General features: G+C 33.4%; 1 protein-coding gene across 2 annotated transcripts; it reads right to left on the bottom strand.

Annotated features, from left to right (window-relative positions):
- Positions 1-3,841: 3,841 nt before the first annotated feature.
- On the bottom strand, positions 3,842-115,693 carry XPO4 (exportin 4). Of its 2 annotated transcripts, none has more exons than XM_074303681.1 (23): positions 115,568-115,693; positions 89,607-89,712; positions 84,333-84,474; positions 78,430-78,568; positions 62,676-62,792; positions 61,802-61,955; positions 46,673-46,785; positions 43,132-43,289; positions 42,710-42,884; positions 30,813-30,989; positions 28,875-29,017; positions 28,248-28,393; positions 26,359-26,536; positions 22,137-22,296; positions 21,553-21,722; positions 18,837-19,011; positions 17,444-17,737; positions 16,009-16,189; positions 10,720-10,838; positions 9,779-9,909; positions 8,766-8,883; positions 7,742-7,834; positions 3,842-4,060 (listed from the first exon to the last, which is right to left on the bottom strand). In XM_074303681.1, exons 1-23 carry the CDS (start codon positions 115,634-115,636, stop codon positions 3,863-3,865), a joined length of 3,456 nt encoding a protein of 1,151 aa, XP_074159782.1. In that variant the 5' UTR covers positions 115,637-115,693; the 3' UTR covers positions 3,842-3,862. The 2 variants fall into 2 exon arrangements, with proteins under 2 accessions (XP_074159782.1, XP_074159783.1); XM_074303682.1 differs by lacking the exon at positions 115,568-115,693 and adding an exon at positions 84,582-84,738.
- Positions 115,694-121,896: the final 6,203 nt, after the last annotated feature.

The raw sequence follows: 121,896 nt of genomic DNA, 5'->3' as shown, positions 1-121,896 counted from the left end.
CCTAGCGGCCAAAAACTTTTCTTATTTTACCTCTCATCCTTCCTCTTCCCAAGAGGCTTGATTTACATTATTAGGATAGAGTGAATGAAAAGTTTACACCAGTGCCTGGGCCACACTATTCTATCATTATACATATGCCCCATCAGTTACCATTACAATCAATCTGGCACTTTTAACAGTTCTTAGTCAGGATATGATTAACTTTAGCTTTAACCATGGTATTTATATCAACTTTCAAAGAGAAGGTCCATTTTAAAATTCCAAACACAATACACTTAATTTTTTTTGTCAAGAAAATAGTTCAACTTAGTGCTTTTAGAAAAGATTTGAGCCACATAGAATATCCATACATCTCCAACTTAAAAATAATTTTAAACATTATCAAATTCTTATGCAGCTAAGTAGTTTTCACAATTTTGTAACTTAAGCCAAAAAAAAAAATCACCTCAGGACCAAATTCTTTATTCTCTGATTTAGTAGGATATGAGAGTAAGTACTAAAGTTACTTCTGAATAAAAAATAAAAATAAAAAAATCTCAATCTCCCATATTCTCCTACGTAAATGGTGATAGAAACAGCTAAGATTTTATGACACAACTACTTTTAGTGATGAGAGCTGCAAAAGGACCATCAATAATTTTGTAATTGAAGAAACTTTAAAAAAAATAAAGTTCAATTGACAATTTTTTTTGCTCCACAATGACACAATCTTAAAATTTTAGAATATTACAATGGTTTTCTTTTGGTGCTTGAGTTCATACAAATAGCAACAGAGATAAGACAATGTGGATGAGAAAAATGAAAACTTGATATTTAGTTAGGTTAATGGATTAAGTCAACTAAATACAGTGGATGGGAATAATAAATTTTGGACAGGGAAAGGAATCACTCAAGATTTTTGACTATAAAAAAGGGAAAATGTAGGGATTTTTAAAAAAAAGAGTAATAAATATTTCATCTGAATAGAGAAATGTTATACAATCAGATACATGGTATACAACAATTAAAAAAGATTGAATTCTATAAACAACTTCTAAGAAAAATTGTAAAATCTTTTTTCTTAAAGAAAAAAAAATCACAATTCACAGCAGGTGAAACTCAGAGTGATGTTAGCATGCCATGTATCCAAAAAAGATTTAGGGATGACAGGAAAAATCAAATAATTGTATTTAAAAGGACATTAGGACACTTATCAAGTAAATACAGTTGAAGAGGCAGCCATCCAACCAGCAGAAGGAGCACAGTGACAAACTGACCTTTTTTTTTTTGGCTATGATGATGCCATTTTTTATGCTACTACATCATACAAAAGCTAACAAAAGACAACTTGATTTTGTTTTGGGAAACAAACAGACAAAGTAAAAAGAAATGAATAACTGAATGAACAAAGTTGAAAGGAAAATTCTGAGATATATAAAGAGCAGAGAAATTTACACACACACGCATGAGCACACACACACACAGTCTAGAGATAAAATACTTGACCATGTTCCTTTAACACATGTGTATAAAGGGGTAAAAAGTTGTTTGTTTTTTTAAAAAATCCTTGAAAATTTAACAGGTAGTCAGTTATAACCAGAAAAATCAACTTAGCAGAATAAAAGTGTTTTTGAAACCAACTAGGCAATAATTCAATTCCCCCCACACATATTCCCCCCATACAAAACTCTAAACAAAGTTTAGCTGTTTTAGTGTGTTAATTGGTGTCTCCACTTGCTACCCTCCCCCAAAATGACATTATATTTTAATTCTCTTAAGTTTGATTTGGTCCAATATAAAGCAAATATTCTTTTATTCAAAATCTGCCTACAAAACTGCACTAAGATTAATAGCCTTGGCATGTTTGGTAAAGATACAATCTTGGTAGGCAGTTTATTAAATATAAATGTCATTTATTCATTAAAATGTTTTTCACTCAACCAAATTACTGTTAATTATTTTTCCAACTTGATTTTCATTCCAGCTCGTGCCAGCCAACTATTAAAGCAACAATTTACATTGCCATACCTTTTGCAAGGAGATGGATGTACATCTCTAACTATCAAGCCCAAGAAGGGTTGGAAAACTGAGGTCATTAGTTAAAAGAAAAATGGAAAACCAATGCAAAATAAGATGGATACTGATATACATAGCAACAATCTAACATCTTGAAGGATGAAAATGGGATTTTAGGAAATCTAAAAATAGCTTCACATTTTAATAAGTCTTATTGAAAATATTTTAAGATATGGAAAGAGGCCATATCAATTTAATTTTTTTTTCTAAAAAAGATTTATGTTAACAGCCTTTAAGATAAGGTTTACTCCAGCCCAGCTTTTATTTAATAATGTATTAAATTAAGAAAAAGGTATCTCAAAAGAGTGATGGCACTTTGTCCTTGAATTCATACATAATGTCACATGCATGGGTTGGAGAGAATTTAGATGCTAGAGATTAGTTGACTGTAACTGTGTTGAGATGAACTGATAAAGATGGCACAGAGTTACATTTGTGATACTACACACAACTGAATAAAAAGTGGATGTACTATACAGAAATTATTCCACAGCACACAAATGTTGAATATAGTGGAAGGACAAAGCCCACCCTCCCTACCAAAAACTGCAATTGTGCTCATAGTACAGGACTATACAGTCTATCCTCACAGTTTGCTTCATTCTTGTTGTAGATCAGACTGATCAGTATGCTTGTGGCTTGTTAAAACATGGTCATTTTCAATATTTAAGCTGGCACACAGAACTAAAGAGAGCATGGCAGCACTGGAAAGCAAGTCCCTGATTGTGAAACATAAGTGGGAAATAGTAGAGCATCTAACAATGTAGTTTTTACCTTTGAAATTAAATTTATGTGGCTCCTGATGAAAAGAGTACAACATCCCAGTCTAGCATAATTATTGCCCCTAATGCCCCAACTTAAATTATAGTTTGTATAAATCAATAATTTATACCCTTTTGACTTGTTATTGCTTAAGCAAACTATTCAGTGTAGATTGTTACAGCTGTGTGCAATGTAGTTGGATTAAAACAAACTTTAAATAGACTACACATGAACCTTTCATTGACTCATGTTTACAGAAATACATACTATCAAAAGGGGAAATAGGGAGACAGCAGCTAACAACCTAAACCAATTGTTGAAGCATCAAAATTTGCATTTTTACCAAAATGCCTGCTCTTTCTGTATTCCTTTTTGAAAATTAAGGCAATGAAATGGCTACAGTTCCTAAAGTTTTTTAGGGAACAAAACATACAACTTTTTTCCTCCTGAATCTCAGGCACCAGAAAAAATAAAAACCCGTATTACATAAACCTGTAACACTGGGTTGATGCAGGAAAACAAAAAAATAAAACACAGAAGTTAAAAAATAAGCCCAACATTTGGTGATGTTTTTCCCCCCACTGGATCATGAATTCAATCTTCAGAGAGGAAAAAATAAAGCTTATAATAACAAAACCAGGTAGAGTTTTGAATGTCTACAGAATACTCCATCTAAAAGATTTTCAGTAACAAAAATTCTAACCTTTATCTGGCCATCTATGTTTAGACAAACGGGGGAAAAGGCACTGAATATATATTTCATGGTGCCATATCTGTTTGCACATATATGGAATTTCATTTTGAAAATTTCAAATTGCCATTCATATTCTACAACACACATGACAGATTGTAGCTAACACATAGTAGCAGAAGCTGATTCAAAGTTGACCTCTCCTGTGTCACTGATTTACGTAACCAACTTTCAGGCTCTTCAAAATCCAAAATGGCCAAAGAACCCAGGAACAGGAGAAACGACTTAAGTCAACTTTCAGCATTTCAGTGCATTTTGCAGAAAGGGTCTAAATTAAGCATATAGTTTTGTTGTTTATTTTACACAAAGGAGACCACCAACATTTGCCATAAATTCTTCTAAACTCTTTAGGAAGGCCATCTTCTGTTTACGGTCCAGCGTGGGAGGAGTGCTGCTTGCAGTAAGCTTATTGAAGGCATCTGCTAATCTCTGATAAATGACTGGATCTTGCTGACTTGACAGTAAGGTTTCAACCAATTCTGAGTATTCAGCCTAATGAAGAAACAATGAATTAAAATACATATATGATAGCTAAAACAAGAAAATGTGATTTTTATAAAACTTTAAATACTATATTATGTAGGTCATCATTGCTAACAACTTATATTTATCAAATGTACTTTGTTCTTAGAAAACAATTTACTGAATTATAGTGGTTTGTTTAATATGAAAATGAAGATATAGCTATCTTTTCAGTTTTCTATATACAAAACAGATAATTTCATCTGTCCAGTCTAACTCGCTTTGAGGTAATAATGTGAAAAGCATGCTATAAAATTTTAAAGATGAAGAAACTAAAGCTGAAAGAGGTGAACTTTGTCCAGGCTTATACAACTATTAATTGTCTGAGGCAGAATTCAAACTCAGATCTTCCTAATTACAAGACCAGAAACTTGTCCATTATGAAGTAGAAAGGAGATATAAGACAAGTGAAGAAGTAAAGGAAAGTCAGGGTGTGGAAAGTTCTAATTACTAGACTATTAAGGAGAGTGTGAGCTTTTTTGGAAGGGAACAGAATCATGGAAGGGTTCTGAGCAGAGAAGTGCTATGACCAGCTCTATGTCTAACCAATGGCAAAAAAGTGAAGACCTGTTTGGAGAAGGAAAAAAAGGAGCAACAGTAAGGCTTGTTAAAAGATTACTTCAGGATTCAGGCATGTAGTAATGCTGTTCTAGAAAAGGGAGGGGGAAACTGGAATTTTGAAGCTAAGGCATAGGTAGAGTAACTGACAGGTTGTGGGAGGAATGCAGAGTCATCAACAAAAATAATTGCAGGGTCTTGGTTATGAGAGAAGAATGACCCCAGAATGAGTTCTGATTCTTTCATTTTTTGGCAATATGATGCCAGGCAATTCATCTAACCTCTCTGAGTCTGAGTTTTTTTCCCTTTAAAAGGACTGAATTCCTACTTTATGGAGTTACTGTAAGAAAAACCTTTTGAAAATATAAATTCAAGATATACATTGTGACCATGTCAAGATATAGCTAAAGAAAAGTGACCATGGAAGTCACTGGAGTTGAGAAATTATTTGGACAAATTGCTAATGTGAATAATAAAGTCCCTGAGAATGATAGCAAAATAGGGGCAGAAAGAACAACTATAATTCTGCAAGCTACTGAATTCACTGAGGAGATTAAGAATATAAATGGGAGGCAAGTAGATTCTAGAAATAAGAATGGGGAAGATAGGTCTTCAAGAACAATACATTTTAACTGAATATTAAAACTCAAAATTATGGAGAATAGAAGGAAGCTCAGTAAAAACAAAAAACTAGGGTTAGGGATTTAGAAATGCATTGTAGAATCTCCTTCAGTATAGGAAAGGCAAAATATAATGAATACATTAAATGACATTTCCAATAGATTTGTACTATTTCCTTTTTTTTTTTCTTTTTCTTTTTTATTTTTTAGGCTGGGGTTAAGTGACTTGCCCAGGGTCACACAGCTAGGAAGTGTTAAGTGTCTGAGACCAGATTTGAACTCAGGTCCTCCTGAATTCAAGGCTGGTGCTCTATCCACTGCGCCACCTAGCTGCCCCGATTTGTACTATTTCCTAGATTTTTTTTCCTTTAAAAGTCTCTGGATAAATAATTGCTAATTTATATGTAAAAATCTTTATATATTTTCTCTACCTGCTTTCTTGACTTCTCTGTAGCACCTGATTCTATTGACCACTCTCTCCTAGACAATTACTACTTCCTGGGTTTTTTTTTTTTTTTTTCCCCCTATGTGACTGACCATTATTTTCTGACTCCTAGGCTGGCTATTCATTTACACCACTTCCTAATACAGAGGTACCTGGAGACCCTATACTGGACCTGACTCTTTTTTCTCTATATACCTACTGAGCTCTGACAGACTGAATTATAATCTGTAAGAAGATGATTCAAACATCTGTCTATCCAGTCCCATGTTCCTTCCTAAAACCTACTGCTGTATCTCTTTCTATAAGATAGATCTAACAGGATGCTATATAGACATCTATTTCTGATCTGTCTAGGGTGCCACCATCATTACAGTCTCCCAGGTTTTATAACGTCAGAAATATCCATGTCTCTTCATTCCTCCTCACCTCATATGTCTAATCAGTTGCCATTTCTACCTCCACAATATCCCTGACATGCATCCTCTTTCTCACTACTCATTTATTTCAACCTTAGATATTGTGTCAATTCCTCATATCTCCTGCTAGACTATTGCAATTACTTCATAATTGACTTCTTTACCTCGTCTCTGCCCCCTCCAATCTATTTTCCACACAGCTACAGAAGTGATGCTTCTTATGTACACATAGGACTCAGTCACCCCTCTATTCAATAACCTCCAATAGTTCACTATTGACTCTAGGATAAAATATAAATCCCTCTGTTTGGCATGTGAAAGCCATTAACCTGTCTAAGCCTCATTATATATAACTTCCCTTCCCTCACATAATGATAGAAGTTCTTAACATAGGGTCCATTAACTCCATTTCTAATATTTTGATAATAGTATTTCAATATAAATTGCTTTCTTTGTAATCACATGTATTTAATTTTATGTCCTTTAATACATTATTTTAAGGAAGGATTCATGAGTTTTCCTAGACAATCAAAAGGGTCCATAATCTAAAAAAAAGCTAAGGACACCTGCTCTTTGGTCTAGCCAAACTATGTTAATTGCTATTTTCTATACAGATGACACTTTATCTCCTTTCCATCTTCCTACCTTAGAACTGACTCCTTTTTCTGGAATGCATTCTCACTTTATTCTAGTCTCATAGAACACTTAATTTTCTTTAAGACTCAGCTCATAAGGGTTATTCATGATGCTTTCAAAAGAGATGCTGTACTGACTGCTCATTAACTGCAAATGAAAGTTATGTAAGTTTTATGTTGATGGAGAGGGACAGCAACAAATAGTAAAAACAGTGGGAAAAGAGTTAAGAAATTGAGTTCTAGTCATGAGTCTGTTACTACCCTCGACCTATAGCCAAGTCTCTTTTTCTTGCAGAGGGGGCTGCTTTTTCAGTCTATAAAATGAGATGACTAGATCAACTCCTTTCAAGATATATAATTATGATTTTGTCTTCATGGATAAATTAAGGCTGAGGAGGGAAGATTGAAATCAGACCCAAAGAACTAAGCATTAGAATGTTTCTGAACTGGCAAATATTCTTTTTTTATGTAACTTTGTATAAAGCAAAATTCTTTCTTATATAACCCTAATTAAATTGCCTGAAATAAATGGCACTATAAATATTCATGCTGAGAAGAGCAAATAGAAAAAATAGCTTACTATTACTATTACTGAAGCCAAATGACTTTCTAACAATTTCTCTGGACAAATTACAATAGGTCCCCCATGTCATTTGTATGTATAATCCAAAATGTAGATTTGCTTTTAATTTTTTGTTCAGAATTTAATACAGTGCTTGGCAGATGTTAGGCAATTAATAAAAGCTTGTTGACTTGTCAGGTCAATCCCAATTGATACCCACAATAGCTAGACTATCTACAAAATGATTTAACTTCTAAAACATTTCAAAATCATAAACTTAAAAAGATTACAGAAAATCATCCCCAGGATAATACACTATGACCAAGTAGAATTTATACCAGGAATGCAGAGCTGGTTCAATATTAGGAAAACTATTAGCATAATTGACTATATCAAAATAACAAACTTGTAATACCTGATGCAAACACACTAATGTGTAGAATGCTTCGCCTGCTGCAGTTGTCATCTCTGTGTTGTGCTTTTGCAATACCAGCATATCAAAGACCAGCTGAAATCATAGAACAAATGAAAGATGTTAAAGAGCACACTGTCATTTCATCTACTCTGAAAAATCAAGGTAGAAAGATGGGACTCACAAACCTTCATCGTTCCCATATCTATTCTTTTTAAAATGAGGAAAAAATGTTGTTTTCAATCTACCAAGTCAATTACAGTAAAGGAAATAATATTTAATGTCTATGAATTAACAATGTATTGTCAGTATTTAAAATTATAAGACATAATACTATTTATACCATTATAAATTTCACAATTGTTTTTAATCACAATAATTTTCAAGTTTCAAAATAAGATTGTTGGATGAGGTGATTCAGGGCAATTCCAATAGTACTGTGATGGAAAGTCATCCACATCCAGAGAATAAACAATGCAGACTGAATGTGGATCACAGCATATTATTTTCACCTCTTTTGTTGTTGTTTGCTTGCTTGGTTTTTTTCTTTCTCATCTCCCCCCTCCCCCAATTTGATCTGATTTGTCTTGTACAGCATGATAAATGTGGAAATATATTTAGAAGAACTGCACACATTTAAGCTATATTGGACTTTACTATCTAGGGGAGAGGAAGAAAAATTTGAAACACAAGATTTTGCAAGAGTGAATGTTGAAAACTATCTTTCCAAGTATTTTGAAAAATAAAAAACTAATTAAAAAAAATAAAGTTGTTGGAAGAATTCAGTGTAAGCTCTTTTTCTACAAGGTTAGTTACCCCTATATGCACTAGGGCTTACTGCCCCTCACATGTGCCTTTAGTTTAATAATTAAAGAAATCAAATTAGTAGCATTTTTCATTCACAATTTAATGTAACAAACACTAATTTCACAAAAAGATTTTTTTATGTAATGCCATTCTTAAAGAACAGAAAAATAAGATCTAAAACCATCATATGATTTGGCAACATTCTATCTAGATTACTTACCTTAAGAAAGTGTCTTGTTGCTACAAAGAGTGGTGATTCTGTTTCTTGTGCTTTTGCACACTGTTCAGCTAATGGAGTCAAGGCCTCCAGACAAAGCTGGCAAACCTCAGAACTCATTCTGATCATCAGGATTAAAGAATAAAATAAATTTAACATTGTTATACTTTGTTAATGTGCTCAATTTGCCAGTAAATAATTTTTTAACCATAACAGAAAAATTCTAACTAGTGTGTCTGGTGATAGCTAAATTATGAATATAGATAATCAAGCATTAACCTCTGCAATCTTCAGAGATTTGCAACTTAAACAGTTTAAGTACAACATACACTGACACAGAGTAATATAATAGAAATAGTTTCAGCAGCTAAAAACATTTATCAGGTTGTAGTCAAAAATCTAGTAAAAAGTCTCCCCAAACTTAGTGAGGATAGTCCTTAGAGAAGAGATAAATAACACACAGTTGAATATGCAATTAAGTATGAATTAAGTAAGAATATGCAGTACAGTACAACTTGTCAGAGTTTGAACACTAATGGAACAGACCAAAAGAATTCCTTGCTACAATGATTCAGGAGAGTAGGACTCTTGCTATCTTGCACTTAAGAAGAAAAACTACTTAAGTTTTAGGAACAGCCACAGTTAACAGTTCATTTCCAACAACTACAACAGATGAAAAGCTGTATTACTTTTATCATCAGCAACAGTCCATTGGTAATGAAACTTGAAACACCTTGGACCCACACTGATGACACAGGATGAGTGTCAAATCATAAACTAAGACTGAGGAATGACTTTGGGACATAAGCCCAAAAGCCTATGGAATCATTCTGTAAGAAGTCATGAGGCTGGTAAACTACTAACAGCTTAACAAAAGACATAACAAAAGGAAGCTATTTTAGAAAGTACAATAATTATTAAGAAAGCAAAAGTGAACTAAAAAATAAAAATTCTAAATATGTTATCCTCTGTCCAAACTGTTAAGTTCTACAAATGCTCATTCATTTAAAGGATACGATGTCATTCCCAATTCTAGGGAGTACATTAGGCTCTTAAATAGGTCCTCAGGAAGCTGTGGAATTTTCTCAGGAAAGATCTCACAGATAAATGTAATTAACTTATAGTACTGATTACATAGGGTTGGAAACTGTCAAAGAAGCAAATTATCATAAATATTATTTATCTTTGTTATTAATTTTTATTCCCACCAAGACTGAAAAAAAAAAAAAAAAACCCAACATCCTACAAGGTTCTAGGTTTGGGATTTAAGAGGAATGATAACTAAACAAATAAAAATGATAATATTTTTTACCCCATCAATTAGATATAATAAAACCACAACAAATAATCAAGTAATAATTAAGGGAGGTGGGTACAGAAAAACATCACAATATATGCCACTCATACAATACTGGCTTGACTTTTGCCCAAAGGATAGAGAAACAATTTGTACAGGTAACCATCCTATTATTCAAAACTGACTTTGAAATCTTTTATCCAATATGTCATTACTCAACAAGAACTTGATTAGTACCAGAAAAATAATAGCAGTTTGTCCTGTTAATTTTGAAAAAATTCATAGAAGGAATAACAATAAAAGAAGGACAATTATAGATCTGTTTCCATAAAGACATATCCTCACTTAGCATAAAACTTAACTTAAACACAACAGACTAATCCTGACCACTGGATTAGGGTTACTAAAAAGCATACAGGTTTTTAAGTGAAGGATTGAATAAGTTGTAGATAAAGCTGAAGATGTGGAAAGTTAACAAGGATGTAGTCAATGGTAATATAGGTTTGTTTTTTCTAAAATGGAAAAAAAAAACCCAAACAAACCCTTTATTTTCATTAATTACCTTGTATGTCTAGGAATACTATTTTAATTCATTACATTAAGACCTCTAAAATTTAAAAATAATTATTTTTAGATAACCATATGTTTTTGTTCAATTACCTTTAAAAGATCTTGGGACATCAAAGGCAAAATTAGGTTTACTCCATATAAAACAACATCTGCTGCTGACACAGATCTGTTTGCCGCTTGTCCTGGCTCATGTCCTCTAAATACTTCATCTATTGAAATTAAAGTAGCAAATCTTTAGAATTACATTATTAGAAATCAAAAGTTAACAAATTATGTTAAAATATCATGTATATCCCTTTTACTATCAGGTCCATATCTCAAAGAGATACAAGGAAAAGGATTCAAGAGGTATAAAAATATTTAGAACAACTCTTTTTGTGACGACAACAACAACAACAACAAAAAAACAAAACAAAACAAACAAAAAAACCCCCCAGAAATTAAAAACTGAGAAGGAAATCCTTCAATTGAGAACTGGCTTTTACAACTTAAGATATGTGGATATAATAGGATACTACTATACTTTAAGAAATAATGAAGGGAATAATTTCAGGAATACTTGACAAGATTTATACAAACTGATGCAGAGTGAAATAAGCAGAACCAGGAGAACAATTTATATGATAACAACAATATAATAAGGACAACAAACAGAAAAACTTGAGAATTCTGAACAACAACAATGACCAACCACAACTCCAAAGGAGTCATGATTGAACATCCAACTCGAGGTAGAAAAATGATGAGACCAGAGTGCACATCAAGACATATTTTCTTTCCCTTCTTTCTTTCATTTTTTTTCCCCCTTTGGGGGGAGGAGAAGAGAAACAATGTGGGAATTTGTTTTGCATGGCTATACATATTTGTAATGGGTTTTATTTTTCCTTGCCCTCTCATTGAAATAGGGGGAGGAGTGTAGGAAAATTTGAAAATTAAAATCAAACAAAACTGAATAAAAAACCCCACAAAATTAGGTTAAAATAAATTTCAAAACAAAATATGCTCCAAGACAGGAAAAAAAGTGTGTGGACTTAAAGCAAATCAGAAAAATGATGTTTTTATGCTAGTGGGAGAGAGTATTTTATTCTTGCTACAGCAGATGATTATGTTCCCTCAAAAATTTTTCAACACAAAAATACGAGGAAATACTAGAGAGAAAATAAATGGAATAGATGCAAAACAATGAGCTTTTAATAATTTTTCTTAATGAGTTTTAATTCTTTTATTATTCAGACTTATAATTGAAATCTATTATCTCTCTCCATATCAGAACATGAGTTTCTTAAGAACAGTGATTGTTCCTCCTTTTCTTCTTATATCCCCAGAACTTTTCATATAATGAGCTCTTAATAAAAACCTTTTAGATTTATTGATTTGTTGGAGAGAAACTTTAAGGTGGTATAATAAAAAGACAAATATGGCATGGAGCACTTTGAAGGCATTGCTATTCTTATAAAGTTCATTGATAAAAGGGAAAAAATTATTTTTAAACATTGGTTTGACTTCCAATATAAAAGCAGTGAATTTATGTCAAGGATTTTTCAAGGTATAAGATTAACAGCTGTAGTCACTCCAAGCAGCCTTCAAAATTCATTAAACACCCAAAATTATAATTTTTATCTTTATGTAAGTATTGACAAAATGATTAGTTCTAAATAAAGATATCTTTAAACTCAATGTCACAAATTTACATATTATTTTTCAAATGTGCACAGATGCAATTACAGATAATAAAATTCATTTAAGAGCATTTAATAACAATGATAATAATAGGTAATATTTATAGTGGTGCTTTAAAATTTGCAAAATGTTTCCAAATCTCATTTATCCTTATAATAATCCTAGGATCTAGGTGCTATTATTATCTCCATTTTACCGTTGAGGGAACCGACGCAGATAAGCAACTACCCACAGTGCCAACTATTTTCTAAGACAACAGATGTGAAGAATACAACTCTCATGGTTTGTTTTTTTTTTTTTAATTGTTAAGTCAATTTATTATTATTATTTTCATTTAAAAGGGGTTGAAAACCACAGAACTCTGATTTTGAATATGGGGGAAATGGAGCCCATTACAAGGCTTAACAGTTATTCTTCCTCTAAGTAGTTTTGTTTAATTACTCCAATTCACAGTTGAGCTCTTGCTGTCCTTATGGTGAGTATGACATATCTTAGAAATTATTCTCTTAAGTAACGGAGTCTTAGCTTTTTGTGAGTCATGAACTCTCTTGGCAATCTCTGATGAAATTATTCCCTTCCAAAAATAATACTTTAAAATATATAAAATTAAACATATAGAAGTGTAAAGGAACCCAAGGGACAGGAAGGTGGTACAGTGGATAAGTAGTCTGGTCTAAAGTCAGGAAGACATTAATAACATTTTTAGTATGGTATAGTCATTTCTGGATATAACCTTCTACTTTTTTCTCTCCCCTCAGTGACTGGTAACAAAGAAAAAAAAAAAAAAACAGCTATTCTCTTCACTTTTGAAAAAATTTTCAAGCTTATTTAAAATGACTATTAGAACACTATTAAAGTTTAAATTATCAAAAGGTAGCAATATAAAAATCTTATTACAACTAAATTAAAAAATAATGTGAAAGAAATCTGAAACACACCCATTTATTCAATTAAACTACAATAAAACCATAGTTAGTCTTCTTTCTCTGGTATTCTCAACCTCACTTAAGGTATTTTCTCCACAAAATTCTCAAGCATAATACGTGGAACCCTTATTCAGTAAGGAAGAGAATGATGTCTTATTTGATTTTTAATGTTATCAATTTTATAGGTAATTACTTCTTGAATAAAATAGAGTTGAGAGTGTTTGGCACATGGTGAGCAATTAAATTTTGAAAAATTGGAAAATGAAGCTTAAGCTACAGATAATTTCCTAGTTCTTTCCTTAATGTCTTCATTAATAAATTGTTTATTTAGTTGCTACCATGAACCCAGCACTGTGCCAGATATGCAAGGGGGTACACATGAAGTTCAAGAAGCTTTATAATTTTTATTCTACTTTATAATTTATTTGGAAATCCATTTGGGAAGTAAAACATACAGAAATAATAAAGTGAAGTAGTGACCAAATGCTAAAGTAAGCAAAGACAATGAATTCTGAGAAAGGGAAGATCAGTAGGAAATACTATAGACAGAGAAGGTATTATGGAGGAAGTTGGTAACATTTCATTCTTTCTTTGTATCTTCAGTATCTACTAAGGTGCTTCACATGGTAGAAATTGAATGAATGTTATTGGTTGTCCTTTTTGCTGTCTTTTATTCTATTATTTGAACAAAAAGATTGGCTCTTCTATGTGACAAGTCTTAAATATTTGGGGACAGTAATCTTGGTTTTTTGGATCTTCTACCACAGATTAATCATACTATTTATTTGTTCAATTAAGTCTCCTAATAGAACACTGAGCAGTGAAGGTGGTTCTCTTTTTTTGCATTTTGAAACTGCTAGAGTGTTCTCAATACAGCAAAAATTTGCCAAGAAAACAGGTTTCCTTAACATTAACTTCTCTAAGTAATCCCTTCAAAGTAGTATAATTCTATATCATTGCTACATTGTTTCCTTTGCTTCTATAGTCCTTTCTTTAAAGGATACTTTAATTTCAGATAACTCAAACAATAAAATTATTTATTGAATACCCTTTTTATGCCAAGGCTCTTTAATTAAATACTTTCCAATGGAAAGATGCTGCAAACTAAGCAATTATTAACTTAAAAATATATGATAATGTACTTTTGGGAAGCACCAGATTTGGTTGGATTTAGGTGGGACTTGTCATAATTATATTTTCCATAAATAATGTCATTACATTTTAAATGCCAGGATTGTTTTTAAAAAGCTCTTATCTAAACAAATGATCATTATCGTTTTCTTCAAACATTTTATTTCTTAGCCAACTACACTTAGTTTACCTTTTTCCCTAGAAGGTAAATAAACACATGAAACTGGCTGTACTGTCTAACAACTCCAGCTGTCCAAAAATGGGCTGCAGTAGGTAGTAGGTTCCACCTCACTAGAAATCTTTCAAAGGCTGGATAATTATTTGTTAGAGCTGTTATAGAGCTAATTCTTGGCCTGGTAAGCGTTGGATTAGATGGCCTCAAGTTGCTTCCACTCCAGATTCTGTGATTTAAGCTGAGAGGAAGAATTCATTGGGGATTTATAGAAATTCCATTTTCTACCTCTTTTTTCAAGGCTGCTTTCCAGTCCTGAAAGGCACTTTTCCCCCTCCTCATTTTTTTCTCTGAGAATGTTAACTTCCTTCAAGTTTTAACTCAAGTGACATTGAATACACAAAGTTTGCTCTGAAACCCCACCTCCCTATTAGGTGTTAGTGAGCTCTCTCTTTCCTCACATTATCTTATATAATTATCAATGTTCAAAATGTATCCCTAACAAAAGAATGTAAGGTTCTTGAAAAGAAGGGCTGTTTTACTGGACTCCTCCTGTCCCCAGCAGAATGCTTGAACTACAACAAACACTTAAATAAATGGTTGTTGGACTGAACTATGAAGAGCAATGTGAAAATGAGAATAACGCTGGTAAAAAGTCAGGAATAAATCTATGGATCACTATCACATGAGGATTTGAAATATATTGAGAATTCCAAAAATGTTAGTCAGTCCATGAAGAAATCTAGGATGACAAAATGTCCTTAGGTCAGAGAACAATCAGGGAAACTGTAGTAAGAAACAATCATGCAATTAGTGATCATTGAGTCCAATCTCTTCATTTTACAGGCAAGTAAAGTGAAGCCTCATCTTAGAAGTGAAGAGACTTTGTACAGTCTCATACTGAGTTAGTTTGCAGAGCCAGAACTAAAGTTCAGACTTTCTGGATTTTTGACTGTTTTTCCATAATATGATTCTGCCTCTGAAAAGTAAGTTTTCTTTACCCTTAAAAAAAAAAAGAAAACAAACGAAAACCCCCCAACAACTATCATATAAAAAAAAATTAATTAAAGTACAGAAATGATCTCACAGAAACCCTATTCAAATCACATTGAACAACAGGAATGGAATTGGATAAATGCTATCACTGACAGTCTACTGTGAGGTAGGACCATTCCCAAAAGAAGATTATAGGATGCCAATGTGGAAATTTAGTTAATACCTACAAGGACAAAAAGGCCCTAACAGAAAAGTATTCTAGAGGGATAGGAATGATTGATAATTCAAAAAGTGAAACGTGAAAATCTAAATCTATGTATACTTTTCTCAACCACTATACACATCCTCTCTTCATCACCTGGAAGTTTTTGAAATAGTATGAGAAAAAAAATCAGATACTAGTTTCTTTTCTTGTAATTTTAGAGTAATTATTTAGTGTAAGAACATAAGGATATTTAATTACTGATCTCATACCTGTATCACTGAAATCTATGAATTCTTTTGAGAGAAGATTAGTAAGAAGTTCCATAATGAGAAGAAGATCTTGATATTGTTCCTCTTCTGCTGTAACATCTATTCGCTGCCGACCTAGATTATTCTTGGAATACACTTGCAACAGAGTGAGGCAGGCCTCATACAAGTTCATAGCTTTGGACTGTAAGAAAGAAAAACTTGAAAAGTAAATTACATTATATAGCAGAGTACTCTTGGAAAAACAATAAAAACTGCATCTTTTTAATATAATCTAGATAAATTTGCAATCAGATTGGCTTTTATTTTGAAACAATAATGAATAAAAAGTAAATATTAAGATTGTAATGATGTTTAAAATATTAATAAAAACACAAAACTTTCTGGATCATTGACTCAAACTTTATAGTCCTGATTCAAAAGCCTAATGAGGGCAAAACAATGTTCTTGAAACCAAGTTTCTCATTGGCAAAATAAGGAGGGATTGATTTTGATGATCAACTCTAATATTCAATGATTAAATACTCCAATACTACCAAGCTCCCTTTTAAGTGCTTTACACTTGCCATTCTGTACCAACCAGTGATTTTATAACATGAGCCTTTTAGCTATTAAATTAAATGATTTGTACAAAGGCCCCAGTGGAAAATGCACAAATGGATATGCTACTATTATATTTATTCCCTCTCAGATTCTGCTTATAAGATTTACTTATGAAAAGGAAAGAAAAAGGAGTAATTTAATAAGCTCTAACCATACTGCCTTCATTAATGGATCTGTTACTATAATACTTAAAAGTATAAGCTTACTTTTGGGCAAGTTCCTTAGACCTAACAAAGAGAAAATTACATGTCAGGAGCCTATAATGACTGGTTTGGGACAGGATATATACTAATATGCTAATGAATACAAATAAAAATCCTTGAATTATAGCTATTAAACTGTCTTTCTAAAGTAATATTTTGACAGTTTAACTTTGACCAAACAGGCAAGAATTAAGTGAATGAATAATACTTCCCTTCCCTATGATTTGTAAGTGAGAAATATGGAAAGCATTTATTTTATATCTCCATGTTCTACTATTATACACACACAGTAGGATCCTATTACATTAATATTCCATCAATTTGTTCTTTCATGGAGACATCATTTTGATGAAGCTAATTATGCAGCCTATTTCATTATAAAGAAATTAAGAGATAATTAACACATTTTTGGAATGATTTTTTTTTTTTTGGAAGTGGGAATTTTTATTTATTATTACTTCCTTGATAAATGTATTTAACCAGTCTATTTCTACAAATGTTTGGGGAAATAAAAAATAAGTACTCCCAACTGCTATTCATTAGAGAAGATAGTATAATCATGGTGCTCTTTACATTTTATTACAACTATTATTACTTTGTATCCAAAAAGGATAAAATTAGGTAGTTTTTACCTCTCCCAGATAGCAAATCTGTTTATGTGCAACTTCAACAAAAACTTCTATTATGAGATTAACAGTTTCTGGGGTGTTTTTGTAAACTTCCATCAGTCCAATGCAATTGGTAAGGAAATCCATCAGGAAATTAAAGAGGATTGCTACATTGTCAATCTGAGTAGCCTCAGCAATGCCACATAGTGCCTCTAATGTGGCAGTTATCTCTTGTTTGACCTCTTCTTCTTGACACATTTGCTGAAAATTTTCTTGATTTATCACATTCAAGAACCTTTGCTGAAGTGGCTGTAGAACCTATAAAAACAAGTCATCAATATTGATATTTTAGAAAGTGAATATTTACCAAGCTAGAAGCCCAAGTGTTCATAAGGCAAAAGTATTGTTATGGTTTATGAGCATGTGCGCTCACATAGAGTAAGCTACAATTTTGAACTAAATTATCAATTGTTCAACATGAAGAGTGGCAAACCCTAGAATACAAAGCAGAAACATAAGTTAAATATTCCCTGCCCACTCACTATTTTGCAGGTGGCACAGTGGGGAAAAGTCACTCTTAATACTGAGACCACACTGTTACAGGCTCTAACAGAAATTCTCCTCCTTCCATTATTTTAGCATATGAAATAAAAGCTCTGCTGATATCTCCCCTGCCAAGGAGTATGTTTCCCATGTATAGAAAATACTTTTACAACAGGTTAAAACTAAGTATGAACTAAGTAATGACTATTGGAATAATTTTAAGTGGAATTAAATAAAATAATATAAGTTTAATTCTATCCTTTGAGCCCAGAATGATGCTAGCTAATAAATATGTTCCTGTGGTATAGAAGGGTTAAGAACCTGTCACTATATGGTCAATTTACATGGACTGTAGAAATGAGCACTAAGATTCTTGTTATGCAGACAGATATATATGTATATCCTGTGTGTGTGTGTGTGTGTGTGTGTGTGTGCGCGCGCGCGCATGCGTGCATGCTTGCCCGTTACTTTCTATTTCTAATTCAAGTTTGTTCAAGGTCATAACCATGTCAGTGTTCTAATCAAACCTTTTCTGTACAATATCTTTTTTGTCAAATTTAGGAAAATGTTTCCTTGCCAAACTCTCTTTTTTATAAGTGTGCTTGCATCTTTATGACAGTCTGCTCTTGGGAAAATAAGGCTGAGTAATAACTGGTCATAAACATGTCCAAATGCTAAAACTTAGTAATCTTCAATATCATCACTAAGACCATAAATAAACTTAGGGGAGAAACCACTAATATATTGATATCATAAAGATTAAGCAACTAAAATTAGTTTGTTTTTTTTTTTAATAACCTGCTCTGGTATAATATAGATGTAGTGATGGTTTTGTTTCACTAGAAGTTACAAATGAGATAGATAAAAATATTACCTCCGTCCAGTACTGCTGTTTTGTATCAGTGTCCATATGAGCAAAACCTCCTAAAACTAAAGCCTTCATAAGTGTTCTCTGCACAGAACTTGATAAGAGGTGAAGAGGTGGGCTTCTTCTTGCAAACTGTTTTGCTAAATTCCACCAATTTTCACATTTAATTACTAAATTTGCCCTATATGAGGGAAGAAAACAAATCCAATATAAAGTCAATTACCTTCACTGAACTTAAGGGCAAAGGTTATCAACAGAAAGACCTAACGTTCTACACTTAAAGGAATATTATGCAAATAAAAGATTTTTCAGAAATAATTTACAAAGGGCTTTACAAATATGAGCCAGATATCACAAAGCTTGGAATTTCAGTTTATACAGTATTGAACATAACCAACTTACAAATTCTATTAAAAACATTCTGTATGCACAATCAAAGGATTATAGATTTAAAGCCAGAAGGGAGCTAAGATCATGCAGACCAAGCCTAATTTGACAAATAAACTGAGATCCAGAGAAGTTACATCACCCACCCTTCTCACAATTGCCTTTATAACGACAGGCATAAATGTGTTTAGTAATGGTTAACTAAAAACTACAGTTTCCAGACTACTCTAATACATGAACATAAAGATTAATTATTACTATAATAGCTACATTTTTGTTAATGATTATATCATATTACATTCTTTATATATCACCTCCTTTCTAGATTTTTCTTTTGATTTTCTTTTTTGATTTTCTGATAGCAAGAAAAAAAACCCTATATTTACATACAGCATATACCTTATATCTACAAATATCTGTTATAAATGCTACAAATTTTATTACACTCCTTTTATAAATGAGGAAATGGAGTTGCAGAAAGATTAGCCATTTTTTCTTTGGTTATAAAACTAATAAATGTTGAATCTGGAATATGACGTTAAGATACTCAATTTCAAGTCTAGCTTCTTTCAACTATAGGATGATTTAAAGATTGGTCCTGTTTTCAAAAATTGTAAAACAAAGAAAATACTAGATAATAATCAGAAAACCTGTCAGTGTAATGATTTCAGATTAAAAAAATTTTTTCATTCAATGTTAAATTGAGAAGGTTCCTATTATGAAAAAAAAGAGTCATTCTGAATTGCAAAAGTGGTATAATTACCTTTCTCTACATTTTCAACTAAATTAAAATTATTATGCTTACTAATTTCATCTTTAAGAATAATAGAGAAATTTGCACTGCAAAGTACCTCACCACTAGCTAGAATGCATGATTTCTGAGTTAGGTATAGTAATTAACTGCAATGCTAGATAAACAAATAAACCTAAAAAGATAGAATAAATTCTTTCATGTAGCATACTATACTTCCATCTTTTTAGTCATTACATCAATTTAAGTGAATAGAGTAAAGATAAGCTATAAACTTATTTCTAAACAATTCATATAATTGACCCATAAGAATTTTCATCTCGTCTATGTAGGCAATTATGGTTGCTAACTTGTAACTTATTTTTCTACAGAATGAGAATTTGAACTCAAGTTGCTTTTAATATTTTTTGTAGAAAGAAGGTGGATTCAAGAAACTATTCTTTAAACAATTATTAGAGAGTTGGAGAGTTTTACAGATGGAAGGAAGAAACGATTTCTTGTAGTCTTTTTGTCTTTTCTACCGATAGAGATCCTGAAATACAGGAAAATTTAAGGGGCTTATTTATGGTCATACAAGTTATTAACAGTGAGCACCAGAATCCAGGTTTCCTTTTAAGTACTAATTGACTACAACATACTGCAATGATCAATTTTTAATTAAAAGAATGTTTCTGCCTTTGTTGGTCACATGTAATTCTGCAAATGATTTATTGTTCAAATTTACCTGCACAGCTTTTATTTACTTATGTGTGTGAGACAAAGTTTGCCAAAATCCTTCTTCAAAATTTAAAGGAATCAAGCTGTTCTCAAGAAGTTAAAAGTCTAAGGAATCAAAACACTTAAAGGCTGTTATACTGTAAAATATACACTATTACATTTGGAGTCATAAGAAATGACTTTGAATCCAAGCTATGCTACAACTATAATGCTTAGTTAAGATAAATGTTTAAAGTATATTATAATAGGGGCATAACCAAATATCCTTTATAATATACAAGGTCTTCTATAATTTCTCTAGTACATTTGCTCCTACTTTAAAGAATTAAATTAAGTGTTGCTGAGTAGTATAATAAGAGTTACCTACCATTTTATTAGTCAGAGCACCTGGATTACAGATCTGGATCTACCACTGTGTGATCTTGGATGAATTAGATAAAATCTCTAGCTACCAGTTTTACCACCAGCAGAATAAAAAAGTTTTCACATTATTTTGATATCTCTCCAAGTTCTAGAATTCTATAAAAGCATAATAATTTTTACTGTTGTGAGCAATTAAAGAGTTATTTTTACTTATGTCTTTGCTTTTAGCCTAATATTGGTAATAATTACACATCTATTATGTGTTATCACATATATTTATTTATTATTGCATTATTTATTTATTTATTGCTGGCTCCTTTGACAGAAAACATACCAATTTTGACAATTATGTTATTTCTGAGAATATTTCATACTAATGAAAAAATGAGAAATATATTTATTTTAGACATTAAAATTAATACAGGGAAGTGAAGAAAAGTAGAAACAAGAGAGATAAAAAAGGGGGAGGAAGGGAAAATATGCCTAAATAAGTTCACTATTTACCTTTCTCTTCTTTCCACCAATGTAACCAGTAATTGTACAGTATCATTTGCAAGATCCTGCTCACTACTCCATACTGCAAGGTTACTGATGACTTTTTCTAAGAGGTAGCCAACAATCCACTGAGAACCTTCTGTATCTGCTCCAAATGCTGTATTGAATGGCAGACTTATCTTAGGAAAGCCAAAAACAAAAACAAAACAAAACAAAACAAAACAAACAAACAAAAAACAAAATAAAAGCTAAGTCAGAACATTTGTTAAATAATAATAATAATAATAATAATAATAATAATGATGATGATGATGATGATGATAATAAACCACCAGTCTAAAAAAAAAAGCCAAATTGAAAAGCTCATTTTATTTTACTTGAATTTGAGGTATTCAAATAACAAATAAAAGTCAGAAGAATGTTTCACCCACTCACCCACATTTCCAAATTATATTCCCTAAAATTTATTACTTTTACACACACATGTACATAGTTGTGGGTACAATAAAATTTCAAAGGAGAAATAAATTGTTTCTACAGCTAATTATCACCAATAACCATCTAAACAAGGTTATACAATTTTGTGTTCTGACCTGATCATACAGTTTTTCATCCACCAAAAGATAGGTTTTTGCCCATCGTTTCAGAAACCAAACAATATCTTTTCCCATTTGTGGACTAAGTAGATGTGTTAGATTTGCTCTTATTGCTCGAGATTCAACTTCTGAAACCCTTAGTATGGCAGACAATAACCTGTGGGCAAAAAATAGAAATTATTTAATTTATATCTTTCTATTTCATATTGTTTTTGAAAAACAAATTTTGTTTCCTTTTTTAATCCTTTGGATTGTGCCTAAGCTGAAACTATAGTCCTTTGTCAACAGGGATATAAACAGGTATGCTACTATATGTTTTTAACCAGCACAGAAGAGAGAAAAACAGGAAAAAAAAAAAAAATCATTGTGAATGAATCATTAAAAAGTGATAGAGAAAACGGTATGTTGAATTAATATACCTCAGTAAAATATCACTCCAGAAAAATCTGAGCACTGAATTACATAATTACTAAAATCATATTGAAGCTGTGAGCTCAAACACTCAGGAATTTTCATCTTTTCATCCATTGTACAATCTCTGTCATTTCTAAGTCAAAAGTTCTATTTCCAGATAAACTAGAATGTTGGTGAAATCAAGGGCAGGATTTTTGCTGGGGAATTTATACCAATACTACATTGTTTTATATTTCTTGCAAAATTATTCCAACAAAGGACATATTCTTCTTTCTGCACACAAGCTACTTATACTATGCAAATTCCATCAGTTTAAACATAAAGCAGAGACATACACTTGTTACACCTGAATTGATTTTAGCAGGAAATTATATAAAATGATTTTATAAAAACATGTAATGACCAACGAGTATATGACTTGTTCTGGAAGTCAGCATTGTGATGAATTGTAGGAATATTATTTTGAAAAATGTGAAATACTTTCACATATATAAACCCTGTTTTGTATAGATTCTAATTTTAGTACTCTTTCTAGGCCTCATGCTATGATACTGATAGAATTATGTTTCTTTTCTTTCACATTCAACCTACTATATGCTTCTTATTCCTTAGGCAAAAACTATTTTTTTCAATATAAAAAAGTAAAAAGAATAATTTTTTGGAGACTTCTGCCTTTTATGACTTGCCTCTAAGATCTAAAATAAATCACTCTGTTCAGTTTTTAAAGTCCTTTAAAACCTGGCTCAAACCTATCTTTCCAGCTTTGCTATACATTATTTCCTCCTTCTATACTCTGTGGGGATTTAATTTTTAAAAGAACCATAGTTTCGAGAGAGCACAAGCAAAGCTATAATCTCTTTGCATTCTAAACTGGTGAGGTAATACTAGGACTATTAAATTCTGGATGCTACATTTAAAGGTCAGTGCCAGTTTGTTGATGCCATGTCAATATATCCTTGTTAAGGGGCTGCTAGGTGGTGCAGTGCATAGAGCACCAGCCCTGAAGTCAGGAGTTCCTGAGTTCAAATCTGATCTTAGACCCTTAACACTTCCTAGCTGTGTGACCCTAGACAAGTCACTTAACCCCAATTGCTTCAGCAAAAAAAAAAAAAAAAGTGAAACCCAGGAGGTAGAGCCATGATGGTGGAGAAAAGGCAACCATTTGCCTAAGCTCTCCAAAAAAAACTCCTCCAAACTTAAATAACGCCATAAAATAGTTTCTGGAAAAGCAGAACCCACAAAAAGACTGAAAGAAATATTTTTCCAGGTAAAGACAACATAGATAATAGGCAGGAAAGATCTAGGACAGGCTGTGACAACACACACCAGGCCCCAGCAGACCAAGAGGCTGCTTCCAGAGCTCTCAGCCTACAGTCAGTAAAGCAATTAAACAAGAGTTAAGAAAAAGATTACAGGGGTCTCTCTGGTGATACTGGTGGCAAGACTTTGTTGCTTTATCTGTATTTAGATCTGGGCAATCCTCCTGGGTGGCAGTCCCAGGGCAAGAAGGAAGAGCACATCAGAACTTATGCCCATAGTGGAGTGGAGGCTCCCTAGTCAGAGTTCCAGGATAGAAAAGAGTACTTATGGATGTTCACAGACCAATGAACAAGACAAGACAGGAGTATATAACTTTCCTTAAATCATACCATTTTGCAAGACCTAAAAAGTTACAGGTCCTTAGAATTATCTCTGGAAACATAATCTCTGAAACTTGGGACAGTGCATGCTCTACTCTGGAAGAAAAATCCTCCTTTAACCAAAAGTGAAGTAATAATCTGAGAATAAGAGCAAACAACAGAAAAAAATTCTTATCACAGAAAGTAACTATGGTAACAAAGAAGATCAAAACAAATATTCAGAAAAAGATAAAAGTCAAAGCTCCTATATACAAAACCTCCAAGAAAAATATTAATTGGTCTCAGGCCATAAAAAAACTCAAAAAAGGATTTTGAAAATCAAGTAAGAGAAGTAGAAGAAAACTTGGGAAGAAAAGAGAAACTGATCTAATAAAATCATGGAACAAGTCAACAGATTGGTAAAGGAGACCAAAAAAAAAAAAAAAAAACCTGAAGAAAATGACACCTTAAAAAACAGACTAGTTCAAATGAGAATATAAGTTCAAAAAGTCAATGAGGAGAAGGTGGCCTTAAAAAGTACAACTGGTCAAACAGAAAGAGGTGCAGAGGAAAAAATTCACTAAAGAAAAAACTCTTAAAAAGTCTGACCAAATAGAAAAAGAAGTACTTAAAAGCTCACTGAAGAAAATAATTCCTTAAAAATTATAATTGAGAAAATGGAAGCTAGTAACTTTATGAAGATAATGCTACTCAGTAACCCCAGTTATTAAAATTGAGCATGGCATGAAACAGGGAGACATATTTGTCAAAAGTATTTGAATGCTTTCATGACATGCCTTAGATAAGGCCCTCTACATGGTAAAACCCATGTTTTTATAGCATCCTGATTACAACAAAAGACTCAAAGTAGCAGGTAAAGGAGAATCGTGGGGATATCACTAAAGAGATGTATGATCAGAAAAGGGCATGGAGTACTGTTAATGAATAAACACATTGAGTGATATACTGGTATTTTTTAAATTTAAAAAGGTCAAATAAAAAGATTCTGGGATGTCAAGTAGATATTCTACAGAAGAGAACATGAAGACAATCTGCACATCAAAGAAATCCTATTAAGTATTCATCTGCATGCTACTAAGCTAGAGTGTATCAAGAAGAATGAGAAGAGGATGACATGTAGACTAGAAATCACACTATATAAAAATTAGTCTAAGGTACTAGGAATGTTTAGCTTAAAATATTATGAGATGGAGAGTGAAGTGAGCCATGACATCCATATTTAAGGATCTGAAGAGTTGTATATCCCAATGGTTTTATTGGGCTTTGAGGAAAGAACTGGGAGTAATAAGTTAAAAATGGGATATGAGGATTTATAGAGAAAACTTCTTAAAAATATGCACTGTTCAATCATTTTTTTCGTCTTGTCTGACCCTTCATGATGACCCAATTTAGGGTTTTCCTGGCAGAGATATAGAGTGGTTTGCCATTTCCTTCTCCAACTCATTTTACAGATGAGGAAACTGAGGCAAACAGGGTAAAGTGACTTGCCCACGTTCACACAGCCAGTGTTTGAATTCAAATTTGAAATCAAAGAGATGAGTTTTCCTGACTGCAGGTTTGGCAATCTATACACTGTACCACCTAGCCACCACTAACAACAGGAGCTTTCCAAAAGTTAAGCAAGCTCATAAGATGAGTTATGTAATGTAAGGAATCTTCAAATGGCCCATAGAAGATACTTTTCAAGTTAAAATATAAAAAAGGATTCCTGCTTGGTTATGTGTTAACTGGTTGACCCCTAAAGTAACTGTCAAGTCTCAGATTCTGTGATTTCATGAAATATTATATATTTATGTACACCTATATACATACACACATATAACACCCACATTTTAGCCTCAATTTAAAGTTATTATTTAATGTTTAAAATTCCATTGCATTCAGTTCCCAAATCAAGTTATTTTCAGTTTTGCATTAATTCCTCCCTTAAAGGCTCTATAATCAATTCTATGTTAAGTTCATAGTAATTTCCTAGCTCCCATTCCCTTTTTCTTGTTATGTAACCGAATGTTCTACCAACCACTTTTTATTAACTCAAACCTTTGCAACCTTCACATTTTTCTCTATATCATTTAAATGTAAAAAGTACTTATTCACAGTCATTTTCTGAAAAATTTATTATAATATTGTGGAAATTACAAAAATGTAGCCACATATTTAGTTACCTAATTACAGAATCTGTTCTGTTGCAACCTGGGATGGAAGAAGCCTTCTCTCCTGGAGATCCCAAGATCTGAAGTGTTGTATTAATGTCAACTTCAGTTGATTGCTTAATGGAATATTCCATTACTTCTGGAGGTATTAACGGAGTCTCTCCCTGAGTATCATCAGCTAAGAGGTAGCCTTTAGTTTCAAAAAATGAGGAAAAAAGGTGAATGCAGGTTTTAGCCATCAGAATTTATCTTTTAGAATCTGTCTTTTCATTGACATTTTAAAAAGAACAGTGAAATTGCGTAAATTTGCAGGTTTACTTATATAAAGCCTTCTTTATACCACATAAAAATCTGTTAATACCACATAAAGCTAGCTCAGGAAAGACTTAAATATTAGAAGAAGGGAAGAAACTTAAGTCTTTTCTGAGCTAGCTTTTTGAATACAAAAAAAAATCTTCCAAAGAAAAGGAAATAAATCATTTCACCTACATACTTTATAGAGAATTATATGAACGTGACCACTCTCCTATTAATAAATTTTAAAATGTCATATTAAAAGGTAGTCTTATTACTATGTCAAGAGTAATGAGTCAATTATCTCGACATCATTAATGTGTTATTTTTTTTTTATAATATAAACTTCAAAGCCTCTATGACTTTAGTAATTCTTAAAACAATTGCTGAGCTCTGGCAAAGTTAAGTACATGTCAAAGGACACAGGACATGTTGTACTCCACCTCTCCCTTACCCCCCACACTTTTAAGACGGAGCTGCTTGAAAGCAGGTCTGTTTTTGCCTTTCTTTGTAGCCCTAGTACTTAGCAGAATGCCTGGCACATGATAGGTGCTTAAGTTTGCTGGCTTGATTTCACAAGACTAAAAAAATTAAGAGAGAGAATTTGAATGCAGTGCTTCTCTATTCCAAAATCCAATACTGAATTTGTTATTTCACATTGACTCTAAGCAGTTTCCTCACCTATAAAATAGGAACAATAATGCATGTAGTAATTACCTCACTTAGCTGCTATTAAATGAGACAAAAGTAAGCATATTGCTTTGCACACTTTTTACAACTGATAAAAAGGACAGTATTTCAGGTCATTTAGACAAGAGAAAAATTTTAAAACCTAAACAAAGTCCTGAGACTATTTAACTACATATAGTATACTATTAAAAAAAAAAAAAAGTACGTGGAACTAAATCATTTATAGACTTTTGACTTCTTGGATATCTTCAACATAAAGAAGATCTAATTCAGTTCCAGTTGATCAATGATGGACAGAAATAGCTACACCCAGAGAAGGAACACTGGGAAAGGAGTGTAAAATGTTTGCACTATTGTCTTTCTCCCCAGGTTACTTATACCTTCGGAATCCAATTCTTACCGTGCAACAAGAAATTTGGTTTTACACACATATGTTGTATCTAGGTTATACTGTAACACATTTAATATATATGGGATTGCCTGTCATCTAGGGGAGGGAGGGGAAAATTTGGAAAAGTGAATACAAGGGAAAATGTTGTAAAAAAAAAATTCCCCATGCATATGTACTGTCAAAAAAAATTATAATTTTAAAATTAATAAAGTATAAAAAATAAATAAAATAAAATAAAATTTATAGACTTCTTTCTCAAAATAACCCTGTGAGGAAGCAGTGAAATTATCTTCTTGATTTTATAGATGAGGCAACTAAGATTAAGTACTTTCTAAACCTAAGTCAAACAGATAGTAATTGAAAGAGCTGAAATCCAAACTTGAGTCTCATCTGTAAGTTCTCTTTATATTATAGCACACAACATTCTATGGAAACAAATGCATTTTAATTTAATAACAACTTTTTAAAGCTGTTATCATGTCTGAAACTAAGCAGTCGGCAATTTTTAAAAGAATCATCACCTTACCTGTAACTAAAATAAGCCAGTGAATATCTTCATATAGATCATCAAGCACTTTGTTATCAATGGCACCTGAACCAGGTGAGGCAAGTAGCTGTTGTTGATGTCTCTGTAACTGGCCATGGAGTCTTGTTACTCTATCTTCTAATAAACTGAAAACAATAAATAGCATTGGAAAAATCAGTTATTAGGGATTTATTATAATATAATCTCTATTAACTATTAATATATAAATATACATAAAATAAAATTCAATTTTAACTGTCATAACAATTTTGCTTTATTACATATAACAACAGCATTTAATGAATATATATATATATATATTTTTTTTTACAAAGACTCATAGTACACAATGGACATTTGAAAATAGAATATTCCAAGTGTTTATTTATATGGGTCAAACCATTCTCGTACCATGTTTTCCATACTTTCTGCCATCTATCCTGTAGTGCCTGTGCTCCAAATGTATGTGCCAAGGTATGCAACCATGAATATGTTTCTGTCCATTTGTTCCAGTGAGCTGGAATACGGGGTAGGGGTGTTTAAAAGTCTTTAAACACTTTAAGTACTCTCCAGGGCATTTTGAACATAGAACATTTTCTCCATGGGATTTCTTTGGACTGTTTGTACCTTGTAAGAAGAGGTATACAGTGTTCTGCAGCAATTCTTCCTAGCATTCCTACACTGGCTAGTTGGTCAGAAAACTGGTCTCGATCATCTTCCTGAAGTTCACTTATTTCTTCTTCCTCACGTGAGGCTACACCATTGGCAGTCTATTACAGACAATTAAAAGAAATGAAGATTAAAGATTTGTACCATTACATAATAAAACATGCTGATTGCATTATATAATTTCCACTATTCCAAAATCAGTTAAAGCGACTGTTTAGGATCCACCAAATAAAGCTTTCTTAATTTAGTTGCCGGTGAAGAATGTAGGAAAGAAGGAAGTTGGCAGTAGCTGCCATTCTGTTAATTTGTGCCTCCTTATATAATGTACCAAACTACCAAGGATCTAACATCTATCACTGAAAGAATACTGAATTATAAGAGACATAACAATGGATTCAGGTATTTGTAGAGGTATATTCATATCAAATTGACAGATAGGAAAAAAAAAATTACTGATTACTGGATGGAGAAAAAAAGGAGAAACACATGCTAACAGTACTATCTTGTTATTTCTGGATGGGGTGAAACTACTTCTCCTCCTTCCATTCTCATCCTCTCACCATTACTCCAAAAAAACACAGAAACCTGAAAGTTAAAAGGGGGGGTGGGTGGGGGGGAGAGAGGAGAAGAGGAATAGATTAAGAAACGTGTAAATATAAGCATCAATGAGAAGGAATCAGGTTCTAAAAGCAGACTCAGAACCCCAGCCAGTAAAGTCCTTAGAAATGCAGAATCAGTGAATTTTTACAGCTTTAGTTGTAGGCCATCCCTGACAATCAGAGAAACTTTCACTTTATCTTATTCAATTGATACATTGCCTAAAATTAGAAATAATTTAAAGTAATAAGAATAGTTTTAAAAATACATAAACACCCTTTCACAATTAAGTATAAATGACTGAAAGTTCCTTGGTGTTCTTGAATAAATTTAATTAAATTGCTTTCCTTTTAAAACATAGATGAGATCATTTGTAGTGAGAGAATAATAGAAATTTTGACTGGAGGAATACAGGAGACAAGGGGAGAAAGGGCAAAGGACAGGTTGGCAGTAAAGCACTTCATTTGGGGGTCTTAGGAATGAGTTAGAGCATTAGGAGGGGGAGGAAAGGGTTGCAAAATAAGAGGAACAGGAATACAAAATACCAACTTTAAAATTTTACTTAAGGTCAATTACTAAAATACTTCTTTCCACCTTACTCCCTAGTCTTTAGGACCCTAAAATGCAAACCAGGAAGATCAGCTCTACAGTTTGGCTATATTATTATAGAAGTGCAATTTCAACTAGTCTGGAAAACTAATTACCCTTTAATAATATTAACTGTTTCTTTTGAAAATCTGTATTCCAAGTTCCAAACTGCCTTCTTTCAAGTAGATTTTTTAAAATACATAACCTCTTATGCTTTTCCTCCTCTCTATGCTGAGAGAAGAAACTGCAATCTTTCCCTTTACAGTGGGTTTTCCCTTCTCTTATCTCACAACCAAACCAAGACTTCTTTGGTTATGAGTAGCTCCTGAATCTGGTCAGAGGTTTGACCATGTTTGATAAAAGCAAAAGGTTAAGTGCTTAAAGCAGTACTGATGACAGTTGAGGCATCTAAATTTTCAGAGATTTTTGTCAGGGGGTTATTTATGCTTCTATAGTTGAAATGCATAAAGTTCAGGATTTGCCTCGTCATCCAAGGAATAGGGTGGTATAAATGGGTAGAGCGTTGGCCTAAATCGACACCCACCTCAAGTACTTTCTATCTGTGTAATCACTGGCAAATCACTGAACCTCTTCAAACATTAGTTTCTGCATCTAAAAATGGGCAATGATACCAGCTTATGAAATAATGCTTCTTTTATATGAATGTCAGTAATTTGAATAGAGTATAAAGGGTTAAGCTAAAAAACATACCAAATTCCTTGTACCATCTGGAGCAGCTAGGTGGCACTGAATGTAGGAATTAAAGACCTGAACTGCATGTTGGGTAAAGAAGCCTTTATGGAAATGTTTGTCATCTTGAACCAAAGTCAACCAGGACTCCAACAATTTATCATATGCTTCCATGTACACCATATCATCTTTATCAAGCTGTAAGGGGAAAAAAATCCACAAAATATAGAAGCAGAGAATTAAAATTAGGAGGATTATCATAAAATGGGATGCAGTCATAGTTAACCATTAAAAAAAACAAACTGAACAGATCATCTGACTTAAATTTAGATTTCTAACTGACAGATCAATGGATTAATTTTAATATTATACAAATCAAATTGAAATAAAACCTGCAGCCTAAAAATATCCCTAGTATGGAGCTGTTGTTGAAGTATAAGATAGGGAAAGCATTATTGAATTTTATAGAATTTGTTTATAATTAGCATAAATTCCAGGTCAAATGTAGAAATGAGTATTATTTTAAATTTATATCTATCTATACATGTCTACTAGGAAGACTGACTACAGGACAAGTGAGGGAAGGGGCTGTTTCCTAAAGATCAGATTAGTTAATTCAAAGAAGGTAGTCATGTAATGAATGTTTTGCTATAATAACTTTTGAAAAACTAAGTTAAGAAGGATTTATATCTGCAGTAGAGAAGAAATACACACATCAGTTAAAAATTAAGATCCTACAAGTGGTAAAGTAAGAACACAAAGTAAGAATATACAACAGCAATTATATCCCTGGGTAGAGGTTTCATAATAGGAACTGATTCCAATACGTTTCCCCAACTACCAAAAACATTCATAACGTATGTTATCATACATTAAAGGAAAGTTTCTAAACATAACAAACACAGTTTCATAAACATAACATAAGCATAATAGTTGCATTATTTCTTCATAGAGGCCAAAGTAGTTAACAATCTGGTTAAAGAATTCCCTGGCTTCCCCAAAAAATTTCAAGCCAGCTTAACTACCATGATCTTGTGACAAATAACTTAAGTTCTCTAGGTCTCTGTTTTCTCATTTGTAGAAGGAAGAATTTGAACTCTTTGATTTCAAAGATCCCTTGCAGTTTTAAAATTCTATGATTTTATGCACTATATCAAGGCTTCCATCACAAAAACCCTAAGTTCCAAGGATTTTAACACAATCTGAGATATCACCATCAGCAGTTATTACAGGATCCTTTTAAAAAAATTTTCGCCCCTTGAGACATTGGTGAAGGGAAGCAATGTGGCATAAACTCCTTCAGACTAGAATATCAAATACTAAATATTGACAACTTCTTAGTAATTTAGTCTTTAAAAGCTTAATGAACAACAAGAGGTTAAATGACTAGGTGATAGTGACATAGCTAGTCTGAGTCAAAGAAAGGACTTTATCTGCAGTATATCTTTGCTGGTTGATACCTTCCATTATGTTTCAAATTTTAGCTAAGGTTGAATATTACTTTATGGATGATAAATTAGTCCATAGAAAATAACTTTTTATTAAATAAAAAAAATTCAAAAGAATTGAATTTCAATAAAATTCAATAATAAAAAGAGCAGCAAAGATTTTAAAGATAGAATCTTAGTGATCATTTTGCTTGCATTTATTTCACTGAATAAAAATTATTAGTATAAGAAACATATTCCAAATCTGCTATAGGTTTTGAAGTTACTATAAGAAGTCAGGCATATTTTATTCTTTATATAATTAATTTTCTTGAATCAATTACATCATAAAAGCTAATAAGTTATATAGTGCTTTAAAGTTTACAAAGTATTTTAATAAGTGTGATAAAAGTAATTAAAGTGATGACTTTAGTCAAATTTGGTAAGCATTTAAACCCTGTACTAGCTAAATCCTGAAGTACCTAAATATTAGTCACATTATTATTCAGCTGATAGTATATCCTGCACCCCACACTGATTTAGAAGTAATTATGTACTACAGATTCTCAGAAATACTCTGAACTCAGAAAAGATTTTTAAAAAGACTTTCTTTGACAATATTTGTTAACCTAAAACTATAAAACAAAAACAATAATTTGAATTAATATTGGCAAAAGAAGTTAAATAAACAAATCTACTTTTGATCTAGGATACTTTAATTTGTTCATTTTTTCCCCTGAGGCTGGGGTTAAATGACTTGCCCAGCTAGGAAGTGTTAAGTGTCTGAGACCAGATTTGAACTCCTGAATTCAAGGTTGATGCTCGATCCACTGCACCACCTAGCTGCCCCTATTTTTATTTTGAGAATTTCAAAATACATGTAATCAAAACCAACGCACACAATCTTTTCTAGAGCCAACAAAATGTAGATATAGGTGTTAGAGAACAAATGGACAAGGAAAGAAATTGGTGACAAGGCTATTTATAATGCTGGCACTTCCAAGTAGAACCTCAGAAATCATCATTTACATTTTAAAAATGCACACCTTATAAGTCAGACCTAACTTTATTTCACTTCTGCTTTAGTTAATACTGGGATCATTCACAACACATTTCCATGAATGTGGTTTAATTGAGATGACACTATAGTTATAGATGAAGTGGCTATCATTATAGATTTAATAAACCATCAGAAACAAACCAACATTTTAATAAGAGTTTACTGTGTGCTAGCTAATGAAGATACAAAGACAAATGAAATAGTGTTTGACCTCAGATGTGTACATTTTAAAGGAAGCTTTTTTAAGGAAGGGACTTAACCTTTTTTTGTATACCCATTGCTTAGCACACTGCCTGGCACATGGCAGTTAATTAGCAAATGCTTACTGACTTATTAAAAAGGCTACATATAAAGAAATCAAACCATTCTCCAATTGATAAATGGTTAAAGGATATGAACAGACAATTTTCAGATGATGAAATTGAAACTATTTCCACTCATATGAAAGAGTGTTCCAAATCACTATTGATCAGAGAAATGCAAATTAAGACAACCCTGAGCTACCACTACACACCTGTCAGATTGGCTAAGATGGCAGGAAAAAATAATGTTGGAGGGGATATGGGAAAACTGGGACACTGATACATTGTTGGTGGAGTTGTGAAAGAATCCAAACCATTCTGGAGAACAATTTGGAACTATGCCCAAAAAGTTATCAAACTGTGTATACTCTTTGATCCAGCAGTGCTACTACTGGGCTTATATCCCAAAGAAATACTAAAGAAGGGAAAGGGATCTTTATGTGCCAAAATGTGGCAGCTCTTTTTGTAGTGGCTAAGAACTGGAAAATGAATGGATGCCCATCAATTGGAGAATGGTTGGGTAAATTATGGTATATGAATGTTATGGAAAATTATTGCTCTGTAAGAAATGACCAGCAGGATGAATACAGAGAGGCTTGGAGAGACTTAAATGAACTGATGCTCAATGAAATGAGCAGAACCAGGAGATCATTATACACTTCAACAACGATACTGGATATCTTCAACATAGAGAAGATCTAATTCAGTTCCAGTTGATCAATGATGGATAGAAACAGCTACACCCAGAGAAGGAACACTGGGAATTAAGTGTAAACTATTTGCACTATTGTCATTCTACCTAGGTTACTTATACTTTTGGAATCCAATTCTTACCGTGCAACAAGAAATTTGGTTTTACACACATATATTGTATCTAGGATATACTGTAACGCATTTAACATGTATGGGATTGCCTGTCGGCTAGGGGAGGGAGTAGAGGGAGCGAGGGGAAAATTTGGAAAAGTGAATACAAGGGATAATGTAAAAAAAAAAAAAAAAGTGCCCATGCATATGTACTGTCAAAAAAAAAAAAAAAAAAAAAAAAAAAAAGGGCTACATATATAAATTAAGTGTATAAAAAATAAATCCAGAACAATTTGAGGGGAGAAGGCAAAAGCAGCTAGGACAAGGAAGAGTGAGTACAACAGGAAAAGCCTTATGGAGGAAATGACATTTGGGCTAATATCTAAAGTAAACTTTTGTTGTTTTCAGATGTCCAACTCTTCATGACCACACTTGGAATTTTCTTGACAAAGGTCCTGGAATGGTCTGTCATTCCTTTTCCAGCTCATTTTATAATGAAGGAAACTAGGTAAGTTTAATAAAATTGAGGTGAAGACAATCAATATACATTCCAAGTATGGGGGAAAATGTGTGCAATGGACTATAGAAAGAAAAGAGGCTGCTGGCTAGGCTGAAGATTTTGATATATCTGAAGATTTAAGAGAAATTGTTCTATTAAACTAGAGTCTCCTAAAGCCAAAGTAAGATTCTCTCATGGCACAATGAAGTATTTATATTTAAGCAGAAAGAACTGGGAAAAGCATGATTTCTAGAGACTGTAATTTGGCATCTCAGAAATCCACTCAGCATGCATAATCAAAGAAGAAGTAACCTGAGCCTCTTAAGCTGTACTCAAGTTTAGTGTGCTGGATTGGAGGGTAACAATATTATAAAGACATAAAAGACATAAAATACCTGAAAAGAGGCTGCTTAGAGTCCATTAAAAACTCTTTAAAAGCAGGGTTTTTGTAATTAAGTCTTGTATCTTATGTCTCAGAAAAATGGCTTCCTCCAACATCTAAATCTTATTCTGAACAACTGTATATGATTAGTCCAGCAATATAAAAATACAGTAAAATATGAACAATATCTGTTATTATTTTTCAATGTCCATTGAATGGAGAATGATTAAACAAAATGTCTACTTTCTCTTTTACCTATTGTCAATCTCTTCTACTCTATTGGTTCATTCCTCACAAACATGTTCTTATGTTCTCCCATATCCTGAAAAAGCCTTCACTTGATACCTTTATTCTTATTGTTTTATTTTCTGTCCTTTGTAACTAAATTCTTCAGAAAGGCCATCTATAACAGGTATCTTCATTTTCCCTTTCTCTTTTCTTAACTCCTGAGAATTCTATTTTTAATGATATTATTCCATTAAAACAGTTCTTTCCAAAGTTACTAATGGTCTTGATTGTCAAATCTAATGACCTTTTCTCAATCGTCATTCTTCCTGACTTTGACTTCTCTGAAGCCTTGAACACTGTCTGCTTACCTCAACTCTCTCCTGACTCCAAACAATTCTCCTTTTTTTCCTCTATATTTCCCCAAATACATGTAAAGAAAGCTTTCAACATTCGTTTTTGGAAACTTTATGTTCCAAATTTTTCTCCTTCCCTTTCTCATCTCTCCTCTCCCCAAGAGAACAAGTAATCTGATGTAAGTTAAATATATGCTAACCTTGTTTAAACATAGTTCCTTATTTGTCATGCTATGCAAGAAAAATCAGGCCAAAAGGCAAAAAAACACCAAAAAGAAAACAAACATACATATAAAAAGATGAAAATACTATGCTTCATCCACATTAATCTCCATAGTTCTTTTTCTGGATGTGACTAGCAATGATAAGGTTTAGATTTAGGGAACCAAAATGAAATTAGGGTTTCTGGTGGTCAGAGAGTTAATGATAAGGTCTAGTGGCAGATTTGGGGTTCAGGTTTGGCTCCCCTGCAACCCCTTGGGATTTAGCACAAGGATGGGGAGTTTTAGGGACTCCCTTCTGAGGGTACAGAGGTTTTCTGTAAAGGAATTTACAGACCTGAAAACCTAGATTGATAAAAGAGGTTTATTATGGGGATTGGAAGTTAATGTTAGAAATCCTGACAGAGAGGCATAAAGTCTGGTGAAGATAAGGAGAAGATAACACTGAAAAAGAATATTATTCCAGTGGGCAGATCTATGGAAAATGGAGTTTTGCACTGAGAATGCAATTCTCAGTGGACAGAAAGTCCTGGCAGCTGAGTAAGCCACTGAGGTCCATCTGCAAAGACCTTAGCTGATGGAAGCTTATTATATTGGTTGGGAATTGGGAAGCCTGAGCAGGGCGCCCCAAGCAAATCAGAATGGGGGGCTGGAACAACCAGAGCAGATCAGAACCAGTAAAGGCTGGGAGAGCCCAAGTTGGCTCAGATAGATGGGGGCTGGGAAGCCCAGATCTTCTACTGGAATTCAAAGGGGTGCTTTTGACCAGGATTTGTGAATCAAAGGCCCTGGCATCCTGGACTGATATGCCTCAGCCAGGAGGGGCTGGGAATCTGAATGGAATCACAGATCAATCTGAAAGGAATCACAAATCAATAGGAAATACAGTTTCCACAGACCACAACGCGCTTCAGCATGGTCCATCCCAAATCTATTGAAATTGCTAGAATCATTGCATTGTTGGGAACCAAATCCATCACAGGTGATGGCCACATAATTTTGTTGATATTATGTATAATGTTCTTCTAGATCTGCTTGTTTTACCCAGCGCCATTTATGTAAGTCTTCTCAATCTTTTCTGAAATCAGTCTGCTCATCACAGTTAGTTATTTATGACTCTGTTATGATAAGTATATTGTTACTGCTAGTTAATGTTTAAAGTTAATGTCAAACTGAAATGTCAAAATATGATATAAATGTTAACCCTAGAATGTATACAATGCCTGGAGACATTTCGTATTAATGCAATACTAGCTTAATTCTGGTATTAATGCAACACTACCTTAAATAATATATAAACTTTGACTCTCAAATCAATAAACAGACTGCTTGACAGAAACCTGCCTGGCTTGTTTATTTCCATTTCTACACTCATTCTATTCACTGGAGCTGGCCTCCAACAGTTTCTAGTAGTTTTTTAGTTGATTCTCTAAATCTCCAAAAAACTCTCCATCCAGCCATCAAAATGATTTTTCTTAAAATGCAGTTCTAATCATGCTACCCCTCTATAATAAATTCTATTAGCTTCCTATGGTTTCCAAGATAAAATACAAAACACTGTTTAATATTCAAAGCCCTTCATAACCTAACACCTCCCTCCCCTTCTACTTTTCTAGTCTTCTTATATCCTATTCCCAGACAATTACTCTTTGAGCTATCTTTGAGGTCTCATTGGCGCCTGTTCCATAATGAAGATACTCCCACCTCTAAGCTCTAGGTATTCTCTTTGGCTGTCCCCCTTGTGTAAGATCCAGCTAGTTCCCTGGAGAACTCAGGGTCAGCCAGAGACAGGATAAGCAAAAGTCCTTGGTCTTTAGGGGGAGGAGTGAAGGAAATGGACAAAACTACCAGAAGTTTTGCCAAGGATCTAGAGTCCAGAATCGCCACACTTTTCTCCTCTCCATCTTGCCACCAAGTGAAGTTCTCTTGCCTCTCTCACTCCTCCCTCTAATCCCACCAAAAGATTGAGCCAACAAAGAATAGTGAGAAAGGCCATTTTTCCAAACATATGCTAATAGCGCTATTGTCTAATAGGTATTTAGCTTTAAGTGCTTGGTTGTCTTATTCAAGCACACCTTTTAAGAGTTTCAGCCCTTTACTCCCTTGGCTACAACCTTCTTCCCCATTTCTGCTCAGACCTCCCTGGCTTCCTTTAAGTCCCAGTTAAACACACCTATTTCAGGAAGCCCTCCCTAACACCTCTTAATTCCAACATTTTGCCTCTTTTAGGGACTTCCTCCTTATTATGTATAGAGATTGTTTTGTTGGTTGGTTGGTGGGTTGTAGTCCTTCCTTCTTGAAGAGGATAAAATAACATCACTGTTAGTCAAGTTAGTATATTCAACTATGGTTGATCAGAGCAATGTGAGTTTGGAAAGCTCTGCCACAAGTCAGACATAATCCTTACGAACATTTAGGTGAATTCTCTAATTTTGTGCATCTAGCTAGTTTTGCATATATTTGTTTACATGCTATCTCCTCCTATTAGACTGTAAGCTTCTTAATGGTAGTGATTGTCTTTTGAATCTGATTTTTGTATCCCCAGTGCTCATCATAATGATGAGCATAGTAAGTGCTTAATAAATGCTTTGCCTGATTGAGCATTACTATAGGCTGAATGTGATGAATATGGAGAAATATGGGAAGATTTAGATGAAGTAAAGGTGAAGTAAAAATGAAGTAAGCATAATCAGGAAAACAGTATACAAAATGACCAGAACAACCTAAATGGCCAAGAACAAAAATGAAATAACTGAAACTGAGATGGTGAAATAATCATGACCAACGTAGGGCCAAAGAAGAGCTAGACACCTCCCTTTCTTTTTGGCACAGGTAGAAATTGGACATATAAAAGATTTCTCTTGTCACAACTTTTCTAATGCTTTGGTTTTATTTTGCTGCTTTTTATTTTTTAAAAAAATTCTTTGCCATTAAGAGGTGGCTGTAGAAGAGAGGTTAGGAGGGAATACACCGTGAAATATGTGATGTAAAAAATTAAAAAAAAATTAACAATGAAATTTTATTTTTAAAAAGTAAAATAACTTTACTTCAAAGCTGATATTTTTACCTCTTTAAATTATTCACATAAAATAACAGTTTGATTTCCAAAGTATTAGTTAAATGGCAGGAAAAATTCAAGTAAAATGAATAATGCATCATACATTATTAGAATACAGTAGCTAACAAAAAGACCAAGACTGGGTCCCACTACAAATTCCAGCTATATAGCTTTGCCTGATCTCTATAAATTCAAATACTTTCCCTACAAACTACATTGTATTTATTATCCTTACTTTTATCCTACAAATTCTTATACATGTATTTATTTATTGCTTCTCCTTTAGAATGTAATGGAGAGAGTATAATATATATCTTGAAAGTAGGGACTTTATTTAGTTCTTTGAATTTATATTGCCAATGCCTAGCTTGTGCCTAGCATATTAGGAGAGGTTCTGAAATGCTTGTTGATTGATTTAAATATTACAATCAAGGATAATTTCTGTCTATATTTTTATTTTCCAAGGTAACATAGGTATTCACAAAACACCTACTCTGTATCCAATAAACTATTAGCCATGTACCAGGGGACTCAAAAGATTTGGTTCCTCTCTCTGAAATATATTAGCTACTATTTACATTGTTATAAATATATTATTTGATTTGTTCCTTAGGAGGACATTATATGGTGAATAGTACAATTTTTTCCATTTTAGAGATAAAAGCCATAGCTGACAAGTACATTTTACTGTAAGGTTTACAAAGTGCTTTTCATATTATCTTCCTAAGGCAAGAAGCTGACTGTGTTACTCCTTTATTCTAAGACCTTTAATAGTACCTGATTCTCTCTACTATAGAAAAGAAACTACCTGACATTTTAGAATCTATAATCTGATTTCAGTCTACTTTCTAGAAATTATTTCCTGTTTTCTGTGTTCTAGTTAAACTGGACTGTTCCACTTCCTACTTAAGGGCATTCTCACAACTCATATTGTTGTGGACCTGGAAAACCTTCTCTTTTCATTTAGGCCTTTCACAATCCATGTCAAGTGCCCCATTTTTCATATTCCTCATCCTCAAGGACTTCTCTTCCAATAAATTATCTACAAGTTGCATCCCAAATTGAATGCTTGACATTGGGACTATTTTGTTTTTCTTTATATTCTCAGTATAACATAACAATCACATTGTATATAGTAAATGCTTAATGAATGTTTACCAAATAAATATTTCTTTTGATGTTCATTAATACTGTGAGGTACATATTTAATCTTGTTTTTAGACAACTAGAGAATTCTTCCTCATTTCCTTTCACACGTTCACTTTTGAAATCTAGGTCCTTTCCTGTGCCTAAAATGGATAATCCAATATTTACTGCTTTGTAAAGCCTTTCTGGAAATTTTTTTTTAAAAGGGGGCAAATAAACTTTTGAACAACATCCTTCCCTCTATCCTTGAAAAATCTGTGCTTTACATGGACTCTATCATATGAAATCCTATAACAGTACTAAGAGACAGGCTCAAAAATGGAAGCATAAGGCTTCCAAATTTTATTAAAATAAAATATAAGACCATGCTACACCAAATTCTTTCACTGTTTTGTAATTTGTTTTAGTAAAGTTCTAGACATTAAATTACTTACTGAGTAAACTTAGTTTTCTCAGTATTTTTCTTTCTTCCTAGTCTGATATTCTTCATTCTTAACATAAATCAAATCATTTATTTTGTTCACTGACTACCATAAGATTAGATTATTTGATTGTTAAATTAGTATACTGCTATGGGCCAAAAGCCTTAAATAGATTAGGCTGGTCCTAGAAGACATATTGAAAAATCATTGCAGCTCTCTGCAGTGAAGTAACTTCTTTTTACTCCTCTATCCCTCAACACATGAGAGGAAGAAACAACAACAAAATCAAGGCAAAATCCAAAGCTTTATTATTTATTATTTGACTTTATTATTCCTTTGTCAGATAAGCATAAGGATAGGACCTGTCCAGATAATAAATATGCTAATTTTTCTATTTTTTGCAATTCAGACAAATATGTAAACTGTTAGAAATTCTATAAGAATTAAACTAAAAGAGTTTTTTAAAAAGTCAAATCTAGAAAACAAAAAAACAGAAAAATCTTAATTTCTCTTTAAATGATATTCATTTTAATCACTTTAAAATAGGAAATAAAAACCAACAGAGACATTAATTATACTAAAAATCTCATTAACACATGCTTCATAAATTCAGAATTTGGATAGCATAAGGGTCAACCTTTGAATATAGAACACACTTCAGGTTCACTTCAAAAAAAAAAAAAAACAAAAAAAAAAAACCCTTTATGCCTCAGAAATCCAATACCACAATTAAAATAAAATACTACTACTACTACCCTTCTTTCCATGCAGTGAAGAATTATCAGTTCTTTTCCTTTTTCCCTTAGATTCATACTCTGAATACCATGTTTATTAGAATTCTGATGGAGCTTCGTGAAATTTTAAAAAGCTTACTGTAAAGTATTGCTTAAACAGAAACTTGGTTGTTCTGAGGAATCTGATATTTGGAAGCTGTCTTCCAACTATTTTTATATTTTCTAAATATCCCTGATTTAAATACAATTGATGCTTAAATCCACAAATTAAGCCATGAATGATAAGACAGTTAAAAGGAAATAGAAAGGTTCATTAATGTAGTAATATTTGTTTTCTTTTAAGGTAAGCTGGAAAAGTGCAACAGTAGATATTTAACATAATAATAGAGCATTTCATCTTATGCTTTTTACAAAATTCTTTAATGATCACTAAACTGGAGAGGGAAACTAATTTTAAACAATAAGAAATTATGTGAAAAAATTTTGAGAAAAACATCAATTACTTATATCACTACAAGGTGAATTAATCTAGCAACTAAATAAATACAGTTGTTTTCATAAAGATCAGGGTCAATTATTCAGTTAAATTTGTTTGATTTGATTAGAAAATGAGGAAATAAGTGTTTCTAAGAACATCCTTAATATTTAATATATTTTTTATGTGTAATAACAGTTGAACTTAATAATTGGAATTAGATCATGCTAGGTAAAGAGATCAGCACCCAAGTCAGAAGAAGATGTTAACAATGATAGAGAACCCAATTATAAATGGCTTATTTTTGAAAAAACTCAAAACTTTGGATCTCTTAAAAAAAAAAAAAAAAAAAAAAAAAAAAAAAAAAAGAGACTATCAAAAAAAAGTACCTTTTTAACTTTTAAAAGCATTTTATAAAGAAGTCAAAACTGAACAGGTAACAAAAGCTGTATTATATAACAGTAGACTATTAATATTTTAAAAGGAAATTTACTAACATATAAGTCCAAGCATTTTAAGTTTAATCTGATGAAATCATTTCAAAAGTAAAGCTCTAAAGTCCTAAAATTTCTAATTCTTGATGTACCTTCATCCTAGAATCTCAGAAGTCAATTTGTAAATGAATTTGTCATTCCTCATTATCCCAATATGTAAAAAAATGTGCGTGCAGACTTGTGTGAAAACAAAAGCAGGCTACAAACTATGGAGTTCTCATTTAATATGTTCTCAGCTTCCAAAATACCATCACAGTATAACAGATTTTTCAAGTGAAAGATCAAAGCTATTACTTTAGAGCAATTTACTCACCACTTCTTCCAACGCAGCACTTCGCCCAAAAGAACAAGTGAGATGTGTGAGGCAGTTAACAAAGGAAGAGAAGAGTTCATTTGGAATGGCAGTTAAAACATTTCGAGGGAACACAGTTATCAAATTGCTGATAATGCTGGAGATCCCCACTGCTTCAGAGTCTTCTATTTCAATTCTATAAACCAAAGACATTTTAATTATTGAATAAGAAAGATGGATTCCCTTACACATACCATCTATTCATTTTCAAAGATTAATGCAACTGTTTCATGCTAGCCATCAAATGCAGGTATACTTTAAAATGTCAAGAGGTGAAAAAAAAGTGGGTTTTTTTCCTGCTAACTATAAAAAAACAAAAACAAAAACAAAAAACCAACCCAAAAAATACCATTAAATTAAAGAGGCAAGTTAAGTAGACGTACCCATTAATGGTATTCAGTAATCCCTCAATGAAATGTGCCAGGTAATCCACTTGAGAACCTTCATCGGGAAAGATGGGTCCATGAAGAGAGGCTAACTGGGCTAAGCACTGTAGTGAATCTTGTGCCATATCTGAATCTTCTCTGATTTTACGATGTACCTGTAAGAAAGAGTCACTGCCAATTCATAAAAATAAATTCTCTTTATCAAATTACATGTCTACCTTCCAAACAAGAAAGAGCTCAGACCAGCTGTTTATTTTTAAACAAAGTATTTAATTCTTAAATCAAAGCACACTTTAAATATTATTTTACCCTCCAATGCACTAACTTCATAAATCATAATTTTAAATATCCCCAAACTAACTATCCACTGGGTGCTACCTACATTTTGAAAATTTTAACTGTCTACAGCATGTTGTGTCTTAAAGAGAGAAACAGATGCCAGCCAGTCAGACATACTGCTCCTTCTAAAAACAGCAATAACGACAGTCATCTGTATTATGCTAACTATGCCTAGGCTACAGTCTTGCTAAAGTTAGTCATCAAGTTCAATCAAGAGTATATGGATGCTCCTTTATTGGAAGTAAACAGTGAAGCTATGAAAAGTAAATTCATTACAATCCTTAAAAATGCACTCATTTATTCAAAATTTTACAACTATAATTTTCTCTTCCTAAATTTATCTTTGTTCTACTACACTGCCATTGTAAAGAAATAATGTAAATCCATTTCAAAAGTCTGTACAAGTTTTACTTCAGTCATGCAAAATTTTCCAAACACGTACAGTATTCAAAAGACTACTTTATGCTAGATAAATCAGTATTGTTTATATTTTCAGGTAAATGTTAAAGAGATGTTACATTTCTGTCACATGATACAATATTATAAACAAAGTATTTTTAATGTAGATTACTTAATGTAGTCACTAAAAAGCACCTGACTTTTTGAGAATGAGTTAGAAACTGATCATACTTTACTTTTATTGACAATAAAAATGGTTATTTTTTAGTTTTGCTAAAAAAAAAAAAAAAAAAAAGTGAACATTTTACTAGAGATTAAGTTGGTCCTTCCCTTTTCTAAATAATTCTCACTATATACATCATCACTTGTCACCTTACTGTTCTGTATATTCAATATATTTAAATTTGATTTCTCCAACTCTATATTTCTCAAGGTACTTTCTGTATTTTATACTTACTTTTGTATCTCCCAGGATAACCCAGCATAGTGTTGGGAACATGTTTATCTGCTCAGCAAATAATTGATGAATGATTCTATTTTCATCTTTGAACTTCCTTCAGCTTATAGTTATTAAATATATATTGCAAAAACTCAAATATATTTGGAAATTTTTAGTAATTATTTTCTCTACTCTTACACATTAAAAAATTAATTTTGCTCAAGAAAATATAAACATCCATTGAGTACATTCTAATGCATCTAATGATGTCTACATAATAACTCTTTGTATAAATTAAGATATGTAAGCAATTCCCATTTAGTGAATAAGTTGTATAAAAAGTTTGTTCCAAAGTGAAATTCAATTGCATTTTTAATTGCTAAAATCAGTCTGGACATGTAAGAGGGTAGATAAATGTCTATGGGCTAACCTAGGAACCCAATCTCCTTTATATCATTGTTTCTACAGGAAAATGTATTTCAAGTTCTAATTTAGAACTTGAATACAATGGATACAGTCCTTGGTTTCTCCTACCCTTACTTCACATTTCCAGTGACTCTACTCCTTAGCTCTCCCATCCTTGCTTTCCAGTACAACTTTTAGTCAATGTGGCTGGTTAAGAAAACAATTCAGGATGAAGAAAGACTACATTCCACTGTAATAGCAGTTGTATTTCAAACATTTGTGACATTGTCATTACTGAATTATAAACATATTACATAATTATAAAGTTAGCTCCGTCTCCAAATGTGTGTATAACAGACATTTGTGTAGGGTTTTAAAGTTCACAAAGTATTATATGCATATATACACAGAGATAATGCATTTGTGTACATTACTAAAATCTTATTACAATCCTGTAAAGAAGTTACCATTGCTTCTCTTTTATAGATAAGGAAATGGAGGCTCAAAGAGCTCACAGGTTTTATTGCCAGTCACACTGTCAAGAAGTGTCAGAGGTAGGATTTGAGCTGAAACATTTCAATCTTCAAGTCTAGGACTATCTGCAACAGTTCACTTTCATTGTAAAAGGCAAAGGAAGATAGGGAGTGGGGAGGGAGAAGAGAATGCGTGATGCTTGGAAAAGATTTCTGAACTCAATATGACGTACAAATGGTGAGCTATGTGATTATTTTTGTTTTCAAGTTGAAAAATAAAATTATAAAAATTATTCATGCATATTTACTGTCAAAAAATTTATAAATAAAAAAAGAAAGAAATATAAAATTATATTCAAAAATATTCAATAGAGCTAAACATATATCCTTAACTAAGGAAATATATTTTATGTCCAATTGAAAATTAAATTAAATCATAATTCATCTGATTAATCTCTTAAAGTACATCTTAAGGCAGAATTAATAACTAGCTATAAACATTACAGACTTGTCAATAGAGCTATGCACGAAAGAGTTAACTTCCAAACTCAAAAAGTTATTTGCAATGAGGCAATTCACAGCTGACAGCAGCAGTTGTTTGGTTTGTCTAGACAGCTGTTCAGTTTTGGTATAGCTGTTTCGAGTTCTGCCAGCAAGTTTTTCACCTTTTCAAAAACTGCTGGGGCAATATCAATTTTCAATCTAATGAAGTAAATCTTTATAAAGATATAACTTTGAATACATTCCAAAATAATTTATTTCAATTGAGGCAGACAACTGTATTCAAGATTTATTTACAATTAAGTCCATTAATTTTGACAATGTTTTCAGCTTATTATTTTTACGAATTGAAAATGAAAATATAAACTGATATATGTTAAATCTGAAAATGACAAAATCATCTATATTTACTCTTACATATACATAAAGAATTCATTTCAACAGCTGCTGAATATGTAACTAGATAAAACTACAATGCTTTTTTTTCAACTTCCAATGATTCAATCTTATCAAATGGGAATTCACCAGCAAAGAAAAGGAATATATAAACACTGGAAAACTACAAATGGAAAAATCTTAGTCTTTAACTGTACAATTTACCATTAATTATCCAATTTATACTTTTATACTACAATTGCAAATTAGCTGAAAAAAAGGCCAATATGGTTTCCATCTTTAACTGTTATACTTATGTAAGAATAGAAAACATTTGAAATGCAATATTTATTTGATATTTTCAGAGTAGTATCTGAAACAGAAAATTACTCAATGCTATTATACTTGAAACATGTATAAAATAAACAAAATGTATATTACTCATAAAAAGGTATTAAACTTCATGAAATAATTACATATTAGAGACATGAATTATTTTAAAAAGTTACATTTAATTGACTCAAATGAAAGTCAGAATGTTAAAAGAAAAAAATTTTTTTTAAAAAACCAACTTCAAACATTATCAAATAGGAAGAATTAGACTTACTGTAAAGAAAAGATCCATAACTCTGCTGTCCAAGAGGGTTTCACGCCAGGATTCTGTTGGCTTTAGCATCACATTTTGTGAGGATTCAAACATAGCTATATAATGTCTACCCAGTTATCTGGTGTCAAGGTCAACAATAACATTCTTACTTTGTTTAAAAAATATGTATATCCTGGATACAACAGGATCCATTCAGAAAGAATGTAATGGAAACAGTTTAAGCCTCTTCACATACACTGCATAATTCATGCATGAGGCCAAGGAATAAAAGGTATTAAGTACTGGAAAAAAGAATGCTATAGGCATGTAAGATAACGGTTTGATCATAATTATGTGACATACCAAAGGGATAAATTCACTTTTGATAAGTAGGACACCTGACTGGCAAGAAACAAAAGGCAGAACAACAATTGCAACTAATAGGTGTCATAATTTACACAAGAAGGGAAATAATTTTCTACAAGTTTTTCCCAGTCATTAAAGCCAACAGGCTTTATGACAAGTTTTAATACATGAAAATGTGTATCTCTGTGAATCTAGCCGCAAGAATCACTTATTGAAATGAAATATGCAAATATTAAGAACAAATCATATATATATGTCATCATTGGAAATTTACTTCATTAATTCTAAATTAATTGACAACAGCTACTATAAAAAGTATTCTATTAAATTATTGATCATTGCAAAGAAGCTTGAAAACAATTTATGGTATTCAATGACATTATTATACAGTGTTTTTCTATCCTCTAACAAAATAAATTTCTGGCAATTATAAACTGAACAAAGAACATTCATGGGCATTTCTGAAAAGAACTTTCCCAACAATATTTTTATAAATAACTAAACTACTTTAAGAAGAGTTTGACTATGATCCAAATAGCCAATATCTGGCTATGCTATCTGGATATGCTGACTTGTTCATGCTCATCTATAAAATTTCAATTGAGGCAATTCTCTGATCATTTAGTAATCCATATGATTGCTTATAAAAATAAGACAGAAATTCAAAGAATATGCTAACATTTCTACCATGGCATAACTAGAAAAGTAAAAACAATTTGAAATGAGTTTTTTTTTTAAAGCATAGCCTTTTATTTTGTTGGTTTTGAGATAATTTTAACAAATCTGTTTCTACATGGAGGAAAATACTTTTAAGATTTGAAAGAATATCTCTTGTTTGTCACAGGTACAAAATTCCAATAATATTACCTATCATATCACAGGAAGGTGAATGTGAAATTTGAATTTTACTACTCTCTTATGTTTCCTCTAGTGGAAGTTTTCTGATTAACCAAAAAAAAAAAAAAAAAGGGAAAATACTAAGCTAGAAATAGAAATTATTTTTAAAAATAAAAAAAAACAACCTAGCCATTCTGATCTACAGCATTAGCTATGAAGACTTAAGTTATATAGTAATATATCACCTTAGGAATAATGGTATTATATATCCTTTCATAAGAAAAAAAAATCTAGATCACTAAAAGCACTCTGCAATATTAAGTAAATTCAAGAAATCTAACCCATTCTGTATATCTGTGAAAGACAGAATGAAAGTTATGGTTAGGTCATTCTCAAATAAATGGAGGTGGGCATGACTGAAGGTAGATAGAAAGGGGTAAATAATGTATTATCAATAAGGAGCACATCAAATTGTATTATACATATCACCAAAGACTTGCTTGATGAACAAGGAAAAGGCCAGTAGGGAAAACAAATGACATCAATCAGAGAACCTGAGTATTACAGTGATACCTGTAAAAGGTCTCTATCATGGGGACCTCTAGCCTTTCTACTGTGGAACTATGAGAGAGCCAAGAATAGACTGTCAAAAGTAAAAAGATATGGAGGTATTGGGAGCTGCCAAGCTAAAGGAAGCTTTTTTTATATGGCCAAGATCACATAATTCATTGAAATAGATGATTAACTTTTCACTTCCTATCTTATAAACCTGTTTTAATTCAAGATTATTTTCTGTACCTCACTTGCAACATTAAACATATAGTAACATTATAAAAATTGAAGCTTAAAAACAAGATACAAGTGAAAAAAACAGTATTTTTACTTATGTTTTTCTAGCTTTTTCCCTCCTAAAGAATGATTCCTGAAGCCAGTAAGAACTCTGCAACTGAAAAAATACAGAATATTTTAAAGGTAAATTACTCCTATTATGTTCAAGACACTTATTATTGTTACTTCCCTTTCATTCTTATTAATGCAGGATTACTAGACAGTCATTTATGAAATATTTACTGTGTGCCAAGCACAATTTCAAGCACTGGGGATACAATAAAAGGTAAACATAATTCCAACTCTCAAGAAGCATACATTTCAATGGAGGAGATACAACATGTATAAAAATAACTAGGAAAATACAAGATATAAGTAATTTGAAAGAAAAAGAAAGGGAGCCATTATAGAGAGGGGGAGCCAAATCTTGAAGAAATAGAGGGAAATTAAAAAATAGAAATAAGGGGACAAAGAATTTCAGCTTCATTAAGAGACAGTCAGTGAAAGGCACAGATATAGGAGACAACACAAGTAGGCATGTTTAAGTGGAACAGAATATCTATTATGGATGGAAGGGAATAAAGTGCACATGGAAAGGTAAGAAGGTACCAGATTAAGATCTTACATGACACCAAAACCTGAGATTTGATCCTGGAGATAAAAAGCAGCCACTGGAACTTACTGGAGCATGAGGGTGACATGATCAGACCTACACTTTAAAAAAATATTGGCAACTAAGTGAAGAATAAACTGGAGTAGGAAAGGACTTGAGGTAGGGAAACCAGCTAGATAGCTACTGCAATAGTCTAGGTATAAGGTCAGGAGATCTAGATCTCAGGAGGTAGATGTGAATAAAGAGAAATGAATATCCATAGAGAGACAGAGATGGGAATGTTAAGAAAATAGAAACCACAAAATTTGGCAATTGACTGCAAACGTAGGGTGACAATGAGTATGACATAAATTTCAGCAATAGGGAAATCTGGAAATGGGTACAGACAGCTAGGGATGAGATGAGAATAATGTCTCCTGTTTATGAACATGTTGAGTTTAAAGTACAGCTCAAAATATGAAAAATGCTTGTAACTACAGTTCAGAACACAGAGGAAGGATGGATATTTAGACCTGGAAATTACAGGCACAGAGTTGCTAATTAGCCCCAGAGTAACCAATAAAATAAGAGTACAGAATCCAAAAGGGAGGGAGACCTGAAAAATATCAATAATTAGTGAGCAAGTTAAGGAAAAAAGAACTAGCAGAGGAAACTGAAAAGAAGCAAGTGTATAAACCAGAAGAGTATAGTGTCAAAAAAAAAAAAAAAAAAAAACACTTTGAGAGGAAAGAATATCTAGGAGGAGATAACCTAGAGTATTCAAAAACTACAGAGAGATCAAGAAGGATAAGGGCTGGGAAAAAGTTATCAGATATGATTACTTTGAAGAGGGTCATTTGAGATGAAGTTCAAAAGCAAGACGTCAGAGAAATAGATGTTAATATCCTGTGTATCACCTAATAACTACTTTCCATTCTATGTGATCATTATTAATTTTTCTTATTTTTATCACTGAAAGTATTTATCCATGTATATATCAAATTATTATACTAAGCAGTATATAAGCTTTACTAAAAATATCCTATATTTTCCCTCTAGGTCAGGGATTTTTAATCCAGAGTCTAAAATTCAGAGATAGATTTTAGGTAGTCAGTGAGCTTAGATGGCAGGAAAATTGCATCTTTAGTTTCATTAACCTAGGCAGGTGGATGGAAAAAGTGGCTAAGGCATTGGCCACAGAGTCAGAAAGATCTGAATTCAAATCCTGCCTCAGATACTAGTTGTGTGACTTTGGACTAAATTACTTAATCTCTGTAGCTCTCAATTTCCTTTTTCATAAAATGAGAACACCACCACCTATCATCCAGGGTTATTGTGAGGCTCAAATAAGTTAATAATTATAAAATACTTGTCACAGTATCTGCATATACAGGTAGGCCTTTAATAAATGCTAGTTCCATTCCCTTTAACTGACATTTAACATTTTCTTCAATTATTTAATTATTCTAAAAAGGAGTCAATAGGCTTCACCAAAATTGTCAAAGCAGTCTATGACACAAAGTTAAAAATCCTTTATTAGGCATCCATAATCAAAAATAATTTTAGGAGTTATCATAGGACTTTTAGCTGAAAGGACCTTTAACCTTACCCCTATGACTTTATATAAATTAGTGGCACATCAGACAACACAAGGTAAATAGATAAAAATAACTGTGTACTTTTAATAAACCATCCAAAATAAAAATATGTCATCACTATATTAAGGATGGCAGAGATAAAAAAAAAATTTTGAAGACTGTTAATACTACACTATTAAACAGTACTGTAAAAATGAAAATCAGTTCAATTCAGTCTAAATGATTAAAGAATTCTCTTGATCTCCAACTATTATTTTTTTTCCTGAGGAAAAAGACAAAAGTATTAATATTTTGCAGGATGACAGCTCATTTGTACTTCCAACTACTTAATTTAACTAGTAACACAAGTATACAACCACAAATATAGCCTTTAAAAAATTCCCTAATCTTTTCTCCCATGTTTTCCTATCTCTTGTTCTGTTTATATATGATCCCAATATGCCTATAATGAAGTTTTTTCCCCTTATTTTTAATAGCAAAGTCTATTATCTTTATTTCCATTTCCCTTCCCATTTTTATAAAACAACTTCTTGAAATAACAGAAATGAAATTAAAATTACTTTTCTGTCATTACAATGGCTACTTACATAACCTCTAGAGCAAAGGTTCTGATGCCTGAATTCTTAAAGTAACAAAAGAAAAGCCATTTTCTAACTGTAATATAACTTAAGGACAAATGAACCATCATAAACCAGCAAAACAGAATGTCAAACAAAGGAGAGTCAATTTATTTCTATAATACCTTAAAGCACTAAAATTCTTTTATTTTGTTTATTAGCTTGGAGAGAGAGAACTGTGACACAAATATATGTTTTAGCACCTCAGTTTGCAAACTAGCACTCTAGAAAAAGAAAAACAAAATAGAGCTCTAGAGCCATGGATTCAGTTCCAGCTCTGTTGCTGCTGGTACCTTAAATAAATCCTATAAATTCCTTTTTGAGTCAATTTCCCTAATTATAAAATGGTCACATAACCCCCCAAAAACATAAACTTATACTTCAAGGACAAATAACTCTTAGATAATTGTGAACTGCTTCAAATATATTTTTATTTTTTTATGTGGAGACAATTGGGGTTGAGTGACTTGCCCAGGGTCACACAGCGTTAAGTGTCTGAGGCCACATTTGAACTAAGGTCCTCCTAACTTCCGAGAAATGCTCTATCCATTGCGCCTGCCACTTAGCTGTCCCACTTCAAATTTATTTTTAAAGGTAATTTTTAAAGGTCTCATCATGGAAAATGTTATCTACATTCAGAAAAAGAACCAATGGTGTCTGAATGCATGCTATTTTTTACTTTTTTTTTTTTTTTTTGAGGGGGGGGTTGATTTTTTTCCTTTTTGGTCTGTTCCTTCTTTTACAACTTGATAAATGTGGGAATATCTTTTACATGGTTATACATTATAACCTGTATCAAATTCTTTAGCATTTTGGGGAGGAAAAGAAGAAAACTTGGTAGTTAAAGTTTTTTTTGTTTTGTTTTTTGTTTTGTTTTTTTTTAATGAATGCTAAAAATTATCTTTACATGTAATTGGAAAAATAGAAAATCTGGATTTAAAATCCTATTTTTATAGTCCTATATCCTGCATGATTTTGAGCAAGGCAATTACTCTCTGTCTGACGTTTCTCTAGGACTCAAAAGATAAATCACAGATTGCAATCTGCATTGGTATAGGAAAATTCTTGCAACAACAGTTATCTACACTGATACAATGATTGATTCTTTTGTGTAATTGTATAATAATTGTTATTGATATGATTAATATTAATAACAACCACCTTAATCATAAACTAGAGAAATCCTCTTCTAAAACACAAGCACAGTCCATTACCAATGAACTCTGCTCAGAGCACTTTTGTTAATCTACAAAAACTATCAATATGCCTGTTATCAAGAATGCATACCTGATAGCTATTGTGATGAAAATGAGAAAGAGTAAAAATAATAAAAACTAATGCATTTTATTATTAATTAGCATCTAACCACCATGCAGTATTAGGACACTGCTACAGCAACATTTTCTATCATTATCAATGTTTTATGTTATAAAAGCCTTTTCTGGCAACAATAGGAATTAAAAAAAAAAAAAAAATCAACATATTGACAGAATGCCTATCCACCCAGTTTTGAATGAAAAAATTTCAAGATCAGTACAACTTTACTGTCAAATACAGAAGCACTTCTATCACTACCTCCATCTATCAGTAATAGAAATGGTACCGGGGCAGCTAGGTGGCACAGTGGATAGAGCACCAGCCTTGAATTCAGGAGGACCCAAGTTCAAATCTGGTCTCAGACACTTAACACTTCCTAGCTGTGTGACCCTGGGCAAGTCACTTAACCCCAGCCTCAGAAAATAAATAGATAAATGAATGAATAAATAAATAAATAGAGATGGTACCATTTTTTCTGTTACCATAGCTATAAATTCACTGCAACTTAACACATGTGATCCCAGTTATCATAAATCCTTAGAGGAAGGGGAACTGGCAGGTGCAATAAGGCCTCACCTGCCTATTTTCCAGCCCTTGCCATGGATGAAGCTGACCTTACTGATTGAGTATCTCTGATCTAGGTGAAAGTCTTGTATCTTATTACTATCCTTTGATCCTTTCAGCTTTCCTCCAGGAGATTAAGTTAAAAAAAAATATGGCCAAAACCAAACCTGATCCTCGGAAATAGGATGCCAATAAAAGGCACAGTAATAGAACTGGAAAAAGAAATATTATAGAAGCAACATACCAGGGACCCCTGCCAAACATTCTTTGTGCAAAATAGAAATTCTATGGTATTGTCATTTATGATTATCACTGCCAAAATCCTCAAGCATTTATGAACACCAGGTGAACTAATATCTGAATAGTATTAATATCAAATAAGTGCTCAACTAACTGGGAAAGGAAAGTCACATTGTTTGTATTTACAAAGCTTTCAGATGAAAGCCCTAATACAATAAGTGCCATCTGTACAGCAGAATTCAGTAATATAAGAGGCCCACATATGACCATGAATAGCTACATTAAAAACAAGCTACCTTTCAATTTTGAATGATTTAAAAGCAACTTTTGACTTAGTGCTACATCTATTAGTCTAAAATAACATAACTTAAAGGGATAATACATATGACAGGAATACATATTATAAGTGGATTTTCCTTATTACATAAAATATATTTAAAATGGCAATTTATGCCCTCTGGTGCTTACATGGCCTTCGGAATATAGTTTAAGACTTGGGAGTCAAAAGACTTTAGATCAGTGGTCCTCAAACTCTTTAAATAGGGGGCCAGTTCACTGTTCCTCAGACTGTGGGAGGGCTGACTATAGTAAAAACAAAAACTCACACTGTGTCCATCCCTCAGCCCATTTGCCATAACTCGGCTGACCGCATAAAAGTCCTCAGGGGCCGCATCTGGCCTGCTGGCAGTAGTTTGAGAACCCCTGCCTTAGATGATTACTTATTAGCTGTGGGGTCCAAAGCAATCACTTAACCTTACAGCTTCAATTTCCTTTTCTGAAAAAGAGGATAATAGAAGTACTAATTTCACAAGGTGTCTTAAGAATCAAATGATTTAAGATATACAAATACTTTGCAAACCTTAAAAGATCTATATAGATGTGATCTACTATTACTACAGAATAGGGAGAAATGTTTCATACTAATTTAACAATTTAGTTGGCAAAGAAAGCACTTTGTTCACAACAACACTGGGTAAACAGTTCATTCGTCTCCATTTTGTAGATACCAAATTTGAAGTTCAGAATTATTTTAGTGATTTTATCCTTCCGCCAGCAGCAAATAGTAAGACTGGAATTTCAACTTAGGTATTCTAATAAACAAGCACAGGAAATTTTAATTTCCAATGCCTCTAGCAGCTTTCCTTGACAGGCTCACCCCCAACTTTCATCCTGCCACTTGGTTTTTTCTAACAAATTTTTCTACATCATTTCATCTGAATCTCTCCTTTATCTCATTCGCACTATTTCTTTCATCATACATAACAACCAGCCTTACTCACTGCATACTCCTTGACAACAAAGGACATTGTTTTTATCTTTCCCAGTTTAGCAAAGTTTTTTATAAATATTTAATATGTTTACTGAATCAAACTGTAAAGGGTCATGAAAAAAATTACACAATTATGAAGAGATCAAGATGAAATTTCCTCCTCCAAACCCCACCCCTCCAAAATGTTAAAAGACCTTGATATATTAAAGCCTGTTTCTTTCATAAACAACTTGATATGCCCATAAGGATATAATATTCCAAATTACATGCTATTGGTACTAGAATGGTCAAAAATCAAAATTCTCTTAAGGGAGTTAAAATTTACGAAGTTTCTGGAAACTAAGTGGATGCCAATCAATTGGAGAATGGCTGAATAAATTGTGGTATATGAATGTTATGGAATATTATTGTTTTAGAAAGGCCTGGAGAGACTTACATGAACTGATGCTGAGTGAAATGAGCAGGACCAGGAGATCATTGTATACTTCAACAATAATACTATATGACGATCAATTCTGATGGACGTGGACATCTTCAACAATGAGATGAACCAAATCAGTTCCAATAGAGCAGTAATGAACTGAACCAGCTACAACCAGCTACACCCAGCTAAAGAACTCTGGGAAATGACTATGAACCACTACATAGAATTCCCAATCCCTCTATTTCTGTCCGCCTGCATTTTTTATTTCCTTCATAGGCTAATTGTACACTATTTCAAAGTCCAATTCTTTTTGTACAGCAAAGCAACTGTTTGGACATGTATACATATATTGTATTTAGTTTATACTTAAACATATTTAACATGTATTGGTCAACCTGCCACCTGGTGGGGGGAAGGAGGAGGAGAAGGAAGGTAAAAATTAGAACAAAAGGTTTGGTAATTGTCAATGTTGTAAAATTACCCATGCATATGTCCGGTAAATAAAAACTTAAAAAAAAAAAATAATTTATGAAGTTTCATGAAATCACAATTATAAAAAACTATGATAATTAAACAAAACAAGATGAAGTTTTAATTTGCTTACAATGATTTCTTCTCATTCAAAAAGAATTTTAAAACGTTTGTAGCAGGGGGCAGCTAGGTTGCGCAGTGGATAGAGCATCAGCCTTGAATTCAGGAGGACCTGAGTTCAAATCTGGTCTCAGACACTTAACACTTCCTAGCTGTGTGACCCTGGGCAAGTCACTTAACCCCAGCCTCAGCTCTTTTTATGGTGACAAGGAACGAGAAACTGAATGGATGCCCATCAACTGAGGCTGAATAAGTTATAATGAATAAGTTATGAATATAATGGAATACTATTGTTCTATAAAAAATGATGAGCAGGCTGATTTCAGAAAAGCCTGGACATACTTACATGAACTGATGGTAAGTAAAATAAGCAGAACTAGGAGAACATTGTACACAGTAATAGCAAGATTATATAATAATCAACTATAATAGCCATAGCTCTTCTTAGCAATATAGTGATCCAAGACAATTACAACAGAGATGAGATAAAAATGCCAGTAGTATCCAGAAAGAGTACTATGGAGACTGAATGCAGACTGAAGCTTAGTACTTTCACTTTTTTTTTTTCTTGTGGTTTTTCCCCTTTTGTTCTGATTTCTGTGAAGATAGGGATAAGGAAAAGCTTTTCAGACAAGTGAGGAAAAGGAAAACTATTTCAAGAAAATGAAATGGCACGGGAATATGCACGGAAACAAGATGGGCATTCAGTTCAACAATAACTATTATTTTAGCTTGGCAAAAGCAAAGTTCAAGATGATATAAGTCTGGAAAGCTACATTACAGCTTGTGGAGGGCCTTTAATCCCACACTATAACAATTTTCTTCAGCAGAGTGATAGGCTTATAGATGTGGAACTGGAAAGGATATTGGGATTGATCATGTGATACAACCTCTTCATTTTACAAATGAGGAAACTGAGGCCCAGAAAAAGGGAAGTAATTTCCTATGATTATATAGGTAGCTGATGACAGAACTAGGATTCAAACTTAAATCCTCTGAGGTCAAAAACCAGCTTTTTCCATATGGTCAAACCCATGCATTACACTTTTGACAGATGTGTGAAAGCAAAACTAAGAGCCTAAGAAAACAGTGATGTGGGTGACTTTAACATCAAAAGGTTATGTTATTATTATAAAGGAATAACAAGTTTAGAGAAGAAGAAAATTAATTCAATTTTAGATCTGGTAACATTTTAGAGATATTAAGCAGGCAGTTATCAATGAAAATTTAGGAGTTCAGGAGAAATATAGAGATGTAGGGGTCATGTATGTGGATAGTACTTGAGCATGGGAATAACTGAGCCAAGCAAAATAAATAGTATGCAAAGTAAAGAGAAGAAACCTAAGTCTTACCCATACTGAATGGGGAAAAAATGGTGATCCAAGAAAAAAGACTGAAAAGATACAGCTAAAAAGGAAGAAAGAGATTCGACATAATTTGACAATTACAGCCCTCCCCAGTTTGTCTTGATACTTCTGGGTAAAATCCCATTCTTTATTTGTCTATCATTCCAAGCATGCAATGAATGACAATGATGGGAATGTTGGGAATAAAGTAATCACTCCAGCTTAGATTTGTGACAAGAGAGAAAAGCCAATTACAGATTGATATGCATTGTAGATTTTGGGTTAGTAGATGTCAAATAATTTCAGAAAATGTATAGGTATGATCCCATGCACAATTTTACAGTGGAAATCATCCCAGATGGGATAGTTAGTTCAAATTCTGAAAATGAAGAAATTTTAACAACCTGGTTATCTTTCTCTGGATATTCTCCAGTTCATCATCATCCTTTCTAAAATATGATACCATGAAGTAAACATAATATTCCATATGTAGCGGATGCAAGACAGACATTTCTGTTGTTACCAGACTTCTGTTAATGGAGCAAATCCCAGTATACATTTTAGTATAGTATAACAACAAAGTAAAATACAATGTAGAAAATATTCATCTACTAGGTAAGGAATTGAACATAGTACTTCCAAAGTTCATTCCACTTCAGAATTCTATGTTTTAATCAAACGACAAATATTTATTAATCACTTTCTATATGCCAGGAAATGAGCAAAGTTAAAATGATAAATAAGCAAAAATGAAACAGTTCCTGCACCCTAGGAATTTACAAAGGGGAAGTAACATATACATATATCTGAGTTACTATAAGATATATACAAAGTATTTAAATATATGATGACTATTAAGTTGGCGAGAAGGGGAAAGATAGCACTAGTATCTGGCAGTTTCAGGAAAGCCTCAAAGGAGTAGTCCTCCTTTAAGAATAAAATGAAACTATCTAAGAGACAGAGGTTAAGGAAGTAGAAAAGCTGAAAAAGCGTGGAGATGGGAAATAGAATTTAAGATGGGAAAGCTGTATTACAAAATATGTAAATGAAAGTAACAGGTATTTAATCTGGAAAGATAGATTACAATCAGGTGTTGAAGAGGCTTAAAAGCCAAACAAAGGCTGCTTTTAATCCTAGAGACAAAATGTCACTGGGACTTCTTAAGGCATTTTACATTTTCTTCTTTTTTTTCCCCTCCTTTCTTTGGCTTTGTTTGACTGATTCTTGATGTTTCATTGAGTATTCATTTCCATTTGTCCAATTCTAATTTTTACTGAATTATTTTCTTAAATTAGTTTTTTTTTTACCTCCTTCTGCATTTGGCCAATTGTACTATTTTAAAGGAAAGGACTCCCCCCCTCCCCCATTTCACCAATTCGGTTTTTAAATAAGTTGTTCTCTTTTTCCATTTTACTAATTGTATTTTTCAAGGAGTTTTCTTTTTCTATTTTGTCATATCTATTTTTTAAGGAGTGGTTTTCTTCAGTATATTTTTTTTCCATTTCAACAAATTTTTTTTTTATTATAGCTTTTTATTTACATGATATATGCTTGGGTAATTTTTCAGCATTGACAGTTGCAAAACATTTTGTTCCAATTTTCCCCCTCCTCCACACCCTCTCCTCCAATTGGCAGGTAGACCAATACATGTTAAATATGTTAAAGTATATGTTAAATACAATATATGTATACATGTCCTTACAGTTATTTTGCTGCACAAGAAGAATCAGACTTTGAAATACTGTACAATTAACCTGTGAAGGAAATCAAAAATGCAGGCAGACAAAAATAGAGGAATTGGGAATTCTATGTACTGGTTCACACTCATTTCCCTGAGTTCTTTTGCTGGGTGTAGCTGGTTCAATTCATTACTGTTCTATTGGAACTGATTTGTTTCATCTCATTGTTGAAGAGGGGCCATGTCCATCAGAATTGATCATCATATAGTATTGTTGAAATATATAACGATCTCCTGGTCATGCTCATTTCACTCATCATCAGTTCATGTAAGTCTCTCCAGGCCTTTCTGAAATCTTCCTGCTTCACCAAATATATTTTTAAAGAGTTGTTTTCTTCAGTTAATTTCTGAGTTTCATTTTCCAAACTCTCTTACAAAGCTTTCATTTCATTTTCCCATTTTTTTCTTCTCTTTTTAAAGATCCTTTTTTGAATTGTTCCAAGAGAGCCTTCTGATTTAGAGACTAGTTCATATTCCTCTATGCCTTCATCTGGAGGCATGTTCCCTTTAGTGTCCTCAGGGTTTGAATTCTGTTCTTCCTTGTCTCCATTTATGGTCAGAGCTCTTTTTGCTTTTTTGCTCATTTTTAAAGGTTAAGTTCTACTTCATAGGGAATGGGGAAGATTGTCCCAAGTTTCCTCTACAGAGTGAAAGGAGTTTCTCACAGGTAGTTTGATGATATATTGGTTTCTGAACTAGCATAGAGCAGCCAATGCTGCTGTATTTGGGCTAAAAGCCTCCCACTAGAATACCTGTGCAGAGCCTCTCTGCCCTGGGTTTCCCTGTGCCATGCCTGTGTTGAGCTCCTCTGACTGAGACAGACTTTTCCTAAAGTTCTTCCAATTTACTGCACTCCAAATATCTGTGAGTTCTGTCACGCCAAAATCCGTTCAAAGACTTGAGGGAAGCCAGGAAGAGCTCAGGCAAAATCCTGTCTACTCTCCGTCATCTTGGATTCCTTCCCCCCTCTCTCCCCCTGGACTTCTTGAAAATGCATAGAGGGACATAATCCAACCTGTGTTTTAAGAATATCACTTTGGTAGTTGTATGGAGGATAGATTGGAGAGGGAAGAGATGAGAGGCAGGTAGTTAAATGCAAAGGCTATTCCAACTATTGTTGAGAGAAGTATATGGTGCAAGAACTAGTATGACTATGTTAATTCAGTTTCTTAAACTGTGGGTCACAATTCTATATGGGGACTGGATATGTAGGCAAATAAATGAGAGTGGCATATACAATTAGGGAGGATATAAGTAAAGTCTATGTGCTGTGAATTTACAGAAACATCTTCCAGAAAGAGTTGGCTCAGAGGTCAAAGAAAAAGGAACAAGAGGAATATATAAAGAGACAGACTCGAAGTCCCTGAATCTCTTTTCTTTTTTCTTAAAGGAAGTTTCTATTACCTTAAAAGAGCAGCTAGGTAGATGGAGCGCCAGGTCCTGAATCTGAAAGACTCATCTTGCTGAATTCAAATCTTGCCTCAAACACTTATTAATTGTTTGACCTTGGGCAAGTCACTTAAACTAATCTAATTAAAATGTTATATTCTAGTTCTGCCTCTGGATTTTTTTTTTTTTACCTCTGTTCAAGATTACCACTGTGAGAGGAATTATTATGACTGATTCTGAGAAGGAAAAACCAGACATATAAGATAACTAAAAACAAAACAAAACAACACCAACAATAACAACAAAACCATTGTTACAAAAACCCAAAGAAAAAAATAACCAGGAGAAAAACTGGCCAACAATGTCACATGGCGCAAAAAGAATTTCAGAATTAAGAAATGTTCCTAACATTTGGCAATTAAAAGTAGCAGTGGGGAGCAATTTCAGTAGAATAATGAGGTCAGAAGCCAGATATCCAAGAAAAGAGAAAGGAGAAAAAGGAGAAACGAAGAGTGTAAACAGATTTTGTCATCCCCACCCTTCCCTGACATATCCCATCCCTCACCTCCAAATTTAATTATAAAAAAGAAGAGAAAAAACAGGATACTAATTAGAGGGAAGTAGCAAGATCAAATAAGGGTTTTTAAGAATGGAGGAAAAATGTTTTGTGTGGTGTAATGTATTTATTTAAACTAATAAAATGAAACATTCTCTTTTTCAATTGGTTTTAAGTGGAAAAAACCCAAAAATAAGTTCTTGTCATAAGTTGCCCAGAAAATGGAAATGTACTTTTTATGACAACATTCCATCATAGCCTCAAGGAAAAACAAGAAGACAAATCCATGAAAATCAAATGCCAAAAGGAGGGGGAAACAGTCAGAGATAAATAAAAGCTTCCACTTTTCTTCCTTCTTGTTAACTTTCTATACAAGAAGCCTATCCTAGATTTTCCTACCAAAAATTTGGTTGTCCAACCAGTACTTTCTGTTAATAAACTTTCTACTTCATGAACTGCCTTGAGGAAGATAAGGAAGTAGATTCTCTTTTACTTTTAATTGTTTTCAGAAGTCCAGGGTAGGAAAAGAGTATAGAATCAGAACACCCAAATTTTGTCCCTAAAATATATCTTTAGGGGCAGCTAGATGGTACAGTGGATAGAGTGTTGGCCCTGAATTTAGGAGCACCTGAGTTCAAAGCCAGCCTTGGACACTTAAATCTTTCTTAGCTGTGTGTGATCTGGGCAAGTCACTTAACCCCAATTGCCACAAACAAACAAAAAAACTTGTGGAGTTCATTTTTTTTTTAAAAATAAGAACTGAGTGCATATTTTAAAAATAAACACTATAAAAACTATACAAACTACTTTTCTATTAACTGTATTATACTTAGGTTTAAAATTGTTACTAATTAAATCTTCAGTCATTAAAGGATATAATTCGGTGGAAGAAAGTTCCAACTTAAAACCTGATTTGCTAGTGCAAGATAACGCTGAAACACTGAAGACATTTGAGCATTTAGATTTTCCCGTCGGCTAAACTCTTGCAGCACTTCAACAGTTAACATGAAAATCTGTCGAAGGTCTTCTTCCTAAAATTAAGCAATTATAAACATTCTTATATCAAAACATAAATATTAAAATGTGCTCTATTAAAATACCGGTGCTTTTTTAAAAGTCAATTTTCTTTAAAATAAGCTCTTCAATTCTTAGGAGTACTTCCAAATTGTTTAATATGCAATGATAAGGACTTGTAAATATGAATGTGCGTACACACACACACACACACACATTTAAATATAAATGTCACTCTTATAACAAGGCATAAGTATCTTGAACTATGTCCTAGTTGACAAGAAAGAGTCAAATGTTCTACTTCATAGTCCTAGGATTTAAAGGAATTTTTCAAATATCATTTCCCTGAAGAAGACAATACATGAAACAATCAGCCCACATCATCAGCAATAACATTTTAAAATACACAGCTATCATCCTTAGTCTATAGCCAAGCCTATTTTTGTGACCAGAAGAGATTCAATAACAGTAATTAAATTTGAAAACAGTAAGCAATAAATACAACTAAAACCATTACTATGAAAATACTGGGAGATTTAGGGATAAACCTCATAAATAAAGCTTAAATTTTTGAAGATATTTAAAATGCTGAAATTTTTTTTTCCAGTTAAGCCATAGTGGAAAGTTTTCAAATACAAAATCTTAATATCTGGATAAAATTTCTTTTGTCATGCTTTTTCTAGAGAAGGAAATACTAATTTATAATATATTTACCAAGGACATTTTAATTGCAGTACCTGAAAAATTCTTTTACAGTTACCATGAAATTCCATGCTCAGTCCAATGTTGCTTGTTTTACTTGAACTTGAGAACTCACTCAACAGTGCCGTTAGAATGGAACACGCCAGAGTTTGCTTGAAAAAATAAAAATGAGATAAATGTTTTATGTAGGGTCACTTAAAACAAATATTTTTGCTAATTTGTCAGAAATTTTTCATAATTTTCAGAAGTCTGCAAAATTTAGAAAATTACTTATTTTCTATTTACTAAAAATGGCAAATGACTTTTAGCAATATAATATTCACTTGATAATTCAAAACACACCCCACTGTTTTCCTATTCAAAAAATAATAATAAAAACTTCTGCTATAGTTTTCTCAGTCATTTCTTTTCTGATGCCATGTTGAATGAGAAATATTCAATAATTCAATTCCTCACATTTTGATATGAATATAATAGCAAGTGTATTCTAAGCAAGTATAACAAACTAATTGTCAAAAATCTCCAAAATATTATACAGGCTACATCCAGTGACCTTGAAATTAGAAATTAAGATTTTCTTTCCCAATAACTCTATCCAACATATTCCCAAACTGCAAAACTATTGGCTTTATTTACAGACTATTTGGAGCCAAGGTGACAAAGATGGACGGAGTGGTAAGAATTGTTAAAAGGTCAAGCATGCTGGCAAGTGTCCATGGGTTAAACAGAAATATGCACACTACCTCTGAACAACCGAAAGATTAAAGTCAAGATGATACTATTTATGCAAGCTTATAGAACAGCTGAACGCATTGCCATCCACCCAACAACTGCAATATCTTTGTTCTGAAATGCCTCTGATGTCAGTACCTTGACCCTACAGATGCTCATTATCTTAGCAAATTTAAATTAAATCTTTATTTCCCTCAAATCACAAATAGCTTAAAGATGCTATCCCCCAGGGAATCTTTAGTGAGATCTTACCCACAATAAATGAATATCAACCCTCCCCAAAAATTTAAATGCCTATTTTGTATAAAGTACTAATTATATGCAGTGATTAAAAGATCAATTCACTTTACTTAAAAGGTAAATGTATCTTACAATATCATCTAGTCCAACTCCCCTACTTTACAGATGAAGAGACTGAGTACTTAATTTAGAAATTGATTGCTTTTCATTTTAGGGTTTTGTTTTATTTTTACATCTGAAATAAATGTGTAAAAATAGGAGCCACTCAAGAGAAATATAAACAAGCATTTCCCCAAAGAAAAACAACTTTCAACAACCATGTAAATGAAAGCAGTTGTGAGATTCCACCTCACACCCTTAGACTGGGGTTAAGATAACAAAAAAAAAAAAAAAAAAAAAAAAAGGAATGGAAAAGTAACGCTGGGGAGGCTGTGGCATTCTGAGAACATTAATACACTGATGCTAAAAGTTAGGAATTGATTGATCTGGAAAGCAGACCCAATTACTTGGTAATGACATTACATGGAATACACACCAAAAAGTTTGAATAAAGAGAAAAAAGAACCCTTAGGGTTAGGGTTAGAGTCAGGAGGCAAATTTAGAGTCCAGAGTCGGGAGTCTGGAGGGTTAGGAACTTTGATCAATTATGATTCCTAAAAACAAATGAAGATTGTTACTTAATGAGACTTTTTTGGGCATGGCCATGAAGGGATTTTTTTTTGCCCAATTATGCATAATTGCCACAAGGATTTTGTTTGTTTGTTGGGGGTGAGGGTTTGTGGTTGGGAGAAAAAAAGTTAATTATAACACTAAAGATACCAAAATAACTTAATCATTCTTTGGCTTAAAAAATAATTCATAATTCTGTAGAACTTTCAGGGAAACTTTTACAAATAGCTATGTACTAGTAAAATTTAGAAGTCCTGGACTATGAAACCTATTGGGAAAATATCAGATAATGAAGGTGATGATTCTATTTTCATGTAACAAAACTCATTTAATAATGCTAGTAACATCAACAATATATTGCTCAACATGTATCAAATATAAAGCACCAACTGCACAAAGGTTAAAGACCAAACAACAGAAATCCACGTGGGGAAAAAAGACTGGGTGTATGACGGGATACGGTGGGTTTATTAACCACAAATTTAATATAAGCAGTATGTCAAGTGAGCTGAAAAGCATAAAATGTCCATGTTTTAATATCATATCTTATATAGAAATATGATATATACATATAAAGGAATTTAATAATTACATTGTCCTTTGTATTGGTCAAAAATATTTGGAGTGCTGATTTTAGCAATGGATTTTACACTTTAAGGGCTGCTAAAAGAATGGAGTAAGTCCAGAGAAGGTGATCAGAATGGTAACAGGTTTGAAAAGCATATCAGAATGAACAGATGCTGAAGGAACTAGAAATATTCTCTGGGAGATGAAAAGGCTTAGAGTAGACAGGAACATTGGCTTCAAATATCTGAAGGGCTGTCAGGTAGAAAGATTTGATTTATTGTGTAGCTATAATGGGCATAAAATTAGCAGTGAAAACTAGATCAAATAATTTAACCTGCATAGGCCTCAGGACTCTCATTGATAAAAATAAAAGAGTTGGACAGGACAAATTCTAAGATCTCTTCTATCTCTAAATTGATGACCTTGTGAGCTAATGGATAAAAGATGCAGAAAGTAAGATTTCAGTTCAACATCTTGAAAAACAATTAGAACTATTAAAAAATGAAATGAACTCTCCCAAAGTATAGTAATCTCTCTACCAATGGATATATTTCAATTCAAGGTTAAACTGACTTCCCATCAGGGATATTCTACATTGTGAGGAAACCTAGATTTTTGACCAAAATTTTTTTTATTTTAGTTTCAAATCAATTTTATGATATCTAAATCCAAAGCTGGAGTTAGGAATGAACTCCTAGAGGATGTAGAGAAAAATCTAAAGAAAGAGCCAAATGACCTTTGGATAAAATATTACCAATCTGTTGAGTTCTAGGTTTCAGTGGATATACAATCTATCGGCCTCTGACTCGTGAATTAAGCATTAAGCTCCTTTTTTTCTATCCTGTCAGCTAAGTTCTTAAAGGATTTTTGATTCCAGTGGTATAGGCACATACTTCCACAAGACAAATGATCCCTTCAGATCCTTGTGGGGTTTGTGAATTTTGTTGGTACAGGCCCTTCCTCTGAACATGCAGATCACAAGCCTTCTCTGGCATGGTAAACGATATTCGAAAAGAGCTGCTGGAACTGCAAAATTATTGCTATTTGGCTAACCTACCAATAAACCTCCGAATCTAGCTAGTTTGGTTTACAGAACAGAAATAGAGGCCTTCTGGAGAGACATCCGAGCAAACACTCCCAAGTGCTCTGGGCTGAGCAGCAGGGCTTTGTAGTCAGATGTTAAGGACAATGCAAAATCTCCTCATAATGACATGAGTAAAAGAACTGCTTTTGAATAATTCAGAGCAGAGAATTCCATTTTAATAAGATAAAAAACTGGCTGAAAAAGTAATTGATAAGCAGCCTTATGAGTTACTAATCTTGCTTTCTGGGTCTGACTAGTATGTTAAAAGGTAATGCTTCTTTGATCTTGCATCATGGAGTTTTAAATATACTTAAATTTTCAGATAGTTTTTTCCCCCTTTCTTTTAAACTTTTAATTGTCTTACTGGTGATTTTATCAAAAACATACATTCAGGGGCAGCTAAGTGGCGCAGTGGATAGAGCACCAGCCTTGAATTCAGGAGGACCCGAGTTCAAATCTGGTCTCAGACACTTAGACTTCCTAGATGTGTGACCCTGGGCAAGTCACTTAACCCTAGCCTCAAAAAACAAACAAAAAAAAAAAACCAAAACAAAACAAAAATTCAACTATTTTCTTAAGTAAAATAGTCTGAAAATGATTCGTTTTAATTTGTTGACTTCAGGTAAACATTGTGGTCAGTGAATCATAATTCCAAGTCCATAATTTTATGGGCAAAAGACAAAATAAGTCAAATAAATTCATTTCTAAGGTCTTTTCCAATTAAAAAAAAAAAATGCCATGATGTTGTTTTACAAACTATTAGATCTTATCTTCAGAGGCTGGTCAGAGGTATAAAAGCCTGTTGGACTCTATGTGAAAGAACCTCTTTATGCTATGCTGCTTCTCCTCTCTTGGAATAGTTTTCATGTTTCTTCCCTTTGGAATATAAGGGAAACTTGCCATATGGTTTCTCATTAAAATACTGTCTTTGATAGAACCCGTATCTATTCTTGTTACCGAGAACCATAGAACCCTCCACCTTACCACATTTTTATTTTGTTACTTCTAATTGGCTATGGGATACAGGATTCAAGTGTAGAAGATCCACCCCCCAATTGATAGTCAAAGAATATGAATACTGATTTTACATAGAAAGAGATACAACTTCTCAATAATCATAGGAAAAAAGCTCCACATTATGAGCGAAACAAATTAAAGCAACTCAAAGATATCACCTTATACCCATCAGATTGGCAAAGCTGATTAAAAGAAATGCTAAATGCTAGAGGGATTGTGGGATCTGTAAATTAATCTAAACATTCTGTAAAATAATTTGGATCTATGGCCCAAAAGTTACTAACCTGTCTATATCTTTCGACCAGCAGCAATACCATTACTAGGTTTATATCCTAAAGAGATCAAATAAAAAGGAAAAGGACTCATATGTACACAAATATTTAGAGCAATAAAATTTTTATGATGGCAAAGAAATGCTAATTTAAGGGGGAAAGGGTACCTATTAACCGGGGAGTCGTTACACAAATAATGATATATAAATATAATAGAATACTATAATACTACTGTGCTGTAAGAAATAATGAAGGAGATTATTTCAGAGAAACCTGAGACTACCCACATGAACTGATACAGAATAAAGTGAGCAGTACTAGGGTAAAAATTTATACACTCACCACCAAAACTGTAAAAACAGCTTTGAAAAACTTGAGAGATCTAATGAAGAAAATGACCAAACAGGATTCCAATGGCCTCCTCATAGAAAGATGACAAGTTTAAACACGCAGAATGAAACACATTTTTAGACATGACTAATGTTGCAATTTTTTTTTGCTTATTTATGAATTTTAGTTACAAGGGTCTTTTCCCCCAATCCCTAAAAGAGGAGAATGAAGAAGAAAAATAGATTTATTCATTGAAAAGAAATTAAAGTAAAAACTTTTTAAATTAAGACAGTTTGATTCTATTAGTTCACTTTGAAATAATTAAGAACTTGAAAAGAAAACTCCAAGGAAAAAGTGCATAACCTTTAGTATAAGGATTGTCTTATCAACATGAGATGAAGTATAGTCCTGACTATGCCACTAATTACACATATGACCTTGAAAAAGTCATTTAACTTCTTTGAATATTATTTTTTTTTCCTAACCCTAAATGCAAAAAATAGGAATAGTAATTAATTTTATCATAGGCCAACTTTAGTTGTTATCCCAACATCAAATGAGATAATATATTTGTATATAAGCAAAACAATACACTTCTTGAATTGTTTTAAGTCATGCATCATATTTCCAAATCTTTAATATCACGGTGTTAGTTTCTAGTAAAGTCATTAACTTCATACCATCGAGAAACTATTTCATGGACATTGCTTGTCTCACTCTCCAGCAACTTCATTAGTTCTGTCATAAGAATAACATACTCAAACACGAACCCCAGCTGACAAAATAAAATACTCTTGTTCAGAGAGAGGATTGTCTCTTATAATAGCCTGGCTCTTATCCCAAGAGCTTTATTACCAAGAATAAACTTTATGAAAGGTTGCCATACATAAAGCAGACTTTCAGCTGCTCCTCTAAGCAAACATCAATGAGACTTGTGATAAGAGAGATTAGTCCTTTATCCCACACAGGGCAGCACTATCCATAGACAATTGAATTTCTTACCCACTTTCGTCTTATCCTAGGAAAAGGACTATTTGTAAAAGAGCTTGAAAAATAAGACTATTTGCATTGAAAAAACAAAACAAAACATGAAAATGATTTAAGTTAAGACTGCAAAATTAAATGTCATTTTAAACTATTTATTTAGAAAACTTTCAAATGACTCAAAAAGTCTGCAAGCCACATTTCAATAAAACACGAGTGAAATTAAGTGTGAAGATATGAATATTTCCATAATCATAATTCTGTTCTTTAAATCAGTGTGCAATGAAAAAATAGTGCACACATAATACACAGTTTGTATTATGCTTTTAAAATTTTATAATAGAGAGGAAAATGTTTCAATTAAAACAAATCATGTTTTAACAATTAGAATTTATTAGGCTATTAGCCTTCCAAAATCAACAGCTAAAATTATAATATAGGTTTCCAATAGACTTGTGTTAGAGAATGCCATCTACATCCAGAAAGATGACTTTGGAGACTGATTGTGGATCTTCACATTTTTGTTAGTGTTTACTTGCTTTTTGTTTTCTTTCTCAATTTTTTTTTCTTTTTGATGTGATTTTTCTTGTGCAGCATGATAATTGAGGAAATATATATAGAAGAATTGCACATGTTTAACAAATATTGGATTACTAACTTGCTAGGGGAAGGAGTGGGAAGCAGGGAGAAAAAAAACTTTTGAACACAAGGTTTTGCAAGAGTGAATGTTGAAAACTATCTTTGTATATATTTTTAAAATAAAAAAGCTATTATTTTAAAAAACAAAATTATATTGTAAATGTTATCTGCAGGAAATCAATTTGGCTCTATGGTGAATATGAAAAACAAATTCATAAACTAGTTTTCATTGTGAACAAAAGTTTCAGCATTCATGTCTAAATTTAAATATATGTTCTATTAATGGGGGTGTACCAAGGGTCATTTAACATAATTAACTGTCTACTAAACCAAGTCTGCTTAAAATGAAAATGTAAAGGACAAATTGGAAGGCCATAGTCAGGGAGCTTGGACCTGTCATAGTCTAGGTAGCAAGGTATCAAAAGCATTTAAGAATGGAATCAACAACTGATATTGCCCTTAAGTAAATTCTAGATAGGAAATACAAATACAAATGAAAAGGAAAAAAATTTAGTTTCTCTATCAATGAATTAGATGAAAGCACAGGCGACACAAGTTTCTAAAATAAAGCATGATATGAAGATGGGAGGGGGTATCAAACAATGAAGCAGAAGTAAGGTCAAGAGGCTAATAGCTAGAATGATGAACCTGATGATGACATGCGATCAAATTTCATAGGTCCTAACATAAAGTCTTACACTTGAGTTAGAAATAATCAACAATCAACCACACAACACTACACAAGAACTGGGGAATGTGAAGAGACACTAGGGGATTTTTATGGGGACCACAAGTTCAATGATTCAACACTGTGTTATGTCAGTGAAAAACAAACAAACCCTGCCCCCCCCCAGCTAAAATGACCAAAGAAATGTTATACAAATATTCAATGGTATGTATACAATCTTTATCTTCTTTGTATAATAAAACGCATTGACAACTTTAAGTTAATGAAGATAGCAAAAATACTGTAAAAGGATCTTATAATCTTAGGCTTTCTAATCAGTCAACAAGAATTTACTATTTGGTACCAAGCTCTCTGGTGGGCACTGAGAATACAAAAATAAAAATGTAGCAGTCATTGGCCTCAATTAATTTATAATTTTATCAGATGAGACAACTTGTACACATATATGTACTAAATAAATAGAAAATAATTTTTTAGGAGAAAACACTAGTACCGGGGGAACAAGGAAAGGTCTTATGCATAACATTTTATGAAAGATACTGACAAGTTGGAGGATATCCAAAAGAGTGATGAAGATAATAATAACTACCATTTATATTTATATATGATTCATTCCTGAATCAGCTGTCTGGGTCCAGTCAGTCAGTGAGTCAGTCCAGAGACATGTTAGAGTAAAGATCAAAAGTAATATAAAACTAAAAGAATAAGAAAGAAAAAGAGAAACTGAAGCAACTCAAACTTAAACCATTCAAAAATAAATTTTGCACAACTAAAAATAGAACAAGGGCATCTCTTATAATAATTTTATGTAACTTCACAGATATAAAGCAGGAAGAAAGAGTGATGGATTAAACCAATCCGAAGAAAAATAAAGAAGTTCTTAACATTGGGCTCACTGATTCCCATGGGATCTATGTATAGATATAGCCATCAGGATGAAAGTTTCCCAATTATTTCTCTGCCACTCTTTTTAACTGTATCAGGCCGAAACTTTCTAGCTATTTAGCTAGAAATATGAAACATGTGAATGTTTCCAAAGTTCTTAGGACATCAGCTATTTTAGTGGCTTCAAAAAAAAAAAAAAAAACCCAACACCAGGTTACCATTGGGACTATTTTTTGCCATACATTAAGTTCTCCAAGAGAATACTAAAAAAAAAAAAAAAAAAAAAATCAAACACTTTTTAAACATTTGCTCATTCCTAAGGAAGACAAGAACTCTTGAACAATTTAGCTACTACATCCTTGTTATCAACTAGCTGTTGGAGATAAACAGTTTTTATTCATGCCTAGGATCATCTGGGGAGATAAATAACTAGAAACGGAGTTTATAGTCACTAGAATCTAAGATCTGCAGGCTCCTGATTAATTTCTTTAGAAAACCTTTGTTTATCAAGATTCTCAACTGAATTGAACGTACTTTACAAATGATAAAAATAAAATATAATTACCCCTAGCAAAATTCTGAAGAAACAGTACTTTGATTTTGGATTTCAAGGCCATATATAAGTTGATGATAGTCCTATAAAGGCCTCTAATCACTTTGAGCAGATTATATTCACTAAGGTCTTCATTTTCCTCCTTTGTCTCTTCTGACTTTGCTAATAAGATTCACATTACCAGATTAATTGAGGTTAAACACTAACAATAGTTCCTCTGAATAAACAATTTTCATTTTATTTTAGTCTTTAAAAAATAAGCAAAATGAAACTTAACTTAAAGGATTAATAAAATGAAAACAAATAGATAAAATGCTAAATATTTATTTAATGTCTTAAGAAGAAAAAAAATCCCAATACTTAATGAAGGAGTCAATAGTATATATTGGGGAAAAGATTCCTAATCAATAAGTAACCTCAGGGACTCAATTAAAACCTTGAAGTATGTTTCCTCACCTGTAAAATGAAACTATGAACTAATTGATTTCTAATGTTCCCCCCTTTCCTAGTGTTCTAATGTCTCTCATTTTTAGCTAAAAATTTTAACATGAAAATGGCTTAAAGATGCAGTTGATTTTTCCTTGAAGATGAAGATCAAGCCACAGACACACAGGTATTTAAGATTTTAAGAGAGAAATATTTTGTTTCATATGAACTAATTAAATTTTGGGTAACTAAGCTGTCATGGACAATTGCACAAAATATAACTTGATATCAATACATCCAATGATTGGCAACTTCAAGGTTCTAAGTAGTACTAAGTTAATTAATATACCCAAGCAGTACATGCTGGGCCTGGCTGTCAGAAAGCAAAGGTAATGCATCCAGCTCCTGCCAGTGTGTCTATTATATTTAAGTAAATTCAAATATGTGGACTAAGATAAAAGTTTAAAGAGTCACCATTTTAGATTCCTGCCTCTTAAAATCAAACAAAATGCTATCAATACAGTTCAGTGAGTAGCCAAATAAATAACAGTGAGAAGAAAACTATATAAAATAAAGCAGGCTCCATACTAATCTCTCCTTCAGTTTGATTTCTGATCACACTTCTTTATAATTACTCAGGAAGTCAGAAGTGACTAAGGTTTTTCTCTAATATTAAGGTTAAAAACCTAACCTTCTCTTACTACAATATTGGAGTTATACAGGTTCTCTTTCCCTTCCCCCAACTTACAAAAGTTGCAATTGCAACTGCAAATTGCAGAAAGAGTCTTTCTGCACCCTCAAATCCACCTAAATGAGAGATAAAGTTGAGCAAAAGGAGCCAGGTTTGCCCTTAAGAGAATTTATTCAAAAGCAAAAGGGATATATACAAAATCCTTTTTCATAAAATCCTATATAGTAAATTTGAAATTACATTTAACATGATTACCTAGATCCTTTTCAAAAATGATATTCTATATTATACTCATGAATAAAGTAATATTTGCTCCATAAATTTTTTTGGCCTTTAATAAGGTATTCCTATAATAACTGCATGTTTTCTGCAATTTCATTACCATGATACTTAGTACATGCATTGTCTTTTCACAAGATAGTATAATTTTAACTTTTTAATAAGATCCTAAATTAGGAGCACATGCTTTCTCTTTTTATTTAGTTTAAAAATGTATTTATTTCAATGAGCATTTATTTTGCCCCCATTTCCTCTGTTAAACTGAACTGTGGAAGGAAGGAAAGAAGGAAAGAAGGAAAGAAGGAAAGAAGGAAAGGAAGGAAGGAAGGAAGGAAGGGAGGGAGGGAGGGAGGGAGGGAGGGAGGAAGGGAAAGGGAGGAAGGGAGGAAAGAAAGATGGAAGAAGAAAAAGAAAACCCTCATAACAAATATGCATAGCAAATAAAATTTCCACATTGGCCATGTCTAAACATGTCTGCTTCTCTCTTCAATGTTGTGTTCATCCCCTCTCAGGCAGGGGTGGATGAGGATCTCCATTCCTCTGGGTTTATGATGTGTCATTATACAGATCAGAGTTATCACGTCTTTCAAGGTTGTTTTGCCCTACAATATCATTGTCATCCCATTAAAACAAAAATGATCTTGCTTGATTCCTTTGAAACTGCCAATTTCATCATTTCTTTTAGCATAATATTCTAATACATTCCTAAATCACATTTTAATTTCTTTAGTTATTTCCCAGTTAGACGGCAACACTGGCTTTGTTCTAGTTTTTACTATAAAATAAGTATATATACATACATACATATATATACATATATATACATATATACATACATATATATATATATATATAGGTCATTTCCTTCTTTTACCTCTGTACAAAAGCCTAGCTGTGGTACCACTAGATATAAGCAATGTAGTGATTTTTTTTTAGGCATAGTTCCAAATTGCTTTTACAAAGTAGTTGGACTAATACAGTTTCACAAACAGCATATTAGTATGCCTGTTTTCTAATAGCTCCATTAATTTATCTCCCAGGTAAAAGTTCCTTTCACTATGTATTTCAGGAGAAAAGTTAAAGAAATTAATTAGTTCTCAAATTAATTTCTCACTGTGGGCATAAATAATCTTAAAATACACTTATGTCTTCAAAAAAATCTTCATCACAACAGTAAACAATAGTTTTACACAGTTCAATGCTCCAAATATAAAGAGATCAATAACTGACTGACCAATCTAGAAAACGTATACAAAACAAATGTAGAATTATCAGAAATTTCATGAAAAAACATCATAGTATGTCTCTATTTCTTTTAAGGAAACCAAGCTTTCATAATCTTACCTCGATTGCATTTTGACTTTGAATACAATTTCTGCCTCATTAAATCTAATGAAATTTTTGTTGTTCAGTTATTTCAACTGTGTTTAACTCTTCATGACATCACTTGAGTTTTGGCAAAGATACTAGGGTGATTTGTCGTTTCCTTCTCCTACTAATCTTACAGAGAATGAAACTGAGGCAAACAGGTTAAATGATTTACTAGGGTCACATAATTAATAGTTTCTAAAGCTGGATTCAAACTCAAGTCCTAATTGCAAGGCCAGCACTCTATCCATTGTACCATCCAACTATTCAAAGTGAGATTAATGAGACCTCAAATAATACAATGTTCATGACAAAAGTCTGGAATAACTGGGGGGGAAGGACTAATAATAGAAAATCTTACTTTAATATATATATGTTGTTTCAATACAACTTTTTTTTTTTTAAGTGCATCTACTTTGAGACATGTACAAAAAAAAAAAATCAGTAATTCTCAGTCCTACTTATCTTTATAGGGTAATATGCTACCATGGGTTCTCTAGCTAAATCACAGAATTCTACTCAGCTTAACATTTTTCATTGAAGATTCTAAGGCAGTGGTCCTCAAACTTTTTAAATAGGGGGCCAGTTCACTGTCCCTCAGACTGTTGGAGGGCCAGACTATAGTAAAAACAAATGTTCACACTCTGTCTCCGCCCCTCAGCCCATTTGCCATAACTCAGCAGGCCACATAAATGTCCTCAGCGGGCCACATCTGGCCCATGGGCCGTAGTTTGAGAACCCCTGTTCTAAGGTATCTCCAATTATTAAAACAAACTATGAAAATCTAAATGCAAAATGTCCATTTGCTTACTTCAAAAAACAATGTTATATGCAGTCTTTCTTTTTTTTTGTAGACAGGGTGGGCACAGAAGGAGAGTAAGGTGGAAAGAAGAAGGAAAGAGGTAGAAATTTACAACTTAAAAAAACAAAGGATAGAATATTAACTCCAAAAATATCAAGAACAGTCAACTATATAAAAATTCATGTGAAAATGAACATAACAGCTTATCCTAAACATAACACTTTATCAAGTATTTATCAATTTGACTCAATTGTTTCAGTCAGTCATGTCAGATATTTTGGTGACACCATTTGGGGTTTTCTAGCAGAAATACTGAAATGGTTTACCATTTCCTTCTCCAAATTTAAATGATTAGAACAATGTAAATGATGATAACATTAAATAGTAAATATCAAATCAAATAGAAATGGGCAATATTAGTAATTGTTAAAGTACACATCCTCCCTTGCATTTGGTTAAATGATAAACTCCAAAAAATAGATCATGACAAAAATCATTCATCACAATCACTCTTTTAGGTGGTTTTCCCTATTTTAATGAAGTGTGCTTTGGGGTATGAGAGGGAGGAATAAGTTGTATGCATGTGTTAGGATGTGTCTATTGTGTCAAAAATAAAACAAATCTTTAAAGATTTTACATAGATGTATTATGTGCACACATACCTATAGTAATATCATACTTTAACAAATGTAAACCACAGCCACATAATGAATACAAGAACCAATGTCTTTAAAAAAAATCCTGAAGATCCAGAGAGAAGGGAGAAGATTTTGGGAAGATGGTAGATTAGGTTCGTAAATTTCAAGCTCTTCCAATTTCCCCCACAAATGGAGTAAATGTGCACCTCAGAGTGAACACAGACTGGTGAAAAATCAAGATTTGGGACAGAACAGGAGGCCTCCAGATACAACCCAAAAAGCCTTGAAGAAAGACCTCCTGCTGGAGATTAACCTATCTAAAGTGCAAATACCTCTAGGCTAACTCTGTAGAAACCAGGGGGACCCCTGAATCTAGTGTGAAGAAATCAGCATCATATGAAGTAAAGAAGCAGCAGAGTAGGGAATGTGGCTGGCTGTAGGTACTTGCTAGAAGGTAGAGCTCTTAGTCTGGGGTTCCTGGTCAAAGAGAGGTGTTAGAGGTGATGGGAAGCTTGAGGCTCCATCTCTCCACCCCACAATTAGAGGTACATTTTAAAAAATGAACTAGCAAAAAAGAAAGTATCCCATCATTGATAATTGATAATATTATGGGAACAGGGAAGAACAGGGTTCATCTTCAGAGAAAGAAACTTTTGCAAAAAAAAGCTTCTACCCCAAAGAGTAATGTGAAATGGCTGGTTCCCTGCCTAGAGAATTTATAGAATTCAAAAAAGAATTTAAAAGTCAAATGAGAGATATAGAGAAGAAAATTTAAAAACCATCCAAGAAAACAAAATGATTATGAAAAAAGAACTAGAAAAATAGGTACAGAGGCTCAAAGATGAAAATAACTCTTTGAAAATTAGAATTGGGCAAGGGGAAGCCAATGAAGCTATGAGAAACCAAGAAAAAACAAAACAGTTTATAAATGAGAAAGTATAAAAGAGTGTGTGACGTCTTATTAAAAAAAAAAAAAAAATTGATCTGGAGAACATATTAAGAAGAGAAAAGTACAAATGGACTCCCAAAAAAATTGTGACCAAAGAGAACCCTGACACAATAATGCAAGAATCTAAGAAAATTGTCCTGGAGTAATAGAATATGAGGGGAAAGTAGAAACAGAAAAATTCCCCCAATCACAATCTCTCAAAGAGATCTTTTGTGGAAAACAAACAAATTTCAAAGTCCCAATATCAAAGAGAAAATTTTGCAACATACAAGAAAAAAACAATTCAAATATGCTGGAGCTACAACTACAATTGTACAGGAATTAGCTACCATAAAAAAATGTAGGTCCTGGAATCATATTTACTGGCAATCAAAAGAATTAAGCCTACAGCCAAAAATCTTATATCCAGCAAAATTATCTATAATTTTAAATGAGAAAAAAAAGACCTTCAATGAACATGCAGATTTTCAGGACTTTCTATCAACCCAAACCTGAACTTAACAGAAAAGTTAACATACAAAAGCTAATATAAAAGATTTTACGGAACTCAACATGGACAAACTGTTTAAACATAGATAAACTACATATATATATATACACATATATATGTATGTATGTATGTATGTATGTATGTTTTAGCATGGGATATGTATATTATATATTTAAGATTTACATCAACAATAGGGCAGCTCAAAAGAAAGATTGCCAGAGTTAAGGTAAAAATGGTAATCATGTTATACAAATGAAGTACAGAGGAAGAATGGATACAAAGGCATTAGAAGGAGGAGAAAAGTTCATAATTCTGAAAACCTGGGAATGGGTTTAATAAGTAACACTATATATATTCCATGAAGGATATATAGCACCCTCCAAAATCTATAAAGAAATAAGTGGGGGAGGGATAGATGGATGGGGAAGCAAAGGGTGAGGGAAGATGAGGGAAGAGTCCTTCAGTGAGGGAAGGTTAAGGCATACATAAGGCAACTTATGGAGCAGAATTTAATTAGAGTCAGTTGAGACAGGAAAGACATGTGTGTGTGTGTGTGTGTGTGTGTGTGTGTGTGTGTGTATATTTGGGGAGTGGGGTATGTATGAGTCTAGTGTGTATATATGTATATATCTACATATATATATATAAATACATCTCTTCTTAGCTGCAACTTGCTTCGGGTGGTTGGCGGGATTGAAAGAAAGAAAAAAGAATAAAGTAATTAAGGTGTACAGCAGAGAACCAAAGAACAATTTAAAAGGAAGTAAAGAAAAAAATGGACGTTCATGAATATAATTTCTTCTACTAATATTACACACTTTCTTGATCTGGTAATCTGTAGTTATATATTTTGATCCTCCCTGATATTCCGCTGGGCACATGACAATGTTCTCTTTTGTTTCACATTCCTTTCATGTTTTTCTTACTGTTTTTTCAAATAAAATAAATTTAAAAAAAAAGAAAGAAAGAAAATAATAAAGATTTTTAAAAAAAATCCAAAGAGAAGGAAAAAAGGAGCAAATACTTGAGAAAATAAAGAAAGTAATAAAGGGCAAAGAAATATTTGTAAGCCCAGCAAAAAGATGACTAGAAACTCTTAACATGAATAAATCCTTTAAAACTAAAAATAACACAGCAATGGTTTCCCAAAATACAGAAGAGGGGGCAGCTAAGTGCTGCAGTAGATAGAGCACCAGCCCTAAAGTCAGGAAGACAGGAGTTCAAATCTGGTCTCAGTCACTTAACACTTCTTACCTGTGTGACCCTGGGTAAGTCACTTAACCCCTTAACTTAAAAACCCCTTTAACTTAAAAAACAAACAAACAAACAAAAAACAGAAAAAATTCAGAAAGCAATTATTATTGACCACACACAATGAACTTAAGGCATTAATATGTTAATTTAACATATTAAAGTATTAACATATAAATAATAATTCAAAATGAATGCATTTAAGCTATATTTCTTATATATTTAACATACTTACCACTGTGGGATTGCCACTGCTTATCAACTGGCTGACTTCATGGAAAATGCTTTTGCAGTCAATTGATTTATCTAATGATCCTCGTTTTACTATTACTGCTACTGCTAACAGAATTTGCTCCCGAACATACTTCTGAAGGCTGTAATACACAAATTGTTAAATAGTTACTTAAATCCACTATAAAAGAATACCACAATTTCTAATAAACATGTAGTTATTTAAAATACTGCTTACAGAATTAGAAGGGGGTCATTTATAAATAAAAGCTGATAGTGCTAATATTGCTTGGAGAAAGCAGAAACAGGTAAAGAAGAAACATCCAAATGCCATAAGTTGTTTTAAATGGGGGGGATGAACACATACACAAAGAACTAAATGCCTTTTACACTTCCCAGTAAATGTTCCTAGACAGGAGCCTAGCTCCAATCAATGTTATGAATTTAAACCCACTTTCTTCAATACAGAATGGTAAATAAACATTTCATGCTACAATTTAGCTAGACAGTTCAAAGCAGAACACAAATAAAAATGCAAATTCTATTATAATAATTTTTATAACTTCATGCCTAAGTTATATATTTTTGCACCTGCAAAACATGGAAATAAAACATTTAAAACAGGTTGAGTATTCTATAAGTTAATGTATACAAGTATATCTCAAATTAATGATAGATAATTTTTCGCTTCACTTTTTAAAATTTTATTAAAAAAAAATTCCAGATTATAAGACAACCATGTCTTCTTATTCAGATTCTTCAGTCCAAGAAAAAGAACTGGCAAGGTATTAAACTATCTTGCATTCTGCAATGGAACATTCAAGGTGCCATTCCTAGTTCAGAGGCACAAAAGTAAGATTCCTATCTTAACAACGAAATTCAAAAAGAGAATCAGGATCTACATTCCTTTCTCTTGTTGGACATAAAGAATACCCATTTCCTCTTTTCTCTTTCCCAAAAAGCTTTCCCTTAAACTACAACCATGAAATAAATGACCAGAATATCACCTGATTTTTATTCTTTAGGGGGAAGATGGTTTTAAATGCATTGACTACTAGAAAATATAAATAAAATGGAGGACCAAATTTAAACAATTTACAGTGATTGCCCTTCTTAAATGTATAACAATGTGTAATTGGATATAACCATCAATAATGGAATTATTCCAAAGTTTATCCAGATAAATAACTTCTGAAATAAAAATCATCTTTAAAAAGTATGAGTTTTTAAATGAACATAAGATTGGTCTCATATTCATCCACATTAATTTCTTTTAAGGATCTAGAGAACCGTACAATAACTCTAAAGTTTTTAAGTCTCTAAGACTGGGGGAGAGTGAGAGAATTACACAACGACACAATTCTGGACAGCTTTTCTGAGTATAATTTTAGATGTCTTTAAACTTCAATTAAATGTATTCTATCAAAAGAATTTTTCCAATTTTGTTTCTAAACATAACATGTTTCTGAATGTACTATTAATTAATGAGTCAAAAAAGATATTTTGCTAAGAATAAAAAAATAAGGTAATCAAGTTTTAATAAAATTCAACAAATTATAAATCTCATATTGTATTTTTTTTCCAAACTAAGCAACGATTCTTTAACAACTGTAAAGACTGATCACAAGCTGAAAAACTTGCCTAGATTCCTCTTTACCAATTATTTTTAAAATAATCAAAAGATTTGGGAACATGCCTAAATGGAAATCCTAAAAAGGTGAGGTAGCATCTTAAAAGATTAAATAGATGGGACAACAACAAAAGTTATCAGTCACTTATCTTTTTTTCATAGAGCTGGAACAAGGAAGGTATTCCTTATTTCCCCACAAGCCTCTTAAATTAGTCTTAAGATATGTTACTTACTGGTCTCCAAAGATCTATGACTCATTACCACTATTTTTTAAATACAGAGTACAATTAAAATAATAAAATGTATTCTATCATTCAACTGTAACTTATTATAATGCCTCATCAAGGTATGAAAGTAAATCCGAAGTCCTTAAAGGTGTGGTAGCAAAACATAAACTCTCTGACGGGCCTGGCAAATCTTCTAGTATAGGCCTCATTATTACATTGTACATCTATTATCTAGGAATAGGTTAGATTAGCTCATAAAAGTTCACCACTAAATTGACAGGAGAATGGTTAATTTTTTGGCCACAGAACAGTAACTCTCTGAAAGGCTCTTTACTAAGTAACGAGTAGTTAGTAATTGTGTGTGCAGTGTTGGCGTTCACTATTGGAAGGGCATAGGGAAGGTTCTGTGTGAAAGAAGTACCAACAAAAATCACATATCACAATAAACATAATGAAATATAGCAAACTGTATGGCTATAGTTAGATCAGCTGGTTAAAGCTAAAGGAAAAGTTAAAGATAACACAATGTTTTACAGGGAAGGCTAACTGTAATGAGAAAAAGACAAGGTTTAAAGAAAAGCTAAGACCACTGCTCTAGACAGATGGGGGTATGTACTTGATGACAAAAAGAAGACAATTTGTACTGCTGAGAAGAATGATTTTTGAACTGGAAAGAATGAAACAAAAAATCTAGTTCAGAAATTGAAACCCAAGATGAGATAAATAGTAATAGAGCACCAAGTGGCTCTGAAGGGGTATGTACAAATCACCATCACCAGGACCAGATGAAATAGGATACAAAAAGAAGTGAAAGACATGATTGCTGAATTACTGGCGTGATGCTCTCTGAAAAGTCATGGAAAACAAGAAAAGTATTATATCATGGGAAAAAGGCAAATATCCTGATTTTCAAAAAAAAAAAAAGACTGACATATATAAACTACAAGCCAATGATCATGATTCTGACCAAAATTCAAAAACATTAGAAATGATTACTGAAGAACTAAAAAGAAACTGGTGCTCACAAGTCAAAATGGATTGATCAAGAAGAGGTAATACAGCATTTACCAATATTAACTATAATACTAAATGTGGTTATTTTGAAAATTGATTTTAAAAAATTTTATATATGGATTCAATGACTGGGGGATATATCACACTAAAAAAAATTACTACACTGTAATAAAAAAAAAGTGGGACATCAATAAAACAAATAAACTAGAATGTTGTGCTATATTAACTTTATGTTCTCTAGGGTTATTAGAATGATAGCTCAGAAAATACTCTATTTTGAAAAATGCATGTGATACATCATATTTTTATTTGACAAAGAAAGATTAGCTACAATTAGAAGTATAATTAGGGCAATTAAAAGAATTTAGAACAGGCTGAAGAGACTGGTTATTAGGGATTTGATGTCAAACAGAAAGTTTATAGTATTGTTGTTTAACACTATCAAGGACTTGGATTTTTACCCAATCTTTTTTTCCTATGGAATTTTTATTAAGTTTGAATATGTCACAAAATTAGAAGAAATAGTTAATACATTAGATGATGGCACGGATCCAAAAAGATTTTAACAGGTTAAAACTGAGTTTAGGAACATGCGATTTAAAGATAGTTTTAGAAATGGGTTAAAAATAAATTCAAATATAGGAAATAGAGGAGGCATTTAGCCAACAGTTTGTTTGGGGAAAAAAAAAAAAACAAACGAATGCCACAGAAGACTGCAATCTCTATGAGCGTTTTGTAACAGAAATAAATGAATTATAGTGAATCATTCTCAGTACATATACCACTGGGCTTTAAACTAGCAAAATCACATATATGTCTTCCAGAACCAGTGATGAATTTTCATTGACTGAAAAATATTTTTTCAAGTGGCCAAAAACTGGAAACTAAGAGGGTGCCCATCAATGGGGAATGATGGAATATATTATGGTACACAAACGAAACAGAACTTTCACTATAAATAGAGACTTTTTTGATTCAGTATAAGAAATGATGAAAGGGATGGTTTCAGAGAAAGCTGGGAAGATTTGTATAAATTTAAGTCAACCAAAATGAGCAATTCATACATAATATCTTTAAAATAGCATGTAAAGGACTTAAAAAATTCTGATGAATGCAATAATCAACTAAATGATACAACATGTTATTCACCTCCTGAAAAATGAGGCAACAAATTCAAGCTGCAGATCGAGACATTTGTTTAAACATGTCCAATGAAGGAATTAGTGAAGGAAGGACTATGTATATTTGTTACAAGGGTAACATTGTTCGTTTTATTTTTTCAATGGTTGGAGAATAGTGGGAAGGATAAAAAGAAATTATTGCTAATTAAAAAGATCAAATTTAATTTCAAGGGAAAAAAAAGAAATAAATGCATGAAAGATAATCAAAGCGTCAGACTACATTTAGAGAAGAATGGTGCCCAGAAATGGTATAAGGAAGTTATAGTTCTAGTTAACTTTCCACTCTCATCAAATACATCAGAAGTGTACAGTATTTAGTTTTAGATAACATATTTTAGGAAGAGCATTGATAAACTGGAAAATGTCCAGATGAGAGCAAACAGCAATGTGAAGGATGGATCTTGAGTTATTCCCATAAGAATGGTAGGAAAAAACAAAACAAAACACAAAAGACAGTTAGTCTAGAGGGGAGAAGATTTCAGTGAGAAAACATGATAGGTCTCTTCAAGAAGAGGGAAAATATCTGCTCTTCTTGGACCCAGATGGCAAAACAAGAAGTAATGGATAAAAATTGTAAAAAAGTATATTTGAGCTTGAAGTGCATAAAGCTGTCAAAATAAATTAGAGATGCAAAAAGTAGAGTGGGATGTCTTAGGGGACGGTGGGTCCCCTCTCCTCGGAGAATTTAAAAGCAAAAGCGAGGCAACAATTTGTAAGATATACTTTTTTTTTCTCCCCCTGAGGCAATTAGGGTTAAGTGACTTGCCCAGAGTCACATAGCTAGGAAGTGTTAAGTGTCTGAAATCAGATTTGAACTCAGTTCCTCCTGACTTCAGGGCTAGTAATCTATCCACTATACTACCTAGCTGCCCCTACAGCTGTATTATGGAGTGGATTCTTATTCAGGTCTGGGTTAGGCTGGGTTTCATGACTTCTGAGGTTTCTTCCCACTATATTGTGATTCACATTAGTATAATTAATATGGCACCAGGATATTGATGGAACCCCTAAATCTAGATCCAGGGGATTCTGCAATGACTGAAAGTTCAATGTAGGAATATGAAAATTTAGGGTAAAAAGAAATGAGACCTTTTAAAATTTCATAATGCATTTTTGATCATTCATAATTTAACATATAATATTCTCTTTCTCACAGAATCCTGCCTGTTTAAATCACATAAATAACAGTTTATGAAATATAAAGCATAGGAAATGTCAGCATAAAGAAACCTTGCTTAATGGAAATGATAATTTTTAACCAATTTACATGGCAAATTTCCCTTTTATTTTAAAGATTTTCATCCACATATATGTTTCTATCTGTAAAAATAACAAAATATCAGCTAATCAGCTATTTAGTATTTTGTTGGATTTTTAAAAAATAAAACTGTTCTTAGTTTGCTTTCCTTTTAAACATTTGGGCTTTTAAAAATCTGAAAGTTTTAAAAGCCATCTTTCCAAAATGAAATTTTAAAAACTTTTAAAACCCAACTACCAGTTAACATCCAATAATAATGGCTAATGCTTTAAGGTTTACAAAGCACACCCCATATAACCTCTTTTAAAATTCACCATGATTTTAAGAGGTACATGCTATTATCACTCACATTTTACAAAGAAACAAGTAAAGAATGGTTAAGTGACTTGCCCAAGGTCTTCAATGCAACAAACATAAATAACATCCCAAGACCCTGGAGCTACAGACACAAAAAAATGGAAAAAAAATTCTTGCCTTCAAGAATCTTACAATTTTAACATGGAATACAATAATTAATAATTTAAACAAAAAGACACACTCTCAAAGGCATGTAAAATTGCAAAAGGCATTTTACTGGCATTTCTTCTATGTACTTACTTAGGTCTTTGTAAGACATAGGTTAAAAGGAATGTTCGCAGTGACTCGATGCTACCTTTTTCTAAAAGAATCCATTCTCGAACAACTGCTTCCATTATTGCTGTGGCAGCTTGAAAAAGGACATAGTCCACTTTACTAGTTTCTGTTAGGAAAATAAAAAATTTTCTTCAGGCACTTGTTATGAACTTCCACAATGTGCATTTCTTGATTTGAAAACAGAACTTTTCAGACAAGGAATAAAATGATTACCTGTTTGGTTTTTTTTTTTCCCGTGACCTTGCTCTAGCACCACAAAGAGGTTAGTTCCTCTCAGAAGACACCTCAGGCAGGTGGCAGCTAATCACGATCACAATTTTCACAAACTTTCCTCACCTCTCTTCAACTGTTACTTCCAAAGCATGAAGAACTAAAAAATAACACAGCTTTAAAAAAATAATAAAAATAAAAAAATAAGGCAATCAGAAATTTTCCTAAGATATTCTCACCAGGCATAACTAGTATACTACACTTGAAGATAATTAAACAAATGAAACAAACGAACAAAAAAAAAAAAAAAAAAAAAGCCAATAACTTTTGAGTATTCCTATCCGTGATGAGCCATGTTGTTAAAAAGATTTATAGTTAAAATGATATAAATTTCTTTCAGCAAGATGACCCATCTCTAATAGGACACTCAAAATATATATAATTAACGGTATTTTTCCCAGAAAATAAAAACAAAATTCACTCTTTACACAAGGTGAGAAGTTCTTATAGATTTTCTGATTGCTGTGAGGATCAAACTGAGTAAAAATCCCCATTCTATACTTTGAAGGAATTCAACCTTATCTATCAAGTTACAGTTTCTGAACTAAGAACTGGATCACAGGAAAAAAAATGAAGTGTCAACAGGCATCAGATTCTCTGTGACCCATGTACCAAATAGCTCTGATAGTTTTTAAATGTGATTTCAAAAAGGAAGAAACAGTCCAAAGTCAAGAAATGTACAGAAAAACTCGAGAGACTGAATATAATTGCTACGTAAACCATATAGCCAGATTCCAGATAACTTTCCAAGACATTTGAACATTAGTATCTTTAAAGAATTAAAAACAAACTGTAACATAAAATTGGTACTTTAAAAAATAAGCCAAAGTATCTTGAAGATACACACATTGAAAAGGTAATATCAATGTTTTTCTCCTACTCAAACTTATCACTAAAATCTTACAAATGGTCTTGGCAGAGATTAGACATGGAAATCTGGGAAGAAGGTTAACCCTTAATGAACTATCTCTTAAGTCTCCTACACTGGGTACTGTGTAAAGCTATGTGGGGAAAAAAAAAAAAAAAAAAGATAATTCTGATCTTATTTTTAAAAGTTTGACTTATTAAATGTAGCCTCACTGTCAATTCTAATCCTGATGGAAATTACAATCACAATTCATAAATCCCTTAATACTCTCAAAGGAAAAAAAAAAGAGACAGTTCTTAGAAATCACTATAGGACTTGGGTAAAGATCTGGTAAAGAAGAAATAAAGGCTCAATTCACTGTGGGCTGAAGGCAATTAAAAGCTACATATCATGTAACACATTTAAGGAGAAATACAGAGCTTCCTCACAAACATAACTCAAACAACTTCTTGCTACCAATTACTCATGGTAAAACAACTTACACTTACTTCTTCTACCACAACATAGCCACTATAACCAAAGAAATGTTCATTTCTGCCATTGGCGTGAATATAGAAAAGCTGTTTTCTCCTTAGCTAATACTGATCTTCTTTCAAAATTAAACTGCATGTGAGAGTAAGACCTAAATAAATATATATTTGGATTTTCAAGAAATATAAAATGCCCTCTTTAGCCTCTAAATTGCCTTATCTACTGACATTTTTAAATGAATAATAAATCAAAAGACTTTTCTATTTAATTTAATACATTTACAGTGGCAAATATAAGTAAAAAAACAGAACCATGATCATTCATATTCCTTGAACATATTATATCAGATGATATCATGATTTCCAAACTCCTGGACCTATATAATTATTACTTCTAGGAACTATGTATATAGTAAAACCAAAGCCAAAATTTTAAACACATGGTCCTTCTAAAAACCAATCCTATTTGGACAACTTTCCAAAGTATTAATCTAAAATAAACTTCAAGAGATCCTTTCTAGAAATCTATAAATAAGAATAAATCATGTAACTATTACAATACAAGCAATACTTCTAGCAACTAGTACAAGGATATTTTGAAGTTTGGGGTCCTCAGAGAATTCTTAACTAGCTACTTGAAAAAAAGAGAAAAGAAAAGGGAAAAAAAATTTATCCATTTACTAGGCTGTGCTCACATTTGCCTAGCAATACAAACTGTTTGGCAAAAGCAACTATTTAAATCATTTTAAAGGTTACATTACTTATGACCAAAATGAAATCATCTCTTTTAAAGAATCACATAAACCAAAACATCTTTCTCTAAATTTCTAAAAGTATATGTAGATATAAAGTGTAACACTAAATGAAAATTATTCATTCTCCCTAAGAGAGGAAATTTTCAATTCAATAGAAGAGGCTCAAAAAATTAGCCAATAAAGAAATTGTTCCTCATTCCTCAAGCCCTTTCTACATGATGATGAATAATTTAGTAAATATATTCAATTACTTTTTCCCACACACAAATTCTAAAATCACACTAAGACTTTTGGGACAACCCATATACTTAATTGACCAAAAGAAAAGAAACAAAAGGGGAGATATGAGTCATTAAAAGAATTTTACCAATGAAGTACCAATTCTCATTGTTGACAGTATTACTAAATTTTTTCCCCCGAAATTCTGAAACCTAAGGTTTTACCATTATAATTGCTTTTTATTTATTCATTTTTTTGGCTACTTCAAGGTAAAAAAGAAATGATATTTCCTAGAATATGGACATAAAATAACTAAAAAAAATTAACACCTAGAGAAAATAAATTGTTTTACTCATCTAAGTATTTTCTAATAATAAGAATAAAAGTCAAGGGTTTTCTGAGAACACTTTAACACTGCTTAGTCAAAAATCACTGAGGTGTCATGAAAGTGAGTAACTATATCTTCAGATTTTTTTTCCTACCAAAATAAACACACAGAAAAAGATGAAAGAAAATAAACATAAACATAAGAGAAAGAAATAAAGAAAAATGGAAAAATATGCAAAATTTAAGGCTGAAATGAGAAAAGAAAAAATTTAAGTTATATAAAATGGAAGGGGCAAGGCTTTTTTTCCTTCTTTAAAATTTTAGAACAAATTCCCTAAGTGATGCCCACAAAATAAAAGTAATTTCCTGAATAAGAATGTGAAAATTCTGGCTTCGCTGATTGACTGCCACCTGAATGAGAAGTCTTCTTAGAGGAATTACCCTTCTTTGCTGGTGGCAACTGAGTAAAAGACAGTGTGGTGTTTATATGTGAACATGAATGTAACAGAAAGACCTGTATATATTAATTATGTTATTGGTAATACACACACTCAAAAGCAAAATCTGCAATTTTAACATTCCAAAATTCAAAACTCCAGGAGTATAGTTGGAATTGGCACTACTACTCCTTCAAAAATTTATCCCGTGTCAAAAATACATTCTTAAATGAACTAAAATAGCAACAAAGTTAATGCAACTTCATAAAGGTGAAACTTATACATTGGAAATTTTTCTATTTACCATCTACAATAAATTAGTAATCATCTGAACTGCTAAATTAACCCACAGGAAAGCCCAGCTATGTACATCCAGCAAAAAAGACAAAATAACCAGTTCTCAGAACAAATTTAAATGGACCCTAGATTTATTATTTTTAACCACAACGATATTCTGAAATCTATGAATGCTAACCTAATGCACGTCAAGAGGTGGAAAAGAAAATAGAATTCTTTTAAATTTGTTTACCTTGAGGTTTGATTTCTTTTAATTTTTTATAGATATATTAGAAACAGTCAGAGCCAGTTTGTCATATCAGATCTAAACTACCCCTGTGTACAAAATTACCCATTAAAAAAATATAAATATTTCACCTTAGTTGTTAAAAACTGGCCTGTGAGTTATATTCAGAAGTGAGTTAACTAACCTATCCTTACCACTTTTGGTCCTAAAAATACAAACTATGCAAAAGTGTTCTCTTCTTTTAAAAGAAATTGAGATGTCAAAGTAGAAAAGGTAGTTGAATGACTACACAATTATTTACAGAGAAATAAATGTATTAAGAATATAATCTTTACTCACAGCATAAGGCAACTATAAAAATGAGTTTTCTATTTAATACATACAAATTTACTAAGGGCACAGGGGAATAAAAATTAGCAGTTCATCCTAAAATTTACTTCTTATGTGACTGAATAATCAAGTGTTATGAACCTCAAATGAAACTTTGGACTGTCAAATAAAAAGAGGTAAAATTATCAAAAGCAAAGTCTGTGTAAAAAATAAACAAAAGGAAACAAAAGCTCTACTGTGGCCCTTATTGGTAAGATTTTTAATGTATATGTTATAATCAAAGGTATTTTGAGTAGAAATGTTCATAAAAGTCTTTAAAAAGGTGATGTTTATATTTAAAATAATTATTTCAAAATATTAACTTGTTTCTGTCTCACATGATAGCTATTCATTTATTTTTGAGTCACATTTAAAAAGTGGTATGGACCCAACACAAAACTTTTCCTTTTAGAGGTTTTCCCTGTCCTCCAGGGCCAGTAATTCCATGAACATAGGAAACTAACTACACCTGAGGAAGCACCCCCAAGTCAGATTTAAGCAACAATTTTGCAACTTGGATTATTTAAAGAATTTCTTGGGGCAAAGAGAATTTCAATTATTTCATGTAAGGGATCTTAGATTTAGAGTGGGAAAGGGCTTGGGTCAAAGGAGAAGTTTGAATCCATATCACTCTGACTCCAAGGTCCACTATATTGGGCTCCCTGTCATTTTTCCTTTGAGAGTTGATGTCATATAGTTGAAAAGAATTGAATAACAGAAATGATGAACACATCAATGTTTTTAAAAAGTTAACTCAATTCTCATGTTCTAATTTTAAAGAGGTCTTTTACTTTAAAGTATGTTTTAAATAAATAAATTCATACTTGAAAATAATAGTTGCTCTGAGAAATACCTTTTAAAATTCACGTTAGTATAATTAATGTAAAAGCTCAAGTATTACAAATAAAATTTTAAAATTAAGCTGTATAAACAGCAATAATCTTTTTTAAGGAATATAAAACTACTAAGCTAATGCAACAAAAATTAAGTTAACACTTACCCAGGATATGCTTGCAAACTGCAAAAGGTGATTTTGATTTCCTAAATGATAAGAATATATGTTCTGCATGCTGGCGTTGTTCATTATTGACCATAGAAGGTGGTGCCTTAATTTAAAACAAAAAAACAAAAAAAAACCTACTTAGATATGTCTAATTTTTAAGCTCAAATATACTGCTCCTTAGAATATTTCATGAATACTACCTCATCTTCATATTAACAAAAAAGTTTTACGACAATGGCAAAAAATTTTAATAACATTCAACTGAGCATTTTCTACCAATAATCATAATAACAACCAATAACATCAAAGACAACAAATTAGCTGAAAATGGGCTTTTATTTCAGTATGTTGCCACAGAATAAATTTTCAACCTGAGCAAGAATAAATAACTTTCAAGAACACAAATATTAATTTCATGGAACAAATTTTTTGACAAAAAAGTTTCCCCAGATAATTCAAACACATGTTTCAAAGATTAAGTAGCCATAATTAATTAATTATGAAACCATAGAAAAATCAAAGTAACCATATTATTAAATTAAATAACCATAAAATAACATTAGAGATATGTTGCCATTTAACGGAATGCTTATTCAGAATAAGGAATTAATCAGCCAAAAATTTAGCCTAATAAATTCAACATTTCTAAAAACATTTAAGACTAAATTCTTCTTAAGAATGTCACCTCAATAACATTTATTCCTACAATATGCTTTAATTAAGCTGTGTACAAGTATGAAAATTACTCAAGAAAAAAATTGGTGTCTTTAGTTAAGTTCCATTGAATAAAACAAAAGAAATTCTTTAGAAGGGGAAGAAAAAAATGGGAGGGAACAATGAAACTTTCATCATTCTAACAATAATGTTAAGGAGGAAGTAAGTTAAAATCATCTGACAGAAAATACCACATTCTTAAATTGAGACATATTTTAAAACAAATGCAAAAAAATTTAAAACATTTTTATAAACTAGCCAATATTCTTAAGAGAATAAATTACTTAGTATCTAAGTATTCATACATTCAATTACAGTCAATGAAATAAAAGACCAATTGAACTTTTGGATTTAAGGATCTAGGCCAGGAAAAAAAAAAAAAAAAAAAACTAACTAGGCTAGAAAATTAACTTCTGCTGTAATTTATAGTGATAGAGCACCCTCTAGGTTTCATCTTTTAAAATTCAGGTATCAAACAACAACAAAAGTAAAGCAACCTTTACCAGTAAATGCCATACTTTCTATTTATAAAAAAAGTTGCTATGTGAATCCATTAAATACATTTTTATATTATATATTAGTGACGTGCTATTTCCTGATTCATATGAAAAACTTATTTTTACTCAATATACTGTTCGGATTATTAAATCAAATGAAGTGCATCAATTCTAGATAATAAAGATAAAATAATTCTACATTATCTACATCCTCTCTCAGAATCATCTTCATAATTAAAACACAACTAATAAGTACATAACTGTGTGTGACAATGTGATGTGTACAACTATACAAAACTATATAACCAATGACTCCCTCTTTCTAAAAGGTAACAGTCTGAATTAGATAAATAACAAAATTAAGGCATTAAAGCAATATTGCAAAGGATATTTAAAGAATTTACATTAGTCTCTCAAAAATACCAGTAAATAAGTCAAAGCTAGATCAAAAATTTTCTTCCCTCTTTCCTTCAATTAGCAAAATAAAAAAGAAAATCTATTATTCTTTATTGTTTAGTTGTTACAGCAGTGTCTGACTCTTAGTAATTGCATTTTAGAGTTTTCTTGGCAGAGAGATTGGAATGGCAAGCTAACTTCTTTCTCCATGTCATTTTATAGATAAGGAATTAAGGATTAAGTGACTTGACCAGAGTGATACAGTAATTAAGTGTCTGAGTCTGGATTTAAACTCATTAATTCCAAGCCCAGTGCTCTATCCATTCTGCCACCTAGTTGCCCCTATCATTCCTTATAATTTGTTTAAAAAGTCTAAAATGGTTTTAGAAATTCAACAGGGAAGAAGTTATCATCTGTACAACCTGAAAACTATTAAGTCTGAAAAGTATTTAATGAAATATATATACATATATATATATATATATATATATATTCAAAAGATATTGAGATAAGCACTCTAAAATTATCTAAATAACTGAATATTTAAGTCTAATTCAATAAATCAGATTAATCAAAAGGTAATGAGAATCTACTCAAGAGTATTTTAATTTTATTTTTATTTTTTAAGTAATTATAGTTTTTATTTACCAGATATATGCATGGGTAATTTTACAACATTGATAATTGCCAAACCTTTTGTTCCAATTTTTCCCCTCCTTCTCCCCACCCCCTCTCCCAGATGGCAGGTTGACCAATACATGTTAAATATGTTAAAGTATAAATTAAATACAATATATGTATACATGCTCAAAGAGTTGTTTTGCTGTACAAAAAGAATCGGACTTTGAAATAGTGTACAATTAGCCTGTGAAGAAAATCCAAAATGCAGGCGGACAAAAATAGAAGGATTGGGAATTCTATGTAATGGTTCATAGTCATCTCCCAGAGTTTTGAAAGAGTATTTTAAATTAAAACAAAATACAATGATTACAAGTTATCAACTGCTTCACAATGTATTAGAATATTTGATCATCATGAGAGTTATACTTTGCTTTCAATCTCAATAAACTGCTTTATCTCTTCTGCTAGCTTGTACATATGTTCAATAGGAAAAATTTCTCTTATTTCCCACCGGACTGCACTACTTTGGGACTTCTCCAACTTCACCATGCTCTAGGAAAACTTATCATCTGGAAAGATCAAATTGGCCTTGGCATTCATATCTCATCACTCCTTCTGATTGGAGAGAAGAACCATCTAAGCCTGATTAATGGAAGGAGCTCAGTACAGATATATCATTATCTTCCATTTGGTTGTACTACTTTAGGACTTACATTTCCAGTACTTCCTCCTCCTACTTCTCTAACTTCTTAGAAAACAAACCATTGTAGGGGAGGATAGGCTGATTTGGCCTATTTTGTTCCTAGTCTTCCTGTTAAATGGGAGTCTAAGAACCTTGGGGAAAAGTAAGGAAGATCATGTCTCTCCTGCATCTCAAATAGCTCTACATAAGTAGGTTAGGTAAATAGCTTTTTAAAAGGATGTTGAAGCAGTGCAATTTAGCAACCAGAAATTAACTCAAATTACAAGGAATTTCTAACTGTAATTCAAATGGCTATCTGGGACAATGAACTGAAGTTCACCCTAAGACATCAGAGATTCGAAGATGAATTAAACTTCTACAGACATAACTTGTGTGGTTGGTTAGTATGTTCTCAAAGAGTATAGCTTCTGAAGCCGAAGACCTTCTTGGGAGGAAACACCTCTCCATTCCCTACTCCACAACAATTCTCAGTAATAAGATTCTGGGAACTGCACAACCTCCTGTGAGAACAGAATTATGAAACTTAAAACAGAAAAATGAAATTAAAACCTAAGAAATGGAAGGTAGGCTAACACAGAAAAAGGAAACAAAAATTTATGGGGGGAAAATGTAATTAGAGGTAGAGACAAGTAAAAGGGAAGATGTAATTAAAGGACTTACACTCACTTGAGGGGAAGATGTAATCAGAGATGGAAACTCATACAGGGGAATTAAGACTCTTTAGAAAGGCTATCAACTTTTGTAGTACCTAGCCATGTCAGGGAAAGGATGAACTACATCCAAATAACTTGATCATCAAGGGAAGATGTAATGTAATCAGAATGGGGATTCACACCTACAAGAAGGGATTAGGTGCTCCAGATAGGCTGTAACCTCTGTAGTTCCAGCCAACGGGAACACAGGAGAGGGACTTATATTTGGATAAAGGACTTAAAAGACTGCTTCTGTGCTCCAAGTGTGACTTTTCTATAGGAAACCTGCTACTGTAGTCGTATAGTAAAATGCACTTTTATTTCTCATACTCCCGATCCTTACAAAAAGAAAGGTGCCTAAGTGTTTTCCTTAGTTTGATATGAGTGTGTACGGGGCCTACCTTCTTCAGAGAGATGAAGTCTAAGCCACTGAGTTCTAAGATAAGATGTATATTGGTTTAACTTGTTTTCTAAAGAAGAGGCTAAGCATCTTAGTATCTCAGCACATAGTGCAAGGTAGCATCTAAAAACAGTGAAACTGTAACCATGAGCCCAATGGAACCACACCTGTCACTGACCATAAGACCAGGAGAATAAAATCCACAAATGAAACAAGCAGACCTAGTAAAAACAAGGTATCATCAGATATCAGAACTTAAATCTGCAACTATTCTCCTCACAGATGTGCTCTGACCACAGAATATCCTACCACTACCTACTCACTCACTACCAGTCACATAATATAATTCCCTATGGGTGTAGTTCTTTACATATATCCTTCACCCCTATACATATTTCTCAAATATGTACACTCTTACCCAAGGGACAATTTCAGAGAAAAACTGGAAAGACTTCTATGATGTAGTCCAGAGACTCCTGAACTTGGCATCACAAAGACCAGAATTTAAATCCTACCTTTATGTGACCCTAAGGCAAGTCATCTAAAGACTGCTTCAGATTCCATGTTGTGAGATCAAACAAGTTTATTAGAATGAACTTAGAACCAGGGGAACAATTTAACAACATTGGAAAGCCTTTGAAACTTTGAAACACTTTAAGAATTGTGATCAATGTAATTACTAAATAATTCCAGGAGAATGATGAAGAAGCATGACCTACCCCTCCCAACAGAGGTGACTAGCTAAGTATACATAATTAGGCAAACAGTTTTTTACATAGTTGATATAGGATTTTATCTTGTTATATCAATGGTCTTGTTAGATCTGTCACAAAGGTTTGGATTTTTTTTAATCCAATGCAGAGAGAGAGGAAGGAAAAAGAGAAAATACACTTCTGTTCATTAAAATAACTAAATCCACTTTTAAAAGAGGAAAATTACATGTTAAATTGTCCTCTATTGTATTTTATAGTCCCTAATTCTCTAGTGTTTGGCATATTTCAGTTGCACATAGCACCAAATGAATTCTTCAGAAAACCAGATATCTAAAGTACTAATACTTTAAATAAAATCATGTGAAGGAGGCAATAGCGGTACAGCAAACTTCCTGATTCTTGAGTACCTCATCTATCATGCATACATCTTAACTTCAAGCAAATGGCAGCTTTGTCACCCACTACCCAATTCTATGGAGAATGAATATGAATCATAGCACAACTTTCACCTTTTTTAATTTGCTTCCTTCTCTCTCTCTCTCTCTCTCTCTCTCTCTCTCTCTCTTTCTCTCTCTCTCTCTCTCTCTCTCTCTCTCTCTCTCTCTCTCTCTCTTTTTTTCTTTGCTGAGGAAATTGGGGTTAAGTGACTTGCTCAGGGTCATAGAGCTACAAAGTAAAGTGTGTGAGAGGTCACATTTGAACTCAGGTCCTCTAGACATCAGTACCAGTGCTCTTATCTACTGTACCATCTAATTGCCCCTCTTGTGCTTTTTTTTCCCCTCTCCTTTTGTTCTGATTTTTGTTTCACAAAATGACTTCTATGGAAATATGTTTAAAATGATTGTATATATAAAATATATTATCTAACAGATTACCTGCTGTCTTGGGGAAGAAGAAAAAAATTGAACTCAAAATCTTACCAAAATTAATGTTGAAAACTATACATATAACTGAAAAACAAAATATTAAATTCATAAAGAAAAAAAATAAAATGAAGAACAGCAGTATGGCGGTAACTTTCTCAGTTCCAATTTCCAGTCTAGTCTAAAGCTTTCAGAGGAACTTCCAGGGTGGAATTCCAGATTAAAAAGGAAGCTACAGTTCTTTCCATCGGAACCACTATCTGGCTGATAGGGGTTCAGTTCTGCAACAGTTCACTATTGTGCAGATCCAAAGCAAGATCAGAAAATGACAAAGCAACAGATTGTTGTGAGGATGACTTTGAACTGGATCAGAACACTATGGTAGCACCAAAAGTCTACATATATGAGCCCTGCCTGAGCTGTCCCTGACAACCAGAAATAGTAGGATCCTAGCAGCAAGCATGATCAACCCAAACCTTCCTTCCAAAGGTAGGCTCTGCACACTCTGCCCTAACAAAGTCTGATGTAAAGAATAGCTTGGAAGAATGAGAAAACAAAAAAAGAATCTCATAATTATTAGGGTGATAGAGATACACCTGAATAATAGAAAATGAAGAGAAAAGATGGAGTTCATGGTAAATGGCTTCAATTTTTTATTTTTTATTTTTTGGTAAAACAAGTAGCAAATTCTCTCCTGAAAGAAAGAAGGGAGAAAGAACCCTGGGAGGTTTGAGAAAAGATGAAATAATTTGGAAGAGCCTCTGTGGAGAGCAGAATAGTGAGATAATAAAGGAGTCTACTAGGATTGCCTAGTAGCAATGAGAGCCCAGTTGAAGTTGTATAACATAAATTTGTAGTGAAGTTTGTCAGAATGATTGAATGATTTTCTCCATCTTCAGCTACATATGTTACAAGTCAAGACAGCAGAATAATAGGAATGATTCAAGGCTGAGGCTTGGCTGATAGAATTCAGCATCATGATAAGAGGTTTAGGGAATTAAGCGAAGAAAGAGCAGAGTTGAATTGATTCACCAAGGAGTCAAGATGGTAAGAAGTCCAGGAAGTGCAGGAATTCCTGGAAATAGATGAAGCAAAAAAAGCTTTAAAAAGTTAAAAAAAATTTAAATCAAATGAAAGTATTAGAAGAAAGGATTGGGGAGGAGAATTGGAAAGGAAATTAACAGCTTGACACAAAAAGTACAAAAGCTTACTCAAGCAAAAACTCCCTGAAAATCAGAATGATACAAACAGAAGCCAATGACTTCATGAAACAAGAAATATTACAATCAAAAATATGAAAAACAGAAGAAAATATGTGTTGGCAAAGCACAAACATATGACCTAGAAAACAGATTTAAGAAAGATAATCTAAGAACCACCCGACAAACCCAAAAACCAGGACCAAAACAAAACAAAGAAAAAAACCTATACATTATATTTTTAAAATGAGACTAACCAGAATAGAAATAGAAGGAATTAGCTCATCACATTTTCAAAGAAACCCCAAAATGAAAACTGCAGAACACATAAGCCAAAACCCAGAGTTTTCAGGTTAAAAAAAAAAAAAAATATATATATATATATATATATATATATATATATATATATTGCAAACAGCCAGAAAGAAAGGGGTTCAAGAACAGAGTAGCCATGGTAGAATCATGGTTCAGAAACCCCTATTCTAGAGAAGAAGACAAAAACCTTACAGTCAAGAAAAATTTACCCAGTAAAACAGCATTTAATTTGTAATCACACAGAGAAAAAAATGGAACTTTAATGAAAGACTTCTAAGCATTTCTGAGAAAAAGACCAGAACTACAAAGAAATTCAAGTTTAAATTCAGGAATTAAAAGAACATTAAAAAACAAAAATCACAAGGGACTACACAAGGATAAATTGCTTATATCAAAATATGAGGAGATGATACAAGTTGCATCTGAACCCCAACAACAGAAGTCACACAGTAGGAATCTAATCAGTTGGAAGGTTTGGGAATGTCTTGATGGTTTTAAAAGAATGGAAACAGAAGCAAAAAGGAATAGAGGAGAAAGAAAAGTTAAGGGAAATTATATCCATCCTCCTGAGAGGTGACTCACAGACATAGATGTGCATGTGCATGCAGCACTGTGCACAGAGTTTTTAGACAAGACTACATGGGATAAACTGAGTGAAGACACTCTTACGGGAATATAGCCTTAAAATATACCTTAATTGTGACTTGAGACTATGTAATAACAAGTAGAGCTATAGCTAAAAAATAAGAAGTTGCAGATGTTCATCCCCTCCTGTTTCCCACCACCTCTTAATTAGCATTTAAGTACCTCTTTTAAAGGCAATTTATTCTTTTAATTCTAGGATAACTTTCCATAATTAGAATGTAATCCCAGACTTCCCAAACAGCAGGAGAAAAGGCTGGGGAGGTGAGGGGAGGTCCCTTGTTCAGGCTATTTAATCTGGTGTTTTGCAGTTTTTACTTTGTATTCCTTTTACTGGCAAACACTTTTGTCAGATTAGAGATGCCCTTTCTTGAGAAATTGTAATAAACCCCTTTTTGCTTTTTTCCATACTCTGAAAATCTGACTGTTTTTGTGGTTGATACTGTCCCACACAATTTGGGGGCCCATCTAGAATATCTCCTAGAGGTCTCTCCTGTACTGAATCTTTGGGCAGGCACCATTCAAAGAGTTTTCCAGTGATTCTTGAACTTGGCTCAGGAATTCCGCACTCTGATCAGGTAAACTCTCGAAGAAAGCAAAAACGGAAGGAGGCTAGTAAAGATAGAGGATTAATTCAGCCCAGGTGATAAGCCAGCTGAGAAAGGTTTGAAATCACTCAGGTGAGTAGTGCACAGCCCAGATGAGTAAGAGTTGCGGGGAGAGGAGAGGAAGAAGATTATCACAAGAGCTTTCTTCTGTCAAGTAACTGGTGAGCTATATATATGGGTGACTGGAATTGGGATTGGGAGAATTTAGACACTGAGTCTGTAAAAGGCTCCCTAGGCAATTCCAGTCCATAAGGATTTTCCTATTTTCCTTTGGTAAGATTGGATGAGTCCTCTAGATAAAATACCGTGAACTTTGCCAAAGAAAGGTAGTTAACGTTAAACCTAGCTAGTTATCCCTGGAAGATAGCTCTTTAGGAAGAATTGGGAGTAAGTAACAAAAAGTATAGGAAAATTTTGTTGTTTTGTTTGGGCAGGTGCCGCTCTCACTCAGAGGAATTGCCCATCCCCCCAAGGGTTGGGTGTAAATTCAAAGGAGCCTTCAATACTGGCTAACAGCTCCTAAGGCTTCAGCTCCCAAATTCCCCTTCCACTCCAAGGTATAGTAGGTTGACTGATTTAGAAAAGGATGAAAAGGAGGGGGAAGGGGTGGTGTGTACGTACTTGTAGGCACGTCCGGTGGATAGACTTGAAAGGGCTGTTTTCAGCCAACTTAAAGTGCTGTGTGAATTCTAATTCTAAAATTGTTTGAGATAATTACTATTAACCTAGGACATGCTAAACTTGTTCACTTGTTTTTTTCTGGTATAAGATTTTTAAAATATTTATGCACTTTTATTGAAATACTGCCATTAGAAATTTCAATCTGTATTTGATTTGAAGTTTAAAATTTTGGTTCTCTGCTAACCTGCCTAAAGAGGTCACATGTTTGTATCTTCTAATTAAATTGTATATTGGGCAATTTGTAAAAATTGTATGAGCTGTACTTTAACATTCTGTCAGCCCAGCTGAATATGTAATACAAATTTTGTGAAATTTCATCCAAAGGTATTTAGATATTACCTATATTCTGGATCTTTTAAGATTTGTCTTGCTTTTTTCTTTGTAAAAGCAAGAAAATTTGACGGGTAGGGATATGTGTAATTGCAGAATAAATCATCTGAAAGATGTGTAATACGTCTAAAGATAAATAAGGTAATGAGGTGTCCCTCCAGAGGGAAGGAGCCTGGCCCCAAAACATTTAAGTTAGGTTTTAATGAAATGACACCAGTGGGGAAATTGAGATATAAGGGATGGGTGGAAGTTTTTCCCTAAGTTCTGTTGCTTTAAGAGGGGTTAGTGGAATAACATTGGAACAAAGTGAACCTAAGTATGGATTGGTAGAGAATATTGATTCTGATAAAGAAACATATTTTACTTCTTAGATTTTATAAGAAATAATGGGGAGGGATTGCAAATTAAATGACAATTCCATACATCTGCATTTGCTCTCATCTGGGAAAGTGGAAAAAATGAATCAGATTCTTATGACACTAATTACTAAATTGATATTAGAGACTAAATTGCCTTAGACTAAATGTTTGCCTATTATTCTGTTAAAGAATTAGAACTGTACCCAGAAGTGATCTGGGACTTTGCCCATATAAGATGTTGGTTGGTTTACTTTTATTTGGGAGGAGGAAAAAAGGGAAATACTCTCTTTTGAAACAAAGGATAAGTTTTTAAGAAATTATATACTGGCCATGTCCTCATCCCTTTTTAGCCTGTAGGAAGCAAGGATTATTGACCCAAGCAATACCTTTGGAGTTTGCAGTTCTAGGAGTACTGAAAGAAGCAGGGTAGGAAGGATATTACCAGAAGGTAGAGATGACTGAGACTGTTAATGTGGAGGCTAAAAGGACCAGGTTTAAAAGATCCTAGGGAGGAACTTCAAGAATGGACTGTTAAAGAACAATCTATAGGGAGCAGCTAAGTAGTGCAATGGATAGAGCACCAATTCTCAAGTCAGGAGGATCCGAGTTCAAATATGGTCTCAGACACTGAACACGTCCTAGCTGTGTGACCCTGAGTAAGTCATTTAACTCCAATTGCCTTAGTCCCTCCCCGTTTCCCCCCCAAAAAAGACAATCTATAACCTAAAATTGACTTTGGATTTAGCAATATTTTGGTGGAAGGTGGGAATGTTTGTGCTTAGAGGAATTTTAACAATACTGATATTGTACCTATTATATTTTATAGAGAGACTCCTCTATTGGAAGACATTGAATTAATATTTTTTAGGATGAAGAAATTATTAATGTTAATTCTGATAGGGTTTTTTAATGTGAAATTAGGATATTCTATATCCTATGTGTTTTAATAGTCATTTTAAAGCTGTTCCCATTGATTAAGGGATTCTGAGAACAGTGGTCTATTTCTTTGTCCCTTTGAACATGGTTAATAACATGTTCTGTTTTAGACTGATTATTGAGTAGAAAAATAAATAATATTAAGTAAATAAAGTAAAATGATTTGTGTAATGTCAAATCAAAAACCTATCTACTTAGTGAAGATAAGCTGTGAACTTATGAGGATGAATCTCTTACTGTTATCAATAAGATTAGTCAATACTTATTTAGGATATGTGATCCTTGAGATCTAAATTCATCTGACACTATGACCAATGAGGCTTGTTATGTGAGAGAAAATCTCTTGGGACTGAAGCTGATATTATTTGGAGTTTTGAATTTTAGGTATGATTGTCTGATGGATCATCATATCAGTAATTCACCATTTTAAAGGAATATGCCATAAAGTACTCAGAATGTGATTCTGAATTGTTACAGATAGAGGTTAGTATTTGGACAAGAGTTGGGAGGACAACCTTGGCCTCCACTTAAGATGGGATCCTTCTGACTCAGTTTCCCAGTGGTGTTCCTTTGAACAAGAACCTACCTAATTATTCCTGAGTCTGGCTATAAGATGGAATTGTTATTGCATACAATTAGCTAAGCATGCTTTGTTCTGTTTATATATATGCTTTCAGATTGAGGCCTGAAGGACCAGTTTTTGATTATAATCACATCCCTGTTTTTTCCTTTTATAAGAAAATTTCTACAATCAGGGCAAGTTTTCAATAGATGTAAGAACTTGCAGTTTCCTATCTGAAAATGTGATTATTATATCCTAAATAAGTGAGTATTTGGTCTAGTCATCTATCTGTTGCTAGATATATATATATATATATATATATATCTGTTTCTTTTAGCATTTTTGTTGTTGCTAACTTTCAAGACAGCCATTTTAATTTGCAAATGGTTATCTATTCTAATTATTGGGGACACAAATGGTTGAGGTGATAGATGGCTCCAGATGGGAGTTGGGGATACAAAACCCTAATCTGTGTGCTGAATAGGCTTATTAGACTCTAGGTCATGGCCAAAATAATTACTAACCAAAGGACACAGGCACTGGATTTGTTACATAATTGAGAGAGGATATAGTTAGCAAGGAAAAGGCTTTTTTTCTAAGTTCCTTGATGGAATTCACAATTTTTCAATACAAAGGGAGTACCCCATAAGGTTGGGGCATACCCTTAGGTGCCAAGCTAAAATGGGACTAAGCACCTAAAAGATTTAGTTAACTGTAGGAAGAAGTGGGGTCGGAAAGCATAGTACAATTAGAAGAGATAATACGTGGGGTGAAGGAAGGGAGAAGATATCACACAATAGGATGGTGAGCTGATCCAGAAAAGAGTAACAACCATGGGATGGCCCACAAGTAGGTTTTATAGGTAAAAATTAACAATTTAAATAGGACATGAGACTAAGATTTCCACATTAGAAAGATTGAGCAACCTAGAGAGGGAAATCCAGTTAGACAAGGATGGACCCCAGTAGAGAAAAAAGACAAACCAGGTCCAGAGGGATTGGAGACTGAGAAGAAGATAGTTGAAGAAATATATCAATCAAGAATGGTATGAGACATGCAAAGATGTTTGTGACAGCCCTTTTTGTAGTGGCAAGAAACTGGAAACTGAATAGATGTCCATCAGTTGAGGAATGACTGAATAAGTTATAGTATATGAATGTTATAGAATATTACTGTTCTATAAGATCAGCAGGATGATTTCACAGAGGCTTGGAAGACTTATATGAACTGATGCTAAGTAAAATGAGCAGAACCAGGAGATCATTATACATAGCAACAGCAAGATTATGATAATCAATTTTGATGGACATGGCTCTTTTTTCAACAATGAGATAATTCAGGCCAGTTCCAATGGTTTTGTGATGAAGAGAGTCATCTGCACCCAGAAAGAAGACTGTGGGGAACTGAATGTGGATCACAACATAGTATTTTTACTCTTTTTGTTGTTGTTTAACTTGAACTTTTTCTTTTTTGATCTGATTTTTCTTATGAAGCACGATGATTGTGGAAATATGTATAGAAGAATTGCACACGTTTAACATATATTGGATTACTTGCTGTCTAGGAGAAGGGGATGAGGGGAAGGGAGTGAAAAAATTTAGAACACAAGGTTCTGCAAGGATGAATGTTGAAAATCGTCTATGCATGTGTTTTGAAAAGGGAAAAGAGTAGTGTGAAAGGTTTTCAAAGCATAATAAGTAAAAAAGTGTAAGGGGCCTTTAAATGAGTGCCACAGCAAATCAGGAGATTGAGTGGTCCGGAAGTAATTTCTGTGGATATTAGGACTGCCCTTGGGCGGGATCCTGGCCATATTGAGATAGCTTCGTAATGGGTGACTCTCTCACTGATTGGCTGTGTGTGTGACCTCACAGGCCCTATGTAAGCCCACTGCAGGCAGCAATCGCCCTCTTTAACCTGGCGTTCTTCACCTTGGCTTCCTAGCCTGGGTGGCCAAGCCAAGATGGATAGCCAAAAGAGGTAAGGGTTTTGGTAGTGAACACATGGGTCTTCTGACCAGGTGTTCACTCGGGAACCAACAACTCAGGGCATCAGTTAGGGCATTATGTGAGTAGGTATAATAAAGGCTTTTAAGATTACACGTGGCTGTTCTTGAGTGCGCTACCGGTTATTAAGCTATAGATTCAAGAGATTGTGGCCAAAGATCTTAGAAGGCCTCAGAGGCCGCGAGCCGGGTAGAGTTCACACTGCAAAGGACAGTGGTCAAAGGTACTCTGGTGGGTCTAGGACAGACTAGTAATTGTAACTGCCAGGAGAGCACGTTACAAAAAAGGAGGGAATGTATGGGATAAACTGAGTAAATACCTCATGGGAATATAGCCTTAAACTATACCTTATTTGTGACTTGAGACTTTATAACAAGTAGAGCTTTAGCTAAAACAAACAAACAAAAAAAAAAAACAGTTGCTGGAGTTTATCTCCTCCAGTTTTCCCACCACATCTCACTTTGCACTTCTTTTACTGACAAACACCTTTCTCATGAGATAGTAATAAATCACTTTTTGCTTTTTCTTACTCTGACAATCTGTTTTTGTGGTTGATGCTGTCCCAATATGTAAATTTGTTTTCTTGACTACACCTTTATAAAAGTGGTTTTGTTCTTCTCTCATTCTCAATTGAGGCAAAAGGGGGGAAAAGAGTCAGACTTGTATGGGTAGAAACTTGACGGTAGGGCAGAATTCAAGGGGTATAGTTAGTGGGAAAAGGTTGGGCTGTGAATCCTCTGAGCCATCTCTAAATAAAAGTTTTGGGGAAAGTTTTTTATTCCACCTTCCAGGCCTCAAAAAGAAGAACACATTTTCCAAAGGCACAGTCCTGACCACATCACCCCACTGCTCTTACAATCCCCTTCCTGAATACTCTTTCCTTCTATAGCCTGTACCACTACTCTTTTCTGGTTCTCTTTCTACCTCTTAAGATAAGTTTCTTTTCAAACTACTAAGTTCATAGTCCACCTATGAAGTATGACATCTCTCAGAAAGTTTCCAGCAATAAATGTGACAAGTCTTTATGGAAGGAGTTGTTTATCTGGCTGGTGGCAGCCTGAAATTTGGAGTAGAGAGAGTAGAGGAGGAAGAAAAACAAAACAAAGCAGAGATTAACCACTACCTAAGCAACAACCAAACAAGGGAAGGGCCTAAGCAGTAGTGGACTCTCTTCATTCTGGAAGCATAGCAGTTGAGGGGTTTCTTCTTTTTCTTTTCCTTTTCCCTCTGTCCCTCTAGTTAAGCCAGCATCCTTAACCTTTTTTGGCTCCCACACTCCTTTGGTAATCTTGTGAAGCCTTCTCAGAATAAAGTTTTTAAATGGAAAAAAAAATTGCAAAGGATTATTATGGAAATAGTTATAAAAAATGTTTTTTAAAACTATGGCAAATCTGCACAGCAAATTAAGGGCCATCAGCTTGCCAATAAAGGTCCATATAGTCATGGTCTTTCCATTAACAATTGTGATTTAGGGGTAGCTAGGTGGTGCAGTGGATAAAGCACCAGCCCTGAAGTCAGGAGGACCTGAATTCAAATCTGATCTCAGACACTTAAAACTTCCTAGCTATGTGACCCTGGGTAAGTCATTTAACCCCAATTGCCTCAGGGAAAGGACCAATTATGACTGAGAACTGGACTATAGAATCAACACTTTGGAATTGTAATATTGGAAAATATTTCCCTAGGTTTTTGGTACACTTCTCTCTACTTGTTCCCATTTGACCACCCTTCAGTCGTCTTTGCTATATAATTTGAGAGTCCTTTGGATAATAAGAAGGTCAAAATTAATATTTAAAGAAATTAATTCAGAATATTAATTTCAAGATCAAATACTGAGGAAAAGGGTAAGTGGAAGTTCATGGCAAATGGCTTTAGAAAAATATTTTACAGGAAAAAGAAAAATAAGGGAGGTATTACTGTACCTTAGCAGCAATGAGGGCCCAGTTGATCCCTTTGTAGTGGACCTAATCAAAACAGCTATATGCTTTTCTTCACCTTACTGAGCAGCCCATGTACAGGAGGAGCAAGGAAGCAAACAGCAGGAGGGATCCAAAGCTGAGGTTTAGCAAAAACTAACTGTTGACATGATAAAGTGGCTATGGATTCAAGAAAGAAAGACAATGAAGAGTTGAACAGTTTCACTAATAGGTCAAGATGGGGAAAAGAAGAGAGAATAGATAGTACAGGGGAGATGGACTAGAAGAGAACTGAAGGGTTAAAAAAATTTAACTGATATGTTCATTAATAATCACTTTTACCTATTTAGTAAATCTTCCAAAGAATTTCTTTAATATTTTAACAGAATTCGGACTGGCTTTCCCCATCCCCAGTTTGAATTAATGAGACTTTTATTGTATATCTTGTTTCCTTAATCATATAATATGTATAGACTAAATATTTATATACTTATTTTAACTTTACAAAGCCTTGATCACGTATCACCTCCACAGATCTACAAATGAAATTTCTCAAACCATAATCTCCTGTACTCCCATTTCTACCTGTGCCTTACCCCTAAACTAACTTTCTTTCCTCACTGCATTCTTCAGTCACGCTATACCATCTTTTTCCAGGCACCACACCCCAGCAAATTTTTCTCCATTCAAAAACCTTAATCTTTTAACTAGCTCAATCTTATAACTATCTTCTACTCTTCAATCCTCTACTCCATGATTCTATGATCACTCCCCTCTTCCCAAAACTTAACCCTGCATTATTCCCACTATCTGCACTTTTCTGCTCCTGTTCTATGCTGCAGAATCCTGAGGAAGTCACACAAACATGTTTAGTCCACTACACATGTTATCCATCCTCAAGTGTGCCATATGGACACATGCCAAATCTTATAATCTTTCCTATCATACTCATACAATTATTGTTCTAAATCCACTCTTCTCTCCCCCTCAGCAGTTTTCTACTTATAAACTCTTTTCTCTAATCGCATATCCTCTCCTCATTTCTTCTCATCTTCTTCATTCTAGCTTCTGATGAAGATAGCTTTTCTAGAGAAAACTTTCCACATGTATCCCTCAATATTATCCCCTCCCATTTTCTGCAGTAGATTACATCCACTATCATACCCACTACCTATTCTTTAATCTTCAATCTATCCCCCATCTATCAGTTTCTTCTCTGCTAACTACAAGTATGATTAAGTCTCCTCATCTTAAAAAAAAAAAAAAAAAAAATTCCTTCATCCACAGATTCTAACATTTCCTCAGGCCAAATCTTCTGGGAAGAAGCTCTGGAACATGAAAAACAGTTATAGAGTACGAGAAGGCCTGGAAAGGTTGTAATCCACACCAATAGAAGGAATGTTCACATCAATTATGATCAATTTAAGTATAATTCAAATTTGAATAAGAAAGAGGGTGCTAAATATAAATAGCAAGAATTCCAGAAGCAGAAGTTTATTAAATCATTGAGGCAAAACAATAGCTTGGAACCAATAGTGGAGCATAGATATTTACCTCTCCATCAAATCTTCAAGTATCTCTGAAAAATGAAGCAGTGAAATGGATCTAAGGAAAACAGGACAAGAGAAAGTCTCACTTGGGAAGGGCCATGAAGGATTTCCTTTACAAAGAAAGCTTCATATCAATTCATGTAAGGAGGACATATTCAAGGAAAAGTTCTAGAATATAAGGAAGTTTGTCCCTAATATAAATAAAAGGATAAAAGAATAATTTAACCTAAAAAAGAGAAGATTGAAAACAGGATGACACTTCTTAAATATTTCAAGGGCTATAATTAGAAAGTGAGACTGGGATTGTTCTTTTTAACACAGAGTGAAAGGCCACAGTGATGGTGAGAAACTAAAAAAAAAAAAAAAAAAAAAAGGCTATTTGGCCTTGAATCAAAGAAAATCTTTATCAAGGGAGAACAAAAATGGACCTCGATTCCTTATAAGCAGTCACAATGCAGGTCTTTATATAGAAGAAGGATAGCCATTTGTCATCAATACTGTTGAAAAGATTCTTATTTAGTTAGGTATGAGTTAAACTAGATGTAAGACCCAGATACTACTGAAGTTTCTTCCAAATCTAATAATCTATGATTCTTGTGATTATATTTTAGAATTATTCAAGTGATTCTGTGATTATATTTACTATACTGTTTAGTATATAAGTCTTTGGGTCTCTTTTATGTAGATGCACCAACATGTCATTCTAAGCTATTTTCTTCCCAGTTCTAAGCACCAAGTCACATCACTTTAGGTGCAACCTGCCCATACTACTTCTTCCTGTTATGATCAACCCTATTCTTTCAAGAAGCATATTACAACTTTATTTATCCAATAACTACACTATTCCATTATGTTTTATTCTAAACAAATATCACTATATCCTTATACTTTTTAATGAACACTTTCCACCAGTTTTTCCATTCTCCCTCCCCAAACTGTCAAAGTCAGAAACAGAGTCTGACATACCCCTTATTCTTTATTACCCATTACTTAGTAACCAGGAGTATTCCTAAGGCATGGCCTTCTCTCTATATTATTTCCTCAGTGAATTCAGCAGGTCCAAAAGATTCAATTATCTTTCAGCAGATTATTTCTCAAATCTATTTATCTAGCTCTCATCTCTCTCCTGTCATCCAAGTCTCAAATCCCCAATTGCCTATTGGTTATATTTAACTGGATATACTGTGAACATCTTTAACAGTATAACCAAAAGTGAATTTATTTCTCTCCCCCCCAACAACAAAGGTGAAAATACTATGTTATGATCCACATTCAGTCCCCATAATTCTCTCTCTGGATGTAGATGGTTCACTCCATCACAAGTCTATTGGAACTGACCTGAATCGCCTCATTGTTGAAAAGAACCAAGTCTATCACCACATCTTATTACTGTATACAATGTTCTCTTGGTTCAGCTCATTAGTTCATGTAAGTTTTTTTTTGTTGTTGTTGTTTTTTTTTTTTCTGAAATCATCCTGCTGGTCATTTCTAATAGAACAATAATCCATCACATTTATATACTATAACCTATTCAGCTATTTCCCAACTGATGGGGATTCAATTTCCAGTTCCTTGGTACTACAAAAAAAGCTCCTATAAACATTTTTGCACACATGGGTTCTTTTACCTCTTTTATTATCTCTTCCTCTTTCTTATTTCCTAATTACTATATCAAGATCATTTTTATCTAATTTTTGTTATTCTTGTTGAAATTTTCAGCAAATTATTTAAAAAACACAAGAATAAAACCCATATAAATCATAGACATTTCTATATGTTACCAGCAAAGCCCAGTAGCAAGAGATAGAATGAGAAATCCCATTTAAAATAAATGGAGAACAGCAAGAACTAGATTATATGATTATCAACTGTGATGGACTTGGCTCTTTTCAATGAGGTGATTCAAGGTAATTCCAATAGACTTGGGATGGAGAGAGCCATAGGAATCTAGAGAGAGAGAACATATTTAACATGTATATGACTGCCTGCCATCTAGGAGAGGGGATGGAGGGAGGGAAGGAAAAAGAACAGAAGCGAGTACAAGGGATAATTTTGTAAAAAAAAAAAAAAAAAAAAATTACCCATGCATATGTTCTGTCCATAAAAAGTTAAAAAAAAAAAAAAAAAAACTACATTAACACATCTAGGGCAAAAAAGAATGCTCAAATGGGGAAAAAAATCTTTGTATCAACTTTCTGATGTGAAAACAAGTTATCATTAAAAATTAGCTTTTAAAAATTAAAAAGGAAAAAATACAAGACAGAGTGTTAAGTCAGATCAGATGGGAAATCAATATTATATTGATTTTGGTGAAGGGGGAAAGTGTCATGAATGCCATCAAACTTATTTTGGTTGAATAACAAGGTACAATTATAATAAACTTCCTAGGCCTACCTCATTCCTTCCTCAAAATACCTATACACTTCGAAACAAATAAAATGATACAATTTAACGAGAAAAATATATAAAGATCAAGAGTATCTATGTGTATATGGATATTTCCATCTCTTCCCTATAATGTAATTCTTTTTCCTTTCCAATAAGTATGAAGAATTTAATATACTCATCACAACAGCAGCTAGGTGACACAATGGACAGAGCACTGGAACTGGAGCCTGGAGAATTAAAATCCAGGTTCATATATTTACTAGTAGTGTGATCCTGGACAAGTCCATTCTTCATCTGTAAAATGGGGACAATAGTATTGTGAGGATCAAATGAAATAATAATTGTCTAGGACCTGGTATGGTGAGCAGCACATGATAAACACTACATGTTATCCTTACCCCTCTCTTCCCCCCAAAAATTGACCATAACGAGAACTGGTTTTATTAATACAGAGTTACATTACGACAAATGACTGGCAAAACTGAAGTATTTAAATTTTGTTTTTTTTTTACAAGTCTATAATAGTGGTAGTGAGGTCAAAGAGAAAAAGCTAGCTGGGAAAACCTGAGTTCAAGTCTCACCTCTGACACAGAATAGCATCTTTTCAGTGTTTTAGGAAATTTTCTAAGACTAAAAATTAAAGAGACTTCCAGCCTGCATTAGTAAACAGGAGTTTCCTTTATCATTGAAGTCACAGATGCAGTACTTAGCTTTACAGGTGAATAAAAATTATAGCTACATTTATACAGCACTTTACAACAATTACAACAATCCTACAAATACATAATCCAAGTATCATTACTGTCGTTCAATACATCAGGAGGAGGATGTCTTGACTTGCAAGTGAGCTGGATTTAAATGAGGCTTTAACCTCACTCTTTCCTCCAGAGTCAGAATTCAGTGACAAGACCAGGTCAAGACAACTGGTGATGGTGAATGGAATGAGGAAAATTTGAACAGGAGAGACTAACTAAAAGGTTATGGTAATAGTTTAGGCATATAGTGATGATGGCCCATTAACAGGATAGTGGTACTATCAGAAGAAAAGTAAGCATCTGTAAGACATATTAGTAAGATGGGACAGGAACTGGACAGGAATTGAATATAAGGGGGTAAGAGAAAGGAATTCAGGATGACATGTAGATTGTGAGCCTAAGTGACTGAGAGGATAAATTCAACTTCAATAGGCATTTGATATACAAAGTTTGCAGAACTAAATAATCCAGTATCATTATCTGAATTCTGTAGATGAAAAAAACTGAGGCACAGAAAAATAAATTGATCTGCCTAACTTCAGAAAGCCTTCAAACTGTCTTTTGGTTCTACAACTGGTTTATGTGCCCCCAACTGATACTTCTCCAAGTGATAAATTAATGATTTACTATAAAATTATTGAATATTATGAGTGATCTGAACTATCTAAATAGCTAATTATAGCTACAAATAGTAATAACATATTGAAAAACCTCGATGTTCTAGAACTGAAACCTTGAGGACAATTCAAGACATACTTTGCATTTCTTTCCACTAATGAATTAAAACCTTAAATCAATATAATTAGAAAATATTTCCCTAAAAACTTGTCTCAAATTGTATTTAATATCAATTCAGAACTAAGAAAAAAATGTCAGTGAGGTAATTTTACATTTTATCTGTTATTCATTGTTTGGATCAATACTTAGCCTTAAAGCACTTTTTCACTTACTTTTAATTGCTCCTTGATTACTTGCTCATTTCCTACTATCTACAAATATATTCATGTTTCTCCATTCAGGAAAAAAGCCTCACTTGATCCTTCATCCTAAATAATGTCTTCTGTTCTTTGTAGTTAAATTCCTCAAAAAGACTACAACTAATACAATGTCGGTGGAGTTGTAAACTGATCCAACCACTCTGGAGAGCAATTTGGAACTATGTCCAAAGGACTATTTTTGATCCAGCAGTGAGTGTCTCTACTGGGCCTGTATTCCAAAGAGAGCATAAAAAAGGCAAAGGGACCTACATGTGCAAAAATGTTTGTGGCAGCCTTTCCCAAAAAACTGCAAACAAGAGAGGATGCCCATCAGTTGGGGAATGGCTGAGTAAGTTATGGTATATGAATGTTATAGAATATTATTGTTCTGTAAGAAACTATAAGCAGGATGATTTCAGAGAAATCTGAAATCAGATTTCTGGAGAAACTTAACATGAACAGATGCTAAATGAAGTGACTAGAACCAAGATTATGTGATGATCATCTATGATGGACTAGGCTCTTTTCAACAATGAGGTGATTCAGAGTAATTCCAATAGACTTGTAATGGAGAGCCACATCCAGAAAGGGGACAATGGGGAATTAATGTGGATCACAACATAGTATTTTCATTTTTTTTTGTTGTTGTTGCTTGTTTGTTTTTTCTCATTTTTTCCCTTTTGATTTGATTTTTCTTGTGCAATAAGATAAACGAGGAAATATTTAGAAGAATTGCACATATATAACCTAAATTTGGATTATTTGCTGTCTAGAGGAGGTGGGGATGAAGAAAAATTTGGAACACAAGGTTTTGCAAGGGTAAGTATTTAAAACTCTTTGCACTATTTTGAAAAATAAAAAGCTATTATTGTAAAAAGACTGTCTACAGTAGGTGCCTTCATTTTTTCTCCTCTCACTTAACTTAATCTCTTAGAATCTAGTTTCCCATCTTGTCATTCTATTAAAACTGCTCTTAAAAAAAAAAAAAAAAAAAAAAAAAAAAAAAAAAAAAACTGCTCTTTAAAGTTACTAATGATCCCCCCCCTTAGCTATCAAATCTTAATAGCCTTTTCTCTATCTTCATTCTCCTTGACCTTTTTGCAGCCTTTGATACAGTAGATCTCCCTCTTCTCTTTGATATTCTCTATCCTCTAGATTTCTAGGACATCACTTTCTGCCAGTTATTTCCATATCTATCTGACCACTCCTTTGTTTCCTTTGCTGGGTCCTCCTCTAGATCATGACCTCTAAATGTGAGTGGCCCTCTGTTCTGAGCTATCTTTTCTTTCACTATTTTATTCAGTGCTCTCATCAGTTTTCAGGGATTTAATTGCAATCCATATGCTGATGATTTTCAAATGCTGACTGCCAATCGCCCATCTCTAACTGCCTTCTGAGATCTCAAACTGAATGTCCCGTATTAATAATAATAGTCAGGATTTATATAGCACTTAATGTGTCAGACACTGTCCTCAACTCTTTAGAAAAATCTTATTTTATCCTCATAACCACCCCAAGAAGTACTTGTTGTAAACACCATTTTACAAATAAGGGACAAATAGAGGTTAAGTGACTTGATCAGAGTTACACAGCCAGTAAGTGTCTAAAGCTAAATTTGAAATCAGGTATTCCTGACTCAGTTTTAAACAACAATTTCTTAAGGACTAATGATAATAATCATCAACCTGGTAAGAAAATCAGTTTTATCAAACCTATGAATAGAGGAAGAGTTCATTACTAAACAGGTGGTGGAGAGGAACCACAGAAAATAAGTAATTTTGGTTATGTAAAATTGAAAATTTTGTACAAAAATATAACAAAATGAAAAAAGAAACAATCATGAGGGAAATCTTTCGTAAAGTTTTCCTCAAAAAGGTCTCATCTAAAATTTTAAATAATTGATTCAAAATTTAAAAACTAAGAATGACTCCCCAATAAATGGTCTAAAGATATGAAGAAGTAGGTTTCTTTTTTTTTTTTTTTTTAATTTCAAATATTCTTTATTGTTGAAACTTCCCAGGAAAAAAGGCCTCATTTTTTAAATACCACTGTTCTTTTTTTTTCTATCTTTTTATTTTTTTTTATTTATAATTTTTTTCACAGTATATATGCATGAGTAATTTTTTTAAAAATATTATCCCGTGTATTCATTTTTCCAAATTATCCCCTCCCTCCCTGTACTCCCTCCCCTTGATGACAGGCAATCCCATACATTTTACATCTATTACAGTATAACCTAGGTACAATATATGTGTGTAAATACCACTTTCTTGTTGCACATTAAGTATTAGCTTCCGAAGGTATAAGTAACCTGGGTAGATAGACAGTAGTGCTAACAATTTACATTCGCTTCCCAGTGTTCCTTCTCTGGGTGTAGTTATTTCTGTCCATCATTGATCAACTGGAATTGAGTTGGATCTACTTTATGTTGAAGATATCCACTTCCATCAGAATACATCTGAAGAAGTAGGTTTCAAAGGAAAAAATTCAAACTAACAATAACCATAAGAAAAAATGCTACCAGTCAATAATAATTAGAAAAATGGTCTATTCAAGTAACTAAGATTGTTCTACCTGACACTCATCAGATGGGCAAAATGGGCAAAGGAGGACTATAACAAAAGAAAAGAAGTACCATAAAAGTATTATCGATGGAGGAGTGAATTGGTCCCAACATCCTAGAAAATAATTTACAATGGCTCTTTTCAAGGTAGCCAAAAATTGTAGACTAATGAGCTGTTTTCCTACTGGGGAATGGCTCAACAATTTGTGGTAAATACACATGAAATAAGTTAGGTGACAAAACAAATGACAAAATTAGACAGTTTCAAGGAAACTGATGCAAAGTGATCTGAGTAGAACTAAGAAGACAATAGAAACTTAACATTACAAAGATAGCGATCTGAAACCATGAAGAAAACCTATGCATACCCTTTGACCAAACTTTTCCACTACTAGGCCTACACTCTAAATCAAAGCAGTGAAAAGAACCCAATGGCCAGTTATAGCAAAAGTTTTCATAATTGCCCCAAACTGGAAACTTAAAAGAGTACCTACCTATTGGGGAATTTATAAAGAAATTGTATTATCTTCAATGCTGTATGAAGATGTATTCTGATGGAAGTGGATATCTTCAACATAAAGAAGATCCACCCCACTTCCAGCTGATCAATGATGGACAGAAACAACTACACCCAGAGAAGGAACACTGGGAAGTGAATGTAAATTGTTACCACTACTGTCTATCTACCCAGGTTACTTATACCTTCAGAATCTAATACTTAATGTGCAACAAGAAAATGGTATTTACACACATATATTGATCTAGGTTATACTGTAACACATGTAAAATGTATGGGATTGCCTATCATCGGGGAGAGGGAGTGGAGGGAGGCGGGGATAATTTGGAAAAATGAATACAAGGGATAATGTTATAAAAAAAAAATTACTCATGCATATGTACTGTGGGGAAAAAAATTCTAAATAAAACAAATCTAATTGGAAAAAAAAAAAGAAATTGTGTTATATGAACATACAATTTTGGAGGAAAGTACAAAAGCCTATAAGATGACTGGATGTGGAGTAAAGTGAACAGAACTAGATCAATTTACATAATAATATCATTAAAGAGAAATGCCATTTTGAAAGCTTTTAGAACTCTGATTAATGTAATTAGGAACTATGAGTCCCTAGCGCTGGATATGAATCACAACCACCCAACCTTCTGCCGAAGATGATGGACTTAAAATCCGGAGCCATGCATATTTGGATATGACCAGTGCTGGAACTGTTTTGCTGAGATACATATATTTGTATGACTTTAAAAATAAAATTATTACTTTTCAATAGAGAGTGGAAGGAATAATAAAATATTTTAAAATGCTGATTTTGTAAAAATAAAAGGGGAGGCCAGGATGTCAGTAAGTTGGCCCCTAGCTGTTAATGTCTGCACTTATTTGCTAGACTAACAAATTATTTTCTGAACAGAAGCAGCCTCAAAAAAGATGCTGTTCTCTTCATCAAAAGGTATAAAAAAGATGCACTTGTATACTCTTTTAAAAATATTTGTCAAAGTGAGAGGTAATTGTATGTCGCTCATCTCTTTCTCCCCAAAAGCATCATCCACCCATGACTCAGATGATCCTGTAAAATGATGTTTTGTGGAATTTGGTCGAAGAGTTGAGTAGTTGAATCTCAAACATTTATTTCATACAAGAACCGAAATTCTCTCAAGAGAAAAAGAAATGCTACGCCGGTCCTGGCGAGAGCTGGTGCCAGAAAGCACACCTCACCCTGAGCCTCAACTTCCAAAAACTTTACCGTCCAGTTCGGAATCAAAAGTAACAAAACAACGACGAACCAACAACTCCGAACACACAGTTAAGCTACAGTATGTAAATTGTTGTAGCGATCAACTTGCCATCCTTCCCTTCCTCCCCCTCCGCCCGGTGTCCTTTAACTCGGCCCTGCCAAGAGAGAAGGTGGGGGCATGAAGCCAGAGGCGGGACGGGGAGTCCACGCCGCCCCACCACACGTTACTTACTCACTGGGGCTTGGTGCAAGAGTAAGTTTTGGCCCGGTGACCTTGGCCCCCAAGGGTTTTTTCCCTCCCTCTCCCCCTCCCACGTGCTGCCCCAGACCGGGCTGCACTTCGGGGAAGGCGCTTGGGGACCTCCACCTAGATGAGCTCAGGCCATACCATCGGCAACCTCCCTTTCTTCCCCCCACGAGCTTCCTTCCCTGGGTCTGATAGACTCCTCTCCAGTCCCCACGGACAGTCACTAATCCCTACCAGCCTCCACCCCGCGTCCCGGCGCTCCCTTCGCGGGCCAAGGCGGGCTTGCGAGCCCGAGACTACGGCAGTGCGAGGGGCAAGCTGAGCGCCAGGCCAAGGCAGTCTCCTGTGTCCCCGTGCGGAGCCGGGCGGCGGAGTGGCGCCGGGAAGGGGGTCCGGGCTCCCGGAGAAAGCAAAGGGGCAACTGAGCGGGTCCTGCGCCACGCCGCCGCCGCCTCCTCCGTGGCCCCCAAGGGAGACGGCGGGGTCGGTGTGGGAAGCCGGGCCTGGGGAGAGGGGTACGAACAGGGCCGCCCCAGGGCCTGGGGCTGGGGGAGGGGGGGTAGGAGCGCGGCGCCCTCACCATCAGAACTTTGGCCGCGTTCTCCAGCTGAGCGATCACTTCTGGGGGCCCCAGCGCCGCCGCCATCATGGTCTCTCTTCAATGACGCGCCATGCGCTGCATTGTGGGAGCGGGCGCCGCGGCCGGCCAATCGCGGCGGGGACCCGACTACCTCACGCGCGGTTCCCAAGCCAGTCGCAGCCCCGGCCGCCGTCGCCTCAGGCACCGCTCCTTCCTGGCTTCCCCAAGTCTGGCTCTCGGGGCCGTGGGAGCTGAGGGCTGCCCTCTGCGTGGACCTCCGAAAAAGGAGGAAAGGCCGCAACCCCCCAGTCCCGCGGGACAGCTCCGCCTGGGATGCCGAAGGAGGCGGCAGGAGTGCCCCTTCCTTGGACGGGCCGGGGCTCTGCCCTCCGCTGGTGGAACCTGCGGCGCTCCCGGCGCATGCGGATACCCCGACCCCCCACCCCAGCCCGGCCTGGGCCGCGACCTCCCAGCTGATGTATCCTTCCCTGAAGGCGGGAGCACGTGTCCGGCCCACGCCGGGTCTTAACTACCCCTTGTGCTCCCCTGCTCTTCCTAGTCTTATCCTTCCCTTATGTCCACTTCCACTAGAACCTCCTCCGCTCTCTTCAGCTTCCCCAGAGTCCCTAGTCTGAGGTGGGGAGCAGAGGAATTTCCAGAAGGGAGTTAATTCGGGGGGGAAGGAAGTGATGGTGAAACTTCTTGGGCTTCTGGAACTCCTCTCTGCTACAGTAGTGGCTGGATTCGTACCGGCGTCACCCCATTGTTCCGGGATGTGCGTGCATAATGTACATTTTAGAGTGGAAGCTCCTCTGGGCCGGCGACTTTTCCGCACTTAGCACAAGTCCAGCGCTTAATGAATTCAGAGATAGACTGACGTTGCTTAATCTCTGTGGCCGACCCGGATATCTCCAAAACCCTTTCTTAGGAATACCAACGTCCTTTTACACCTTTTTGATTTTTACCTTCTATCCTGTATTTGCTACTTATCTTTGCTTTCCAAGAACTAAATAAATTAAGAAAATAGGAAAGTTTTAACCTTGAATTTTTTCTAGCCCTGTCCTTAACCATTAAATATAATTTCAAGAAAGTGTTTATTGGAAACTTGAGATTTCTTAAATAAATCTATCCTAACTGCCTCTCAGCAATTATTTCTTTTTTACTTCTAGTCAAACTAAGCACATTTCGTTTTTAAATTAAGACATCTATGCAGGTTGTTTTCATGATTTACTAAATAAAAACTAAGTTAAATCTGCTTACAAATTGTGTCTTTCATGCTACAAAGTTTGACTATCATGTTTCACTTTGAGACATTTAATACTTAATAAGTTACATTGCTTCATGTTTGGTTTCAGTACTACTGAAAGCCTGTTTTGCATGTCTCATATAAATACTTTGTAGTGAGATATTCCAAGATGAAAGATAAAAGGTAATCAAGTTGTTAACCTATCCCTCATGAGTATAGGTATCACAAAAGTTTTTTTAAACACTTTCCAACATACAAATACTTATTATGAATTTGTTTCATGTAAGATGAACCTAAGTTTCAAAATGAAGTATCTTATACAATGGGACCTTACTGACAAAACATAGTATTTGAACCTAGCTCTGTGAAAGGAAAGGAAGTTGGTATAGTAGAAAAAGCCCCTCCAGAGTCAGAAGTTTGAGTCCTAACTCTACAATTTGTCAGCTGAGTGAACTTGGCTAAGTCATTTAATGCTTTACATACCTGCAAAATAGAAATGATGTTTTTTAGGACACTTCACAACTGATTTTGATCAAGAATTTTATTAAGTACTTATTTATGAAAGGCAATTGAGCAAAGCAAGGGGATCCATTGACAAAAAAAAAAAAATCTGTATTCTTAAAGGAGCTTAGAGTCTGTAAAGAGATAATATGGAAAAGATGAGATTGTATATGAGGAAACAGGAAAGCACTATTTAAATATACACTAATATTACTGTCTATATCCAGAAAAGAATTCTGGAAACCAGTGTGAAGGCAGGGAAATCTTAGGCATGGGAGAAGATATTGAAGTCTTGAACTCAAAAGGACACCTGGAAAATGAGATGAGAGAATCAGGAAATCATTACAAAAATTTTACTAATTCAATGCACATATAACATGAACTGGGTACCAGACTCAGCTTTTCCCTCATCAAAAGCATTCAACTAAATCTATTAGATAATTTATTTGATGGGAACATATAGAATTTGAGAATTAAAATGGAACTCAGAAGTTATCTGGTCCAGTTCATAAGGAAGCAGAAATTCTCTCCTCCAATATCCTATATATCAGTGCCTCCCACTCCATATAGTTCTTTAATTTATAACTTCCCCATTCCATTTTTGGGAAAACTCTGATTGGAAGTTTTTCCTTCTATTATACCCAAAATTGCCTCTTTGCAACTTTTACCCATTACTTCAAGTTCTATTCCTGTAACCAAGCATTATAATTCTTTAATTCCTCTTCTATTAATCTTTTGGACAGTTACTTACATATTAAGCAATTCTTTTGACTAATCTTCAGATGACATGGTTTCAAGTTCTCTCAATATTCTATTCCTTCACTGTCCCTTTCTATTTTTTGGACCTATTTCAGTTTGTCAATGAACTAATAGAAATTCTTTCATGTCTTTACATAATAGATAGTAGATGCTTGATAATGATGTAAATTACTTAAAAAAAAAAAACCACTTTGGTTAAATGCCTTTATTCTATAAAGCTATGGATATATGTCCATTCAATACTGCTTTTCATCAACGCAGACCGATGCCTCCCTCTTAAAATTTAGCCAAGTCCGTGCTAGATGATCTTTTATCCTTGGCCAATATAGAATTAAAATTTCACTGTCTAACATTTTCATGGATAAGAATTAAAGATCATTTGGGCAATCCCTCTATAAAATTATTCAATTATTTGAAGAAGCAAAAACAAAACAAAAAAAAAAAATGTAGTAGAATGAGTTTCACCATAAACCCAGAAAACTAAAAAATATTTTACAGGTCATCACATATTACCCTTAATACTGGTACTTTTAAAAACACCAGTTAATGCATTTTCTGAGGAAAAAATGGTAAACAGATTCCACAAAGAACTTGATGAGAACTTAATTAAATTAACAACCAATTCAATATTTGGTTTCTGCAGGGCAGAGTTGGGAAAAAATTTAGTATGGGAAAGTTTGGTTCAAGAAAAATGAAAAGGCCAAAAACTTAAAGATTACATAGAAATGTCATTCCTTTATCATGAACTCTTTTAAAAATTAAGTTGGAGAATATTAAATATTATAAACAATGAAATAGATTTTATTGTAACTGACAGGAAAAGATTTGTTATTGATATGGGAATTCTATATCTGAATCAACTGTGGGTCAGAATGAATCAGAGTTAAAATATCAACTCAGAGTTAAAGTAGAAAAATAATGAAAAAAGGATTACAATGACTTAATTATTTAAACAAGTTATTGAAAATAACTAGTAAAGCAAGTAGAAAAAAGAACTGATAGTGAAAATTACTATAATTAGCATTTTGTCCAGAAATTTAACTGAAGTAAATTGTCCTAACAATGAAATCAAGATGTTATAAGAAACTTATTCTTGCTAAAGAGAGGGAAATATCTGCAATGCTATGTTAAAAGTATAAATATATTTGTAAAATGATGTTAAGAGAAATAATGATAAGTAGTATCTCATAAAACCCGTTTAAAGAAATATGGTACAATGTGTACCAGGATAACTAAAGTAATTCTATGGATAATTCAGGAATTAAAAACTGGAAGGAGGACTACAAACAAAAAAGGAAAAATGGAAAATACAAAAATCCTAACAATTTTTTCTCCATCAAGGTTAGTAAAACTACCAAGGATAGACCCTAAAATTAAAGTCTTCTAAGGCAAAATTTCTTAAAATGTGGGTCACATAACTGAATTGTGGGGGGGGGGGGGGGGGAAGGTGTCACAAAAAGTTTGGCAACAGTAAAAGGTATTATTCTCCCAGGCTTTAATTCTTTATGTAAAAATAAAGAAGCACATACATTGCATTAGTATGCAAATTTGCTTCAGACTTTAACAAATGTAAAATTATATGTATAGCAAAGAATTGTTTTAAGATAAATTGCTTTATGATTGATTTGTATGCCTATCTTATATTACTTATATGTGGTAAGGGGAAGGGATACTCTCAGGCAAAAAGGGGTCAAGAATGGAAAAAGTTTTAAGAAGCCTTGGTCTAAGACGCTTATATAAGAGATAGAAATGGCACTAAAGAAAATGAAAAGAGGGGAAAGTAATCAGATTAAGTATTTACAAAGAATATCCCTATTAGAGTTAATTCAGTTATGAGGGCATTGAGGGATTGAGATACCTAAAAATTGATTCGATAGAACAAGATACAAGCTAACACATTCTTTTATATCATGGTATTTCCCATTCATGAGTGAAGATTATTCCAGGATTCCTTGGATTAAGTAACAGAAAAAAATCCTGTTCAGTGACCCATGATAACAAACATCAAGCAAGGCATAAAACGGAGATACACATTCTCTACAAATATTAGCCATGGTGATGAGAGATCCAGCATGGCATCCAGATAGAGATTAAGATAAGAAGGAATCCTTCCTTAATTTATTGGCTGCTTCCCTACTGTCAATAAGTATTTATGAAATGTCTGCTATCTCTCAGGTACTATATGTTAAGCTTGAGGGATTCAAAAACAAAGCAAAAATCCACCAGGAGTTCATTCTGATTTACGAGACAAGCAAACAGCTATTTACACAGAAAATAAGAGCAAGAAGGAACCAAATTTAAGAGGGAAGTGCTTCCTGAAGAAGATGGGGTTTTAGTTGGGAAGCCAATAAGCAGAGGTGAAGAGGGAACATATTCCAGGCATGGGGAGAAGAGTGAGGGAGGCAGAGAAAATGTCTGGAGCTGAGAAATGTCTTGTTTACAGAACATCAAGGAAGCCTGTATTACTGGATTTAAGAGTGTGTGGTAGGGAGTAAGGTATAAAAAGACTGAAAAGGCAGGAGAGGACTAGTTATAAAGGACTTTGAATGCTTAAGCAGAGCATCTTATGTTTGATCCTTGAGATCATAGTTAGCCACTGGAGTTTATTAAATCGGAGTGTGACATGGTCAGACCTATGCTTTAGTAAAATAGTGTTAATAGCTAAATAGAAGATGGATTAAAATGAGGTGAGATTTGAAGCAAACTGACCCACCACCTGGCTATTAGAATACTCCAGACCTAAAGTGATGAGGACCTTAAAAAGTTAGGAGCGTCAGAAGATATGACCCAGATTTGAAGCTTTATAAAAGTAAAATTGACAGGCCTTGGCAACATTTATTATAGAGAAGAGAGAAGTTGAGAATGACATCCAAGTTTCAAGCTAAATAATTTAAGGCTATTAGGAAAAGGAGGGGGATGAAGGAAAGGAAGAAGATAATGAGCTTATTATTGGACTTGAGTTTAAGAAGTCTACTGGATGTGTAATAGGAGTTGTCTGAAAATCAGTGGAGAGGGAGATTGAAGATCAACAGAGGCTGGGGCAGGATATGCAAATCTGAGAATCATGAGTTTAGATCAGATTATGGTTTGGAAAATTCTTGAACAAGGAGACAGTTTTCTCAAAATTTGTCAATGATCTTTTAATTCTCAAAGCCAGTGGTCTCTTCTCTTTGCAGCCTTTGACATTATTGATTACCCTCTTCTCCTTGATACTTTTAAGTTTTCTGGACACCGTTCTTTTATAGTTCTCCTGCCAATCTAACCATTCCTGTCTAAACTTGGGTATCATTCTCAGTTCCTCACTTCCTCTTATACTGAATATCCAGTCTGTTGTCAAGTCCTGTTGATTTAACCTTTGCACCATTGTTCAAATATGACCCCTTCTCTTTCTCAGATTTTAATACCACTGTTATAGGCCTTTATCACCTCAGCCCTGAACTACTGTAGTAGCCTCCTATTCTAACCATCATCCCTCTACTCAGAAAACTCCATTGGTTCCTTATTGCTCTCAAGACCAAATATAAAATCCTCTCTTTATCATTCAGAGTTCCTTATAATCCATCCCTCATCCTTACTTTTTGATCCAGGGGCACTGATCTCCTTGAGGTTTAATGAACAAAATATTCATTTCTCAGCTCTAGGCATTTTATCTGACTGTCCCACAATGTTAAAATGTTCTCCATTTCTGGCCACTCAAGTCCCAACTAAAATTCTAACTTCTACAGAAAGTCTTTTCCAACTTCTCTCAAATCTGGTATCTTTCCTCTCCATTATTTATCCTGTCTTTAGCTTGTTTGTACATATTTGTTTGCTTGGGGACTCC

Source organism: Sminthopsis crassicaudata, chromosome 3 (genome assembly GCF_048593235.1).
Source record: "Sminthopsis crassicaudata isolate SCR6 chromosome 3, ASM4859323v1, whole genome shotgun sequence".
Classification (NCBI taxonomy): Eukaryota; Metazoa; Chordata; class Mammalia; order Dasyuromorphia; family Dasyuridae; genus Sminthopsis; species Sminthopsis crassicaudata.
This window is presented reverse-complemented; position numbering and strand designations above follow the sequence as displayed.

Coding starts and splice junctions, on each gene's coding strand:
- XPO4 (XM_074303681.1), bottom strand. CDS start 115,636: ATGATGGCGGCGGCGCTGGGGCCCCCAGAAGTGATCGCTCAGCTGGAG. Junction 28,394..28,874: donor TGTATACCTCTTCTTACAAG/GTACAAACAGTC, acceptor TATTGTTTTCAG/TTTATTAGAAGATAGAGTAA. Junction 16,190..17,443: donor AGATTTGCTATCTGGGAGAG/GTAAAAACTACC, acceptor TCTTTCTTACAG/TCCAAAGCTATGAACTTGTA.